General features: G+C 41.2%; 1 protein-coding gene across 1 annotated transcript; it reads right to left on the reverse strand.

Moving 5' to 3' along the window:
- Positions 1-16,023: 16,023 nt before the first annotated feature.
- DEUP1 (deuterosome assembly protein 1) lies at positions 16,024-101,409 on the reverse strand. Its single transcript, XM_054724952.1, has 14 exons — positions 101,307-101,409; positions 98,297-98,366; positions 81,035-81,206; positions 79,574-79,669; positions 70,975-71,109; positions 64,574-64,687; positions 61,840-62,085; positions 53,419-53,564; positions 46,794-46,899; positions 41,800-41,997; positions 39,556-39,642; positions 28,491-28,687; positions 22,764-22,878; positions 16,024-16,936 (listed from the first exon to the last, which is right to left on the reverse strand). Exons 2-14 carry the CDS (start codon positions 98,323-98,325, stop codon positions 16,760-16,762), a joined length of 1,818 nt encoding a protein of 605 aa, XP_054580927.1. The 5' UTR covers positions 98,326-98,366; positions 101,307-101,409; the 3' UTR covers positions 16,024-16,759.
- Between the last annotated feature and the right edge of the window lie 42,770 nt (positions 101,410-144,179).

Raw genomic sequence — 144,179 nt, forward strand, 5'->3', positions numbered from 1 at the left:
GCCAGCACTTGTCGTTTGCTGGTTTGTTGATGATAGCCATTCTGACAGGTGTGAGATGGTACCTCATTGTGGTTTTGATTTGCATCTCTCGGATGATTAGTGACTTGGAGCATGTTTTCCTATGTCTCTCAGCCTTCTGTATGTCCTCTTTCGAAAAGTGTCTATTTAGGTCCTTTGCCCATCTTTTGATTGGATTGTTTATCTTCCTTTTGTTAAGTTGTATGAGTTCCCTGTATAGCTTGATATCTGGTATTGTGATCCCTCCAACTTCGTTCTTCTTTCTCAGGATTGCTGTGGCTGTTTGGGGTATTTTTTTAATTTCAGATGAATTTTTGGAGAGTTTGTTCTAGGTCTGTGAAATATGCCATTGGTATTTTAACAGAGATTGCATTGAATCTATATATTGCTTTGGGTAGTATGCACATTTTAATGATGTTGATTCTACCAATCCATGAACATGGTATGTTCTTCCATTTGTTTATGTCTTCCTCTATCTCTTTTTTCAATGTCCTATAGTTTTCCAAGTAGGATATTTCTTTCTTTCTTTTTTCTTTCTTTCTTTCTTTCTTTCTTTCTTTTTTTGGTAGTTTTTAAATTTATGAGTTCAATTTCCTCAATAGTTTTAGGATTATCCAAGTGATCTATTTTATATTGAATGGGTTGTGATAACTGGTATTTTTCAAGGACTTGGTCCATTTCAACTATGTTGTCAAATAAATATTTGTTTCCATAGCATTCATAATAGTGTTGTTCATAGCATTCCCTTTATTATCATTTTGATTTGTTTTTATTTCTGCAGGTTCTGCAGTAATATCCCTTATTTTATTCCTGATATTAGTAATTTGTGTCATCATTTTTTTTCTTTGTCAGTCTTGCTAGAGATTTGTCAATTTTAGTGATTTTCTTCAAAGAATCAGCTCTTTGTTTTATTGATTTTCTTTATTTTTTTCTGCTTTCAACCTCATTGATTTATTCCCTTTTTTATTTATTTTCTTATGCTTACTTTGGAGTTATTTTGCTCTTTTTTTTCTAGATGCTTGAGATAGGATCTTGGATTATTGACTTGAGACTTTTAATCTTTTTTTACAATATGTTTTTATTGATTTCAGAGAGAAGAAGGCAAAGGGAGAGAGAGAAACATCAATAATGAGAAAGAATCATTGATCAGCCTTCTGCTTGTCCCAACTGGAGATCAAGCCCACACCTGGGCATGTGCCCTGACTGGGAATGGAACCATGCCCTCCTGGTTCATAGGTCAACGCTCAACCATTTACATTTAATATAATTATTAATCAGGGCTTAAGTCTGACATTTTATTTATTTTTATTATTTTAATTTTTAATTTTTCTGTTTAGTTTTTTCTGCTTTCCTCTTGGTTACTTAAACATTTGTAGAGAATTCTATTTTGACTTATCTATAACATTTTTTACTGTATTATTTTGTAGAGTTTTTTTTTTTATTGGTTGTTCTAGGTGACATTACATATACATAACTTATCACAATCTTCTAGTGTAATTTTATCAGTCCCAGTGAGGTGTAGTAACCTTACCTTCTTACTGTCCCTTTACCCATAATTATAATTTAAAATTATGAAATAATTATAAATTAAATATTAATTCTGCACACACTTAGAATCACATAATAAAGTATAATAATTTTTCTTTAACCAACTAGTATACTTTAGAAAACAAGAAGAGAAAGGCAGTGTATTGTATTTAACCATATTTTTATTCTTTCTTGTGGTTTTTATTTCTCCTGATAGTCCAAGATTTCTTCTTTTATTTATTTACTAGTGGCCTGGTGCATGGATTTGTGCACATTGAATGGAAATTAATTAGAAAGTGGCTAGCGGGATGGGACTGGTCGAGATGGGCTGGACATGCCCTGGAGCCAACCTCCTGCGGTCCCTCCACCAGCATTTGCAGAGTGATCAGGGTCCCTCTGGCTCTCCGACATCCCCTGAGAGGCCCCGGAGTGTGAGAGGGCACTCTGCAAAGTTGCTGTTGTACAGGGTGTGGAATGCAAATGCAAGTGTGCAGTAAACCAGATTCGGAGCCCACAGTGCCCCAGCAACAACATAAACATGGCTGAAGGTGGAATTACATGGCCCCACAAATAATTGGGCTCCTTCGGGGTGCATCACCTGAGAACCACTGCTGCCAAGTCACTGCAGCTTGGCAGCTCCTGTGTTGAGCGTCTGCCCCCTGGTGGTCAGTGTGCATCATGCCCCCTGGTGATCAGTCAGATGGTCAGACACTTATCATAGTAGCCTTTTATATATATAGATTTTGTTAAGAGAACTCTTTTAGCAGTACTTTTAGGGTACATCTAATGGTGACAAATTCTCTTAATTTTCCTTCATTCAGAATGTCTTGACTTCCTCTTCATTCCTGCAGGATATTTTCACTATGTATAAATTCATGATTATGGTTCTTTTCTTTCAACATTTGAATATATTGTGCCATATACTTCTGGTCTCCATGGTTTCTCATGAGAAATCTGTTTTAATTAAAATTGTTTTCTCTCTATAGTTAAGGTGTTGTTTCTCTCTTGAAAGTTCCAAGTTTTCTTTGTTTTAAGTTTTTAGAAGTTTGACTGTAATATGTCATATGTGAATTTCCTTAGGTTTATGCTACTTAAAATTTGCTTAGCTTCTTGGGAAGTTTTCAGGCATTATTTCTTTGAGTACTTCTTTACCCCCGCCCTTTCCTCTTCTTCCAAGACTCCAGTGACATAATTGTTAGGTCCTTTGTTACAGTTTCATGCATTTCTGAGATTCTGTTGGTTTTCCCCCCATTCTATTGTCTTTTGCTTGTTCAGATTGAACAATTTCTATTGTTCACTGATTGTTTTCTCTGTCTCCTCCAGTCTATTGTTGAGCTTATCCACTGAGTTTTATTTAATATTATAGTTTTTAGCTGTAAGATTTTCACTTGGTTTTGTCTTCTATTTCTTTGCTGAAACTTTTCAGTATTTTTACTTTTCTCAGGCATGTTTCTAATTGCTTGCCGAATCATTTCATGGTGGTTACTTTAAATTTTTATCAGATAATTCTAACCTCTGTGTCATCTTAGTGTTACCCCTATTGATACCCCTTTTGTCATTCAACCTGAAATCATCTATATTCTTGGTATGACATGTGAGTTTTGGTTGCAACCTGGATATTTGGGGTATTATATTATGAGACTCTGGATCTTATTTAAAGTTTGTGTTTTAACAGGCCTAGTCTGACAAAGTTCCAGCAGGGAAATGGAGAGCAGCATCATAACTGCCAGATGGTAGTGGAAGCTGTGGTTGGTTGGCTTCTCATTACTGCAGGGTTGGGATGGGAGTTCTAGCTGCCCAGTAGTAGATATTTTGCTAATATCACCCTGGCTGAGAGGGGCCTCATTACTGCTGCCTATGTGGACTGTGACACCGTGATAGGAAGGAAGAGGTGGCCTCATTTCCACTGTGGTGAATATCCTGACTCTCCACTGACCCTGCCCTAGTGGTTGCCTTGATATTGCCCCGTGGGGGCTCCACACACAGTTTCCACCGATATTGCTGAGGGTGATGCCTCATTATCTGCTGGCAGGGATGAAGGTTCTCTCCATGCAGTCTTTGGTGAAGAGTTTAAGATGAGGGGGACATCCGGGCTGGTGTGAGTGGGAGCCACATTTTTTTCTGTGGCATTTGGCTGAATTAGAGTGGTTATTGTCTGAAAGTTTTCTGCCTTGTTATGCTGCCTCTTTCCTAATCTTTTGTCTAAAGAGTATGGGCTTTGCCAGGGCTTTTTGTTTGTGCCCGTTGCAGTTTCAAGATGGTCAGCGTTTTCAGCTTCAAGTCTAGGACATGTGAGTGTATCAGGGCTCCTGTGATGAAGTATTACAAACTGGGTGGCTTACACAACAAACCCCAAATTAGAGTTGCCTTATACATCCAGCATAGTGTCTTCAATGGAATAAATGTACTCCTCCCAAATGAAGCTATATGTTTGGCCATTAAATCCTATATCCTCTCAAGTGATTATATTTTAATGTTAAAAATAGTACGATGTATTTATTTTCCAAACTCAGACTGCTCTTGACTCATGCTTGTTTTTTTTTTTTAAAAAGCCACTGTATCACAATACATATGAAAGGCTGTATATACTTAGATATACAATTTAATGAATTTGGAGATAAGTATATACATTAATGAAACTAGCACCACAATCTATGCTATAAACATATTCATTACCTCCAAAAGTTTCCTTCCCTCTTTACTATTTTTATTGATGATAATTTTAGAGCTTCATGTGTGTGTATATATATATGTATGTGTGTATGTATACACACATATGTGTAAACTTATTCTCCCAAAATTCTTGGATGTAATTCTTGTTAATAAAAACCTTTGGTTATAAACTAAATTTTGTATGTAGTAGACTTTATGTTTGAAGCTAAAGAGGTGTTTTAGTTTAGTTACTCATAATTTTATCCATCAAATTCATTTGAGAATGACTATCAGATAATTTACCTCAGCCAAGATATATGTTTCAGATTGAAAACGGTTTTAGCTCAAACAGAACTTACTTTTGGAATATTTTCCTCAAGCTGATGAAAATGAGAAATTTCAAAGCTGCAATGTTCTTGTCTTTAGAAATAGCAAAACAAAAGAAATTATCCCAAATGGGAAGAATGTTAGCTCAATTCCATTGTTTTTATCATTTTAATGTATAAAATTTTCTGATGAAGAGAGGCCTGTGTGCCCACCTCAAGTGCAACATAAAATCTACTTAGTGTGAGCCCTTTGGCCTCATCTTATATAATAATTTTTTAGGCAGTTCACCATCCCTGATAGAAGACATATTGACCAGTTAATTAAAAAGCCTAATTCTTGATTTTGTGTGAAGCACACAGAGCCAAATAAATTTTATCTCTGACTAGAGGCCTGGTGCATAAAATTCATGCATGGGGGTGTGTGTCCCTCAGCCCAGCCTGCATCCTCTCCAATCTGGGACCCCTTGAAGGATGTCTGACTGCCTGTTTAGGCCAGATCCCAGTAAGATCTGACCTAAACGGGCAGTTGGACATCCCTCTCACAATCCAGGACTGCTGGCTCCCAACTGCTCGCCTGTCTGCCTTCCTGATTACCCCTAACTGCTTCTGCCTGCCAGACTGATCACCCCTTAACCACTCCCCTGCCAGCCTGATTGATGCCTAACTGCTCCCCTGCCAGCCTGATTGCCCCCAACTTCCCTCCTCTGCTGGCCTGGTCACCCCTAACTGCCCTCCCCTGCAGGCTTGATCACCCCCAACTGCCCTCCCTTGCAGGCCTGGTCCCTCCCAACTGTCCTCCCTTGCTGGCCATCTTGTGGTGGCCATCTTGTGTCCACATGGGGGCAGTCATCTTTGACCACATGGGGGCAGCCATCTTGTGTGTTGGAGTGATGGTCAATTTGCATATTATTCTTTTATTAAATAGGATTAGATAGGATAGAGGCCTGGTGCATGGGTGGGGGCCAGCTGGTTTGCCCTGAAGGGTGTCCCGGATCAGGGTGGGGGTTCCCTTGGGGTGTGGGGTGGCCTGGGTGAGGGGCCTGTGGTGGTTTGCAGGCTGGCCACTCGCCCCGGCGACCCAAGTGGAGGCCCTGGTATCTGGGATTTATTTATCTAATCTAATAATAGACAAATATGCAAATTGACCGCACCTTCGCTACACCTAAGCCACGCCCACCAGCCAAGCCACACCCACCAACCAATCAGGACGAGTATGCAAATTACCCCAACAAAGATGGCGGCTAATTTGCATATCAAGACAGCGTCGAAAGAAGCCAAGAGCTGCAGAAGGGAGTAAAGCTTTGAAGAAGCAAGCAAGCCAGGGGGGCGGTGGGAGGAGAAGGGAGGAGCGAAGTCAGGGCCGGGGGCGAAGGGAAAAGCAGGCGGGCTGGCAGAGAAGGCGGGGCGGGCGACAAGGGAGGAGCAGAGGTGGGGCCGGGGGTGAAGGGAAAAGCAGGCGGGCTGGCGGAGAAGGCGGGGCGGGCGACAAGGGAGGAGCGGAGTCGGGGCCGGGGGCGAAGGGAAAAGCAGGCGGGCTGGCGGAGAAGGCGGGGCGGGCGACAAGGGAGGAGCGGAGTCGGGGCCGGGGGTGAAGGGAAAAGCAGGCGGGCTGGAGGAGAAGGTGGGGCAGGCGACAAGGGCGGAGCTGAGGCGAGGTAGAGTGCAGCAGGAAATCCTATTGCAGGATTTTTCCTGCAATGGGAACGCTAGTCTTCTATAATTGAAACTTTGGAGCCTTAAGCAGAGGCCAAGGCAGGCCAGGGCAGGCAGAAAGCTTGGCTTCCTCCATTGCCAGGGAACCCAAGCCTCCTACTCTCTCCGTGGCCACAGCCATCTTGGTTGGGTTAATTTGCATACTCGCTCCTGATTGGCTGGTGGGCGTGGCTCGTGGGTGTAGCAGAGGTATGGTCAATTTGCATATTACTCTTTTATTAGATAGGATGGGTTCTTCCTGTTTGGGATGCAACCATATCATTTTTTTCTTCCCCCTTTTATTTATTTACTTATTTATTTTTAATTTCTTTATTGATTATGGTATCACATAATTGTCCTCATCCCCCCATTCCCATCCCAAACCCCTCCCCACGCATCCCCCACCCCCCTGTTGTCCGTGACCACTGGTTAGGCTTATACGCATGCATACAAGTCCTTTGGTTGATCTCTCCCCCTTTCCCCCACCCTCCCCTACCTTCCCTCTGAGGTTTGACAGTCTGATCGATGCTTCCCTGCGGGGGCCTGAATGCGGCGGGGGCCAGACATGGCGGGGATCTCCCTTTTCCGCATCCCGTGCGGAAAGAGAGATGAACGAACCAGTTCTAAATGGAGGCGGCCAGGGATTGAGAAAATAATAGAAATAAAGAAAACAAGATGCAGAAATAGATTCATGAAGCTGGGAGCCTGGGTGGATCTTTCTGTGCCTGGCTGAGGCCACAGAACCGATCCAGACTGCAAGGCTGAGGCTTTATTTATAATCAGGGACAAACAAAGCAATTGACAATGTTCTTATAAGTTTCACTTGTTTTGGCCCTCCACAGCCCACTAGCTACCCAGGAAAGATCTAGGGATCAGTTACAGGATCAAGCTTAATTATGCTTAGAGGACTGTGCCTTCCAAGCTGGGACTTGTTTGTGACTTTGCCAGCAGGTCAGTCTGAGGCTTAACCCTATAACCGCTTCCTGCACTTCCCTGTCTGATCGATGCTTCCCTGTTTTTGTTCATCAGTTTATGTTGTTCACTATTTCCCCTAGATGCGTGAGATCATGTGATACAAGAAATACACTTATAAGAACCGAAAATGAGACAAGCCATAATGGTTATGCTGAGAGGCAAATGAATCAGTCTGTAGTGAGTTTCTTTCTGGGCCAACAGTGTGTGTAAAAAACATTTAGGAAATCACACACTAGGCTCTTCCCATCTAGCAGAGGTCTGGATTATCAGCTGTCAGCTGCCAGTGTCAAAACAAGTGTGGTTCATTCTAACCCCTTAGGTCCTTGGGCCTTTTGGTTTTCTCCTTGGCAGTAAGGGAGGAAAGTGTCCGTTTAAATTAAGGGCAGCCTCTGTCATTGGGTGCCTTCCCAAGAGGGTTTATCTGTGAACACCATGCTGAGTTTTAAGGCAGCGATTCTTAATGGGGCTGTTAAAGCAGGAGAACCCTGGTCTGTGGGCAGCATCCCTTGTCCCAGCAACTCGGACTCCAGGGAGGGACAGGTCTTTGAGAGGAAAAAACTTTGATGGGCTGTGGCATAATAAAGAAGGTTGTTTTTAGTGGTGACTCTCAGGAGGTATGTGTGTGGGGTGGGGAGGGGGAATCACTTGATTTTTATGTTATTTTTTTCTTTTTTTTTTGTAATTTTCATTTTATTTTTTAATTTTTAAATTAAAAATATATTTTTTTAAAATAATAACTTATTGTTGAAGGCATTACATATGTCCCTCTTTCCCCCCAGAGGAGTCACTTTAAAAAGCCCTATCTGGCCGAAACCGGTTTGGCTCAGTGGATAGAGCGTTGGCCTGCGGACTCAAGGGTCCCAGGTTCGATTCCGGTCAAGGGCGTGTGCCTTGGTTGCAGGCACATCCCCAGTAGGGGGTGTGCAAGAGGCGGCTGATCGATGTTTCTCTCTCATCGATGTTTCTAACTCTCTATCCCTCTCTTTCCTCTCTGTAAAAAAAAAAAAAAAAAAAAAAATCAATAAATTATATTAAAAAGCCCTATCTGTTTAGAGGCAGTGTGGCCTAATGTTAGGAGCATGGACTTCGGAACCCCGCAGATTGGCCATTTTCCACATAGCTGACCTTGAGATGATTCACTCCGTGTTTTTGAATCTCAAAATATATTGGGCTTACTTCTTTAAGGGGTTATTATAAATACTAACTTGAATTTAAAAGCCACAAATCACTGAAACTGACTAAAGAAGAAATAGGAATCTGAATAGGCCTATAACAAGGGAAGACATTGAATTAATAATTAAAAGTTTTCCATGAACAAAAGCCGAGGCCCGGATAGCGTAAATTCCACCAGACATCTGAAGAAGGAATGCTAGTTCTTTAGAAACTCTTCCAGAAAATAGAGGAGTAGGGGAAAGTTCCCAGTTCACTCTATGACAGAAGAATTAATCCTGATATCAAAGCCACACAAAAGCATGACAAGGAAATTACTGACCACTATCCCGCAGGAATATAGACACAAAAATCTTCAACAAAATATTAGACTTATGGGGGGGGATCACTTTATAAGTTATGTAAATGTCTAACCACTGTGTTGTACACCTGAAACTAATGTAATATTGAATATCAACTGTCACTGAAAAATTTTAAAAATGTAATAAAAATAGGGCAGCTCTTATAAATAGCAAAAAAGGGTAGTAAACTGAACCCAGCAACATATAAAAAGAATTATACGTCATGATCAAGTAGGATTATCCCAAGAATATAAGATGAGTTTATACTAAAAAATAAATTAATATACTACATTAATAAAGGATAAAAACCACATGATCATCTTAATAGATGCAAAAGAAGTATTAGACAAAATCTAACACCCAATCATAAAAGCGCTCAACAAAGTAGGCATAGTAGGTGGGAACTTCCTCAATCTGATAAAAAGCATCTACAAAAAACCTACAGCTAATACCTCTTACTGGGAAAGACTGAAACCTTTCCCTTGAGATCAGAAACATGATTGCTGTCCCTGCTTCAATTTAACATTTTATTGGAGTTAATTAGTGCAATCAGGTAAGAAAAAGAAATAAAATGAACCTGAGTGGAAGGAAGAAGGAAAAGCTATCTTTATTTAAAGACAACATGATCCTGTATGTAGAAAAGTTTTAAGAAACATACACTAGTAGAATAAATGAGCTCAACAAGGTCACAGAATACAAGAACAATATGCAAAAATCAATTGAATTTCTGTATATTAGGAATGAATAATCCCATAATGAGATTAGGAAAGCAATTTCATTCCTAATGGCATCAGATAGAATAAAACACTTAGGAATAAATTTAGCAAAAGAACTGCAAGACTTGCATATTGAAAACTGTACGGTATTTCTGAGAGAAACTAAAGAAGATCCAAATAAATGGAGAGATATTTTATGTTCACTGATTAATTGGAAGACTCAATATTATTAAGATGTTAATTCTCCCCAAATTGAGGTTCAATTTGGAGAGAATGCCATTTTGGAGAGAATTGCCATTCTTATCAAATCCCAGCAGGGTTTTTTGTTGTTGTTGTTATTGTTTAGTTTTGTTTTTGTGGGCTTTTTCTTTTCTTTGCAAAAATTGAGATACTGACGGAGACAATCCTAAAACTTATGTGGAAAAACAAAGGGCCTTAAATAGCCAAAACAATCTTGTAAATTGGAGGATTTACACTTCCCAATATCAAAACTTACTGTGAAGCTACAGTAATTAAGACTCTAGGGTACTGGCATAAGGACATACAGATCACTGGAACAAAATTAAAAGTCCAAAAATAAACCCTTATATTTATGGTCAATTGATTTTTTTCAACAAAAGTACCAAGACAATTCAACGGGAAAAGACTAGTCTTTTCAAGAAATGGTGCTGTGACAATGGAATATCCACATGTAAAAAGATTAATCTATCTAGGTTCATGTACCATACAAAAAGCTTCACTCAAAATGGATCATTAACCTGATGTAAAACCTAAAACTATTAAACTTTCAGAAGAAAATATAGGATAAAATAATTGTGACCTTGAGTCGGGGAAAAATTTCTTACATACTATGCCAAAAGCATAATCTATAAAAGAAAAAATCGATGAATTGTGCTACAGCAAAATTAAAAATATATGGCTTCAAAAGATACTATTAAGAAAATGAAAAGATAAGCAACAGTCTGGGAGAAAATATATGCAAATCATATACCTGATAAAGGACTTATTTTGAAATGTATAATGAATTCTTTTAACTCAATATAGAAGAAAAATTATTATAAAATGGGCTAAAGATTTGAATGGACATTTCACCAAAAAAGATTGGCGAATGATAGATAAGTATACATAAAGATGCTCAAGATGATTAGTAGAGAAATGCAAATTAAAACTAGGATGAAATACCACTTCACACACATTGAAATGTTATAATAAAAAAGAGAGACAATAGCCCAGCTGGGTGGCTCAGTGGTTCAGTGTCAACCTATGAACAAGGTGGTCATGGTTCGATTCCTGGTCAGGGCACATGCCCGGGTTGCAGGCTCAATCCCCAGTAGAGGGCGTGCAGGAGGCAGCCCATCAATGATTCTCTCATCATGGATGTTCCTATCTCTCTCTCCCTCTCTTTTCCTCTCTGAAATTAATAAAAAAATATATATTTTTTAAAAAAGAATCACTCTCTTTAAAAAAAGATGATAAGTACGGGAGAGGATATGGAGAAATTAGTACCTTTATACACTGCTGGTGGAAATGTAAATGGTACAGTTACTTGGGAATGCAATTTGACAGTTTCTTTTAAAAGTTAAACATAAATTCACCATGTGACTCAGAAATTCTACTCCTAGGAATCTACTAACAAAAACAAAACATCCACACACAGACGTGAGTATAAATGTTCATAGCAACTTTATTCATAACAGCTGCCACGCTGGAAACAAAATGTCCGTCAGCTGCTGAAGGGGTCAATCAAATGCTGTTTACTTGTACAGCGGAATACTATTCATCCACAAAAAAGAGCAAACTTGGTATACATGCTACAGCCTGAACCACAAAAACAAGCTAAATGAAAGAAGCCAGATGCAGAACCCTACATATTACAGGAATCCACTTATACGAAACATCCAAGTAACTCATAGAGTCAGAAAGTAGCTTAGCAGCTGCCTGGGGTTGGGCATGGGAACAGGGAGTGACTGCAAATGGACACTAGGGGTCTGTTTGGCTGATGGAAATGTTCCACACAAAAAAAGTGTTTGCACAACTTTATAAATTTAGTAAAAATTATTGAATTATACCCTTGAAATGGGTGAACTTTATGCTATGTAAATATTTCTTAGTAAAAGTTTTAATGATTAAACAAGTCTAATTTGTATTGTAGTGGCTGGCACATGGTCCTTCAATAAATGATAGTGTTATTCTTTGAGGATGTGTTTCATTCTGATCTCAGATCCGATGCCTCAGAGGGCAGGGATGGCAGGAAGTGCCAGCAGCTAGCACTTACCGAGTTCTCATTCGTGTTCCAGTCGCCTTGCTAACGCTCTATGTACATTACCTCCTTTCATCCTCCTAACGGTCCTCTGACGCAGGTCATGGTATCATGCCTGTTCTACAGATAAGGAAGTGGAAGCTTTGTTAAGGTCACGGGCTAAGGCATGGAGAACCCCTTGCCTCCAACTCTTCTAACCTGTTCAAATGTATGAGAACCTTTAAGACCTAACAATTTCTAATCTGGCCCTGGGGCCCGCTCGGTGGCTCTGAGCATCTCCCCATGCTACGCTTGGCCCTGCTGAATCTTTCCCTGTTTGAAACCTTGCTATTGGAGATGAGCTGGCAGTTCAGCTGTGTGATCAGATTCTTGGTCACCATAATAGGAATCATCTGCCTAACTCAGACTCACGTTCATCCTATTACAAGACTGTGAACGCTCTTGCCCATGTTGGGGGATGGTGATGTGTGTGCACCACTTCTGAACACGGCCTGGTTGATTTCTGGGATGCTGGCCAAAGTTTCTGCCTGACCGCCCCCCCGGGAGGTCCTGGAGGCCATGAAAGCTTTCCTCTTGGTTTTCCCTCAGCCAGAGCTCAGGAGGCTCATGGTCCATTCATTATTATCCTTGGGCCACAGTGTAGCCTCATTACAGGAGGAAAGAATTTGGAATGTTTTATCACTTAGGATTTAGCTCTTGGTGATGCTTCAGTCTGTGGGGTTCAAAGCGTTGGGCAGAGTTGCAGTTGGTAGGTGGGCTTTAAGTCCTTGGGCCCGAATCCCTATTATACTTCTACTGCATTGCTCTAGCCCTGGGGTTCTTATGGTTTCACTAGGGGCCCGGTGCACGAAATTCGTGCACTGGTGGTGGGGGGGGGATGTCCCTCAGCCCAACCTGCACCCTCTCCAATCTGGGACCCCTTGGGGGATGTCCGACTGCTGGTTTAGGCCCAATCCCTGAGATAACGAGATGGGGAGGGGATCATTCCACATCATTGAAACTTCCTGGGTGGGCTCAAGCTGGCCAGAGGTGCTGAGGAACCAGGGTGGGGAGAGCACACCACTGCCACTGCGGAGCCTGATCTTCGGACCATGGGGTATTCTCTAGTAATATAACTGCAATGTAGCAGTTTTTCTTCAGAAATTAGTTGTAAGTTACTTCTGATATGAAACCTACCTTAGACATTTCCTTTGCGGTTTGTAAAGATTTTAAACAAAACCCATTTACTTCCCTGCCCAATGGGAGAGGTTTGCTGGGCAGTGTTGCCCAGATACCCCAGGCCCGCCTTCCCCTCCCACCACCTTTTCCCTCCCCCCTTCCCATCCCTCAGCTGGGGGCAAGGGAAGTTCTAAGGCTGACTCCCTGAGACTGCCGGTGGGGCAGGATCACTTGCTGGTGTGCGGACACTTGAGAGGCTGAGACCCTGGGGCTGCAGGTGTGTGTGTGTGGGATCACTCGCCAGGGACGCGCAAGATTCTGAGGCTGAGACCCCGAGGCTGCCGCTGGGAGGGGATCACTCCATGGTGGCATGGGCGCTTCCAAGGCTGAGACCCTGAGGCTGCAGGTGTGTGTGTGTGTGTGTGTGTGTGTGCGCGCGCGTGCGCGCGTTGGGCTGGGGGCGTGGACCCGGGCCACACAGCAGCCGCCGGGGACACGCCCCCAAGGCCGGCAGCCCCACGCTGTGTGCGCCGGGCTGGGGATGTGGACCCGGGCTGCCACTTGGAGTCGGCACACGCGCAAGCAGCCGCCCTGCCTGCAGCTGCTCGGCGCCTGTGCCCGTAGGCCCGGAGTGGCCGGGGGCGTTCTGGGACCCCGGCTGCTTAGGGTCTACATGTGTGCCTACAGGCTAGGAGCGGCCTGGGCCCCAAAGATGTTCCCTGGACCCAGGCCACTTGGTGCCTGAATATGCAAATTAACTCACCATCTTTGTTGGGTTAATTTGCATACTCACTCCTGATTGGCTGGTGGGCATCATGGAGGTACAGTCAATTTGCGTCATTCTCTTTTATTAGTATAGATTGGCTCTAGCCAGTAAGCACACGGCTAATGTTCTATAATAGATTCCTATTAGACATTAGTTGAAATGCATAAAAGGAGTGTGTAGATACTCAGATGGTCCTATGTGAGGTCAAGTATGAGTGAAAACCTCCCCCATACCCACTGGCATTCAGACAAATTCACAGTTGGTGCACTTTTCTGCAGCTGATAATTTGCTACGTCTAGTATTTTGTCATTGTACCCTAAACTACTTCCAATTTCTACTCTTGCCTTTGCTAAAGGCATCCCCCATGTCTGGATTCAATCCACTCACTGATTGCTATTTATCAAATAGCTCCCATGGCCAGGACCTGGGCAAGGTGCTCAGGGGAGGCATAGAAGCCTAAGAATCTCTCTTCTAGGAGCTTTCAGACAGGTCAGGGTGATAGGGGGCACATATATAAAGAGGAAATTTACATTAATTGAGATAACAGGATGAGGAGGGGATCACTCCACATCACTGTTAAAACTGCAATTGATTATAGATTGCTTGGGTCAGATTAATGTTTGAGGCATAGCAGGGACCTAGACAAACTCATCTCCAGGGCAGGCCTCCATAATTAGGCAGTGGTCGCTGCTTAGCTTGATGGAGGTCCCAGAGCGGGAGGAGATGGTCAGAAGCAGGCAGGGCTGAGTGTCCAGATGATGGTAAGGGGGGACTCGAAGGTCCACTTAGCCAGAGCAGCTCTGTTGACAGATAAGAAGACTTGCCTATCATTTTTGTTTTAACTGAAATTTGGAGTTATCTGTGATTTTCCAGCAGCCCCTCTCTCCCAAATTTGCTTAATTCCTAAACCTGTTAGTCTGTTCCTGGATCACTGAGAAATAAAAGTATATATTTAAGCCATTCTGAGGCAAAAGTTAACTCAGGGCACACTTCCTCTTTGAATTGACTTTCAGTGTTCAATGGCCTGTTTGGGCTTTCTCCTATTTCCCTCCTTCTACCCCTTCTTCGTGTTGTAGCTAGACTGGCTTTTGTGGTGTGCAGGAGGCTATAGCCATTGGCATGGTTTCTGTAGGAAAACGAGTTCTGTGCTAATAACAGAGCAAATCTGTTTCTCCTTCAGTCCCTCCCACAACAACATCTGGGACAACTGCTCCGTGGAAGCCCTTTGGTCTGTGGAGGGCAGGAGCGGGGAGTGGAGTGGGGATGGACAGCAAGGCGGCCTCCCTCCTCTCCTCCTTTCACAGTACAACCAGAGCTGCTTAATATTTATTTTCATTATAGGCTGGGCTTCAGCATATGATTCCTTTGGAACACCAAATCCTATTGTTAAGCAAAACATATTGAAAACCACTGTTTTGAGAAAGCTGGTGTTAAGTAGAATCTAGTGATTTAAAAGAAGTTTGCTGTGGACTTGAAATAATAATCCGGAGGAGCAAATGTACTGTTAGTCCTGGACAGCCTCCAGGGTCATGCGGTCTTGACTGCTAAATTCTAAGAACATAGTAGCCCAGATCTTCATTTCACCACCCAGCTTTCAATCCTGCCTTAATCCTGAAGGGAGTGGTGCAGTGGCATCCAGATTGAGGGGATTATACAGATAGACATATTTAAACTTTTGCCTTGTTTACATTTGCATTAAGGCTACAAAGGTTTTAGACTTGGTTTATGGGACACCCTTTCCCTAGACATTCTTTTTCTTACTGTCTTCTTAAGATAACACTGAAAATTATTTTCTTTGTGTCCAGGCTAGAAATTACTGAATAACTGAAAAAAGTATTTTGATTTTTCTCACGGGGAGTTCTTTTGGGCACACTAAAGGCTTTGTATTCCTCTGATGTTTTTGTCGTGAAACATGGCTCCGGTAGATATAGCCTTATCCGCCATCTGCTTGCTTGTGACAGCTGGAGCCGGGCATTTCTGCCTCCCTTGCTGACCACGATTTCAGAAGGTTTCTTAACAGCTTGGTTTCCAGGAGTAAGGACACTAGCCTTGTTGACTTCACAGGCTTGTTTTGGGTTGAAATGAACAATGCTATGAGAAGGCTTTTTGCAGAGATCAAGAGCTATACAAATCCATATGGTCGAGTCCCCTGAAGTGATCAGGGCTCTGCAGTTTTCACACAACAATGACACCTGTTATCTAAAGACATCTTGACTTACTTTTCAGTACATTGAGGCTTAATTTCTTTCAAGAGAAAAAAAACACGCCACTATAAAAGCTATGGGACTTACCTGGAGGAACTACATAGGGGTTTTTTCATCTTTATATAAATGTCATTTTTAAAGAAAGAATAATGGGTTATCATGAGCGCATATTTGTAATGTGAATTTTATTGTTCAGTACCATGCTATTACTGCTCTATAAAGATTTGACATTTGTGTTTCAAGTCCATAGAATTTTGCATTCTTTTATTAAAAATAGGTATTACAACAACAATGCTTTATATTTTCTTTATCTTGTTCATGTCCATGAAGTAACAATATTGACAAGAAAGCATTAATATTTGGCACACATATTGCAGGGGTGTGGACAGCACATTCCATTGTGTTGAAACAGAGACATTACAAAGATGAGTGCAGAAACAGTAAAGATAGGTTTTTTTCTTCCTAATAGAGGTTTTAGGATGTTTATATACCTCAAAATACTTAATATTTTTCATTTTCAAAAATCCTTGAGTTTTCAAACTAGTCCAACTGGGCTGCACTTGACTCATTTACAGTTGGAATAAATATAATGCCGCCCTTTCCCTCCTTCTTGGTGGTTACAGAGGAAGTGGGTTTTCAGTGTACATGATTCAAGTGGGAATAAAACTGCACATTTAATTCCAAAATATCCCTAGACTGGAAAAAAAGTGCTCTTTTGGAGTAGTGATGTTTATTTTATAGTAATTCTATAGCCAAACAATTTATTATGTTAATGCAGATATACAGATAGCGTGATCGAACAAAATACTTACTATTTTCTAGCTGCCTTACAGAAATGATTTACTCAAGAAAACAGAACAAAATTTCTCAGTTTCATTAATCAGCTTCGTAAATATTTTGCCAGAGCTTTTTTTGTTGTTGGGATGGGGGAACAAATAAAAAAAGTTTGAAAGCTCATATGTGTCTATTTTGTTTTAGCTTGGTGTATTTATTGAGAGTAAATTCTGTATGTCTTTGCAGTTCATCAATATGTGTATTTAGAAGTTTTTCAAGTTCTTTTGCTCGCTTCTCTTCCTCCATGAGGAAATGCTGCGTGGCCAGGGAAGCTGGGAAAGATGTGTCTGGGGGAGACTAAAGGAAGAAAGACAAGTTAGCTGAGGAGCACAAAGCCTTTTAAATCTTCATACTTCCAGGCATTCTTCAGCCCTGACATATTGTCAAACACTGCAACCCTTAATGAAAGAACATACCTTAAGCCGAATTTCCTCTACCAGTGTAATGCAGTCCCTAATGACATCGGCAAGGAGCTAAAACATCACAGCTCTGTTATATAAAAAATCTCTAGAAGTGAATATTACAGTGTCCAACTGCAGGTGCAGAGAGAACACAATTACCATGAAACTTACCTAAACCATACTCCACTAATTTGCAAAACCAGTGATTTTCATCTGAAGATAGGCAACCCTAAAAAGGCTGAAATAAGATTCTAGTAGCATGGGACGAAGAAAGCTTATATAGGCAAATAATTAAGAATGACTTTAAAGGGGGGCTAACTGCTGCTAGGGAGTTAGTTAGGTGAGGAGGGCAGAAGAGTGGCTTCTAAGCGGGTTGGGCCATATGCTGGGAGGGATCTTGTTTGTCCAATTACAGCTGAGAAAGCCTCAGTGATGAGTGCCCAGTTCCATCCTTCACGTGCTAAGGAAGTGCGCATTTAACTGTTTGTGGCCTCTTTAGTGCTTACTTTTATCCCCTATCACACACACAATATCTGTGGCTGAGGAATAAAGGGTAATATTAGGTAATTTTATAGTGGCTCATTAAAAACAATTTTTCAAAAGTTAATTAAAAAATAAATTGGGGGAATTTGTATTTAAACGTTCTAGTTCTGTGGTCAACTTTTGTTTTATTAGGAAGAATGGGACTTTATAAAGGGTTTGGAGAGTCAGCAGGTTGAATGCAGGTGTGGGAGGGGTGGGGGGAGGGGTTAGTTCACAAGTCTGGCCTCCGCCAAAGTGTATGGGTCTGGGCAGATGATAGTGAAGTACCACCATCTTATCTGAGAAGTGGCTGCAGCTGTAGCTGCTGGGCCAGACACAGTATCTTTACTGCAATAGAATGTCACAGCCTTGGGTACGTGGCATGCTGCTGTTCATCTGGCAAATGCATCCTTTTAATAATAAGGAGCAGGGCCAGCAGCAGTTAGCACTCACATGGCCTAGCCTAGACAACAGTGCACGTCCTGAAGCATACGCACTCCATCTTGTCTCCGTAACCTCCATTTTGTAAGAACTGCTGTTTAAAATTGTCCACTGAACACAGATGGCCCTTTGTTCTGTTAGTTCCAGGGAGTAACCTTGCTGTTCCTGGCTTCTGTAAGCACGCTTGCTCGAATAATAGGGAAAATAGGCTCAATTATCTGGTCCTGCAAGCCACTCTGCTGACATAAGGGTCTGGTCCGTCCCTGGTTCCTGCCATGCTAGGTGTCGTTTAGTTATCTGAGTTGTGCTGTGTACAAGGTTTCAAGCTTCCTGCAAAATATCTACTGAGCACACTGCCCCCATCCCAGTACATGGGGCTCTTTGTAAAGCCTGCAAAAGGTCCAGAAGCCCCATATTTAGGAGACAAAGAAACCGGGAGGGTATAAAGGGAATGCTTCCTCCATGTTACTTTGTTCAGACTTTGGAGGCAACTCTTCTGAGACTGCGGGTGTAATAAAGACTCCAAATTTGGCTTATTGACTAAGGTGTCCTCTGTTCAGCTATCTGATTTTTAATAAAATAGTCCATATTTTTGCCCCACTATTGTGTTATGTTAATGATGCTGTCACAGTAAATTCTGAAGGATCCTGGGCCACCTGAACATTCCAAGGTCTACAGACTATAAGACATCAATCATATTTTAACACTAGAGGCCCGATACACGAAGATTCGTGCAAGAATGAGCCTTCCTTCCCCTGGCTGCCGGCACCGCCTTTGCTCCAGCTGGAACCACCTTTCCATCTTCCCATGCTGCCCAGAGCTGCTGGGGCGGCGCAGAATGCCTGCCCCTGGCCACTCAGTGCCTGCTTATGCAAATTAACCCACCATCTTTGTTGGGTTAATTTGCATACACACTACTGATTGGCTGGTGGGCGTCATGAAGGTACAGTCAATTTGCATCTTTCTCTTTTATTAGTGTAGATTACCATCATGCTGAGACCTGATGAACAAGAAGTGGTAAGGATGTAGAAGGCTTGGCAAGACACACAGACTCCAGAGAGTGAAAGACAAACCTCATAAGCAATTCAGGGGATTCACATGGTGTTTTCAGGTGTCCAGTGATATGGAGCATAGCTACATATCTCCTCTTAAGCACAAACTAATGGGCCTTGAATTCTTATCACTACGAAAGAAGCACAAGGAGCAGGGAATCTAGATGGGTGAGGAGATGGTGTGTATCAGTTAAGTCCTTGAGACCAATTGCAGCATCAAGGAAAGTAGTTTATAGCACTAACCAGATATTATGACCATCCAGAATCTTGGAGAAGCTATGCCTGGAAGGAACGAACAACATGGAAAGGATGCTGAAGGCTCCCCTTCACCAGGTGTTGCATCTACCCTGCAGCACTGGGGGCGTTGACTGCTAATAGCTCACAGCTGGCCACTTCTCTGGAGACCTGCCCTCCACTGCACTGGAGCCTCCTGCCTCATTGCAATCCCTCCTTCAGTGCATTCCCTCTCAGAGGCAAGCCTGATTGACACAGGGCACAAAACACCAGACTTCTTGTCCTCCCGGGGAATCAACTCTGTTGTGTAATCCATGCTCCAAGCTCCTGGTGAGATCAGGCTAGACCCGTGGTCAGCAAACTGCGGCTTGCAAACCACATGCGGCTCTTTGGCCCCTTGAGTGTGGCTCTTCCACAAAATACCACGGCCTGGGTGAGTCTATTTTGAAGAAGTGGCATTAGAAGAAGTTTAAGTTTAAAAAATTTGGCTCTCAAAAGAAATTTCAATCGTTGTACTGTTGATATTTGGCTCTGTTGACTAATGAGTTTGCCGACCACTGGGCTAGACCAATCTTAACTGAGACCTCATTCTTTTTTAGCTTTCCTTCCCTCCCCTCGTCTACTTCCCTCCCTCTTCTGCTGAGAGTACTCTCTCAGTAAATCACTTTCACAAGAATCTCCACCTCAGATTCTAGGGAACCTGACTGACCACAGGCAGACAACGTCCTAGATTCTCGCTTGAGTGGACTAGGTGACATCATGCCATATATTGAGAAAAGAAAACAGTAAAAAGAGCCCATTAAGGATAAAGTCTTATTTATTTGTGATTCCCCAGGTTCTAGCACAGATTCTGAATTTTGAATTAATATATGAATGAAAAAAAAAAGCATTCTATTTTGAATAAAGCTGAGCTAGAGGTGACTACTAGATTATCAAGTAGACAGTGGATATATCAGTCCAGATCTCAGAAGGTAGGTCTGGATCAGAGATATACATTTGGAAATTATAATGATTAAAGCCATGAGTCTGGTTGAAATCATCCAAGATATGCAAATAAAGGAAGTTAAAAAACAGAATCCTGGGGAACACTTCATTTCAGGCACCCACTCCCATGGTCATGTTCTGGACATTGAAAACTGCATTGTTTACTAATCAATATTTTATGCAAACCACATATTATCCTTCTGGCTTACTTAGTCTATAGCAAATACCACTATGGTGCAATATTGGAAACTTTCCCTTTGCAACTGACAATGAAAGAAGGGTGCTGGAAATACCAGTTTTACTATTCAACATTTACCCAAGGTCCTGATCAGTACAATAAGGCAAGAAAAAGAAAAAAAGTATAAAGATTTGAAAGTAGGAAAACAAACTGTCATTATTTTGATTCCAAAAACAAATAAATTAGAAAGAATCTCCAGGCCTGGATTACATGTATAAGTTCAAGTGAGTATTTCCATGGGGAAAAAGATTGAGAATCCTACCTTGCACCATATGCAAAAATTAATTCCAGGTGTAGATCTAAATATGAAAAGTAAAGAGCTAAAGCTTCCAGAAGGAAACACAGGATAATATTTTTATTACTTTGGGACAGGCAAAATTTTTAAATGGAACACTTAAAAATATTAACTATAAAGAAAAAGATTCATAAGTTTGCATTAAAATTAAGAACTGTGCTCATCAAAAAATACCATTAAACAAAGGAAAAACAAACAAATGGGATAACATCAAACTAAAAAAGCTTCTGCACAGCAAAAGAAACCATTATCAAAATGGAAGAACATATTCACCAATTTTACATCAGATAAGGGGTTAATTTCCAAAATATATAAAGAACTCAGACAACTTAGCAAAAGGAAGACAAAAATGGGCAAAGAACCTGAATAGACACTTCTCCAAGGAGGACATACAGATGACCAATAGACTTATGAAAAATGCTTAATGTCACTAATCATCAGAGAGATTGCAAAGTAAAACTACAGTGAGGTATCACCTCACACCTGCCAGAATGGCTACCATCAACAAATCAACAAATGACAAGTGCTGGCAAGGATGTGGAGAAGAGGGAACCCTAGTACACTGCTGGTGGGAATGCAGACTGGTGCAGCCACTGTGGAAAACAGCATGGAGTTTCCTCAAAAAGTTAAATATGGGACTGCCATTTGACCAGTGAACCCACTTCTAGGAATATATCCTAAGAATCCCAAAACACGAATCACAAAAAATATATCTACCTCTATGTTTATAGCAGCATTATTTACATAGCTAAGATCTGGAAACAACCCAAGTGCCCATCAGTAGATTAATGGATAAAAAAAGGTGTGGCACATTTACATAATGGAATATATGGGTCTATAAAAAAGAAGGATCTCTTACCCTTTGCAACAGCATTGATGGACCTGGAGATTATTATGCTAAGTGAAATAAGCCAGCCAGAGAAAGACAAATATCACATGATCTTACTTATTTGTGGAATCTAATGGAAAAAATAAACTAATGAACAAAATAGGTCCAGCCCAGCCCTCGAGGCTCAGTGGTTGAGCATCCACCTATGAAACAGGTCATGGTTTGATTCCTGGTCAGGGCACGTGTCCAGGTTGAGGCATGCAGGAGGCAGCCGATGAATGATTCTCTTTCATCATTGCTGTTTCTCTCTCTCTCTCCCTTCCTCTCTGAAATCAATAATATATATTTTTAAAAACACACCAAAAAACATATTAAAAAACAAAAACCCAAAGAAACCCAAAGTAGGTCCAGAGGCATGGATGCATGGAACAGACTGACATATCTCGAGGGGGAGGGGGAGAGATTAACCAAAAAATTTATATGCATATATGCACAGCCCATGGACATAGGCAACAGTGAGTGAAGCAAAGAACATACCATTTATATAAAATTTACAAATGGCCACAACTAACTAATTATATTACAAGTCAGAATAATGGTTATCTTGGGAGCAATTTGAAGGAGTGACTGGAGGGGGACCAGGCGGGCGTTCTGGAGTGCTATGGCTGTCCTATTTATTATCTGGGTGGTAGCTACAGTGATGTCCCTTTCATGATAATTCATCAAGCTGTCCAGTTCTGATTTGTGCATGTTTCTGTATGCATGTCAGAGCAATAGAAAAGATTTTTAAACAGACACAAAAGATCACCTGTAGCTCTTTAAAATATAGAGATCCTTGAGGACTCATGGAATGTTCAGGGGTGAAGTCACAGTAATATTCTGGCCTGCACTAGAGGTGAATAACCATTGATTGACATATTTCATGGAACGTTATGGCTCTCTTTTCCTTTTGTAGATAGGCATGGTCAAACCACTCAAGCAGCAACACCTTTTGAACAACTGGAAACAACCCAAGTGCCCATCAGTAGATTAATGGATATTACATAATGGAATACACATCAGTATATCGGTATCAGTGTAAGCGTAATCACCCTTTAAAGAAAAAAAAATCCAGCGCCTGCAACTCACCAGTGGGAATACTTCTTCATCACTAACCAAAGGACTTGTCATCTCTTTAATTTGAAACGGCAAAGGTGGCAATGGAGGCGTTGCACTTCTATTTGGCTCGCAGTCTGGGCTAAGACTGAAAAAACAAGGACTGGTTGTCATTGTTGCTACCAAGGACACTTGTTTGTTTATGTAGCTAAGGGTTTTAACTTCTCTGATGTCTAACTGGAGGAAAATACACCAAATGTTTGGGCTTGTGATCTGGGTATTTCTTTGATAAAAAGGCGAAGTGATTGAGCAAACAAAACAAAACTTATAGACCGAGACAACAGTATGGTGGTTACCAGAGGGAAAAGGGGATCTGGGCGGGTAGAAAAGGATACAGGAGGGATAAATAATGATGAAAGACTTGACTTGGGGTGGCGAACACACAATATAATATACAGATGATGTATTATAGAACTGTACACCTGAAACTATATAATTTTGTTACCCCAATAAATTCAATTAAAAAAAAAAAAAGAATTCCAAACTGGGAGCAGACAGAGGCAAAGTGAGATAAAGGCAATGAGTGAGGTGCGGAACTGGGGGACGGGGTGCCAAAGACGGGGACAGACCGAAAGAGTGTGAGCGACAGCAGATGGAAGGGAAGGGGCTGCCAAGATAAGGGCCCAGTACAAATAAAAACATAATTAAGGGCGATAAAAGTAAAAATATATGTAAAATATAAAAAGGTATTTCTTTGAAAAGAATTTGCCTAATGAATAATTCCTACTTCACTTAAAAGACTTAGAATGGTTAATAATGAAGCAGAAAACTTTGTACAATAATCGATAAAAATATTCTGTCATCCTTATTGCCTACATTGCTTTCCTCTCTGTTTTACTTTTGTATCTCTTTGCCACTTAATTAAATAACATGAAAACCAGTTTGAGAAAAATCTCAAAACAGCTAACAATACTGCCCTTGACAGTTCTAAATAGATAATTATTTTTTTCCCCTATTTTACTTAACCTCACTGGCTTTCTTAACAGAATTATACTTTTAAAAAATTCTAGAACAAGTCATTCTCATTCCTATAGGAATTAATACTTTAGAGCATCTTTTCAATTTAAATAATCTCCTAAGCTTCTCCACATTGTTGACCTTGAGCAGGTGCTTTTATCTGTTACTTTAATGTTTTTATGTATAAAAAAAGGTGTTTATGAGAATTGAATTCCACAAGTTGGATGAAAGGCTCAGTTCAGAATTTGCTGTTTGTGTTAAAATATACGGTAAAAAATGAGACTGAATAAAATACCAGTGAGGTTTTAAATATTGGTATGCTGGCTAAACAAATGAATAATAAAACAAACAAACAAACCAATTTACCCTAAAATTTTACCCAAAAAAGGTCTTAACAGTATGGGCTGTTTGGAACAAAATAAATATATTTCTGAGTGTTAATTCATGAAAATGGGGTTTAAAGTGAATAAAAATCACCAAAGACCATGAAAACATAAAAATACCCTCAATTTAAAATTATTTTCTTTTACTATTAATTCAATCTCTCCATAGGTATTGATGAACCATTTTTCAAAGCTTTCCTATTTTAATTTCACACAGTTCAAAAAATGTACATAATTTGTCCCTGTTCTCATCCAAAGACCATCTATACAGACTTGTTTCCTATTATGCAAACATTTTCAAAGCTATGCAAACAAACAGCAATAAAATTTAAGTGAGGCATCTGTAAATTAGTCCATAAAAACAAACACAACATGTGTTCCATTTTTACTTATCTTGAAATACATCTTTTTTAAAATTCATTCTCCCAAACCATAATTACCATGGAAACAAAACAACAAATGAAGCTGAAATAACATGGTTTAAGATGTGCACAATCAGATGAGACATCCCACAGTCAAACAGAATTATAACAATTGCAGAGTACATCTGCATAGAATCTTCAGCCAAACCATTGGACTGAGGCCACCATTTATACTTCAAAGCACAGTAGCAAAAGTGAGATAATTATAGAAGTCATTCAAGAAATCTCTCTCTCTGTAATCTCAATTATACAGAGATTTCTGGAAAAGTATTATTTGTCCTAAATTATCTAAATAATTATCTCAATTATCCATTTTCCTTTGGATGCAGAGGTACAGTTTGATGGTGTTAATGACTAAAATTGGCAGAGGAACATTCTTTTTATTGTAAGATCAATGAAATGCAGAGATTGAAAGGAAAGATTACATTATGAAGTAAAGTGCTTTTACTTTAAATCATCTTTATAACTGACAGGTTCTTCTTCTAGAATCCAGCTATTCAAATACTTCATAAAACCACCTGGCATAAAATGCTAAGTAGATCAATGTAATAGCCATCCTAAAAATTATTTCAATGATCGTTTCCACCGGCCCTCTTCACGGCCTCTGCCTGCGGCTGCCAGGAGGGCAGGATCTGATCGCTTTGTTGGGGAAAACTGGACCCGCTTGAGATTTGAGTCAACTCGTGGCACAGTTTTCAGAGCTGTCTGACTGCACATCCAGTCCTGGCCCTGCATCAGTGTTCCCCAGGCTACAGGATAATGTGCCCAGCATGGAGCAGGGGCCCTGCACAGCTACGCTGATTACCTGCTTCCCGCCTCACCTGCTGGCACTCCACACAACGCTCCCTATTCTATGGACTCCTCATTATTTCCTGGCCTAGAACGGCTCAGCCTGCTATGTTTTGCTTTTATGAGTAACACCGTGGCACAGAATTTTCTCACCTTGCTTCGCTTCTAAATGACTGTTTCTTGACAAGGGATCCTGTGAGAGTGGTTATGACAAGCCTGGTTATATGGGTTTTTAGTTTTAGAAGCTTTAATTAACTAGACTTGAAGCTATTTGAAGGGTTAATGTTTGTGGTTACTGAAATGTTTCCAGTACATAATTTCACTTGTAAGTATATATCTTAAATAGAGGTAAAACTCCACTTATTATAAAATTGACTTGCCATTAAAACTTGTTATATATTAATAGCTCTGGATACCATCCACGACTCCAAATTAGCTTACAAATTATTCTAAGCTTCAAACTCTAACTAAAAAAAAAAAAAAAAAATTAAAAATATTCAATACATCCTCACCCAATTCAATTACATTTTATTTATAAATGTTTCTAAAGTGCCAAATTACTGTGTTATCGAAAAGAAAATCCTTTGGGATATCCTAAAATGCTTCACGTTTTAAGTGGATGAGCATCATGCTAACAGGAGTGAAAAGCAACAATAAAACTTGAGCTGCCTGAGTACATCAAGGTTTATTTTCATACTGTATCATACACATCTTTTTAGTTAAAAGCAGAAAGTAGCTAAAAATTAGAGTACAGGCTTTCACATTTTGTGGAACATTATCTTCCTATATTTTTACCGAAAAGCCTTTTCCTTTCTCAACTAGTTTAATAAGACCTTTTTGCATCAGCCATTGATATGCAAATATAACTTATGAATTTTTGGATTTTTTTATGTCTAACAATTAGATATATAGCTTTTACTCTCTGACTTGGCTGAGCTGTGCTGTGAGGAAGAGAAAGAATACTTCATGTTTCACTTGCTAACTTTAATGGGTATGTGCTGTACAGTTCTCCACTGGTGAGTTCAGTGTCCTTGCATCTCAACAACTCTCCCCCCAGTGCCTTTTACATGGTGATAATTTATTTGGAACATTTGAAATGCTGTTTCTGTTAAAAACCAGGTCACTGGAGAACACTGAAATCAGACAAGGCATTAAAACAAATTTAATGAAACTTGCAGCAAACGAGAATGGCAGGACGCGGGCTTTGCAGCAGGCACGCTGGTCCACACTGCTTATTAAATCATCTCCTGCTGAGCACTTTACCTCTTAGGCTGCTTTCTAGGTCCCCCACTGCCTTGTTTTTGTCAGGACCTTTCGCACATTCTGTACTGCTCGACAAAGAGAAAAAAGGGGCAATCCAAACAATGGAAAACTTAAAAAAAAAAAAAAAGGCAGAGGACCTGTCTTTTTGTTTAACTAACAACACCTGGTACCTTCATCTAAGGCTTTCGAAGTTGTTTCCAACGAACAAGGTTAGGAAACAATGTCTGCACCTAATGGGTGCTCTGTACGGACCGATGACTAGCATCCCTGGGGAGACCCTTTATAATATCTCAGGGGCCTGCTTTTCTCTCACAGTGAGAAAGCTATAGACGTGGGTCATGATGAGACCCATGGAAAAATGAATCTACAGACTAGGGAAGCACTTTGTAAAGGGTCTACTCTATATGAGAGACTAGATTCTTCCACCCAAAGCAAGATGTGCCCATGTTAACTGGCCACCATAACTGAAAATCAGTCCTGTCTTGGGGGCGATGAGGCATGCCAGGTTCAGCTTTGTAACTAATTTACTGTAGCAGTCTACCCATTGCACTGTTATATTCTGAAAGCTTTTGACAACACAGAATCCTACCTAATAATAGACAAATATGCAAATTGACCATACCTCCAACACACCCACAAACCACGCCCACAAGCCACACCCACCATCCAATCAGAGCAAGCATGCAAATTAACCCAAACCAAGATGGCTACAGCCACAGAGAGCAAGGTTTCCTAGGTAACAGAGGAAGCCAAGCTTTCTGCCTGCCCTTGCCAGGCCTAAGCCTCCACTCAAGCTACAAAGTTTCAATTATAGAAGGTAAACAAATTCAAACAAATGGCGGCAGAATGGAGCTTGAGAGAGCAGGCCAGGGTTGCCGCTGGCAACAGGGGAAGCAAAGCTTTCCGCACACCCTGGCCGGGCTCTCCCGCTTAAGGCAACAAAGTTTCAATTATAACCCCAACACAAATGGCTGCCGGCTCGGAGGGAGCCCCAGGCTTGGCTCCGCTCCAGGCTACAAAGTTTCAATTGTAGAAGGAAAATAAATTCCAGATACCAGGACCTGCGCTTGGGTTGCCAGGGGGCGTGGCCGGCCTGCAAACCACCACAGGCCCCTCGCTCAGGCTGCCCCAGGCCCCAAGGGAACCCCCACCTGATCCGGGACACCCTTCAGGGCAAACCAGCTGGCCCCCACCCCTGTACCAGGCCTCTATCCTATCTAATAAAAGAGTAATATACAGATTGATCATCACTGCAACACACAATATAGCTGCCCCCATGTGGTCAAAGATCCTGCCCCCATGTGGACACAAGATGGCCACCACAAGATGGCCAGCAGGAGAGGGCAGTTGGGAGGCACCTGGCCTGCAGGGAGGGCAGTTGAGAAGGACCAGGCCTGCAAGGGAGGGCAGTTGGAGATGATCAGCCCTGCAGGAGAGGGCAGTTAAGGGTGACCAGGCCAGCAGAGGAGGGAAGTTGGGGGCAAACAGTCTGGCAGCAGAGTGGTTAGGGGGTGATCAGGCTGGCAGGCAGAAGCGGTTAGGGGCAATCAGGAAGGCAGGCAGGCAAGCAGTTGGGAGCCAGCAGTCCTGGATTGTGAGAGGGATGTCCGACTGCCCGTTTAAACGGGCAGTCGGACATCCCTTGAGGGGTCCCATAGTGGAGAGGGTACAGGCTGGGCTGAGGGAAAACCCCCCTCCGTGCACGAATTTCGTGCACCGGGCCTCTAGTTTCATATAAAACAATGTATCTACACTATTGTATTATCACTATACAATAAAATTTAAAATGAAAAGAAAATGTGTAAAGGTATGATTTGAATTGTTTAAAGATAAATTTCAATGCTATGTTCATACATTTATACCCTTATGTAATGGAGCCAGCATACCTATATTCATTTTTTTCCATTTTTTTTTGGTTTTGATAGGCATACTGCACCGGTTCTTCGTAGGTGCTGTGGTTAGCCCACACTGGCTTTCCACTGGCATGAAGTTTTGCAAGATCACTTCGGAGCCTTTCATTTTCATACTCCAGTTTGTTAATGGATGTGTACCTTGAATGTTCCCTGTTCACGCAGTCCATGCTCTAAGAAGAAAAGAAACCATCACTGAAAAAAGTGTTCCTCGTAAGTGATGCATGTTTTCTGTGCGTTTGGACCCCTGTGTTGGAAAGACCCTTTCATTTGAGTCAAGTGATGTGGCTCTATTCTGTGTCCCTCCTGAATGCCGTTTCCCACCCTCGCCTCCTCATGACACGGATACACAGTGACAGCTGCCGCTGAACACATTGCCATAAAAGCAATGCATATACTACGGCCCATGTTCCAATAGAGAAAAAGGCTCACCCATGCACCGCATTCTCTGTCTCTACAACAAGTTGGCTAGATTTAAGGGTTTTGTGTTTATAAGGTGTGCCTTCAAGTGTTGATTAATAATGAACATTAATAGTAATGTTCCATTATGAATTGAAACATAGATTCAATTTGAATTTTTTTCTGATTAAAGTAATACATGTCATTATAGAAAATCCTATATTGATTCCCCACTGTTGGGTGATGCAACAGGTTATATACGAAATCCGTACAGACCGGGGGTCTGACTCTGGACCACTCCACACCCATCACCTAACAGTTGAGATTGTGCAGTACCACACAGTGTTGAGCAATGTAGTTACATGATCAAGTTTTACTAACTGACATGGGCAACCCAATTTTAATATGTCTTCCTAAGAGAATAGGAAACATATTTAAATCACAACATGAGAGGTTTAGAACAAGAAAAGAAAAAGAAAAAAAAAAAGATTTCTGATGCTGTTTGAATTAAATGCTGTAAGAAGTTTCCTAGCCAGTGTCTTAACTTTTCTTCTCCCAAAGTTTAAAAAAAAACATTATATATTCTCACATAAACATGCTTTAAATGACTCTACATTGTCCTTTCTGTCCTGTGATTCGAATATCTGTAAATTGTGCAGTTGCTGATTAAACAATAGTTCTCTACCGTTGGAATATTTTAGCATAAAAAAACGTACCGTGTATGAGACATCTGTTCTGACGCTCCAAATTCCTATGGTTAAACGCCTGTAAGACTACAGATGAGTAGCATGGCTTAGAACTTTCATTTAGAAGTTTCTAAATTTAAGGCTTGCAGTGCATTTCATGGCATGACACCTTAGGTATTAAAATTCAGTACATATTAGGTATTCAAAATGTTTACCTATTTGTTTTGGTTTTTGTTTCAAAGGATAAGCCTTCCTACTACATTTTCTGTTTACTACCTAATGGATTAGAGCATCTTATAAATAGTTAGAAAGGTCTCACTTTTAAATGAAGGGAAACACTCCTGAGGGCAAACTCCCCCAAAACAATACAAAAGGGCGATAAGCTTACATGGCTTTTGGCTACAGTGCCCTTTGGGAAGGAAGGGCCATCAGAGGATTTCTCTGATTGTTAAGCCCTTGCCTGTAGTATGCCTCCACAGAGGTACAGCAGTGCAGATAAGAGAGTCATGTGAGTCTGCTTTAAGAGAGGAAGGATTGTGTGTTCTAAAATTAGAGTAAATTTGTGATAAATATAAAGGAGGCAGAGTCCTATAAAATGTTGCAATTCACAAGGAAAATATTCATCTGAGCAGATCTGGTTGGAGGAGGTCATGGAAAAGATTCAGCATGTTACTCCTAAAAAGGTATCTACTATTCAAAATGTATAATCCTTGATGCTCTGCTGCTCAATTATAATTTTCTTCAAGCGTTTTCTTATTAAATTAGATTTTATCTGTGACTCCTTTTGGCCCAGTGTTAAACTAATTAAGGATAATAATAATGATTTATTAAAAAGCCCACAATTTCTAAATGTACTATATTTAAACAAGTGTTGTGAGCATGGCCTGGAAGAACTACACAGCTAATGCATTTACTTGATTTATATTTAAAAGCATATTCTGCCCTGGCCAGTGTGGGTCAGAGGTTACAGCATCAGTTTGTGGGTCTTGGGTTCGAGTCCTGGTCAAGGGCACATACTTGGGTTGTAGGTTCTATCCCAGCCCCAGTTGGGGCATGTGCAGGGGGCAACCAATTGATGTGTTTCTCTCACATGGATGTCTCTCTCTCTCTTTCTCTTTCTCCCTTCCTCCCTCCCTCCTCTCCTTCTCCCTACTTCCCTCCCCCTTTCCCCCTCTCTTCCACTCTTTCTAAAAGCCAATGGAAAAATATCCTCAGGTGAGGATTAACAAAAAAGTAAAATAAATAAAACATATTCCATTGTCCTTGACAACAATGGTTTTTGACCTCTCTCATTTCATGTTTTTCTTAAATACTTCTCTGGCAATTTCAGGAATATATCCTTCACTAGATGGTTATCATGTGAAAATAGGCATTGCTTAAATTCTACCTCTGTATTTCTGATGTGTTATTTTATAAGCCCCTTATCTCAATTTCTTTTTTCTTCTTCAAAAATTTAGGATTCTACAGTTTTAATCCATTTCTTTATTCTTGAAATGGCAAAACCCCTGGTGCCTACACACTAGCATTAGGCCATTTGAAGTAACGAGGTGTCTGAATAATAGTATTTTGTATGCGCACTTATTTTAAATTCTCGTATGTTCAAAAATAGTAGTTAGGCTAACAAAGAATTTATACAGAACTGGCTTTTATCATATTTTATGGTTAGTATGCTGATTTTCAGGCTGCTTTAGATACTTCTGAGGGTTCTTATTTTTTATGCTATGATGTTATTTAGAAAATGTTATGGCTAGTGAAAAACAAATTAGTTTTAAAAATTACCCTAAATTCTGAGTTCTGATTAAATCTGGTTTTATGACACTTTCTTGAAAAGAGAGAAACTTTAATAACTATAAGTACAGGTCAAGTAAATATGGAATCACAGAAATTATCATGATAGACTTGATTCTTTGTCAGCTGCCCCGGAACAGAATAAAGCTAAACGCCTCCCTTTTCTCCATGCAGTTAAGTTTTTGCACAAATGCCAAGAATCTCACTGACACCTGAGGAAAACCCGCAGCCCGGGTGGTCTGTCCATCAGCCCAGCCTCCAGAGGAGAGGGGCTGTCGGCCCCAGCATGCACTGGGCAGTGCTGGCTCAGGCCTGCTGTTCTGCCCCCGTGAGCGCCTTTCTTAAGTCCTTTTCCTGAGCGTAAATTAGCAGGGACCTTCACAGTCGGTCGAGCGGGAAAGCTCCCGAAGCTCCAGCTATTTAGAAATAACTTACCTTAATATCAGTAACTTCACTTGTCTAGAAAGGAAAAGAAACTACTTTAATATTATCCAAATACCACATATTTTAAAAGACATAAATATGATGATGTACATATTTCTTTTCTTCTCTGATGTAAAATTTCAGCACCAATGATTTAATTCTGCATTTACTTGTTCAATTATTTCAGAAGATATTAACTAATAATCTAACAGTGGAATGAATTTAACACATAACAGATAGGAGTTTTCTTCATGACATCTTTAAACTGAGTGCTAAAAAAGTGACATAATAGATTGTGAACTCTTAAGAGCAAAGAATTCTACTAAACTCTTCTATAAAAACTTAGTAGACACTTGAGATTTTTCTCTTTGGGGAGTGGCCTGACTATTTCAGTTATCAAAGTCAATTATAAATCTTCACATACAAAGAAGACAGAGCAGGTATAAAATCAACCTCTTTTATGAATTATAGTCATACATAAAGTATGTACAACTAAACACTATTTTAATAAGTATCACACTGAGGGCCATACATCAATGGTATTCTATTTTATGATATCCAATTAACCAATCTTTAAACAAATTTATATTGTATATGTATGTGCTAAGTGCTACAGAGGTAATTAAATATGAAAAAGAGATCTTCCATTCATGGAGAATACAATAAAAATTGAGTAGCTTAAACTAACATGTATGAAAAAATAGTGAATAATATCAAGTATTACGTTGCACTGAGTAGGAACTCAAATGCTTTTTAATCAAGGAATAGCAACAACTATTTGTACTGAGATCATGTAGGAAGTGAGATAAAAATGAGGCTTTTCTGATCTCTTTAATGATATTAGCAATGGTTTCCATGGTAATTTATTCATGCTTCTTAGACTACAGGTGAGATTCATAAATCCACAAATATTTATTGAGCCCTACGCTATATCAAACCCTGTATGAAGTATTAAATATAATCCACTTCATTTCTAAAGAATTCTATGGCTGAAGAGACAAAAATACATATAAAAATAAATTTAAAAAAAGACAATTAAAAATATTTTACAGCTAAGAGTGCTAAAGAAAGTCAAAGAAAGGAGAAATAAATGGAGCCTAGACTGGTAGGAGAAAAATATATGGAAGAGTTAAAATTTAATCTAGGTTTGTAAATCCAAAAGCTATTACATTAAAATACTAATAAAAGAAATAATCCCATTGTGTGTCAGATTTAAGAAAACAGAGGGAGAGACCTAAATTGTACAAGCTGAGGAATAAGAAAGGAACATAAACACAGAATGTAGAAGAGATGAAAAGAATTATAGGATATTATTACCTTTGATACCAAGGAAACAAATTGGAATGGGTAAAGATTTCCTGGAAAAATGCAAATTACAAACAAAACAAAACAAAATAAAAAACCTAAGGAGAAGGGAAAATTGAATACAGCAAGTATCTTAAAAGAGAATGGAAAAGTAATTGAAGATTTACTGCATTGAAACTTCAATGTCCAGATGGTTTCACAGCTAAATTCTTTCTAACTTTTAAAGAATTGATATTTCTAATATTACTTAAACTCTTTTAATCCACTCATAAAGATGGAAAGCTCCCAATTTATATTATAAAGCCCACATAATGTTAAAACAAGTAGAAAAAAAGAGAACTATATACAAATATCATTTATATATACAGATCTTAATTTCTAAATAAAATATTACCACATAGAATCCAGTAATACTTCAAAATTATTCAAGTATAGCTTTTAAGGGTTGTATTTTGTCAACCCCTAGTACCTCAGAATATGACCTCATTTGGAAATAGGATCTTTACAGAGCTAATCAAGTGAAAATGATGTCATTAGGGTAAGGCCTAATCCAATATGACAGGTGTTCTATAAAGAAGGAAAATTTGGATACAGAGAAAGACATGCTAGGAGGGAAGATACAAAGATATCGAAACAGGACAGCCATGTGAAGACAGCGGACTGGAGAGATGCATCTGTAAGCCAAGGATTGCCAAGGATTGCTGGCAAATCACTAGAAGCTATAGCCAGGCCAGCAAAATCCTCTCTTCCAGGTTTCAGAGGAGCATGGTCCTGTGGACACCTTTGGATTTCTAGCTTCCAGAACTGTACAATAAGTTTGAAGCACCCAGTTTGCGGTACTTTGTTATGGCAGCCCTAGCCACTGAATCCAATGACCAACAATGTTTATTCCGGGAATGCAGAGGTGGATCAATATTAGGAAATATCTGCCAACCACAGTCTGTGACATATCAACAAATTAATGAACAAAAACCACATCTATACTAATAATAGAGGAATATGCAAATTGTCCGGGATGCCATCACAGTAACAGTAACGACCAGCAGGCTGCCTGGGGTGACAAGGCGGGCAGGGGTGTTAGTGAGGGACAACCAAATGACTGAACAGCAGGCTGTGTGGGGCGACCAGGCTGGCAGGGGTGTTAGTGAGGGATGACCAAATGACTGAACAGCAGGCTGCATGGGGTGACCAGGCCGGCAAGGGGGACAGTTGGGGGTGACCAGGCTGGTGGGGGTGGGGGGAGAATTGGGGGCGACCAGGCCAGCAGGGTGGCAGTTGGGGGCGACCAGGCCGGCAGAGGGGGCAGTTAGGGGTGATCAGGCCGGCAGGCACAGATGGTTAGGGGTGATCAGGCTAGCAGGGGGGGCAGTTAGGGGTGATCAGGCAGGCAGGCAGGTGAGCAGTTAGGAGCCAGCGGTCCCGGATTGGAGAGGGTGCAGGCTGGGCTGAGGTGACCCCCCCCCCCATGCACAAATTTCGTGCACCAGGCCTCTAGTGATGTCATATATACTGAAGAGGCATTTAATAAAAACTAGCAGCAAATCTTAACTCTAAGTTAAGGATAAGAATAGGAAGATATAATAAGAACCATAAATCAAGAACAAATATTATCTTAAACAGTAAAACACTAAAACAATTTCATCTAAAATCAGGAATTAGACTAATTTGTCAGTAATCACTATTATTATTATTTTTAAAAAATATATTTTTATTGATTTCAGAGAGGAAGGGAGAGGGAGAGGGAGGAAGGGAGGGAGGGAGGAGAGAGAGAGAGAGAGAGAAGAGAGAGAGAGAGAGAGAGAGAGAGAGGGAGAAATATCAATGATGAGAATCATTGATTGGTTGCCTCATGCACACCCCACACTGGGGATCGAGCCCGCAACCTAGGCATGTGCCCTGATTGGGAATCAAACCATGATCTCCTGGTTCATAGGTCAATGCTCAACCGCTGAGCCATGCCGTCTGGACAGTATTCACTATTATTTAATATCAATTTGCAATATGACAAAAATAACTGATGTGAACAATAGAAAAGAGATAAAACTTTTGTTGATACAATTGTATATATCTCAAAAAACTTAAGAATCTCAAGGAAAATGCCTACTAGAACTAACAGATAATTTGGCTTTTTATTTTTTTCTATATTAGCAATAAATTCTTATGTGTGGAAAAAAAATGTTGCACTTACAACAGTGACAAGATTTATAAAATACTGAGAAATAAATTTAAAATAAAGGCACAGAACCTATACAAAGAAAACTATAACATCTTATTGAAGAGCATAAAATAAGAAATGAAAAAATGGAAAGCCATGTCTATTCTTGGATGGGAAAATATACTATCATAAAAATACCAGTTCTTTCAACATTAATACATAAACTTAATTCCAAACGGAATCCAACAGGAAATTACCAGGAGAAACTAGATAAATTGAACTTCACATTGATATAAAAGTTTAAATTGGGTTTCTGTTTTCTGTCACATGCAAAATCACAATTCAAATGGATTAAAGACTTAGATGAAAAATGTAGATACTGTGTAGTCATTGGAAGAACCTTGTTATTCAAGGAAGGAAATTCAGAAGTTATAAACAAAAAGATAGACATGTGTGACAAATAAAAGTTTAAAACTTTTTGTATGGCAAAAGGATTTGTAAATAAACTTACAAAAATACATTTAGAAAAGTGCTACTATAAACTGACAAAAAAAAGACAGCCCAACAGAAAAGTGAGCAAAGACTATAGTTAATTTACAGTACATTGCCAAACAAATATAAAAAAAATATGCACACTGTAGTTAGGGAAATGCAAATTAAAGTTCTTTTGAGAAATCACTTTACACCAACCAAACTGACAAAAATTTAAAAGAGCTATAACATATGCTGTTGGCAAGGATGAAAGAAAAAGGTAAAAATATGATTTGACAACAAATGTGTTTTTTAAAAATATATTTTTATTTATTTCAGAGAGGAATGAAGAGGGAGAGATAGATAGAAACATTAATGGTGAGAAAGAATCATTGATTGGCTGCCTTCTGCACACCCCCCACTAGGGATTGAGCCCACAACCCGGAGATGTGCCCTGACCAGAATGGAACCATGACCTCTTGGTTCATAGGTTGACACTCACCACTGAGTCACGCCAGCTGGGCAACAAATGTTTTAAAATTAAAACATACACATCCTTTGAATCAGCAATTCCATTTTTATGGAGTTATTTCAAGATATATGCATAAGGATGTTTTTCACAGTATTGTTTATTTGTGCAAAAACCCAGAAACAGAGTTGAATTAATTATGAATGAATTAATTCTGAAAAATAGTTGAATAAATGTTGATACATTCCCATCATGGGACATTATTAAGCTGTTATACAGAATGACACAGATCTAAACCAGTAAGGATTTGCAAAGGATATTATTGTTGAGTGAACAAAAACAAGACACAGAAAAGTATGTATAATGTAATCCAATTTTTAAAAAAGGTTAAAACCCTAAATAGGTATATGTATATGTGTATATGTATGTATATATTTACACACATATGTGAATTCATATATATAAAAAAGAACAAAATAATACCTATTGAATAGTTAACATGTGTTATCTGGTAGATGGGGTATGAGGTGGCATAGAGACTTGGAAGGAGAAAGGGAGAAGCAAGAAAAAAGACTGCACTAAAATCATGAGTATGTAAGTTATGATTCACTTTAATAAAATTATATATTTTACAAATAAGTATGTATTTTTTCCTAAGAAATTAGGAAAAATCAAAAGATGTTTTCCTACTGACTTGTAGAGATGTTTATGATATATAGGCAAAAGGCAGAATAATGTATAGTATACATTTATTTCTGTAAAAGAACACTCGACTCATCCCCTGTACATGTGTGCATGAGCAAAGAAAACGCTACAGAATATTACACTGGATGTCTCAGGAGTCCAAACTAGGACTGGGGATAGAAGTAGGAATAACTAACCTCTTTATACAACTTTGCTTTATTTCATTTAAAAAAACCAAACACAAATAAATAAACAAAGCTAAATGCCTACAGGAGTCAGAGTGAAGCAGGCTCAGTGGGGGCTGTGAAGACATTTTTTAAAAGAACACAAACCATTTTGTGAAAGAAAAAAGTGACACTCATGGGGGCAGGGTACAGTTTAACTTGTTGTGTGTCCAGTGTTTAGAAAGAAAAGTCCTGGGTATCACGAAGATTTTATGTAACAGCTAGGGAAAACCACATACACTTTACTTTTTATCCATCTATAGTACTCTAATCACAGGCCCCATAACCGGGCCCAAAGAGGGGGTGGAATGCTTCCAGAATGCACCTACTCTCTGATGCTAGAATATGGACTATTTGTTATGAGAACAAGTACATACTACCACAGAAATACAGCACCAGGGCTTCAGAAGGGGCCGTGGGCAATGCCTAGTCCAACTTCCTCATTTCACAACTGGGGAAACCGAGGCTAGGTTAAGCAATTACCATACTCATCTCTTATCTTCCCCCTTCCCTGAACAGTAGAAAAATATTTTATTTCAGAATTTTCCTTTAGAGCAAATTAGTGGTAAACAAGTAACAATGATATTTCATTAGTTCAATAAATAAGCGCTATCCTATCTAATCTAATAATAGACAAATATGCAAATTGACCATACCTCCGACACACCCACAAACCACGCCCACAAGCCACGCCCACCACCCAATCAGAGCGAGTATGCAAATTAACCCAAACCAAGATGGCTACAGCCACAGAGAGCAAGGTTTCCTAGGTAACAGAGGAAGCCAAGCTTTCTGCCAGCCATTGCAGGCCTAAGCCTCCACTCAAGCTACAAAGTTTCAATTATAGAAGGTAAACAAATTCAAACAAATGGCGGCAGAGTGGAGCTTGAGAGAGCAGGCCAGGGTTGCCGCCGGCAACAGGGGAAGCAAAGCTTTCCACACACCCTGGCCAGGCCCACCCACTTAAGGCAACAAAGTTTCAATTATAACCCCAACACAAATGGCTTCGGGATTCAGCCCCAGGCTTGGCTCCGCTCCAGGCTACAAAGTTTCAATTGTAGAAGGAAAATAAATTCCAGATACCAGGGCCTCTGCTTGCGTTGTCAGGGGGCATGGCCGGCCTGCAAACCACCACAGGCCCCTTGCTCAGGCCGCCCCACACCCCCAGGGTACCCCACCCTGATCAGGGACACCCTTCAGGGCAAACCAGCTGGCCCCACCCCTGTACCAGGCCTCTATCCTATCTAATAAAAGAGTACTATGCAGATTGATCATCACTGCAACACACAATATAGCTGCCCCCATGTGGTCAAAGATCCTGCCTCCATGTGGACACAAGATGGCCACCACAAGATGGCCAGCAGGAGAGGGCAGTTGGGAGGCACCTGGCCTGCAAGGGAGGGCAGTTGAGAAGGACCAGGCCTGCAAGGGAGGGCAGTTGGAGGTGATCAACCCTGCAAGAGAGGGCAGTTAGGGGTGACCAGGCCAGCAGAGGAGGGAAGTTGGGGGCAAACAGGCTGGCAGCAGAGTGGTTAGGGGATGATCAGGCTGGCAGGCAGAAGCGGTTAGGGGCAATCAGGAAGGCAGGCAGGCAAGCAATTGGGAGCCAGCAGTCCTGGATTGTGAGAGGGATGTCCGACTGCCCGTTTAGGCCCGATCCCTGGGATCGGGCCTAAACGGGCAGCAGGGATCGGGCCTAAAAGGGCAGTCGGACATCCCTTGAGGGGTCCCAGATTGGAGAGGGTACAGGCTGAGCTGAGGGACAACCCCCCTCCATGCACGAATTTCGTGCACCAGGCCTCTAGTTTACATATAAAAACCAACCCTCAACTGTTATATTAAACAGTTGAATTGAAAGGCACAGAGACTATTTAAGTTGCCTTGTGTAAACCTGTGGAGCCACTGGTTAAAATCACAAGGTCAATTCTCAATCCTTCCCTTACTCATCCTTTTTATGCAACCAACATTCCCTGAACACTTACTATCCGCCTGCTGCTGTGAAGTGATGGTGATACAAACGTTAGTAAGACATGGTCCCTATTCACCGTCCAGTGGGCAAGTGAGAAACTGCAAAACAAGTCAGACCAAAACACAAACCAATTTTGGATGGAAATTCATTCTGACTGGAATGTCAGGGGGGCTTCACCAAGGGGAAGGTTGACGCCTGAGTCAGGCCATATAGGATGTAAGATTTCAGAGGCAGTAGCGAAGACAAAAAGCAAGGACGTTTGAGGAAATGATCAGAATTGAGCCCAATCCAAGACAAGAATAAGGGAGAAACCAGACATTTAACTATTTTAGCCTGAGGATAAAAGTAAGTTTAATCGGTGTGCAAGATATTGGCCACCCTGCAGGAAGTGCTCAGCAAGTAAAGTGAGTAAATCCTGACCACCCAAGTCGTGTCTGTTCAATTTACTGAATGATTTCATCATATTACCATGTACCGTCCAGGGTCTAAATCTCCCATCATTCCTTTCAGATGTGTGTTTTCAGTCCTGACAGCTTTATATTTCATATCTGAGACCTGAAAGGAGATTAGTAGGTAAAAGTGAATGTAAACTTCATAATGAAAGCTCATGATTCTATTACAATTAACTTTACATTGTTAATATGAGTATTTCCTAAGTGGAGTGGAGGGAACACTTCTTCAGCACAATTATCATAAATCAGGAATTCTCATTTGGTTCTCTTGCGTTTGGTAGGCCCCACTTTACACTCCTTTTCTGATCAGTGCTAAGCTAAAAATAGATAACTCACAATAACGATTCTTTTACATGTTTCTTTCCAAGTCTCAAATTCCTTTTCTCACGGCTATTTTCTATTGTAAGCAAATTACCACCTGAAAATCACAATTTTAAAAACATGTTTGAATAACTGTCCATTAACCATCTTTACTACCTGATTAATTTTTACAATATGCAAATATGACTTTCATGGTTAATTTTGTTCATTCTGATATTTTTGCAAACTTTCCTGTTTTTTGGGTGGCTACTTCATTTTGTCTTCTAATTTAATTTTTCCTCAGATTTCTTCCTACTTGACAATACTTAGAACATAATATATACCCTTTTATTTATCTAGGATTCATTTCTATATAAAACAATTCTCTTAAAAACACTTACTTCTATAAATTACAAAATATATTCCCCTTGACAAAGCCTTAAAAATATAAGAATATAATGGTGAAAGTAAAAATTCATAATTTAATGACCCAGATCACTGCTAACATGTGTAAAATATCCCAGGTACAACCAATGCTACCATTCTATCCATGCTATTTTCCTTCGTATTGTACATATTAATCGGCTTAAGGCTTATAATTGAGCAGAGGCTGAGTCTTTTCTTGTTTTTATAATACACAGGTTTAACAGCCGTGCTATTTCTGAAGTGAGCCTTAAATGCCTTGAAAGTTATTGAATGGGACTCTCAAATCCTGTAGACTTGGAGGGGGGGCGGGGGGAGAAAAAAGGCAGATAAATCCTATGCTTGGAATAGCAGGTTATCAGTTTGATGATGAATAAGGGGTTAAGGGAATTTCAAAATAAATAGGAAAGAAGGGAGGAAGGGAGGGGAGGAGAGAGGAAGGGAGGCTTTGGAAGTTACTTGCAGAGTTTTAACAACAGAATGTTATAATTGCTGTTTTTCCCCCATGAACCATGCTGTACATTGAGTCCATGTTCAGTAAATGTAAACTAGTTTTCATGTTTCAACATCCATTTTTTTAAAACCTTAAAATAAATTATATAAAATGGGGGTGAGAAGTATCCAGGAAATACTGGAATAGAGGCTTTTTAGAAGGATAAAAATGTTAATGGACTAGCAGTTAGCAGCTGTGCATCACTGCAGGTTGCCCAGGACCAAACCAGAGAGAGTTGGACCTGCATTACCACCATTTGTCCACCATCCAGAACTGTAATGTCAGTGCTGACATGTACACATAAGGAACTGTTGGACATTGAAATTGGGTCTCAAAAGAACTGTTGGCCCAGAAAGAAACTCACTACAGACTGATTCATTTGCCTGTCACCATAACCATTATTGCTTGTCTCATTTTTCGGTTCTTATAAGTGTATTTCTAATAGCACATGATCTCACTCATCTAGGGGAAATAATGAACAACATAGACGGATGAACAAGAACAGACCCAGAAACAAGGAGGCATGGATCAGACTGTCGGGCCTCAGAGGGAGGGTAGAGGAGGGTGGGGGTAAAGGGGAGAGATCAACCAAAGGACTTGTGTGCAAGCATATGAGCCTAACCAGCGGTTAAGGGCAACCGGGGTGTGGGGGCATGTGTGGGGAGGGGTGTGGGATAGGAATCGGGGGATGAGGACAAATATGTGATACCTTAATCAATAAAGAAATTTAAAAAAAATGTTAATGGAAGGAAACTATAGAAAACAAATTCAGAAAATCTAGAGCATACTGTGGGAGGTGATCAAACTATGGGTCACAGAAAATTTTAGGATGAGATTTAGTCAAACACTGTCGCTTATTCCCTGGTTCTTTTTTGATGACACTTTGCATGATCTCACAAAGGTTTTATGTGACAAAGCATTTCTGTGATGCTAGTCTCAGAGATAATGCCGAGAGATGCAATGCTTCTATCCGTCAATAACGAGGGCCGCTATCTGCCCTGAGCAAGAGAGCGGCCTGGGCAGGGCTGTGCTCCGCTACCATACCTGTTGTTTTGCTAACATTTTTTCCTTGATTTCTAACTCCATCTTCAGCTGTCTCTCCAGAAGGGCAGCTTTCCTCATGATAGTTGCTATAGTGATCTCCTTCTGATGAAGCTCCTCTGTTAGGTCAGAGATTTCGTTCCTCATTCTTTCCTGCTCACAGCTGTGGTGCTCTTCCTCCTGGTAGAGCTGGCTCCTTATCTGCAGCAGAGAGAGTCCAGGGAACATTAACAAGTCCTGTTATTTATGAAGCAGCTGAAAGCTTGTATCGGTCGCGTTCAGTCTTCTTGCCCTACCTTAAAACGTAGGCAGGCCCCACCCACCCCCATTTTCTGATCAATGCTAAATTAAAAACAGATACTTACAATAATGAGTGCATTGACTTTTTTCCTTCCAATTTCAAATGTTCATTTCTGACTTCTATTTTCTATTGTACATAAATCATCACCTTCTGCTGACATTACTTGGATAGGAAGGTGAAGAAAGTATTACCAGACATTTTCCTCCAGCTTTCATTGGTATACAAGAAAACTGCACATAATTAATGTGCACAGTGTTGTGAGTTTGGACCCACACTCATGCTACTCTCACCACAACCAAGGTAATAATCATCATATCCATTAACTGCAAAAGTTTCCTTGTGTCCCTTAGTTATTTAATGTGTGTGTGTGTGTGTGTGTGTGTGTGTGTGTGTGTGTGTGTGGTAAGAGCACTTAATATGAGATCTATCTTCTTAAATGTTTACCTGCACAACACCTCACTGCTAACTACAGGCACCGTGCTGTGCAGTGCATTCTGGGACTTAACTCATCTTGTGAAACTTAATTGTATGCCCATTGAACAACCACTCCAGAGAGCTGTGGTCCAGAACACTGAACCCACGATCCAGAGCAAGCATTTTTTCAGGGAGAAAAATTGGCTGAGAGAGGGTAAGTGATTTGCTCAGTCATAAAGCTACTAACGGACAGAGCCAGGACTACAACCTAGGACTCCTGGCTTTAAATTTTTTTTTTTTTTTTTTTTTTACTAAATTGTGCTGTACTTTTTGTGACTAAATCCTATGTTTTTCAGAATCATGTTATGATAAATTTCAAACTTAATGTGTCCATGAAAACATATCACCTCCTTCCGTAGCCTGTGGAGTCTCATATTCTCAATCTCAGCTCAGGATCACCTTGGACTCCTCCCGCCCTCATCCTCCCCAATCCATTCAGGCAGCAAATTCTGTCTCTTCTGTTTCACTCTCTTCTATCGCACCCCTCTTCTACCTAGTCTAGCCTCTTACTGTCTTTCTGTATATCATCCACTGGCTCTAATTCTTGGGGTTCGGAGATAAAGTACACAGTCACTAATCTCAAAAATCACAGTCCTTTGGGAGAAACAGAAAAATTAACAGTTACAACACAGTGTCACAATAGATATCAGCAGTCTATGGTAGAGGCAGAACGTGGCGGAGGGGTACCTAACCCAGCCTGGGATGCCAGGGCAAGATTCCCAGATGAGGGACATCAGACTGATATTGAAGGGTAAGCGGGATCCAGAGGGAAGACAGAGATGGAGAAGGCTCCCAGGCACAGGGGTGAGTGCACACTCAGAACCGAAAGGGGCCTGGAGCGGCCGGGACTGGGCGTGCTGTCAGAAGTCAGGCTGCAGAGGCCTGCAGAGGCCGTCCACAAGAGATGTATGTGAATTTACCCCAGGGCACTGCCCTTTAAAGTGGATATATATATTTTTTTTCATTTAGTCTGTAAACATTTCAGGATATCTCTGAAAAAAAAACAAGGGCATCCCCCTATCGCCCTCTCTTTTTAAATCATAGCCAGACTACCTCTAGAAAGTCCTAAAAATACTAACAATTCCTCAATATCCTCAAGTATCCAGGAAGTATTCAAATTTAAAATTGTATCAGAAGTATAATGCATTTTTAAAAATTTACTTAATTGAAATGTAACTATGAGCCGCACCTTGCGACGAGGTCCTCTCTCTCTTTTTTAAAATATATTTTATTGATTTCTTTACAGAGAGGAAGGGAGAGGGACAGAGAGTTAGAAACATCGATCAGCTGCCTCCTGCACACCTCCTACTGGGGATGTGCCCGCAACCAAGGTACATGCCCTTGACCAGAATCGAACCTGGGACCCTTCAGTCCGAAGGCCGACGCTCTATCCACTGAGCCAAACCGGTTAGGGCTAGGTCCTCTCTTTTTAAAGCCTCTCTTTTTGTATGTGTTTGTGTGTGTTCTAAGTGCTCTACATACATCATCTCACTTAATCCCCACACCTCTCTCTATTTGGCAGATTAGAAGATTAAGTTCACATAACTGCTCACAGTCACATTCTGGTGACAGGCGGTCTGATTCCAGGACCGACACTGTGCTGTGGACCCTCTGGGAGCGGAGCCCTCGAAGGTGGTTCACACACAGAGAGCTAGAGTGGGATTCCCTGACGTGGAAAACGGGCATGTCCCGAAGGCAAACCTGGTCCAGTCCCCGGCTATGCTACCAACCCTTATTCAGTGATGGCGAACCTATGACACGCGTGTCAGCACTGACACGCGTAGTCATTTCTGATGACACGCGGCCGCATGTCGAGGATGAAACATTTGCTGCTCCTGAGGATGAAACATTTGCGACTAGAGTCTTGGAGTTAGTTTTTTCCTCAAAGTGACACACTACCCGAGTTATGCTCAGTTTTTTGGCGAAGTTTGACTCACCAAGCTCAAAAGGTTGCCTATCGCTGCATCTGATTCTATTCTTATCACTAACGCTTTCAGAATTTCAGAGTTGGACGTGATCTTAGAAATCACATGATCCAACCCCATCACTTCACAGATAGAAAAAAAAAAGACTCAGAGGGCAAGGCACTGGCTGAGTCTAAGTTATCCAGCTCCTTGGAGCAAAAGAGGAGGTGAGGAAAGTGAAGTACCTGCCTCATCCTGAGGACAATGTTACAAGTCTCCTTTCATCTCTAATCTTCTCTCTCCAGGCTTTTCCTTATAATTTTTTTTTTTAACTAGGTTGTTCTGTAGTTGGTCCCAGTTTGAATTTTGCTGTTTGCATCCCTGTGGTGTAGTTTACATGTTGTTGTTTTTTAATGTGAGAAAATGAATATGCTATAATGAAAATGGAGTAAACTGCTTTTCCCAATTAGTTATTAAAACAACACGCTGTACTGCAAAACTTCCTTCTAAATGAGATTAACTTGCCTAGCTATAAATAATTTGGGGCTTTATTAAAAATGTCAATTTTATCACAAATAAATGACTAAAACTAGTTCTATGTTAAAAAGTGAAGACACATAATATATGGCACTTGTTGGTTTTATTACCAGAGAATGAAAATGCTCTCCACAAACACTTCCTGGGAGCTATAGCTATTTATACACAACTCCTCTGCTACCTTTTCTGCACGGCAGTGCATGATCTACAGGTCTCCCAGAGCCTATGAAGAGATTTGTGCCTTGTATTCTCTCCTTCCATAGCAAAACAGTGTAAAATCAGTATATTCCTTCTATTACTCAAAGTTTTATTACTCTTTCTAGATCTATGAGGTCAAAACAGTGTAACTACACTTTAGGTGGCTTTAATCAACATTTTAACATAATGTATCCACTGGAGGCTCCAGAAAGGACAGTGTTTTAAAGTTATAGTTTTACATGCCAGTAAAATCAGTTTTATGGGAATATGTGAAAAATATAAGGAAAATGGCCATTAATTTACATCACCTTTCCTACACATCATAGTTGCCTCACAGTCAACTCTCTGGGAGACAGGATTTATCTTTCTCATCATCGTATTTCCTACAGAAAGAAGCAGAATAGCTAGTAGTCCTACTAGATGCTCAGTGAATGTTTATTGAATTTATACAAACAATAATTGAAGTTACGACCCCATACAATTATGGGAGATCTGAGCCTTAAGATTAATGAATTCATTCTCTAATAGTTATTTTCACTTATTGTGTGTCTGGCACTGTGCTGGTAATTCAAAACTACACCCAGGTTTTTCCTATTTTTAGCATTTGTTTAGATTAAATAGCATTGGATATACTGTGTGATCGTCAAACCTAAAGAACCAGAGAAGTGAGTAGTAGCTGTGATAAACTCACGGAAGAGAGCCACTACTGGATTTTCCTAGAGAGAGAAGAGAGTACACTTTTTGTAGGAGTGAAGAACCACAGTGCCCAGGTCTTACTCATCCTTGTATTTCTAGCTCCTGGGAGAGCGCTTGGCACACGGTAGGTGCTCAGTGACAAAATGTGGGCGTAACCTGTACCAATAGCAGCCAATGTCTGTCTACCAGGTGCTTCCTCTGAGCTCGGCAGGCCCTGTTCTAAGCACTTCACATGTGTTATTATTTATGGATTTTAACTTAGAGGAAGAGTATGAACTCTGAGCCAGGTCACCTGGATTCTCATCTGGCCTCTGCCAGATTAGTTGTATAATATTGGGAAAAATTACCTAGTCTTAGCTTCCTCAAATATTAAAAGAGAATAATACTCGTACCTACCTTATAAGATGGTTGTGAGGAATAAATGAATTAGGATTTGTTAAGCCTTTAGAACAGCTCCTGGCACATGGTAAGTGCTATTTAAGTAGCTCATTTGAGCCTCATCACAACCTTAGGAGGTATGTTACTAATGATCCCATCCCCATCCCCATCCTAGAAATGGGGACCCTGAGCAACTTGCATACACAACTCCCAAGCTTGCGCACTAACATGTGGCTGATGCCCATCTGTGGCCTCATACTTCTTGCTATAAGCTCCCTCTCATGGAGCTACAGGCCCTCCACATTTCACAGGCAGTCTCCCGTGGCAGAGTGATGTCCTAGTGTTTGTGGTTTTTATAGCAGCACACAGAAGAATGTCAGTTTTAGCAGCTTGGAGAAGAATAAGAAGGAAAAAGAAGGGAGTGAGAAGGAAGGCTCCCTCCCCTATCCCCCCCCCCCGCCCCCCAGGGAAAGACTGCCTGGAAGAATGGAGCTCCTCATTTTCCATACCTTAGTCAGTTCTTTCTCATGATTTGGTTGATCTGGGTTCAGTGAAAACAGTTCTTTCCTTTTCCTTTCTGGTTCTTTAATAGAAGGTGAATAAGATGATTCAAGTCTACAAATCCAAAGGAGTAAAAATTAAGCTAACTTGATAAATTATATTGTTAATTTAGACCATCACAGATAGATTATTAGTTTATTGGAAACATTTCAAGGTACAGAAATTGCAAGTTACAATACATTCAGATCTCATAAGTATTTACATATTTCACTGAGTGCAAATGTTTTTAGCTGGAATAAAAACACCCAGCTAGCAATTAATATGGAATTTTAATTATGCATTAAAAATTGGCAGAATACTTGGTTGCATATGGAGGTAAGATTTTTGGATGAGAAAAAAAAATCCTGTCTCCTATAATAAAATAGCTTGAGAACCATCAGAAAAGAAAATACACCTGAGTTGTTTCTACAGCATGGAAAGAAACTATGTCAGCAGGAATCTGAGGGAGAAACCGCTCCATAAAAGTGTTCCAAAATGATTGAATCTGACAGGCTACTCGGAGAGAGCTCAACTACATCTATTCTTTGGCTGTTCAATTTATAAAATGGAGTTGCAACCACATACGGATATAGAGAGCAAAAGCGAGAATTAGTATAAAAAGTACAATTTCCACAGGAAGCTTGGAGTAGTATAAGCAGGTAATGTGTACATCAGGGAAGTTGGTAAAATAAAATCATTAAAGCAGAATAAATAAAGATAACTAGGCAAGGAAAGCAGTGTGCATTCTATTGCCTCACTAATCTGGTCAAGTCCAGGGTTCTGAGAAATGTACCCACTTGTACAATTTTAGATTTCCAAAGAACTTTGTAAAAGGGTCCACAGATCAAAAACTCAAGTCACATAACCAAAACAAAATCTGAGAAAAATAACCAATGAAGAGATTAAAAATAAAGAGATATTTTAAAAGGTGCAAATTTATAGTGATATCCTTGAGATACATGTGTCTAGACTGGATGTATGTTTTTAAAATCAAATATACAGTGTGTCCAAAAATGTATACACATTTAACACTGATAGCTCAATTTATGCTTCTTTCTTTCCAGATTTAACCCATTGGAATTAATAATTATTCAAAGTATATATACAGTTTTGGGGGACATCCTGTATATATTGAGTGTAGAAAACAGAATATGGAGTATATTTGCTGCTATACTGTCCTCCAGGAAAAAACATTGTCAGCATTTTTGTGTATATATATATATTTTTTTACTATGCATGTGTATACATACATACACATTTCCCATACAATTAGAATGTACTGTACATATTATTTTTCAGTCTTCTTTTACTAGTATTATTCACTCAGTAATATTTTGGGAGCATTTTACCCAGTATTCTCCTAAAATGTTATTTCAAGATCAATCTTAACATTTTCTTATTTGCTATGATTTTCAAATTTCATTTAAAAATGAATTTTCCTTTTTTCAATTCTTCCTAAGCAATTTCAGGGAGTGGAACGCTAAACTGAATGGTAAAATCCTCATGATGATCTTGTAAATTTGAGTGAATAGAACAAATATCAAACTTCAATGTGGACAAGTTCATAGAAGAGAACAATAGTCATGCTAATGTAAAATGGTAATCTTACCTTATAATAGAGAAACATGCAAATTGACCGCACCTCCGCTATGCCCATGATTGGGCCTGCCAGAGGCTGGGGGCGGGACTCCGGGTGGCCCATCCGGCCGTTGGGAAGACCAAGATGGCTGCGCCCAATCCTGTAAGTTCCGGGGATCCGCATGGCAATCGCCATGGGGGGCCTGTCCGGGCCCAGCCCGGCGCTCCCTGGGTGTCCACATGGCGATCGCCACCCGGGGGGCGTGTCCGGCCGAGCCCGGCGCTCCCCCGGTGTCAGCATGGCGATCGCCACCCGGGGGGCGTGTCCGGGCCCAGCCCGGCGCTCCCCGGGTGTCCGCATGGCGATCGCCACCCGGGGGGCGTATCCGGGCCGAGCCGGGCGCTCCGCGGGTGTCCCGGGGGCGATCGCCACCCGGGGGGCGTGTCCGGGCCGAGCCCGGCACTCCCCGGGTGTCCGCATGGCGATCGCCACCCGGGGGGCGTGTCCGGCCGAGCCCGGCGCTCCCAGGTGTCCGCATGGCGATCGCCACCCGGGGGGCGTGTCCGGGCCGAGCCCGGCGCTCCGTGGGTGTCCCTGGGGCGATCGCCACCCGGGAGGCGTATCCGGGCCGAGCCCGGCGCTCCCCGGGTGTCCGCATGGCGATCGCCACCCGGGGGGCGTGTCCGGGCCGAGCCCGGCGCTCCGTGGGTGTCCCCGGGGCGATCGCCACCCGGGGGGCGTGTCCGGGCCGAGCCCGGCGCTCCCTGGGTGTCCGCATGGCGATCGCCACCCGGGGGGCGTGTCCGGCCGAGGCCGGCGCTCCCCGGGTGTCCCGGGGGCGATCGCCACCCTGGGGGCGTGTCCGGCCGAGCCCGGCTCCCCGGGTGTCAGCATGGCGATCGCCACCCGGGGGCGTGTCCGGCCGAGCCCGGCGCTCCCCGGGTATCAGCATGGCGATCGCCACCCGGGGGGCGTGTCCGGGCCGAGCCCGGCGCTCCGCGGGTGTCCGCATGGCGATCGCCACCCGGGGGGCGTATCCGGGCCGAGCCGGGCGCTCCGCGGGTGTCCCGGGGGCGATCGCCACCCGGGGGGCGTGTCCGGGCCGAGCCGGGCGCTCCGCGGGTGTCCCGGGGGCGATCACCACCCGGGGGGGCGTGTCCGGGCCGAGCCCGGCACTCCCCGGGTGTCCGCATGGCGATCGCCACCCGGGGGGCGTGTCCGGGCCGAGCCCGGCGCTCCCCGGTGTCCGCATGGCAATCGCCACCCGGGGGGCGTGTCCGGGCCGAGCCCGGCGCTCCCCGGGTGTCCGCATGGCGATCGCCACCCGGGGGGCGTGTCCGGCCGAGGCCGGCGCTCCCCGGGTGTCCCGGGGGCGATTGCCACCCGGGGGGCGTGTCCCGGCCGAGCCCGGCGCTCCCCGGGTGTCCGCATGGCGATCGCCACCCGGGGGGCGTGTCCGGCCGAGCCCGGCGCTCCCCGGGTGTCAGCATGGCGATCGCCACCCGGGGGGCGTGTCCGGGCCGAGCCCGGCGCTCCCCGGGTGTCCGCATGGCGATCGCCACCAGGGGGGCGTGTCCGGGCCGAGCCCGGCGCTCCCCGCTCCCCGGGTGTCAGCAGGGCGATCGCCACCCGGGGGCGTGTCGGGGCCGAGCCCGGCGCTCCCTGGGTGTCTGCCTTGACAAAAGCTTTCCACATCTCTGTTTATTCTTTTGAATCCATAAAACGACCTTAAAAAAAGCATCGGGGCCAGCTAAGAAAGAATGCACTTTCTGGCCAGAGCACGCAGGATTCTTTTGCCCAACAGGTTAAAGGGAGCAGAGCTGGCACAGTGGGAATGGCCCTGGTGCCCTATGAGGAGACCGGGGGAATGGGGTTGCCGAAATTCCCTAAGCCTCTTGCCACCTTCTCCTTTGCAAACCACACCATCCAGATCCACCAGGACTGGAGGCAACTGGGAATCACAGCCGTGATTTGGTTCATGGTAAGCAAATCTTGAGGGGCCTCTGAAAACACCTGCAACTGATTATAAGACTGGTCTTTATTTAAAAAGAAATAAAAGAACAGCTTTGTTGAGATATAACCCATATACTGTACATGTCACCTAAAGTGTACAATGAACTGGTTTTTTAAAGTAAATTCAGAGTGGTACAACCATCACCATGCTCAATTTTTAAATATCTTCATGTCCCATCCCCTCCAAAAAAAACTTCTACCCACTGGAATCACTTTCCTGATCATCTTCCCCAAAATAGATTGCACTTTAAAGGTGGGTAAAGGAAAGTTGAGGGAAGTTAAAACACTGCACAAAGGATATTGTAAGATGACAAAGCCCAAAGTGAAGATCATGTGTTTTCTTTAAAATATATATATATTTTTAAAATTTCAGAAAGGGAGAGGGAGAGAGAGATAGAAACATCAATGATAAGAATCACTGATCAGCCGAAACCGGTTTGGCTCAGTGGATAAAGTGTCGGTCTGTGGACTGGAAGGTCCCAGGTTCGATTCCGGTTAAGGGCATGTACATTGGTTGAGGGCACATACCCCGGTGGGGGGTGTGCAGGAAGCAGCTGGTAGATGTTTCTCTCTCATCGATGTTTCTAGCTCTCTATCCCTCTCCCTTCCTCTCTGTGAAAAATCAATAAAATATATTAAAAAAAAAAAAAAAGAATCACTGATCAGCTGCCGCCCACAGGCCCCTTACTGGGGATTGAGCCCGAAACCCAGGCATGTGTGCCCCTGATCAGAATCAAACCTGGACTCTTCAGTCCACAGGCCGATGCTCTCTCCATTAAGCCAAACTGACCAGGGCCATGTGTTTTCTTCAAGTTCTGCGTGGTTGTAATGGTCCCCAAATCTATACTAATAAAAGGGTAATATGCTAATTAGAGTGGTTGTCTTCTGGACATCTTTCCAGACAAAGCCGCAGTGGCTACAGAGGCCAAGGCTCAGGCAGCCATAACCACCTGCAGTGGCAGCAGCATTGGGGTTATGGGGGTGGTGCCTCCAGAGGGAGGCCAGATGGGGGGCCAAGGCACAGGCAGTTTGGGGTGATCAGGCTGATAGGGGAGGGCAAGGTAGGGGCAATCAGGCTGGCAGGAGATCAAGGTAGGGGCGAGCAGGCAGGCAGGCAGTGGGGTTAGGGACAATCAGGCAGGCAGGCAGGTGAGTGGTTAGGAGCCAGCGGTTCCAGATTGTGAGAGGGATGTCCGACTGCTGGAAGTTGGACATCCCCTGAGGGGTTCCAGATTGAAGAGGGTGCAGATTGGGCTGAGGGGCACACCCCCCCTACCCCCCCCTCCCACCAGTGCACGAATTTCGTGCACCGGGCCCCTAGTACAAATATATAAGGGAACTATCATTTGTCACGTAGGAAAGGAGTGTTGGAAATATTTTTAATAACTCTCAGAACATATCAGCCTAAGGTGCTTCAACAACTGAAAAAAAAGAAAAAGCTAACAAAATCTTAGCATTATTGAGAGAAGTTCTGATCATGAATAAGTCATTACTATGCTACTTCTATAAAGCTATTGTATGTCTACTACTTTCAGGGGCTGCTTCACCTTAACACAACTATAAAGAAGAAACAGAGTCTAAATGAAAGAAACCGAAACAATATAAAGGGCAGGACCACATTCATATGAAAACAAATTAGGATTAGAAGCTTTCAATGGGAAAGATGAAGGCTGAGAAGACTATGCTCAAAGTCTAAAATAAAATAGAAGCTGTGAAAGTTAAATAACTGTTCATCAACTCTCAGAATACTAGAACTGAGTAATACGATCCAAATGAGAAAGATGTAGTTTGGAGACCAAAATAAATACCAACATAAATAGAGGATGGCAGCCAGGCATAACAAAAGAGTTATATTGGCCAAATATGTGAATAATTGCAAGATTTTAGCTTAAATCGTGAATTGAAGGAAAGTTGGCTCTGTTTGGAATTTAGCACTGGCCTGTAAGATAGCTCCACTTCACAAAAACAGGAGACTTGGTTGAGCAGTATGCTGTTCTAGGAAATTTATGTTTTTAGGCATATATATCCCTTGTGTGAAGACATTTCTCACCAATTCACTACACTGGAACAGTGGCTTGCACATAATATATTTCCAATAGATTTATTAATGATTGGGGATGATGATACATAGCTTGTATACAGAGCACTCAATAATGCTGACTGCCTAATAGGAGGCATTCTACTAGCCTTGGTGAGACATACAATAGGTCATTTTTAAGAATCTTAATTTGCCATTTTTGTAAAGGGTAGACCTCAGGCAGGCAAGTACCACAATTTTGAAGAAATAATTGTTACCTTTAAAACAATGTAATCATCTTTCAATAAAATATCCCTCACCATTTGGCTATTCAGTTTTTAAAATCCTATCATTAGTCTGGCAATAGCCTTCAGAATGAGAAGGATTCAAGTTCTAATAAGAATTAGAACATCAATGAATGGTTGGAACCATCACACTGTCTATTCACGAGCATAAATATTTAATAATCTGCAACTGTCTATTTCCTTTGTGGTTATGGAATATGCAATATCTGTCTGATTTTAAAAGAGGGAAAATATTTCTAACAAAACCCGTAAATGAAACTGATAAGGTGACGAGTGTGGAGGCAAAATTAAATACAAGATTTATAGGTGAAAAAGTTAACAAGTTTATAGGCAAACTAGAGGCATTTCAAAAATATGAAATGAATCTTACTTATATATAATTAAATGCCAGCTTTATAGTATTGTTTTAATAACATCCTGAAGAATAAAAGTTCTAAGAAAATTTCTGACTCAGTATAACACATACGTATCCATAAACCAGAACATGATATATTTTCTAGGTAATATATTAATTTTGAAGATAAAATGACCATTAATTTGATTGTTAACATCTAATAATTAACAGCATGTTAATACAAAACAAAGAGACTTTTAATTCTAGTTTCAAATATAAAATTCTTAAAAAGTCAAACAGTATATTTTGAGCAGTTTCCCTCAGGCTGCTGAATATAAAGAATTACCTTTTTTTATTTTCTTGCGCATTTTGGCACTCTCCTATTTTTAATAATTCTCTGTGCAACTGCAGTCGTTCCATTTCTATAATTCTCAAGAGATCATCACGTGACTGTAACTCACTTTTCACCTCTGAGAGTCCTGCTTCCATGGCCTCAATAAAAACATCAAACATGTTCAATGCTCATATTTGGATGTCATGATGTATAATAACATAGTTTAACATGTTTAACATCTATGAACCAGCCTAATTTCAAATGAACTGATTGATAGTCCTTTGCTGGCTCTGTCTCAGAGAATTCATTCCTTCATTCATTCCTCAATTCATATTCCTTCATTCATATGGAGGAATTCATTCCTTCATTCACATTTTATTTATTTATTTATTCAGAAGTTGATGGGCATTTGGGTGTTTCTTCTTTTTAGCTATTATGAACAATACTGCTTTGAAAAGATATGTACAAGCTTATATGTGTGGATATATGTTTTCTTATTCATCAATTCTTATCCAAAAATTCCTAGAAATATAATGGTGTACACAATATAGAACTTATGCATTTCCAGGTAAACTTTTTTACCAAAGCCTTAAAATTTACATTATTTTATAGGAGACCTAGAGACCTGGTTCAGTGAAGGACTTAATTAGCCCCAGAAGTTCCTGGCTGGCTCTGAAAAAAGTATCTATAATAGTAATAGTCTAGGTCCGTGGTCGGCAAACTGCGGCTCATGAGCCACATGCGGCTCTTTGGCCCCTTGAGTGTGGCTCTTCCACAAAATATGACGGCCTGTGGGCGAGTCTATTTTGAAGAAGTGGCGTTAGAAGAAGTTTAAAAAATTTGGCTCTCAAAAGAAATTTCAATCATTGTACTGTTGATATTTAGCTCTATTGACTAATGAGTTTGCTGACCACTGGCCTAGGTGGTGTCACGCCCTCATGTTGCCACAAGATGGCCGTCACAAGATGGCCACATGCACAGCGGAGGCGGGGCCCAGTGGAGGTGGCAGGTCAAGGCAGGGGAGAGCAATTGGGGGCGATCAGGCCGGCAGGGGAGGGCAGTTGTGGGCAATTAGGCTGGCAGGGGAGGGCAGTTGAGGTCAATCAGGCTGGCAGGGGAGCAGTTAGGCATCAATCAGGTTGGCAGGGGAGCAGTTAGGGGGCGATCAGGTTGATAGGCAGAAGTGGTTAGGGGCAATCAGGCAGGCAGACAGGCTAGCAGTTAGGAGCCAGTGGTTCTGGATTGTGAGAGGGATATCCAACTGCTGGTTTAGGCCCAAATCCACAGGGATCACATCCCCCGAGGGGTCCCAAATTGGAGAGGGTGCAGGCTGGGCTGAGGGACACCCCCCCCCATGTACGAATTTTGTGCACCGGGTCTCTAGTCTATATATTAAAAAGCTAATATGCAAATAGTCATCACGCCCTTGTGCCCTCGTGCCCTCGTGCCGAGACCAGGGGACCTTAGGCTGGGCCAGGGAACCTGAGACTGTGCCCCCTGCCCCGGCGCCGGGGGACCTGAGGCCACGCCCCCCACACAGCAGGGATTGATGGGGGACCTGAGGCTGCACCCCATGCCCAATGCCGGGCTGGGGGACCTGAGGCGGCGCCCCCCCTCCCCCTGCGGGGATTGACAGGAATGTGGCTGGCTGGGTCTGGGTCTCATGCGATTTCGAGGCGCGCATGGGTGGGCAGGGACTTGACTCTGGGTTCCATGGCGCACCCCAGACTCTGACAGGAGGGAGATTTCATATACATTTTACAAATTTTCTTTCATCTCTGACACTTCTATTATAGAGAAAGGGCAAATAGCAATATTAAAATATTTCCTCTAATTAATCCCCTTTTAATGTGCATGGATTTCGTGCCCTGGGCCACTAGTAAGAATATATGCCAATAGGTGATTTAATAGTCTTATTTGGATAAAGTGCCTGTTTCAAACAGTGGGACTTTGAGATAAGTTTAAAATTTTAATATAAACAAAAGAAATGTGAAACAATAGATTAGCAAATAGTAACACAAATTAATCTGATGTGAATGTCATCCATTACTTTGCCCAGTTGAAGACAACTAACTGGGCTCCTTGCTTTGCAAATTTGCCACCAGGGAGCAATCTAACATGAAGCTGCATGTAGAAAAGTGGGCCTGCCTCCACTTGGGCAGTGCGACACAGGGGTCTCCAACCCCAGGCCAATGAACTGTACTGTCACCTCGGGCTAGAGTTAACGGAAATTCAGTAAAGTGGCATAACAATGGAGTCTATTTGTTTACTGTTAATGAAAATAATACCTGTAAGAGTAACACTTGGAGATATCATTAAGGGGAAAAAATGCTTATTTATTGTGATGATCTAGCTCTATAAGGAGGGGGATTTATGTTAAAATTGGAATTCTTCATAATACAAATCAACAGTAATGATTTGATACATTTTTCTTATATGATTAAATATGAAAAAGTTTTATTATAATTGACAACAGAATGGAAATTGACTTAAAAGAGGTCAATTTACCTCTTTGATAAAGTGAGAGTTGTCTTTTTACTTATGCAATATCCCTTTGAATTCAATGTTAATAATATCATTAACCTAAGAATTAGTGAATTTATTTAACTGAGATGTTGTTTTTAAATTGACATGATTTTGCATAAAAGTTAAATCAGTTATTTTCAATGTGGATGCAAATATTCAGGAAAATGATTTTTTGGTATTTGTTTCAGATATTAGAACACTTTCAAGTTTGTTGGGAACAACTGGGGTAAGTAAAGCTACTTTTTTAACTATGAATTTTATGAAATCTAAGTACAGATGAGGTATTTCAAATGAAGACTTACTATCTTAATTGAGATATGTTGTAAGTGTAAAATACCCACCAGATTTTGAAGATTTAATATGAAGAGAAATGGGAAATATCTCATTAATAATTTTTACATTGATTACATGTTGAAATAATACTTTAGGTATATGTTTGTTGAAGAAAATATATTACTATTATATATTAATCTCACCCATTTCTTACTAATTCTTTTAATGTATCTACTAGAAAAATTCAAATTATATTTGTGGCTTGCCTTATATTTCTACTGGACAGTGTTGCTATAGTATTTGATGACACATTAACAAGCAAACAAAAAGGGGTCAAGGTTTTCTTGGCATAAATATTTGAAAAAATTCAGAACAATTTATTTGTCATTAATCACCAATGGGAAATATTGCACACTTTATAAATGTAAGTGTAGTGCAGCACAGTGATTAAATATTTTCAATGAAATTCTTATGTATACTCACACATTTCAGTGTTGTAGAAGGACAGTGAGAAGATGCGATTCATGTGAAAATTCAGATGCACATGACATTAAAGTGTGTTATAAACTAAAGAGAATTTTATATGCAATAAGTGACAGTAATTCAAATTGAAATTATTGGTTTTTTTTAATTCATGTGCAAGATGTGGAACACTGTCATATGACAGTTTTGCAAAAAGAAAAACTTCTTTCTAACTACAGCACTGGTTACAGTAATTACTTACTTCTAATTATTCCCATTTTGTAAAATACACATTTTGTAAAACAAGCTTAAGGCCCATCTGTTTAGTTAGAAATTTGCCTAGTGGTTTGAGAGAAGCTGTGATTTTTTTTATTTATTATTTTAAGAATTTATCTTTGTTGTTGAAGAGCATTACAGATGTTCCCCCCCCCCACATAGTCCCCCCTTCCCTGCTCCCACCCCATCCCTAGGTCTTCACCACACTGTTGTCTGTGCCCATGGGTTGTGCATATATGCATATATGTTCTTTGGTTAACCTCTTCCCACCCAACCCCCTTTTCCTCTAAGATTAGTCAGTCTATTTCATAGAAAAGCTATGATTTTAAACCTTCAAATCAGCTACCAAATAGCAAATAATTGATATCTTATCACTTAATATTTATTCTAAAGCAAAAGAATGAAACATAAGTAAAATTTGGAAATAAAAGAGAAATGTCCAAATGAAAGCATTATTTTCAGCATTTTTTCTAAATGCATCAAAAATAGCATTCTCCTGGGATTAGAGATCTTATCTTGAATTTTAAAAAACCAAATTGCTTCTCAAAAACTTTTAGTTAGAATTAAATTGTGTGTGTGTGTATACTCTAGAATAATTTGGTTTATTTTTTAACACATGCAATTCTTTTGTAAAATATAAAATTAAAATTCTTAGTTTAAATTTAATAGTGTTCCTAGATCCAAGGGTAATTAAATTATTTTTTTAATGAATAAATGTTTATAAAAATAACTCTGGTAACTTTCTCATAGAAATTGGTGGACAATAAATCAATAATAACAGTCACATTAAAATTTATCATTAACCATGAAAAACATCACAAAGTAGAATTAGAGAATTACTGGTGATGAATATGAGAAAACTAATATTTCAAAATTTAAAAGCAAAGTTTCTCAACCCAGCACTATTTACATTTTGGTCTGGATAATTCTTTGTTATGAGGGTTGTCTTGTGCATTGTAGGATGTTTAGCAACATCCCTAGCCTCTACCCACTAGATGTCATTAATAACCCTTTCCCCTGTAGTGACAACCAAAATGTATCCAGGTATTACCAAGTGTCACCTGGGGAGCAAAATCACTCAGGAGAGAACCACTGATTCAAAGGAAAATTATAATGATAGGACAGTTAATACTATCTTTTATTTTATAACCTGTAGTATAAATACCCATAAAATGATATTTCACAATTATATTGACATCTCTGAATAGCTGGATTTTTATTTTGTTAGGATATATCCAGGGACATTTAATAAATTGTTAAGTACATTAACATATGTTATACATAAGGAAAAGTCAAAGTGGCTAGCATGGACTTTCCTTAGCCCAGACAACCCACAGAGCCTTCTCAGGAGTATGTGTAAGGCCCTGGAAGTTTGAATAAATCTTAGGTTGAGGGGTGAGTCATATCCTGTTGATCTTGGCTCAGGCGGGCAAGTCAATGAACTGATATTGCTAAAGGCCAGGATGGCCTTGGCCATCTGGTGGTTGGAGTTCTCTCACTTCCTGCTACATGTTCAGACTTTCAGGCTGCACTTGCTCTCTTCCTGTCGATAGGTGTGCGTCAGTGTGATAAGTGTGAGAAGCACAGGTTTAAGACAGTTACCTGGAGAGAGGGTCGAGATTATAATCTGAACTGAGAATGTTAATTTATTAATGTTTCTCAATGTACACTCTTCCTCTCTTTGTAACATACTCTCTTTTACAAGACGCTCCAATTTACTTTCTGGAGAAGTATAAATGATGGAGTACTGAGATGTAAAAGGGTGGGGTTGCTCAAGGAGAGCATTACAGAAAGTTAGTCATGCTTCCCAGACAGGGCAACAAGAGGCTCTTTCTAGAATATGGGGTAAGAGCAGCCCCCATAGGTAAGACTTCTTTTTTTTTTTAATTTATCTTTATTGTTGAAAATATTACAGATGTCCCCTTTGTTTGAGAGCATCAATCTCTATTCTGCAAGTGAGCCAAGGCCTGGAAGCTGAACCTCGGCCTCTAAGAGGGAATGTTCTGAGATGCTGTAATAGGTGCAAACAGGATGCTTTTGAGGGTGTTTAAGAGGAGCTATTGTTAGTGAAGAAGCTGACCCTCACTGAAGGGTAGAACCAGAATTATGAAATCTGTTCCAGGCAAACTAAAGATTTCTACGCACCAGCACCCAAAAGACTTCCAAGAAGAGACAAAGAGAACTCTTCAGTTCCTGAGACGTAGGAGAGAATATTCAGGAAGCACCCAGAAAAATAATCTATTGATTATGATCCTGGTGCAGACTCTAGCAGTACAAAGACAGCTGCATAATGTAAATTTCAGAATCTCAGAGGGAAGGCTGGGGAGGGTGGGAGGATGGGAGGTAATCAACTAAGTCATCTTTAAATCAGGGTAGAGGCATGGGCCGTTGTCCAGTACCCAGGAAAATGAAGGGAAGTAGCTCTGAAAGGGAGAGACCCTTCAGAACACTAGCAACCATGAAAACCCAGCTTCAACAGGACTAGGCAGGCTGACGGTGGAGCTAAACACCAGAAACCACCTAGACCACTTGTAGAGCAGGAGTAAGGGCTAATCTCACTTCTGTTATGGTGAGGCCAGAGAAAGCATCGGGAAGACCTTTTCTTTGCCTGGAAAATGTATGGCTTCCTGGTGTTTAGTATTTGTGGTTTAGCTTTGTTTGTTTGTTTACATCTGTATTCTAATTTGTATTAGAATAACAAACCGCTCCCAAACAAAGCTGGAATTTGGGATGGGGGAGTGTACTTCTCTCAGAAATGCCACAGAATAGAAGCTGGCAGCCTTGTGTTCCGTCTCCTTGCAAATTGGGGGAAGGGGACATCAGAAGAGTAGATGCTAGCAGAGAAAGAAGTTAAAGGACTAACCGCATATATAATCCCTAATGGGGCAGGAGTGGGGGAACGAGGGGTTGGCCCAAGACTAATAAATGACCCTGGGAGTTGAAGTGGCAGGAGATCCTGAGGTGGAGTATCTTAGAGAAGAAAGTGGAGTCTGCTCAGATAGTGACCTGGAAAAGTATCCTCGGCATGGGGAGGGGATGAAGTGGGACTAAAAAACAGGCCAATTGAGGAAAGAGGCTGAGCGTTTAGAAGTGGGAGATAAGACCTAGAAAGGGAGATAGAACCACAGAATGTCTCATGTACATGGGAAACTCATGAATAAGAAATGCATATTTAGTCAAATTGGTAATGACCAATTTTGATGAATGCAGTATATATAACTTCAGTGGTTGCAAAAAGTAGAAAGACAAGAAAATATATTTTCGAGTTAAGAAAATTAATGCTTGGAAAAACCATCAATCACATCTGTCAGTGTGGAAGTTAACAAAAAACAAAGAAAGAAACAAACAAATTCCAGGTTACTGTTTGATAAATGATGATGGTAAGGTTAACGATAATAAATTACAGAGAGTCACCCCCATGCTTCTTAGTGAGATTACTAGAGGCCCGGTGCACGAAATTCGTGCACGGAGGGGGATTGTCCCTCAGCCCAGCCTGTACCCTCTCCAATGTGGGACATCCCTCTCACAATCCAGGACCGCTGGCTCCCAACTGCTTGCCTGCCTGCCTTCCTGATTGCCCCTAACCACTTCTGCCTGCCAGCCAGCCTGATCATCCCCTAACCACTCTGCTGCCAGACTGTTTGCCCCCAACTTCCCTCCTCTGCCGGCCTGGTCACCCCTAACTGCCCTCTCCTGCAGGGTTGATCACCTCTAACTGCCCTCCCTTGCAGGCCTGGTCCTTCTCAACTGCCCTCCCTTGCAGGCCGGGTGCCTCCCAACTGCCCTCTCCTGCTGGCCATCTTGTGGTGGCCATCGTGTGTCCACATGGGGGCAGGATCTTTGACCACATGGGGGCAGCTATATTGTGTGTTGCAGTGATGATCAATCTGTATATTATTCTTTTATTAGATAGGATAGAGGCCTGGTACAGGGGTGGGGGCCAGCTGGTTTGCCCTGAAGGGTGTCCCGGATCAGGTGGGGGTTCCCTTGGGGCCTGGGGCAGCCTGAGCGAGGGGCCTGTGGTGGTTTGCAGGCCAGCCACACCCCCTGGCAACCCAAGCGCAGGCCCTGGTATCTGGAATTTATTTTCCTTCTACAATTGAAACTTTGTAGCCTAGAGTGGAGCCAAGCCTGGGGCTCCCTCCTCGGCCGGCAGCCATTTGTGTTGGGGTTATAATTGAAACTTTGTTGCCTTAAGCGGGTGAGCCTGGCCAGGGTGTGCGGAAAGCTTTGCTTCCCCTGTTGCCGGGGGCAACCCTGGCCTGCTCTCTCAAGCTCCATCCTGCCACCATTTGTTTGAATTTGTTTACTTTCTATAATTGAAACTTTGTAGCTTGAGTGGAGGCTTAGGCCTGGCAAGGGCAGGCGGAAAGCTTGGCTTCCTCTGTTACCTAGGAAACCTTGCTCTCTGTGGCTGTAGCCATCTTGGTTTGGGTTAATTTGCATACTCGCTCTGATTGGATGGTGGGCGTGGCTTGTGGGTGTGTCGGAGGTATGGTCAATTTGCATATTTGTCTATTATTAGGTAGGATTAGAGTATTGAACCCTCAGTGATTTCCTGGATCTCCACCCCAGGATTCCAGTAAGCCAAAGAGGCACAGGATCAGAGTGTGAACAGGGAGGACAGAGGGTGGTGTGTGGTTAAAGGGCCCTGGTTTTTAGGTCTAAGGTGTGTAAGTGGCCTCTGTTACACTGCACTAAATAAATCATCATTACACCTCTGCAGAACCAAGGTGCTCTAGTGGGTAAAGTACCTATGGAATTAATGAATTTACTCATCAAGTGATAATTCGTTACTAAGAGGAAATATGAGCTGAATTTACACATGAAATTAGCTTTGAGTTATCATTTATACGAATCATGGGCAAGATCAGTTGAAAATAAATATATATTCACCTGGCACTGTCTTTGGTACATTTTCAGTTCCTGTAAGAGCTTCTGATTTTCATCTTGTAACTTATTCCGGCTTAATGCTATTTCACTCACAGCTGATTTTAGTTTTTCAATAATGAACTCATCTCTTCCACTCGTTTCACAACTAGCATCTGGTTCACATATCAACCGAGGAATTTCAGAGCTGCTGTCCCCTTCCATGCACTGCTTTTTACCATTTAGTTGAGTTTGGTAACTTTGTGCCTGTTTCTGGGGAAGATGAAAATTGTGAAAATTAAATGGAGAATATCATATGTAAGTTTACTTAAAGAATGATAGGACCCTGGCCTGTGTGGCTCAATTGGTTGGAGGTTGTCCCAAATACCAAAAGATTTCAGGTTCAGTTCCTGGTTAGGGCACATACCTAGGTTGTGGGTTTGATCTCCAGTCAGGGCATGTATGGAAGGCAATCGCTAGATAGTCTCTCACACCAATACTTCTCTCTCTCTCTTTCTCTCTCTAAAATCAATAAGCATATCCTTGAGTGAGGAAGCTCAACAATTATTTCTAGGATTTTTATCTAGCAAAAGAATAACATTAGTATTGAACCAGGAGATCCAGGAAATCACTGAGGGTTCAATACTCTATTAGTATCTAAAGATTTTTTTTAAGTTTCAAAAACTTTAATAAAGACAAAAAAGACACTTTCAAAGATAAATGCTACACCAATAAAAGCGTATAAAAAAGTGGTAGATATTCATGAAACAAACCCCCTCACTATCAAAATATGCTAACAACTAAAATCTAATGATGTTGAATGTTCAAATTCTGGGAGAATGTAGCTTATAATAATATAACTAGTAAAGTAGTGTTCTTCATGATATGCCTGTTTCAAGACATCCCTTAATATAATTACTTTTTAAACCTATATTTTCTTGAACATCCATTTCACAATTCATTTAAATATTTTACATTCATTTATAAAAACACACTTTCTAACAACGGGTTATTCTGTGTTTTAATAATAATGAGCCATGGTAAAATACTTCAGTGATTTAAATGCTTTGCTAATGACTACAGCCATCACAGATTCTTACACACTTATACAGCTACTGCATAATCAGAAGAGCTAAAGATATTTGTTACAATTGTAATAGCATAAAAGTAGAAACAACCTGAATGTACATCAATAAGGAAATGATTGAAAAAATATCTATTATATACTATGGTATGTAAGGTATATCTACTATATACTATGAAATACTATGCAGAATTAAGTAGAATTTTATGTAGTAACTCAAAATCAGGGGTCCTCAAACTTTTTAAACAGGGGGCCAGTTCACAGTCCCTCAGACCGTTGGAGGGCTGGACTATAGTTTAAAAAAAAACTATGAACAAATTCCTATGCACACTGCACATATCTTATTTTGAAGTAAAAAAACAAAACGGCAAAAACACCTGCATGTGGCCCGCAGGCCATAGTTTGAGGATGCCTGCTTAAAATAATATCCATAGATTATTTATTAAATAAAAACAGAAAATTTTAAAGGAAAAAAATGTGACTTCCACACAAATACATTTTTTTACATGTTTGTACAAACAAAAGAAAAAAGAGTAAAGATAAATACCTAACTGTTAATAACAGTGTTTATATTAAATGGATAAAAATAGAGTAGGGAATGAGATTTTTTATTTTACATTACATTATTTTGTATTGTTGAATTTGAGGAACATGTATGACATATCATTCAAATAACTTAAAGAAAGCATGAAAAATAAGTATATCAACCAAACAGTAGTTTCTTATTGGCTTTTTTAAAATCTTCACCCGAGGATATTTTTCCATTGATTTTTAGAGAGAGTGGAAGAGGGAGAGAAAGACAGAGAGAAATGTCCACGTGAGAGAAACACATCAATTGGTTGCCTCCTGCACGAGCCCCAACCAAGGCCCAGGCCAGGGAGGAGCCTGCAACTGAGGTACTGGCCCTTGACTGGAATCAAACCCAGGACCCTTCAGTCTGCAGGCCAACGCTCCATCTACTGAGTCAAACCAGCTAGGGCCTTATTGACTTTAATAAAAATTTGAAATTCCTTAGCCAAGCATTAAAGATGTATTACAATCTGTATCCAACTCACCAGGCTTGACAGCCACTACCCTTCCCCACCTCCCACGTGGACTCCCAGCCAGTTGACCCATTTTCCATTTCCAAAATTTGCCTTTTGCTCTCTTGCTTCAGTGACTTTGCCCCTGTTATTTCCGCCACCTAGAATGCATTCTGTCTTGTCTCAGAACATATCCATTCTTCCAGGTTCAGGCCCAGTCCAACCCCTGCTGGAGGATGTTTCTTGGCTGAGTCCAAATTTTTCTCTTACTCCTTTGACTTCTAAAAGGATTTTGATTCTTTCCATTCATTTGTCATTGTTTCTGTAAATCAGGACATGCATTATCTGTGTCTAAACTGTAAAGTTCTTGAGGGCCCGGACAAAGCAACTCTAGACTTTCTAAGTGACTTGTCCACAGGCATGCAAAAACATACCATAGTAACAATGGGCACTGCTAATAGAACCATCTTTTGAGACATGTTGGACTAAACTCATCGTTATAGATATTTCATGCACTTTAACCAATGTTAGACCTGTTCTGGTTATTTTTTACTAGTTGGCATTTCTACTTGTAAAAAGATTGCAAGATGAATGGCAAAGATAGCAGTATTTAACCTCTAATTTCTTCTCATTTTAGAGGATAGTATTAATGTACCTGAAATTGATTGCACTTCTCAGACAATAGTTTTTGTTGAGCATCTAAAGAAACCAGATGAGTCTGATATAATATCTCCTGCTTGTCCCATTCTCTTGATTTTGTTCTAAATTCCTTTAAAAAAAAGTGGAGGGACAAACATAAATTGGAGAAAATTATTCATTTTAAAGCACAATGAACAGGACTTCTTTCATTTGTACATCTTCATTTTGAGAAAAAAATAAGTGCATTTTTCCCCCATTAGAAAAACAAAAAAGTATCAGATCACTCATCTTGGATTTATTGCTAAATATATATTTTTACTAGGAATTTGTATAAAAATTAAGCATTTTATTTGTAAAAACAAACAAACAACAAAAAACAAAAAAAGATTACTAATAAGGAAGTTTCAAGCAACTTTTTGTATCCAGTATTTCTTTTCTATTTCCTGAGATAACATTAGTCACCAAGCCTGCTCCTTGTTTTTTCTATGGGACTGGGCTTGGACTGATTTAGTCACTGTCCCTGTGGCTTTCAAAACGTGAAGGCAAGATCAACTCATCCGTGGGAACAGACTCTCAGGCCTCATTTAGGCAGCACCAGCTGGGCTAGCCTGGGGAAGAAGTGTGGAACCAGCTTGATACAGCAAGCTCAGTTCTTCAAGTTTTTGCTCAAATAGTGTACTCAGGGAGCATGATTACCTGCTCACAACTCAACTCTAGGATATGGCTTTGGGAATGCCAAAGAAAACTTCACTGCTCCTCAGTTTTGCCTAGGGTTGGCCATTGTATCTTATCTTCCTATCCAGGCTATAAGCAACTTAAGGGTAAGGCCTACTTATTTCATTACTTTTGTATTCCTCATAGTGCCTGACAAAGTGCCAGACACCACTTATATTCCATGAACATACAAACAAAAGCATGGTATTAATAGTTCCTAGAATTTAAGCATGTCTCACTGAATTCTTCAAAGAAAACAAAATGGTTGGAAACAAACTCTATAGCTACTAAATCTTTGACCATATATTATTGCATATAGATACATGGCATGAATGTGTTGATGTTTTCAATGATCAATTCAGTAATTTTTATTAAGCACCTAGTGCCAACCAGGTACTGTGAAGAGAAGAGAATTTGGATATATTTCATGATTAAGTTTTTTCCAAGAAATCAAGGACTATGTAATAAAGTAGGGAAATACACATGTAAGTAAATAATTGTACAGTATAAGTGCAATATCAGTGGCACATAAAAGCCATGCAAAGGATGTTGATTATTTCAGCCATCTCCAACAATATGTCAAATTGGAATATTTCATTTGGTCAGAGTGATTGGTGTTATTTTGGAAGCTGCCTAAAATAACTGGGTTGGCTATGTTGGAAAGTAAATTTACTTATTTAGAGAATGAAAGCTACATTTTGTTTAAAATGAAAAGGAGTTAGAATTTCATATTTTCCGTAGAGATTTGATTTTAAAGGACATTTGGGGAATTTTTTATTTTATAAATCCACAAGTTCCAAAATAATCAGTGAAGGAAGCCTATAAAGTAGGAGGCTTTTATAGTAACTAAAGGTGACCTGAGATTGAGTGGTGGTAATAAGGTTGGAGAAATATGGATAGACCCCCTTTTAAAATATATAATAACTAGGAGCCCGTTGCACGAAGTTTCGTGCAATAGACTTTTCCTTCACCTGGCTGCCGGCACCAGTTATCCGCCGGCAGCAGTTTTCCTCTGGCCACCCGCCGATCAGAGCACCTCCCGCCAGCACGATCGGCCACCCCGAGAGGAACTCCGATTGGGAGGCGCTCCGATCGGGCGGGTGGCCAGAGGAAAACTGCTGCTGGCGGAAAACTGGTGCCAGCAGCCATGCAATTGGCCACCCCGAGTTCTGCCACCAGCGTCTTCCGCAGCGCCGGCCTAAGCAGCGCTGGCTGTTTAAGCCGGCGGGAGGAGCAGGGGTCAGGGACTCGCGAGTCCCTGCCCGCCCCCTCCTACCGCCAGCCAATCGGCCACCCTGAGTCCCGCCCCCCGCTCCTCCAGCCGGCCCAATCATGGGCATAGCGGAGTGATGGTAATTTGCATATTACCATTTTATTAGGTATGATACTTTATGATAAATAGACTACAGTTGATGCTTGAACAACATGGATTTGAACTGCTTGGCCCAACTTACACATAGATTTTTTCCCCCCAATAAATAATGTAAATGTATTTTCTCTTTCTTATCATTTTCTTAATAACTTTTTCTTTTCTCTAGCTTGTATTGTAAGAATACAGTATATAATACATATAACATATAAAATATGTGTTAATCAACTACTTGTGTTATCAGTAAGGCTTCTGGTTAACAGTAGGCTATTCATTACATTTTGGGGAGAGTCAAAAGTACATGAATTTTTGGCTGCATGGGGTGAGGGTCAGCACTTCTAACCCCCTAGTTGTTCAACAGTCAATTATATATTAAAGTAAACAGAGACAGTTTATTTAAAGTTATTGACTTTGATTCTGACATTCGACAACTTAAAATTTGGTGCATGAAAACAGTATCCTTAGTAATAGGGACAAATTTATAAAACTTGGTTCTAGTAGAAAATAGGCAATATTTCAAATCAATACAATGCACAAAAATTGATGTTTACTTTTATCCTAGAAAGGAGTCTTTGAAGTTAGAAGTCAAAATATTGGCAAGGTAGGTTTAGATATTTCATATCTTTCAGATAATACTAATATTTAGCACCACCTACCCAACAACCTCACTCTGAAAATAAGTATTTCCTAGCATGCTTTAGGAGACAGGAGCAATGACCTCAACCACTTACAAATTCTACAACGGATAGAAATGAGGCCAAGCTAGGCTAGAAATGTGTCACAGACATATCAGCAGGTCCTGGCTTCCGTGGTCTAACAGCTGTATTGGCTTCAAGATTAGCTAGTAAGCACCAACCATCCAGTACCTATGGGGCCTGAAGAGACCTGGAGAGCTTGAGGAGGATTTCTGTAGGGACTGGTGGTCAGCTCAGGTTCCAGACAGTCTGTAGACTTGCCTGAACCTTCTGAGGAAGTTTTCCGTGGCTGGAAAGCCTTTTCTAGGTCTTTAAAGTTGAGAGTGGGTCAGGGTTATTAACATGAGAGTTTCTATTGGAAGCTACATTATTTTATTTATGTTATTTTACATATTTATACACACACACATATATATACATACACACACACATATATATGAATATATATTTTAATCCTCACCCAATGATATTTTTCCATTGAATTTTAGAGAGAGTGGAACAAGAGGGAAAGATAGTGAGAAATATCGATGTGAGAGAAACACACCGATTGGTTGCCTCCTGCACGTGCCAACCAGGGCCCAGGCCAGGGAGGAGCCTGCAACCACGGTTCGTGCCCTTGACCAGAATCAAACCCGGGACCCTTTGGTCTGCAGGCCGATGCTCTATCCACTGAGCCAGGGCTATGCACATATATTTTAACCCCTCTACTAAACATTGAGAATTGGAACAAACATTTCCTTAGTAATTACTGTATGTCAAGGACTCTACAAACCTCCACCTATAAGATAGTTTTAACTTTTTATTGTGGAAAATTTAATTACTTACATAAAAGTAGAAAGTATAACAAACTTCCATGTACCCTTCACTAGTTTAATTACCATTGGTTTGGTCTCTTTTTATTTCACCTCTCTCTTAACCCTTTTTTGTTGCGAGTGTTTTAAGACAACATCCATGTATTTTCACCCCTAAATGTCTCAGCACACATCTAAATTAATACATATGTATACTTATATCTATTTTCTTTCACAACCACAATGTCACCTATAAGATATTTTCGGCCCCATTTATTGATGATAAAATGGAATCTCTGTGAGGTTAACAACGTGCCCAAAGGTCACAGGGCAAACACTAGTCCGTCATGACCTGCTTTAAGCTGTAAACTGTCCTGTCCTACTAGAGCCTGCTGCTCTATTACTCTAGCAGCGTATAAATGTTTGTCCCAAAGGAAAAAGCTTAGATGCAGACTGAAACTGGAACAGCCCATCTCCTACATAATAATTTTTCGCATGGCTTTAGGTAAAAAACAGTTGTGTGAAGTGCTTCCATAATTATACAAATTAAACTGATCTACATAGTGTGCCTAAAAATTTTTGTACAAATACAAATGTCATATTTTGTGACTAATTTCCACTATAATTTTATGATATATTTTATGTAAGTATTTTTAGTTTCCTAAATATAAAAAGTGTACACATAAAGTAGTTAATATTAATTGAAGGTTTTCTTTGTCTGAACAATTTATACGAATGTGGTTTTCCCACTAACCCGCATGAGAGTCAATCAGATGGGTCAGCAGCGGCTGGACTGCTGCGTTTTCCGGGAAAGCACAGGTGCCGACGGTGCCCATCTTTAGCCGTCTCCCATGAGACCAGTCTGCTTCTAACGCCAGTTCAGTTACCCCACTGCAAGAGCCGGGGGTTATGCACGCTGCATTGTTCTAGAGGCTCAACTGTACTTAGTGGTAGTCATTTTGTATTAAAAGTGGATGTTCATTATTTAGTAGAATATAAAATTTGTACAAAGTTAAAAACTCAAACCCCAAACCCCAAACTTCCAACAATGTTATTGTAATAGGCTGGTTTTAGGGCTGTAATCCAAGATTTTTTTTCTGCTCTTAAAAATATTTAGGAGGAGCCATGGCTGGTGCTCAGTGGTTAGAGCCATGGCTGGTGCTCAGTGGATGTTCATTATTTAGTAGAATATAAAATTTGTACAAAGTTAAAAACTCAAACCCCAAACCCCAAACTTCCAACAATGTTATTGTAATAGGCTGGTTTTAGGGCTGTAATCCAAGATTTTTTTTCTGCTCTTAAAAATATTTAGGAGGAGCCGTGGCTGTGCACTGAAGGGTCTCGGGTCTCAGGTTCGAGGGCATGTACCTGGGTTGCAAGTTTGATTGTCCCCCTCACCCCCAGTTGGGGCGTGTGCAGGAAGCAACCAATGGATGTGTCTCACATCAATCTCTCCTCTCTCTCTCTCTCTCTCTCTCTCTCTCTCTCTCTCTCTCTCTCGCGCACGCGCGCGCGCGCGCTCTCTCTCTCTCTCTCTCAACTTCCCTATCCTTGCCCTTCTACTATCTCTTAAAAAAAAAAATCAATGGAAAAAATACCCTCACTCCTTAGGTGAGGATTAAAAAATATATGTATTTAGGAGGAAAGTTTAAGAAGGATTGGTAATTGAAGAATGAGATGATAAAGTATCAAACCAGGCAATGAAATTTAGATAGAAGGAAGAAGGAGATGAGAGGCACTGGACAAAGGAAAGGGGAAAACCTGGGCTGGAACATGAGGAATAAGAGAAAGGACTAGATGGGAGATTCCTAAGAGCTTCCTGCCTGGGTGATTGGGAGGTGCAGAACACCATCAATAAGGGGGAAGAAACTGAAATCCTTGGCGGGGGTGAGCGGAACCTGGGGTTTGGGCTTGAGAACAGCGAAAGAAATTAAGTGAGATGACACGATAAGGGTCAACTGGAGGTGAATTAGGAAACAACTGAGCAGCAGGGGGAACTCATCTGATGTCAGGGAACAGGCCTTCATAGTAGAATCTCTGTCTGCTGTTATATGACCTCAAGAGCACAGGGAAGAAAAACAGCTGGCTTATTTTTTCCAAGGCCGGAAAGTTAAGGGGAGAAGAATGAGTGCATCTGTGACATAGTAGACCTTTCAAGGGATCGAGGTTTTAGACATTCTAGGACTCCATGGTCGGCAAACTGCGGCTCACGAGCCACATGCGGCTCTTTGGCCCCTTGAGTGTGGCTCTTCCACAAAATACCACGGCCTGGGCGAGTCTATTTGGAAGAAGTGGCGTTAGAAGGAGTTTAAGTTTAAAAAATTTGGCTCTCAAAAGAAATTTCAATCGTTGTACTGTTGATATTTGGCTCTGTTGACTAATGAGTTTGCCGACCACCTAGAATCTAGGTGATATGTGGTAGCTAAACTGGAGGGGCACTACCTCTTTAAAGAAAAAGTCCTGACACTTCACACTCTGTTCTGAAAACTGTTGTGGGGCTTCACGGGGAGTTAATACCTGATAGTTAAGTAGGAATTAAAAGATTTATTAGATATTCGCTCTAACAGACCCCAGGGATGTCCTTCAATTTCACTCAACGTCTGCAGTTTCTTTTAACTTTTTTTTTTCTTTCCAAAAATGCTGATATGTGTAAAAGTTGAATAAATCAAAGTGCCTGAGTGGAAGGTACACTATGAAAATGTATTCAATGAGAGGTTGATCTGTAATGGTGCTTGTTGCCATAGCTGCACATGCCGTGTGTACACAAGAGACAAACAGCCCCTCCCCCCGCCCCACGATGAAAATCAATCTTTAATACACGTGAAGACACTAAGAAAATATAGCTCACCTCTAATTTCTGGTTCAAATTACTTGGTTCAAAGGGTGTTTCTTCTTTGAGATGTGGTAACTCTTTTCGTCGAAATTTATTTTGTTTCATCTGGTGTAATCTCAGTTTTTCAAAGCTATTAGTTAGTTTGGAAAACTGTAAATAATAGAGAATGCTAACATGTTACTATTATTGGTAATTCCTAACTTGATTTCACCAGAGTTCTTTTCTCGTGTACCTTTTTGAAAATTTAAGTCATGATTAGAAAATGCAGCAAAGCTTAAATGTCCCAATTAGTGCAAACAGAACCAGTTATTAAAACTGAGTTATTGAAGCGGAACACAATTCAGCTCCCAGGTAAATTTGGGACTTCATTAACCGCACAATTAAACAGTGACTCCCTTGATAAATGTTTTGTTCAGTTTGGCTTAACCATATCTAGTAAAGCTCATAATTTTAAAAAGTCAAGTTTTTTCCTTACTTTTATTTAGTGCCATCTTATGCTGCCAGTATCTCAATCTAGAAAATAACCAACTTATACTTTATTCAGGAAAATGGAATACTGAATTTAAAAGATAGAAACAACAGAAATTACTTACTCATGTTGATATAAGCTTAAGGAAATTTAAATATCAAAATTGGTATATTTCCCTTACCTAGAATTCTTTTCATAATTTAGACTATTATATTTTTGTTTCTTTTTCTACTGTCAAATAATAAATTAAAAGCAGCATGGTTTATCAACCATGTTATCTTCAGAATCCTATATTCACAGGAATTACAAAGATATTACAGAGAGGTTCTGAATCCTCTCCACCCAGTTTCTCCCAGTATTTACACGTTAATGAACTATCCTATATAATAAAAGGCTAATATGCAAATTGTCCCCTCGACCGGGAGTTTGACCAGGGGGCAGGGCCGGCTGGCCAACTGCCTGCAACCCCTCCCCCTGGCTGGCCCCGCCCCCGGTCGGGGCAGGCCAGCTGGACCCCACCTGTGCATGAATTCGTGCACCAGGCCTCTACTGGTACAATATCAAACCCAGGAAATTGATATCAGTCCAATATATGTGTGTAGTTCTATGCCATTTTTACCACCTATGTAGACTTGTGTGGCCACAACCACAGCCAAGATCTATAACCATTTCACCACCACCAAGATCTCCCTGGTATCCTTGTAGTGACCTCAACCCCTTACCCCCACCTCTATCCCCGGGTAACCACTAATTTGTTTTCCATCTCTATATTTTGTCATTTTGAGGATGTTATAAAATAAAATCAAATAATACATGGCCTTTTTACCCAGCATAATGCCCTTGAGATGTATGTGTACCAATAGTTCAATTATTTTTATTGCTCACTATAATCCCATGGTATAGATGTAACCACAGTTTTTTTAATCATTCACATATTGAGACATTTGGGTTATTTCCAGTTTGGGGTATTATAAACAAAGCTATGGACAATGATGTCTACTTTATTGAATATTAAGTAGTCACTTCTGCTTTCTTTTTTCTCCTATAATTTAAAAAATTAGATAGACTTCATCTACCATAAAATTCACCCTTTAAACTATATAATTTATTCGTTTTTACTATGTTCACAAAATTGTGCAACCACCACACTAATTTCAGAATATTTTCATCGCTGCAAAAAGAAATGCCATACCTATTCATAGTGACTACACATTTCCTCTTTCCCCAAGCCCCTGGTAACTACTGAAATCCACTTTTTGTGTCTATAGATTTGCTTGTTTTGATCATGTTGTCATGATGGAATCATCCAGTATGTGGTCTTTTGTGTCTGGCTTCTTTCTCCTAGCATAATGCTTTCAAGGTTCACCCATATTATAACATGGATCAATAAGTACTTCATTCCTTTTTATGGCTGAATAATATTCCATTGCATGGACTTACCACATTTGTTCATCCATTTATGAACATTTGGGTTATTTCCACTTTTTTTGGATATTGTGAAAAATGCTGCTCTGAACATTTGTACAGGTTTTTGTATGGGCATATGTTTTTATTTCTCTTAGGTATATACCTAGGAGTAGAACTGCCAGGTCATATGGAAACTCTAAGTTTAACTTTTTAAGGAACTGCCAAACTGTTTTCAAAAGTGGCTGAATCATTTTCCATTCCCACTGGCAATATATAGGGTTCCAATTTCTCTATATCCTCATCGCACTTGCTATAATTGTCCATCTTTTTTATTATAGCCACCCTAGTGGGTATGGAGGTATTATCTCATTATGGTTTTTATTTGCATTTCCCTAATGACTAATGATGCTAAGCATTTCCATGTGCTTACTGGCCATTTCTATATCTCTTTTGTAGACATGTCTATTCATATCTTTATTTTTAAATTTTGTCATTTGTCTTTTTATTGTTGACAAGTTATTTTTAGATTTTGGATACTGGTCACTTATCAGAGAGATAATTTGCAAATGTTTTCTCCCATTTTGTGTGTTGTCTTGACTTTCTTTATGGTGTCCTTTGAAGCACAAAGGTTTTTCAATTTTGATGAAGTCAGGTTTATCAAACTTTTTGTGTGTTTTTGGTGCCAAATCTAAGATACTGTTGCCTAATGCGAAGTTAGAAATATTTACTCCTAATGTTTTCTTCTAAGAGTTTTACAGATTTAGTTTTAAAGTTAGGTCTTTGATCCATTTTGAGTTAATTTTTTTTATGGTTTAGGAAAGGTCCAACTTGATTCTTTTGTATTTTGTGGATATTCAGTTGTCCCTTTCCTGTTTGTTAAAAAGATAATAGTCTTTTCCCACTGAGTTATCCTGGCACCACTTTTGCTTTCTCTTAATTAATATTTGCCTGGTATGTTTTTCTTTTTACTTTCAATGTATACCCATAGTTCTATTTGAAGTGAGTTTCTGGAATAGAGTATAGGGTTGTGTCATATTTTTAAAATTTACTCTGTCATTCTCCATCTTTTAATTGGTATATTTAGACTGTTTTCATTTAATGTAATTATTGATATTAGGGCTTAAGCCTGACTTGTTTTGTTTAATTTGTTCTCCAGTTTTTGGTTTTGTTACCAGAAAACCTGGGCTTGGGCTGCCTGTTGCTGTGTCCAATAATGAAGGCAGGATTGAATCATATAAGGCATTTATTGAGAAGGCCAGCCAACCCAGAAGATAGGGCACTTACAAGCATCAAGTCCTGCCTTACAGGAAGGTGCAGGGGACAGGTTAATAAAGGGGAAGAGGCTAGGATGAGGCTGGAATGGATGTCAGCTATTGTCCTTCGTCATCGGGTGATGAGATGATGTTTTGACTCCTGGTGGGTCGGCCTGACCATGCTTATTGGTTCTGCTTGCTAGATTCACAGCTGTGTCACTCCTCAGTCACTTTGCACAGGCCTTAAAAAGGAAACTTAAGAAAAACTTAACCCCCTATTCACATATGAGAAACTTAACTCCCTATTCACATAAGTATATGTGTTCTAAGATTTAAAATAATATGATTATTTTTCAGGTTAATTCAGGTGCTCTATCTATAATTATAGGGGCCCCCCTATCAGTTTCTCTCTTTTAGTTTTCGTGTCTCCATCTGGGTTAATTTACATTTTTTTAGAATCCCATTTTAAGTTATCTATAGTGTTTTGAATATAACTCTTTGTATAGCTTTTTAAGTTGTTGCTCTAGGTATTATGTTATATGTACATTGTTAACGCAAATCTCTATTGGTGTTGCGATTTTGCCAGTTCACATGAAGTATAGAAATGGTATTTCTCTTTATGCCCCTTTACCCTGATCCATGTATAACATTATTGTCTTAAGTATTTCCTCAACATACATTAAGAACCACATTAGACATTGTTTAAATTTTTGCATCAGCTATCAAACAATTTAGAAAACTCAAGGAAAGTCTATTATATTTAACCATGTTTTTACTCTTTCCAGTGTTTTTTCTTTCTTCCTGATGTTTCAGGATTCTTTTTCATTTCGTTTCTGCTAAAAGAACTTCCATTAGCCATCCTTTCAGTGTAGGTATATTGGTGACAAATTCTCTTAGTTTTCCTTCATTTGAGAATGTCTCAATTTCCCTTCATTCTGAGACGTAGATTTCCTGGACAAAGAATTTTGGGTTGACATTTCTGTTCTTTCAGAAATTGAAAAATATTCTACTTTCTGGCCTCCATGGATTTGGATGAGAAATCTACTACCTGAATTGGTTTTCCCCTACAGGTACGATGTTATTTCTCTCTTGATGCTTCCAAGATATTTTCTTTGTCTTTTAGTTTTCAGAATTTTGACTATGAAGTGTTCTTTTGGTGGAGGTGTCTTTGGGTTTATCATGTTTCAATAAGTTCCTTGAGTCTGTAAGTTTACATCTTTAGCCAAGTTTTGAAACTTTTCAGCCATTGCTTCATTGAATACTTTTTCATTCCCACCCTGCCCTCCTCTCCTCCTGGGACTCTGATGACACAGATCTTCAATCTTTTTGTATAGTACTATGTGTTCTGGAGGTTAATTTTCTGTTAATCTATTTTCTCTCTGTTGTTCAGTTTGGGTAATTTCTATTTTCAAATGATTGTTTTCTCTATCCTCTCCATTTTGCTTGTAAGCCCATCCATTGACTTTTTTTTTTTTTAGTTTGGTTATTGTATTTTTTCAGATATAAAATTTACAATTGGTTGTTCCTTATAGTTTTATTTCTTTGCTAAAACTTTCTACTTTACCATTTGTTTCAAGTATGTTTGTAAATTGCTCATTGAAGCATTTTTATACTAGCTGCTTTAAAATCCTTGTCAGATAATTCTAACATCTGTTTCAACTCAGTATTGGCATCACTTGATTATCTTTTCTCATCTAAGTTGAGATCTTTCTGGTTCTGGTAAAATGAGTGATTTTTTAATTGAAACCTACACATTTTTGGGTATTGTGTTATGACACTCTGGATTTTATTTAAGTACTAGAGGCCTGGTACACGAAATTCGTACACTCGGCAGGGTGGGGCGGGGGAGGGACTCCCCCAGCCTGGCCTGTGCCCTCTCACAGTGTGGGAGCCCCACGATCGATCGATTGCTCCAAAGAGGTAGGCCCCGCCCACCCATCCGGGGTTCCTTGATGGACTGCCCCAAAGAGGTAGGCGGGAGCGGGGGGTCCCACCTCTGCACCGCGTAGAGCCGTGGGACCCCCAGGCCTCACCGCATGGAGCTGTGGGCCCCACCTCTGCACCACGCACGCAGCGTCAAGCCCCTGCCAACCCGCACGCATGCAGCACCGCCCACCGGCTGCGCACACAGCCTCCTGGTGATCACTTGTTGCAGCATGAGGGCATCACAGCGTGAGGGCGTGATGACCACATAGGCTTTTATTAATAGGATTGTGTTTTAGCAGTCCTCTTCTGATAACATTCCAGCAGGGAAAATGGCATGCTACGTCATTACTTCCAGCTGGCAGTGGAAGTCCAGGTCTTGGCCTTGGTTGGTAACTCGGGAAAGGTGTTCCTTATTGATGTTGAGTGGCAGTGGGACTTCAGGTTGAGGCACATAGGTGCCTTGTTACTGCTTCTCACATGGCCTTCAGGGATACTGTAGGGAGGTTAGTTAGCCTTGTTACCACCGAGGGGTGGTGAGCAACCTGACTCCTCATTAGGCTTCCCCATACCACTCCAGAGAGGAGGAGGAGGCATGCGTCATCACCAGCAGATGAGCATAGGAATCTAGGCTCACACATGGTCTCCACGGACACTATGGGTTGCGGGGAGGGTGAGGGTAGAGAGGAGGAGGGAGGGGGCTTTGTTAATGCCCAGTGGTAATGAAATTCCTGGCTCTTCACTCAGTCTTCTTTGATATGATACCTCCCCGGCAGGGGAGGGTCTGGGTTGGGCTAGTCTCTCTACTGAGTCTCTGCTGGTGGGATGGGTTTTGGGGTTGTAGTCTTTCTTCTGGCGTGTTTGGCTGCAGTAACCATGTTTAATCTTGCGAGGCTGTCTTTTCACTGGTCTTTTGGCTGAAGAGAGGAGCCTGTCTTTGGGGCTCTTTTTGTTTGTTTGTGCCCATTGGAGTGTCTAGGTTGTCGGCTTCTCTGTTACTCAGTCTGGGACAGAAGAGGCCAATGGAAAGCCCAGGGAACTCACGATCATGTTGTTCTTTGGGCCCCATGGTCCTAATGGTCTGTCTCTTCTCTTTGCTCCTCAGAGTCTTCTTATACTGCTATGAATAATGTCCAGGGTTTCTAGTTGCATTGAACAGGACAGACAGGGAAAAGTAAATCTCCTCCATGTTTATAGAAGTGGAAATCTCAAAAAAAATTTATACATATCACAAATTTATTATGGTTAGAAGGAAAAGAAAATATCCCCTTAAAAAAAAAAAAGCAATTTCTACAAGAAAGCTTTGGCAGAGTTGAGCTATTCAAAGGCAGAGTGCAGTAAAGTGTATCCTTAAGGTATTTTAGAAAAATGAAATTGTAAATAAACTAGGAATTTCAAAGAAGGAAGCAGTAGAGTAAGCTAGCAACAACAAAAGCATGTTTGCCACAAGACAGCATTTTCTGGTTAAAAAAAATGACATATTACTAGCTATTATACAAACCAAGTCAGTACGTAGTACTTTCTTCTCTTTGTCTTTTTACTTCCTTCCCTCTTTCTGTCTCCACTGTTCTCCCTCCCTAATTCTCTTCTTTCCGTTCTTTTAACCAGAGAAGAAAAGAGAAGCAGAAAACAGCAGTGGAAGCAGATGGCTCAACTATAATGTAATGTTTCCAAAGTGTGTTCTATGAAACACCTGGTTACGGTGTTTACGTTGTAATACTGTGCTACCTGGTGGGATGGTCAAATATGTTTGGAGAATGATGGATTAAAAAGGCTACATGCATGTGTTTAAAGCAGGACTTCTCACAGCGTCTAATATGCTAATATGCACTTTGACTATCCAGGAGCAGAGGAGTAGACATTTCCTAAACTCTCAGTATTAGCCTTTCACAGGACAGATTTCTGTGACATTGCAATGAAGATATTTCTTGGTTAGCCAGCAGTCAAGCAAAGCATCAAATGTCTAGGATTCATATACTAAATGACTGTTCAATACCTGTAAACAAGGCCCCAAACATTTTTTAACAACAGGCTTAAAAAAACATGCAAGAAATTAAAGATTTGGCAAGCATGACTGAACTAGTGAAATATAATGTAGAGAACATACTCAACTTGTATCTATATATTTTCAAACTTATTCCAGATCAATTATAGTGATTTCATAGTTATGTTGCAATTTTAGAGCTTTATCTTTATAGAAAATGCAAGGTTGATTCACATAAGTGTTAAATATTTAGTTTTAGCAAGGAAAAACCATGTTTCATAATTCAAGCTACCACCTAGTGGCAGCTATTTAAATTGCAGGCAAAATGTTTAAGACTGATAAGATCATACCTATTATGTGGCATCAAATGTTTCATATTCCAATATTAATGGCTGATAACCTCCCTAAAAAAGGTACTTAAGGAAGAGCATTAGCTACTTTGGGGTCCTTTAACTACATTATCATCTGTGAAATCTTTGCACTCCAAAAAATGTTGGTTGTAAAGTACAATTTCATGATCAATGCATATTTTCCATTTATTCATTTACAAAGGATGTATCATCTACTAGACCTGAGATGCTCAGATGATTGTCACCCTATGTGTTATCTGGGTTGGGGAGAGAAGACTGTTCTCTAGCCCAGAGGGAGATATGGGAATAAATAAGAAGGAAAGCAGGATCCCTCTCATCACGTGTGCAGAGCCCTATCATTTCTGAAACAGCCTCCCAGTAACAAAGTAATAAAACCCAGTTTTGTTCTTTCAATGATCTATTTCATAATAGCAAATGTGCATATTTTAAACTGCCATAGAAAAAGTATTTCCTTATGAGGGAGTAATGACTCCAAAATACTAATTTTGTTTTTAGTGTTGTTGTTCACATAGCTATATATTATATATCTAGAGGCCCGTTGCACAAAATTTGTGCACTGGAGGGGGGCATCCCTCAGCCTGGCCTGCACCCTCTCCAATCCGGGATGCCTCAGGATCAGGCCTAAACCGGCAGTCGGACATCCTTCTCGCAATCCGGGACCACTGGCTCCTAACCGCTCACCTGCCTGCCTGCCTGATTGCCCCAACCACTCTGCCTGCCTGCTTGATTGCCCCAACCACTCTGCCTGCCAACCTGATCACCCCTAACTGCCCTCTCCTGCCGGCCTGATCACCCCTACTGCCCTCCCATGCCGCCTGATTGCCCCTAACTGTCTCTGCCTCAGTCCCTGCCACTGTGGCTTTGTCTGGAAGGAGGACCAGATGACCGGAAGATGTCTGGTCTATCAGGTCTAATTAGCATATTACCCTTTATTAGTATAGATTAATCAATAAGCCACTTGATAAACAGAAAGCTATTAGTCTAGCAGTGTGCTAATAGTTAACGAGATACAGAGCTGACAATCTAGTAAAAGACAAAATCAATGCCTCTGCAGCAATGAAAGGCAGGGCCCAACATATAACCTCCAGTTAAAATATAAGAACACTTACTTGTACTTAAAACAATCCATTTTAATAAAATCAAGACAATTTTTATAGGTCAAAACATATATCAAAATGTGTGATATTAAATGAACGAGTCTCCTTACTTGAGCTTTTAGGGTTTGCAGTTGTCCTTCATAATTCTGTGTCATTGCTAAGTTACATTTTTCCAGACTGTCCAACTTCTGTCTAAGTAATCCCACCTGCATTAAGAATAAAATTTAATTTTGATTTTACTAAATTTTGCCTGACAAAGTTAAAAAAATGTGCAAACGAGAGGTACAATTCAAGTAAAACTGCTGTGCCAAAACCAAGGATAAATATTTGTACTAAAGTGCTTAAAATAGCCATTAATAATTAAATTCGCAAAAAGCAAACATTGCTGGCGCTATTCCACTGGGTACAGTCTGGATGTTTGACAGAAGATCCTCATCACCTCGCATTTCATAGTAAGGTGTGGAATTTACTTTGCACTGTCTTCTTGGCAGGCTTATGTTATCGGTACGCGGGCAGAAGCTCTACCGCCACTCTGCAGCTCTTCCTTCAAGCCCCACTGCCTTCCATGGGAGCTCTGCTTTACCAGGATGATGGAATAATTGTTACATTTTTATAAGAACTAACATATGAAAAAAAAAAGTCTAACAGGATTTGGCTTACAGAATTTGTCTGCTTGAAAGCGGGGCGGGGGGGGGGGGGGCGGGGGCGGGCATCTGTTTACACATCTGTGTCAGCACAGGTGTGTCAGGGAGAGAATAGGCCTTGCACATGTCCCGTGAAGGGAAACCAGAGCCAGTAGCTCAGTTAACGACACCAAACAATGACATCGTTAGCTATGCCAGAAACCAGGTTCCGTGAGAGGCCTATAAGGTAGAAAAGTGGCTGCTGAACACGTGGACCATATATGATTAGCAAACATTTCTCTTCGGCCTCGCCCAAAAGGAAGATTCACAGACACGAAGATCCACCTTCGGTAAAGCATGTGGTTTTCCTGAACTCCTCTGCAGGCCTGAGAGCGCCACACATTCTGCTGCAACCTCAGCAGCCTCCCAGGGGCTGAGGGCACGTCTCGTGAGTGGGTGCCAGGCACACACACACCCCTTCCCCCACACCACACACACGTGCGTGCACACACACACATCCTTCACCAAACTCTTGACATTTCGCTTCTTTTAGGACATACTAGTATTTTTCTAGTGGATTAGAAAGTGCAAATGCTCTTGAACTCTGCCTTGTCCAAGGACCCAGCTTTGACAACTATGTTTCTACAGCAGCAAAAGCACTGACATGTTACCTTGCCAGCAATATTCATTGCACGCACGTACTGAATGTTTACTTCTCTAGATGGCATTGATACTATATTTCTGTCTGCATCAGCATATTTTTATGGGTTTAGGCTCTGTCACTTATTTTGTTAGAACACATTTAGCACATTATGACAGAATTCTGAGCAATAATTGCTATTGCTGATGCCGCATAAAAACTATGTGTAATGAAAAACAGTCTGGTAGACTAAATACTATTTATGATAGTCCGAGGAATTAAGGTTTATTAATACAAACATTCAGTACCTCTTGACCCTTCTGATCCAAACAAGTCTGTGCATTTGCCAACTCTTGATCCCGAAGATCTAACCTTGTCTCCAAAGCCCGCATCTTCCTTTCCCAGTCCAATTTCTTGTTGCTGACCATGATGTCAATTTGTTCCATTAATTCCTGAAGCTCAGCCTCACAAGGAGAAGCTCTGCCAATTAGAGAAAAGTAAAATACATTTTTAAAAAGCTAAATGTGGCCGAAACCAGTTTGGCTCAGTGGATAGAGCGTCGGCCTGCGGACTCAAGGGTCCCAGGTTTGATTCCGGTCAAGGGCATGTACCTTGGTTGTGGGCACATCCCCAGTAGGGGGTGTGCAAGAGGCAGCTGATCGATGTTTCTAACTCTCTATCCCTCTCTCTTCCTCTCTGTAAAAAATCAATAAAATATATTTAAAAAAAAAAAAAGCTAAATGTGAGGACAAGAAAAAATTATTACCTGACTCTGAATAAATCATTATTTCCTCAAATTGTTAAATTATGTAAATAGGAAAAAGTTTGAAAGCTAGAGGTTTTTTTGTTTTGCTTTGTTTTGTTAATCCTTACCTGAGAATATTTTTCCATTGACATTTTTAGAGAGAATAGAAGGGAGAGAAGGGAGGGGAGGGAGAGAGAGAAAGAAACATTGATGTGGATGTGAGAGAGATACATCGACTAGTTGCCGGGGATCGAACCTAGAACCCATGTACATGCCCTTGACTGGGAATCTAACCCGCATTGTGTGGATCATGTCAGAAATGAGTTATAATTAATAGCAGCAGCTATCTCAGTAACAATAAAAGTCAGCTAAATAAATAAATAGCATTTTTAGAGCATACAAATTCTAAGGAAAATTCTCATTATGAAAAGTGGTTTCAGGTTCTTGCATGTGAATATCCATGTACCTCTGTATATCATAACTTGAGGTCTGACAGCAAGCAGACTGGGACTTCAGTTGTGCCTGTCAGGGGCAGAAGAGCAAGCTCAGTCAGGGCAGGGCCAGGTTCAAGGGCACTGCTTGGTAACAGGGCCGCTGCTCCAGGAGGGGAAGTTGGTGTGATCTGGTTAATGTCAGTTTGGAAGGAACCTGATCAGGCAGATGTGGGCAAAGGAATGGAAGTCTTTAGACAATGGCGATACTATTAGTCAGAGGTGGCAGTATCTGGGGTCTCTGAGGGTCTGCTGTGTTTGAAACAAAACCCTTGGTAATAACTACAATTATGGAGACTGAGAGCTGGTGAGAAAAGAGATGGGTGCTTCCAGGCCGGGTTCTCCAGAGAAGCTGAAGCATGGCCCAGGATCCAGCACACACATGTCCGTGTTAGAAAAGCAAGTTATTTCGCATCCATTCAATGCTGGTGATGGGCTTCTGATATATTTGTGTAGCTAGGGGAAAGTCAGGCGGGAGAGGCAGGTGCAAAATGACATTTCCTCCATTTGATTTCACCAAGTCAGAATTCTAGGGTAATTAAGGATCATTTAGCATTTTGAAAATACTGAGGCCCAGTGAGGTCAAAATCACACATAAATTAGTGGATTGTAGAACTGGATTGTAGGCAGCTGCTTCCCATCTTCAGACCCTTCCTGCATTCCACACAGGAAAAGACGTGCTATTTTTAATAAGAACTTGCTTGAAATATATAATGCAAATCAGCTCCATTGCAATAGGGTTAGAACAGGTATTAGAACCCAAAGAACTCAGAATTTCTGGAGTTGCTTTCTAAAATACCCAGAGTCAACCTGGGCAAAGGATGTCTCTTTAATTTAACAGCAGAGAGATTTCAAATACAGAGTGCCAGCCTTAGCATTCCTGGGATAAGGCCCAAAGACTCTCAAGTTTTACTTAAAACCTAAAACCAATTTGAGGAAAGGAAGTACTAGTTCCTCTATGAAAAACAATAGAACCGAAAGAACAGTTTTCACACCATTTTCTTTTTCATAACATGTATCAGCCTTTACTGTAAATAAATTTTGCTTATTTTTTCTCTCTGGGGGCTAGTATAAGCTCTGAAAGGAAAGGACTATATCAGTCTGTTTATCACTATCTCACCAGAACTCAGCCCAGTGCCCCAGCACGTAACAGATGCTCATTGCAAAATGAACAAATGAGTTCTTTTCATCACTATCTTATTTGAAACTATTTTAATTGATTTCAGAGAGGAAGGGAGAGGGAGAGAGAGAGAGAGAGAGAAATATCAATGATGAGTGAGAACCATTGACCGGCTGCCTCCTGCACGCCCCTTGGCTGAGCCCACAACCATGGAATGTGCCCAGACCAGGAATGGAACCGAGACTTCCTGGTTCATAGGCCAATGCTCAACCACTGAGCCACATCAGTGGCATGTAGAAACACAGCATGCTAATGGAACTAAAATATAGGCCCAGTATGACATAATGTAAGCTACTCAATCAATATTGTTGAATGAATGTTTTGTTCTCTGGTTAAGACTATGCTATGCAAAAATTAGGCGAGTACACTCTTGGGATGAAAGGACTTTTACAACCATCTAGTCCAACTACCCATACAGTGTCTGCATATCTTCTACAAATGTTTCTTAAGAGAATCGTCTATCATACCCCACCGGTCAGATTCAGCAGGTGTAGGACAGAGCCCAAGATATCGAGTGATTCTGGTGCATGTTAAGGTTTGTGATCTGTTTTGCAATAGCTCTGCCAAAAGGTCATCCAGCCCACGTCTGAATTCTTCCTTTAGAAGGTAACCACTGACTGAGATCGTATCCGGATGAGTTTTGAAAAGTTATTTCCTGTACTAAAGAACTCTTTCATCCACTGGTCCTAATTTGATTCATCGGGACTATTCAATATAGTCAACCTGAGAGTGCTTGAATAACACAGTTATCAGTATGATGAATACAATTAACCAGTGTACCTCCAGGTTCTGCTGCATCTCCTCTCCTCAGTGCTTCATATTAGAGGCTGAACGTACAGACAATGGCCAGAACACATGACAACAGACTCAGACCCATAATCTCTACAGCAACGGTCCTAGAATGGTCAGGACTTGGTCAGTGACTGACAGCTTCCTTAAAGTCTTGCCCCCACTTCCAAATCAGGACCAACTGGAGAAAGCCAAATATGCTCCCCAAATCAGTCATGTAAGATGCCCCACTTCTAACATCCTGCCTCCAGGTTCTCGGTGCCAAAAGCCTCCAATCGGAGCACACATGAAGCCTTTTGTTCACATAGAGCTTTTCTACTTTCCTGCTTGCCTTTGGGTCTCTGCCAAATGCAAGTGATGGGGGCTGACTCCCTTTCTGTAACAAGCTCTGAATTACCGGCAAACAGGCTTCATTTGCTCTCATTTGGGTGGTCTTTGTTTATCCCCTTCAATTGCCCATAGAGATGGTTTTCCTCTACCACTCACTACCTAGCATACTGCCTGGAAAATACTAGATGCTTAATATACGTGAGTTAAACGAATGAAAGAATGAATAACTACGGTAAGACTTTCAGACCCTTCATAACTCCCAGTGGCTCTCCTCTGAATATGTTCCTGTTTGTCGATTTCCTCCTTGAAATATGCCATTCTGAACTTTATGTATGATCTAAGCATGATCTAATCAGCTTGGAGAGGGACTCTCACACCCTTCGTTTTAGGTGCTATATACTTTTATTCATGCAGATAAAGATCAGTTTGAATTGGGGAGGGGAGAAAGGCAAAGCATACTTTTGAAGGTGCTTTTATCCTTGTCTAAACACCTCATTTCTTTCCCATACATGCTCTGAGTAAAGCTGCCTAGTCACTATCTTGTGCTTATTTAGTTATGGGGCGTGCACCAAGGGCAGGGCTTTATATTCTCCTTATTAAAATTTAGCTTGATAGTTTCAGCCTCTCAGTGTGGCTCCTCATGACTGGTTCTTTAATGAAGCAAATATTCATTAAGTGGCTGTGGTCCACTGTGTGAGGAACTGGGAAGATAGAGACACAAGGTCAATTGCCTGTGGGTAGACACGTACAAGGCAGGCAGGAACAATGAGAGATGGATGAATAGAAAGGGAATAGAAGGCAGGTACTGAATTCAGACTTGGATGGTGTGCTATCACAGCAGCCTTCCTAAATGAGGTAACATCTGAGCTTACATTTTGAGATTCTGTTTCTGTCAGATTATATTCACTATATCTCCCAGTTTGTGTCAGCTGCCATTTGATAAACATTACTTGTTTTATATATACACTAGAGGCCTGGTGCATTAAAATTCATGTACTTGTGCGGGGGCGGGGAGGGGTGGTCCCTTGGCCCGGCCTGTGCCCTCTTGCAGTCTGGGACTCCTCGGGGGATGTCCACCTGCCAGCTTAGGCCCGCTCCCCAGGGGATCGGGCCTAACCTGGTAGTCAGACATCCCTCTGGCAGCCCAGCTTGTGGCTGAGCAGAGCTCCCCCTGTGGGAGTGCACTGACCACCAGGGGGAATCTCCTGAATTGAACATCTGCCCCCTGGTGGTCAGTGCACGTCATAGTGACCAGTTGTTCCCAGTTGTTCTGCTGTTAGGGTCAATTTGCATATTACCCTTTTATTATATAGGATGTGTTTTTCATACAAGTGGTTGTACTAGTACAATGTCATGAAGGGAGAGATGGAGGACAGAGCCTATGGCATTCCACTACCACGCCCTTTAAGTGACAGTGACCCACTGATTATGCTTTTCCTTATAATCAGATGCAAATCCACTTAATTAACCTTACAATTCCGCCTCCCCCCATAAAAATGTCATGAAAAGCTCTGCAACATATGATGCCAGAGCCCCAATACAGCTCTTTCTGTGGGTTCCCTGGTGCACAGCATATGAGCCCTGTGAACCAAGGCGGGTCTAGTGTGCCGTGGGCAGGTGTGTGCGTGCTGCGTCCCAGTGGCCACTGCTTCCTCTCTGGGGGCTCATAAACCACTGATAATCTCTTCCAGAGTCTTAAATAAGATTTATTTTTACATCAACCTCATTTTTGGGTCAAATTTAATATCTCCTTTAAACATTCAATTGTCCCATCTACTTGTATACCTGCCTCTCCTCAGTTTTTAGAGATAATTAATAGCAGCAGCTATCTCAGTAGCATCAATATTTGCTCCTAAATCTAGTGAAATATAAAATAAAATACAAAGGGCTTAGTGTAGCCCCCTTCTCAGATCTGGGCACTAACATTATTTCTATTTTCATTTGTTCCTTTAGTCAAATGCTAACACTATGCTAATTATTTTCCTGCACTTCCTCTCATGGATCCTCACAACATCCCATCAAATACCTTGTTGTTATTCCAACTTTAGAAAAGTTGATTGAGGAGCTAAAAAATAAAAGACACCCTCTGAATCTCTCAGCTCTGGAGACTGGGTGGATTGTGTCTAATACATTATACTAAGACACACACACCATGGCTCTTACTATTTTGGGGGTTTGTGTCTAACACACTATACTAAGACAGACACACCACGGCCCTCACTATTTATTGGGTTTATCCTTGGGAGCAATTATCAAGAGAAGGATCCCGGGGTCAGGCCAGAGGTCTAAATGCCTTAAACCAGAGGGGAGGGGGCACACTGAGACTTGTTAGCGTGATAACCAGTCTGGTGAGCCTAGAGTTGAAATATCACGATATCAAATTTGGAGGCAAAGAGAGGGCAAAATAGAAAGCTGATGATATAAATGGAGATAGTAGCAGTGAGTATGTGGGAAGGGGCAGGGGAATGGAATATGGAGAGAGTCGTGCCTAGTGAAAAGGCCAGGGTAAGGTGCATGGGCCTATGTGTCACGCCAGAGTCCTGTAACATAATGGGCTTACATGCAGGTTCCTATAAGGCAAGCCTTCGTCAGACAGGTAGCGCTGGTGACCAGATAACCTGCTACTGAAACCAGGACAATTTTGAAATTGAAAAGGACGCTTATAATAATTATGCCAGGAAAACAGGTGTAAACAGTGATTGTTCTGGGAAAACTGGGATGTAGGTCAGCCTACCCATCACCAATCTGGAAAGTAGAAGTGGATGATAAAAGGTCTGTAAAAAATTTAAAAAATGAGTTCAGTTGGGGACATGAGAGATGTCTGAGTAGAAATGGATCTTTAGCTCGGGAAAGAGAAGAGGAGGATTAAAGGACAAAAGTGGAAGTGAGCATAGAGGAAGGGAAGGGAGAGAGGAAGGAAAGCAGAGAGAAAAGAGCAAGAGGAGACCATTTCATGGGACACGGAAGAGTCTAAGAAAATGAGTTTCCAAAAGGCTGATGAACAATCATATTAGGGCTTAACTTTTTCAAAACAGTTTAAGGAAATTCATTCTAAATGTTTGCATGTATATCTGTCTTAGTTATATTATTCTCCATTTGGCTATAAGTATAGTTTAACTTTTCCTCGGTGGCTCACACACCCTGTGCTGCACATCAAATACTGTATCACACCAGAAACAGGAACAGAGCCCAGTGGGAGAGACTCCAGGAGGAGCCTAGAACCACTCCCGCAGACACGTCTGTGACGTCAGCCTGCCCTTCAGTCACTTGTCTCCTGAAACAGTACAGTGAAAGTTATTACTTTTTGACTTTTAGGTCATAGTTTCATGGTTACCCTTGTTCAAAATTAATTACAGAATTAAAGCTAAAGTGGCTTTTCCTCAAACACTTTTCTTGTTGTCCAAAAAAGGTTATTTACTTCATGTTATTTACAACATTACAACTCCTATTTTTATTGCATATTTGAGACGGTGGCTCATAGTTAGCCTATTCTTCTCTCTCATTTTCAATAACCTTAATTTGGGGTGTGAAGGAGATAAAAATCCCACTACCCCACAAAGCAAGCTTAAATATACTTATAAAGGCTTCATTCTAAAGCCTTCGTCATAATCATCAAAGAAAGACTTTTATAGAAACAAAATGCAATGTGATAGCTTCCAAGCCTCTATCAATATTTTATTATAATTCTAGACACATACAAATTTAAAAATTTCCTTTTTTATTTTCTGAAAAGAATGGAAGATATGTTAAAATAGCTGCATTACAGGTAAACTTTTTCTATAATAACTATCACATTCTAAGTAACATCTTGGCTCACAGATTGAATGAGGTGAGAAGACAGTGAAATATCAGCAGGCACTAACCTTCTTTCTTCAGGGTTATTTTTATAATTATCTAGAAGTATAAGTAACTTCACTATCCTTGTAAACATATATCTGAAATATTTCACATCTATACTAATAAAAGGGTAATATGCTAATTAGATTGGGAGACCTTCTGGAGACCTTCCTGATGTCCTTCCGGACAAAGCCATGGTGGCGGGGCCGAGGCAGAGGCGGTTAGGGGTGATCAGTCCAGGAGGGGAGGGCAGTTGGGGGTGATCAAGCCAGCAAGGGGGGCAGTTCGGGGTGAGCAGGCCAGCAGGCAGAGTGGTTAGGGGCAATTAGGCAGACAGGCAGGTGAGCGGTTAGGAGCCAGTGGTCCCGGATTGCAAGAGGCATGTCCGACTGCCCTGTGGGATCGGGCCTAAACCAGCAGTCGGACATCCCCCAAGGGGTCCCAGATTGGAGAGGTTGCAGGCCAGGCTGAGGAACACCCCCCGCCTTGTGCATAAATTTTGTGCACCAGGCCACTAGTTACTACATAAAAAGATATGATACAATTAATAACAAACAAATGTTTATCTACACATGCATTAGGTTGGATTCTATAAGCCAATTGCTAGGACAACTAAGATTCCCTCTTTCCAAAAGGTCTATATGATGAGAGACTGCAGTGTTAGTGCATGTGAGGATAGTCATTTTACCATTTTCTATTTAAAACTAGAGCCAGTTGTTTCACTGGATCCTTACAGGAAAAAATTAGGCAAACATTGATAAAATCTGTTCTTCCAATGCTAGAAAACTAAGAAATGTACTGTTTCCAGGATATTGGAAATTTCTAATGAACCTTCTGATGCCAGCTTGTTCTGATAACTTCCAAATCTGTACCTTATTCTTATCTCCTATGTGGCTAGTTGCCTACCCAACATTCATCCTTCCTTCCTTACTAATGGAGCTCAGATGTTATTCAGAGTGGAGTTGTGTCCAGTTAAAACACAACTACATTTCTCAGTCTCCTCTGGGCTAGCCCTGGCCATGGAACAAAATCTGGCCTGTGAAATATAATGGAAATTGCTGTGAAGCTATTTAAAAGAGGGACACAGCAGTTGCTGTTAGTGTCCTACACATTCCTCACACTCACCACTTCATGGCACTCAACCTGATGTCTAGTGGACAGCTTAATTAGTCTCTCAAAGGAATCTTTCCCTTCCTTTCCTTCCCCCCCTCCCTCCCTTCCTCCCTTTCTTCCTTCTCCCTCTCTCTCCTTCCTCACTTCCCAATCTCCCCTACTCCCTTCCTTCCTAATTTTCTTTCTCCCTTTCAAAATCACTCATTGATTTTCTATAATAACTCAGCACTGTGCTAACATTTCAGGATCTACCTTCAAAGTTGGATTTTATCTCAGGTCCACTTCACCTTTTTTCTTGAGAGGCACAAGATATTAGAACTTGTAAATTTGATTACTCTGAAGAGGAATATGTGTGGGTGGGTGGGGATAAAATATGATGGGAGAAGAAAAATGGGGTATAGTCTGGGACATTCAGAAGGCAAGAGAATCAATCAAATTAAAAAGAATTTTCAGTGTGCAAAAATAATACATTACTACAATTTACTGAACTACCAATATATTGACTTACATTAGAATTATTTTACAAACTATAATTAAAACTGTATTTAACTCATAAAAACATATAACCTGTTATCAACTAATATACTTTAGAGTTGGAAAGGACACTTTTAAGGTTAAGAAAGACACACATAGAAGAGTAGTGCTTTAAAGTATTTTTTCTGAATTCAGATGTAAGAAGTTATGCTTTAATATTCACCTGCTTTGGTTCTTTGAAAATATGACTTTCACAGCAGATAAAAAATTTGGCAGATCATGTAACAGTACCTAGATTTTTAGGAAAGATTTGACAAGATTCAATGAATGAGATCAATGGCTAAGATGTAAGTCACAGAATAAAAAGTAAATGATTCAATAGAGAAAAATGAGACTTTTGGTTGACGATGGATGAATACACATTTTATTCCCTTCCAAAATCCTACTAAAATAAAGCAAGGGGGTATTTTCAACCTATACAGTTATGCCTACAAGGACAAAAATAAAAGGAGCTGAGAGTAGAGGAAGCCCCAAAACAACCCAAGTAGGTATTTCTGGAAGTAGGGGGTAAATGCTGGCAGCCCAACTTACATCATCCAATCAGGAGAATTTAGAAGAGTGTTTTCTGGCTCTGATCAGCCTGAGACTAATCACTGAAAGAGACTAGACTGATGACCATACAGTAAAGACCCCTGTCAAAGTGCCCTGCCATGTATATGGAGCTGCTTGTCAGCTTTCAACTCTACCACCCTTAAATGGGAACAAGCAGTCAGGGACCACAGCCATTTGAAGAAAACCATTCACACAACTAGGTCAAATACAGACAGAAAGACATTTTTGAAGTAAATTATGCAGAAAGAAGAAAACTTCAAAACATTTGTAATTAAGATACTAGAGTTATCAATACCAGGAAAAACAAAATGTACAGGTGATGAGAAATAATCACAGTGTACTATATGGCTCAGAGGTAAAGATCATGTTAAAGTCATTATGAGACAAACAGAATATTGACCCAACCAAGATCATACTGTATTGGAAGAATGGAAGAATCAGAAGTGTGGCTGTGTATGTGTGTGTGTGTGTGTGTGTGTGTGTGTGTGTGTGTGTGTGTGATGAAAAATAACCATTGTGGATGTCAATAGATGATGTCTAAAACTGAAAAATCAAGAAGTAGCAATATAAGCATGTTATTTAGAGAGATGGAGGTAAATACCAAAAGAATTAGCCAAAAGGAAGTGCCTCTGGGGAGGGAACAGGAGATAGCTGTTTTTTGGTAACTGATAAAAAACAAAATGACTTTTTAAACTTTGTACATGTATAACTAAGTAAAGAAAGATCTGGATAAACGTTCTTTTTCAATTTGTATGTGCATCCACATATATAAGGAAATTGACTTGAAACATTTTTAATTAATTATATATTTTTAAATCTATCTTTATTGTTGAAAGTATTACAGATGTCCCCTTCCTCTCATACCCCCCCCCCCAATTGATCACCTCCACCCCTATCCTGCCCCCAGGCCTTCACTGCACTATTGTCTATTACACTACAGAATTTGTGCATTTGGGGATTCTACTAGTATGTATGTGTTCATTGACTTTAGCATTGCTTAATGCATTTGTGGAATTGCCATTTAGGAATAACCGTCAGATATAAGTGCATTAAATATAAGCTTTAGTAATCGTAAATATATTAGACTGTATTACACCTTGGCTGGTGGCTCTGCCTGAACCGTTAGGCAGCTGCAGATGCACTGTAGTTGGTGGGCAGATTTCTCCGGAAAACCTACTTGAATTCTCTTGTAAAGTAGTTGAATTTCTCTTGGGAGAAAAGTGGGGCTGTGGAGCAATTGTTAGAGGTTGGGGAGAGGCACAAATTGAAGGGTGTGAAGAAATACACTGGAGCCATACCCACAGAATAACTGATTGTAACATTGCTAAAAGGATCAAGAGATAATTTCAAACATTCTTATTCATATTTTAACAGTCAAGGGTATATTGCATTGATTTAAAATAAAGCAATTTTGAGTGCAAAAGGAACAACAAAATAAACATACAAAAAAAGAAATACTTGGAAATATAAACATGGTTGTCAACACTAAAGATCTCAGTCAGTGGTGGCAGAAAAGAACCCCGGAATGAAATCATTGCTGAAATAAAAATGAGAAAACTCAAGAAATTCCTCTGTGACATAGAGAAAAAAGACCATGATGGAAATTAAGAGAGAAAGAAAAAGATATAGATATTCTGGGAGATAAGAATGAAATAAGACAGTGGAGACTAATATCAAATAAATAGAAGAAATTTGAGTCTGAGCTGAAGAAATTTGAATCTTTAGAGTAAAAGTGTTTATCACGTGCTATGAAGGATTATTAAGAAAGGATGCATACCTAGAAAGTTTTCCTGACAAATTTTAAAATTCGAGGATAAACAGAAATCCAAAAACCTCTAGACAATAAAAAGAAAGAAGGAAAGAAAAAAAAACAAAGGAAGGAAAGAGAGAGTGGACTGCATTGGCTTTTCCACCTGCATCACTCAATTCTTCAAGACAATGGGAGTCATGTTAGAGTTTGTTTTAAAAGTAAAAATAAGACATTTGGACATGTAAAAAGTTAAAAAGTATATCACCCGCATTCATTTTTATGAAAAGATTACCTAAGGATATACTTCAGTCAAATTAAAAGTAAATTCAAAAATTACTTAAAATTAAGAACAGGGAAGGTTTTGTAAATAAATAATAGTAATAACAATGCAATTAAACTTATAGCTGTTAAAAAGGATTCTTAAAATAAGAAAGGAATAAAATAACAATTAAAATTATCCTATGTATAGTAATGTTTATAAAAATTAATAGCAACCAGGAACTAGAACTCCAGATCATTTCTTATAGGTGGGATAAAGGAATGAGGAAGCAAAGGCATTACTAAAGGTTAAGTCTTACTATGGTTGAGGCACTTTAAAGTTATAGTTAAAATTCAGTATGCCAAAAGAGAAATAAAAATTAAAATGTATGTAAAAAAGATAAATTAATAACTTATAAGATGTAGAACTTGTAAAGGAAAAGAAGGAAAACTAGACCAGACTAGCAAATGTTGTGAAGTTAAAAAGGCTCAAATGTTAACATTAATGATCATAAAATTCTCTTTTTTAATGACAATGATTCTTTAATTGACTTATTTATATTTTAATCTAATCATAGTCTATTTATAAGAGACACAATATGATATAAAAAGGAATGAAAACAAGGGGATGAACAAGAGTTGCCAAGAAGATAAACAAAACAATGTTAACTCATACTTGTGCGATATTTTATAAAGCAAAATCATATAATATACCAGGAAGATATAATATCCATGGACCTCAGTACATTGAACAGAACACAAAAATATGTAAAACAAAAACTGCTTGAAATACAAGAATAATTGGATAAAACTATAATATAGTAAAGATGTTTCTTAAAATTTTTTGACAGTTCACATAAACAAAAATAAGGTAATAATGGATTTGAAAAACATAATTTAAATGTAATAATAATAATTAAATGGTTTGATTATATATGTATGATCTTCTTTATTCTTTTTTACTTAACCAATAGAGAATATACATTTGTTTTCAAATGCCCAAAGAACATTTGTAGAGGTTGATCATCCAATAGATCACAAGAATAATCTTAATGAAACTGAAATATCACCTAGGTCATAATCTATGATCATGGTGGTAGGGAGATTAGAAAGTAATAACAAAAAAATAATTATCTCCCCACTGGAAGTTATATTCCCTATATATCTCTTAAGCCAAATAGTAAATCAAAATGGAAGTAATAGGCTATTTAGAAAATGACAGTGGGAACACTAATCCTATGGTCCATAGTAAAGCTGTGTGCAAGAGGAACTTGAGCTTTAATGTTTTTATTATTTAAAGAAGTCATGAAATCCAGATTCATGAAAACAATTGAACTGTAATTTTCAACTCAAAATTCAGAGCAAGATAAATAAAATAGATCATAAAAGGACAAATTAATTAGTAGAAATTCATGAATAACAAAACAAAGCAATATCTAGATATGGTTTCTCTCTCTCTCTCTCTCTCTCTCTCTCTCTCTCTCTCTCTCTCTCTCTCTCTTCTGTTATAAGAAAATATTTATTGAATGGGAAGGTGCCAACTAAGAAGATAGCAGACTTAGTGGTGCCTCAAATCCATCTCAAAAAAGTAGAGTTCAGGCTTCTTTTATGTCACGGGAAGGGGTGATTGACTAAAAAAGACATCTGGGTGCCAGCAAGGGTCCAAGGAAGATTGTACTTAGTCTGTTGACCCTGGTTGATGTGAGTTCGGTCATGAACTTCCTGCAATTCCCTGATAAACAATACATAGTTCCCTTATATCCTGAGACAGTATGTATAGTTTTTGTAAAACTCAAGCCAAAAGCAGAATCCCTCTAATGATTAATATGTCTATATGCCAAGACTAAGCAGAAGCTACTGAACAAAGGCTTGGAGTCGGAAAGGCCTACCATTTCACTCTGTTACAATGCCCCCTTTTTTCTTGTCCATTCCTTAATCTAGAGGAAAATAAGGCAACTGGGTCTAGGTTCAATTAAGAGAGAGGATTCGCTTTAAGATGAAGTCAGATTTGCCAGCCCATTGTGCCCCTTTTATCCAGCTCTTACAATCTCACACACCTACCTCTTCCACAATGGTCCCTGAGCCATAGAGAAGGCATTCTGAATGTTTCAGACAAAAAAAAATAAAGAGTAACTTTTGTTATTGTGTTCCCTGGGACCCAAACCATGATGAGCTGGCTGCTGCTCAAACACTTCCTAACAAGTAATCTAAAGTGATCCTATTGTCTAAGGACCTCCATGTCAAGGATTCTAAGGTGAGTCCAGTTTGTTCAGTGAAGTGGGTGCCCTAGTCACTAGAGATTGCGGAAGGAATATTCCAAGTGGGAAACACATTTTCTAACAGTTTCTTTCCTGTTGAGAGGGCACCAGTCTTGCGGCAACGGAAAGCTTCAATTTATCTGGAAAATATATGCACAAAAACAAGACCATACTGATAACCCAAACTAAGTGGCAGCTGAATGAATGGATTTCATCTGCCTGTGCCACAGTCTGATACTCAGGTTCAGTCATTTTAGTGTGTCACTAAGTTTGATGACACACATCTTATGTCAGGATATCTCATATTTCCAGCAATTTCACATATACATTGTGTCCCAAAAATGTATACACACTTTGAATAATTATTAATTACAATGGGTTAAATCTGAAAAGAAAGAAGCATCAATTGAGCTATCAGCTGTGAAGTGTGTATACATTTTTTTGGGACAAACTGTATTTCTGGAACACTTATATACTTACTAGAAGCCCAGTGCATGAAATTTGTGCGTAGCGGGGGGAATCCCCTAAGCCTAGCCTGCACCCTCTCCAATCCGGGACCCCCAGGATCAGGCCTAAACTGGCAGTAGGACATCTCTCTCACAATCCGGGACCACTGCTCACCTGCCTGCCTGCTTGATCGCCCCTAACTGCCCCGCCTGGCCTGGTCACCCCTCACTGCCCTCTCCCGTGCCAGCCTGGTCACCCCCAACTGTCCCCCCCCCCCATGGGCCTGGTCACCCCACGCATCCTGCTGCTCGGTTGTTTGGTCGCCCCTCACTGACCCCCCTGCCGCACAGGTCGCCCCACACAGCCTGTTCAGTCGTCTGTTTGGTTGCAATGGTCGCTTAGGCTTTTATATATATAGACTAGTAGCCCGTTTGCACGAAGATTCGTGCAATAGCCTTCATTCACCTGGCTGCCTGCACCAGTTTTCTGCCGGCACCGGGGACCAGGCCTTGGCTGTGGCCACCGCCTTCTGCCTTCTTTCAGGGTCCAGGCTTGGCCCTGGGCGGTGGCCTTGGGCTCGGCTGCACCCAGCGTCCCTACTACCCGATCTCAGGACCAAGCCAACTCCCAGGTCGGCTCGCTCCTGCGATCTGCGAAGGCACCCCGCTGGCGCCCAAGGCCGGGAAAGCCTCGGGCGGCTTTCCCGGCCTTGGGCTCCGCCGCAACCCCAGCGTCCCTGCGACCTGATCGCAGGAGCGAGCCGACCCCCCAGGTCGGCTCGCTCCTGCGATCGGAGCAGGCACCCCGCTGGCGCCCAAGGCCGGGAAAGCCTCAGCCGGCTTTCCTGGCCTTGGGCTCCGCCGCACCCCAGCGTCCCTGCAACGGTTTCCTGGTGGGCGTGGTTGAGGGCTGGCTTGGTTGGTGGGCGTGGCTTGGGCGTAGCGAAGGTGCGGTCAATTTGCATATTTGTCTATTATAAGGTAAGATACAACATAAAAATGCTCAATGTTATTTTTATTTGGTAATGCTTGCCAAGTATATTCAACACACAGAAATTAGCCTAATTAGTTTAATATTTCTGTTTTGTAAGAAAAGAAACCAAATCTTTTGAGGTGTTCCACGATCCTTCTGGAATACCTCAGTTATTCCCAGGTCAAGACACAATTTATAATTTAAATTTTGCAAAATTTTAAATTTTGAGACATTTTTCAAAAGCTATCAAAAAGTCTGGACATGGTTCTTTTAAAAAAAGCCAATAAGATATATCATTTATTCATTGTATAATTAGTTATGTTCTGGGCATATACTCTTAAAAACAAAAAGGACAAACTCACTTAAGTATGACTGTTTTTGATTAGGAGTTTAGATGGATTATTGTGGCACAAATACAAACACCTATAATTAGGAGAAATCATGATATAAATTAAAATCCAGGCCTGTGATAACCCAGATGCCAGAGAATAACGATTCACCTGCATTGTAAATGTTCTGTGTAAAAGCTACCACCTTAGGACTTTGCACTTTCTGTTCCTGTTGCCTGGAATTCTCTTTAGCCAGATATAACCTCTGCTCAAATGGCACCTGGTTTGACCACCCCATTCACACTCTCGTCCTCTCTTCCTCAGCTTCTTTTCTTTTCTTTATGTCACTGTATGAAACATGTCTATATCTCCCACTGTCTCTCCCACTGACGTGCAAGCCCCTTGGAGCAGTGGTCTCTGTTTGGTTCACTGCTATCTTCCTGGTGCTTCCACCAATGACTGGCTGATAGTAGACTCTAGATAAATATTTACTAAACAAAGGTTGCTCCACAAAACATTGCTGTGTATGGAGGTGACGTGGTCTGATAAGTACGTAACAAATCCCTGATGAAGGATGTTTGTCTTCATGATCTACATTTTTACATACTAGTATTTCTCAGTAGCCTGTGAGACAGAGGCAAAGCCGACTTGGCTCTCCATGCTTTGGAGACCACGGTGGACAATGTCTGGTCTCGTGTCTGCTGGGATGAGTGGAACAGTTCCGCATGGAAACTTCCAGTAATTCTCATTCGCTTCCCGTTTGTAATTATGTTGTACCCAAACAAACTCTATGGTTCCCTACTAAAGTCTAAGTTCTTTAAGGTCTGTTTCTTAACGATCTTTGTGTGGATCGTAGTGCTTAATGTTGTGCCTGGCATACATTTCCTTAAGAATGAAAGAAGAGGAATTGCAATGAAGCGACAGTTGGTACCCAGCCTTAGGTTCAGGACCGTCAATCTGCATCTTAGTTCTCCGAGCAGAAGTACCGTCATGATGGTGGGCCCAGGGAGAGGTATCATGCAGTGAGAATGGCTGCTCTACCAGTCCTGGTCTGCTTATATCTGGACTTGTACGTGAAACAGAAATGCACTTCAGTCTTACTTAAACCACTGCATTTGGGGGTCTCTTTGTTATAAGAGCTTATGCTTTAACATGCCCAATTTCTTAGTTGGGAAATGACAGTGATACCTAGCGGGACAATAGGAGTATTCAGTGGGACGTTCGCTGCAAAGTGATAGCTAGAATTATACAGACTTGTGCAGCTTTCCTTTAGCCTGATGTCAAAGTCATGGTCTGAGCAGAAGACCTGAAAGTGAGACACCTGAAGTGGTTGGACTAGTGCAAAAATCAGTCACAGTCAAGAAAGGCACACTAGTACCTCCTCCCCGCCATACCTCCTCCCCATTCAGCTCTGGGGTCAGCCAGTGGCCAGTTAGCTAATGAAACAACAGGCAGAGAAACCTTGGTGGTGCTGGTGGCAGGGAAGGGGTGGGAATAGATATTTGTGAAAAGGAATTTAATTTTTTATGATGGTGAATGTTATACCAATTCTATTCCTGATCTCTAGGAAACTTTTGGTAAAATATCCAGTCTTGTTGCTGTTTTGAGGCTCTGGTTAAGTGCTGAGTTCAGCCTTGAGAACAAACGTGGAGGGTTGGACTCTTGGTACAGCAAGAAAGGGGCAAGCTGGCCGGGAACTGCTGCGCTGTGGAAACCCGAGAGCACATGGGGCCCGTGTGCACAGCCAAAACACTAAAAAACTCACCCCAAGTTGGGAAACGGTGATTTCCACTGCAGATCCAGGTCTAAGTTGGAGACTCAAACTATAGATCCTTAAAATCACTTGCATTTCTCCCGCATCCTCCTCACCAAAAATAACTGACATAGCCTTCTATTAACACTAAATTTCAAAATTCATGTATCACCAGGACATTTTTGGCATAGTCAAGTACAGATTTATTAAGTAGGAATTTCTCAGCACTTACCCCGCTGTATTATGGGCTTGGTTCTCCATGTCGAGAAACTGCCTCTGGTTTATATTTCTCAGTGTTTAACCTGTAAGGGGGAAACAATGGTCTAGATTCCTAAAATGATAACCGTTATTTAAAAAAAAAAACGAAAGAATTGAAAGCAAGAATTGCTTCTGGTAAACCATTTAGTACGAGTTTTTCTGAATGCAGTGCTCTTGGTTCTACAAAATGTAGAAACTTGCATGTGTGTGTGTGTGTGTGTGTGTGTGTGTGTGTGTCTCCCGATGCATTTGTGACTTTGGCTTAGTGATGAGTAGATAAATGGGATACTCAATCGAAGTAGCATTCGCTCCAGAACAGCTTGGTGCCAGGTCCATGAGATGAGTAAAATAGAATTCCTATTTTATTCCAGCTAAATGCTCTCAAACTTCCCTTTCTTGTGGATCCTCTAAACGTTTGCCATTAGCTTTTATTTGTAAATAATTTTTTTTATTTGGCCCTTTCTGGGTTTTGTCAGAGATTTAAAATAAAAAGACTAAGAATTCCCTAAAATTAGGAATCTCACAATTCCTCAAAGACTCTGTAGGCACCTGCTCACCCTTGGGTGTTAGTATTCGCCCAACCTTAAAAAAATATATATTTTAAAAAAGGCTTTTTTCAGCAACAACGTTTTCATGAGGATAAATGGACAAAGTATTGAAAAGGACTTCAGCTCCTCTGAATTACTGAATAAAAGTCAATTAAATAGCATTCAAGGTGGTAGAAAGAGGAGGAAGATTCCTGGGCTCATGTCACTCTCCAATCAAAGGATGTAAGAGGAACCCTGGATTGGGGTGGAGAGGAGGGGTGAGGAGCACGGGTGGGGATCGCCAGGTGAATACATTCATGTTGTAGGTCTCAAATCCTTCACTTTAACCTCAGGGGAACTGAGGCACAGAGAAGCCAGGTGACTTACCCAGGGCCACACAGCTAGAACCTCGACCTTCCCATCGAGGGAGAAACGCTGCTGTGGATGTGCAAGGACCGTCCCTGCAGCCCGGCTCCCTCCACCCGTCGCGCGCCCCAGCAGCGACCCCCGCCTCCTGCCGCGACCCGCGCTGGGTTCAAGGCCACCCCCAAGGGGCAGCCGGCCTGCTGGGGCTCCCCGCCCCTCTTGAGCACGTCTGGCCGACGGGACGGGGGTCGGGGGGCGAGGCGGAGCGGGGAGGCCGGGGCGGGTTACCTGCGCTGCACCGCGCCGCCCTCCCGGGACGGGTCTGAGGTCCGGGAGCAGGATCGCGGGGTCCCCGCCCGCCCGGTCCCAGGTTCCCCGCCACTGGCTGCCGCGCTCCCGCCGCCCGGGCCTCCCCGCCGCGCGGTCTCGGCCGTTGTGGCCTCACCCTCTGGGCCCTCGCCCGCCGCCGCTTGGCCACTGGTTGCCATGGGGACGCGACGCCGGGGGTGGGGGGGTGGGTGGGTGGGGGATGGGCGCGGCGGCGGGAGGCGGCGGCGGGAGCGGCTTGCGGATGCTCCCCCGCCGCGGAAACCTCCCCCTCGAGCGCGTCCTCCTGCCCCCCCAGTTTTAAGTCTGTGTCTGCTCGCTAGACGAAGGGCTCCCTGAGACCACATTCTAGTCCTTTCCTATTCGTGGCTCCCTCTGCCTAGTCCGGTGCCCGGCACCCAACGTGGGTCCGAAAAGTATTTGTTGAATGAATGAAGGAAAGGAACAAAATGTAAACAGCGGGGGTGGGGGGTGGGGTGGAATCTGCACCCAAGTGTCTCCAAGTGTCTAAAATCCCCCTGGCTCTCCTCCCTCTTAACCACACTTGAAATGGTTTGAAAAAGAAATAAACTCGGGTAAAGGGAACTGTCTTTTCTAGTCACCAAAGTGCCTTCCAGTTGGATTTCTTTTAACACAGCGTCATTCAGTGCACAGCTACTCTGGTCGCGATAGCAACAGCAACTATACCTGCCTTTCCCATACAGCTGTGCCTGCCTTTCCCATACAGCTGTACTTGTACTTCCCATACAGCTGTACCTGTCTTCCCATACAGCTGTACCTATACTTCCCATACAGCTGTACCTGCCTTTCCCATACAGCTGTACCCGCCTTTCCCATACAGCTGTACCCGCCTTTCCCATACAGCTGTACCCGCCTTTCCCATACAGCTGTACCTGTCTTTCCCATACAGCTGTACCCGCCTTTCCCATACAGCTGTACCTGTCTTCCCATACAGCTGTACCTGCCTTTCCCATACAGCTGTACCTGCCTTTCCCATACAGCTGTACTTGTACTTCCCATACAGCTGTACCTGTCTTCCCATACAGCTGTACCTATACTTCCCATACAGCTGTACCCGCCTTTCCCATACAGCTGTACCCGCCTTTCCCATACAGCTGTACCCGTCTTTCCCATACAGCTGTACCCGCCTTTCCCATACAGATGTACCTGTACTTCCCATACATCTGTACCTGCCTTTCCCATACAGCTGTACCTGTATTCCCATACAGCTGTACCCGCCTTTCCCATACAGCTGTACCCGCCTTTCCCATACAGCTGTACCCGCCTTTCCCATACAGCTGTACCCGCCTTTCCCATACAGCTGTACCCGCCTTTCCCATACATCTGTACCTGCCTTTCCCATACAGCTGTACCTGCCTTTCCCATACAGCTGTACCTATACTTCCCATACAGCTGTACCTGCCTTTCCCATACATCTGTACCTGCCTTTCCCATACAGCTGTACCTGCCTTTCCCATACAGCTGTACCCGCCTTTCCCATACATCTGTACCTGCCTTTCCCATACAGCTGTACCTGTCTTTCCCATACAGCTGTACCCGCCTTTCCCATACAGCTGTACCTGTCTTTCCCATACAGCTGTACCTGTCTTTCCCATACAGCTGTACCTGTCTTTCCCATACAGCTGTACCTATACTTCCCATACAGCTGTACCTGCCTTTCCCATACAGCTGTACCCGCCTTTCCCATACAGCTGTACCCGCCTTTCCCATACAGCTGTACCCGCCTTTCCCATACAGCTGTACCTGTCTTTCCCATGCAGCGCATTGGGTCCTTAGAATAACCCTGCAGTGAGACGCCTTAGAAGAAGCGGACAGTCTTGCCTCCCTCTTAGGGAGAAGGAAATAGCTCCTTAGTGGGATGGAACACAGAGTGAGTGATTCTAAATTCTTTCCATTTCATCAAATTCCAAGAATAATTGATGACAGAAGCTCTGTCTCACAGTCCTTATTTTGAAGAAATGATAGGAAAGAATATGTACATGTATATGTACGTGTGTGTGTTATATATTGAGCGATATTTTTAAGCACTTGAATTTTATGTTTGGGGGAAATATATATTTTTAATCCTCACCCGAGGATATTGTTTTTCCGTTGATTTTCAGAGAGAGTGGAAAGGAGGTGGGGAGAGAAAGAGAGAGAGAGAGAAACATAGATGTGAGAAAGACACATCAACTGCTTGACTCCCCCATGAGCTGCCAGTGCTGGGGGATAGAACCTGCAACCCAGGTACGTGCCCTTGACCAGGAATGGAACTTGTGACCCTTCCGTGTGCAGGCCAGAGCTGGAAAATATTCTTGCATCTATTTTAGGAACAGAAATCCTTTCCAATAATACAGTCAATTAATTTCTAATTCCTAAAATCTTCTATTTGCACTCCACTTTCATAACATTAACAATTTGCTACTTTAATATATATATTGATTTCAGAGAGGAAGGGAGAGAGAAACATCAGTCATGAGAGAAAATTATTATCGGCCGCCTCCTGCACACCCACACTGGGGACCAACCTGCAAACCAGGAATATGGCCTGACAGGGAATTGAACCATGACCTCCTGGTTCATAGGTCCAAGCTCAACCATTGAGCCACACTGGCCAGGCCTCCAATGATTTTTTTTTTTTTTTTTTTTTAGAGAGAGAGAGAGGAAGGGAGGGAGAGAAGTGGGGAGAGAGAAACTTCCACGTGTTAGAGACACCTCTATAGTTGCCTCCCGCAACTGCCCCAACAGTCTGTGGGCCAACGCTTTAACCGCTGAGCAAAACCAGCTAGGATCTTGGTCTTCTTTATTCTTGTCTAAACTGAATGGATCAATTATTTATTCTGACCAGAGGAAGGCAAAATGGACCTAGGAACAAAAGGTAATGAAGTTTCAGGATGCCCAATATCACTCACATTGCTTAGCTCTTTTTCATTGGTTAAGTTCATACTTTCATGTTCATTAGTTCCTTAGATACTCAGAAGTACCATGTGACACTAGTGTAACTGGTGTTATAGCTTTTTAAAAGCAGATTAGCAACCTAAGGTTTAGAGAGAATAAAGAATTTTTCAGAGATAACTCATCTAGGTCAAGTGCAGCTAAGAACCAAAATCATCTTACTCCAAGTCTAGTGCTCTTCAAATTACCTCAGATTTCATGTTGAGGAGGTTTCTTTAGCAATCAGAATCTTGCAGAGGTAACTACAGATGTATTTAAATCCACATTTTCACAAAAAAGAATGGGTGTGGGCAGGACTTGCAAAGCATAAGTATGTGAGAGAACACATATTGTGATGGATTTAAGAAAATTTAAATATAGAGCAGAGCCCCACCTCCCCTTCAATTTAATAGAAATAAAGGCTTTCATTTCAGGTTGAAACTTAAAGCCTGCCTATATCCCCACCCCGGAAGTAACTGCAAAGAGGAATTTACCCTGAAATGCACCTATTATTAGATCTCTTCAGGAGAAATTAATGAAGAAAGCAGAAAGTCCCTGAGTATAAAGGAGAGAAAGAGTGTGACCAGGGTGCTGGTGAGAGCTCAGTCCTGAAAGAGAATTGGAGGACACAGTAAAGTCAGAATAAGACATAAAATATAATCAGAAATGGCCAAAAGAAAGTATATGAGACATATATGGCTGAGGGATGAGGAAAACCAGCAGAAACAATTCTCTGTCAAAATATTGGAATCAGACAAAGATTATAAAAAATATTACTAGTAAGTTTTTAGAACAATAAAAGACAAGATTGAAAAAAATCTGCAGGGAGCACTAAATATAAAAAACAAGCTGGCATTGCCTGACCAGTGTGGCTCAGGTAGTTGAGTTTCGTCCCCTGCACCAGGAGATCACCTGTTCAGATTCCCAGTCAAGGCACAGACCCTGAATTGCAGGTCGATGCCCAGTTGGGAATTGTGCGGGAGGCAACTGATAGATCTCTCATTGATGTTTCTTTCTCTTCCTCTCTCCTCCTCTCTCTGAAATCAATTAAAACATGTTTAGAAAAATAACCTAGCATATTTGAAAAGAAACCAATGGAAATTCTAAAACTAAAAAAATTAAATTACTGCCCCAGCCGATTTGGCTCAGTGAATAGAGCATCAACCTGCTGACTAAAGGGTCCCAGGTTCGATTCTGGTCAAGGGCACATGCCCAGTTGGGGGCAAGATCCCCAGTGGGGAGTGTGCAGGAGGCAGCCAATCAATGATTCTCTCTCATCATTGATGCTTCTATCTCTCTCTTCCTCTTCCTTCCTCTCTGAAATTCATAAAAAATATATTTTAAAAAAAATTAAATTACTAATAATCAAAAATTAAAATACAATAGGTATGTATAACATTAGACTTGATACAGGTACAGAGAGAAATTGTGAACTGGAAAACAGATTAAAAGAAAGTTTCCAGAGTATAGGGAAGGACAAGACAATATTTTAATATGAAGGTTTTACAATTTTATTACTATTTAATAGAATTATTTGTTGTTAAGAAAATAAAAATAGATGATATATGTGAAAATAGTACATGTCCTGGCATATAGTGGGTACTCAAGAAGTATTTGTCAAATTTAAAATAAAAAAATAATAGTTTTGCAAATCATCTTTGTCACTTGTTATAATTTCTACTTCTCTGTCAAAATGTTCAAGCTTCTCTTTTAAATCTTTAAACATATTTATCATAGTTATTTTCTATTTTGTGTCTTATAATTCCAATCTCTGAAATGTTTGGGGTTTATTGCCGCTAGCTCTTACTCATTCATATTGTTTTGTTTTCTTGTGTTTTACGATTTTTGACTATGAAATATTTTTTTTGCAGGAGGTAATTTTATTTCTGACATATTTGAGGCTAGGATTGAGGTTGGGTTCTTCCAGAGAAGATTTAGGTTTGCTTCGGAGAATTGCCTCAGGGCGTGACCAACCCCAAATCACTTTACATTAAATTCTTCACAGGATATTTTTTTCAGACAGTGCAGTTAATATAATGAATGAAAAATAAGTATTAGGTTCAGCTTATGATACAAACTCCCAGAGAAAGAATGTTTCTTCACCCAGTTCCAAAGTCAAGATGGGCATGTTTTCTGCTATTTCATTTTTATGACTTTTTAAAAAATAAGATTTTTATTTTAGAACAGTTTTAGATTTATAGAAAAATTATAAAGGTAATGCAAGGAGTTCCCATATAACCCACATCTAGTAGCCCTTATTAACAACATCTTATCTGAGTATGGCCCTTTGTCACGATTAATAAGCCGATGTTGATATGTTATTAGTAACTGGAGTCCATTCTTTATTCAGATTTCCTTACTTTGTTGTCGCTGCAGGATCCCCTCCAGGATGCCACATTACATTTCCTTATCATGCCTTCTTAGCCACATCTTGGCTGTGACATGTCTAAGCATTTTCTTGTTTGTTATTACCCTGACACTTCTGAGAAGTGCTGGTCAGATAATTGTAGAATGTTCCTCAATTGGAATGTGGTGTTTCTCTCATGTTAGTCCGATTATGGGTTTGAGGGAAGAAGATCACAGTGCACATCCTATCAACATGATTGATGACTGTTGGTGTTGATCTTGGTCACCTGGGTGAGATACTGCTTGTCAAGTCTCCCACTGGAAACTTTCTTCCCCTTCCGTTTCCATTCTGTCCCCTTTAGACGGATGTCACTACGTGCAGCCCACACTTAAGGAGTGGGGAGTTATGCTCCATCACTGTCTTCAGGGTAGAGTATCTATAGAATTTACTTAGAATTTTTTTTGCGTGGAAGATTTGTCTCTTCTCTCCCATTTACTTATATCAGTATGGATTCATGGCTATTTATTATATACTTTGAATTTTAATTGAAGGCTACTTTATTTTGTTTCTCAAATTGTCCCAGCTTTGGCTATTGGGAGCTCTTTCAGTTAACTCCCATTTCTCTTTGCCATACCCTCTTAGTTGTGAGTTTTGGTTTAGTTTTTTTATGTACTTCATTACTTTCTGTTATTATAAGATGCCCAGACTCATATTGTATAGGTACAATTATTGCTTCGGTCCTAGAATCAGCTATTTCTCCAAGGAGTTCTAGTTTCTTTTGCTTAGAGATCAATTAGAAACCAAGATCTGGGCACTAGGTGTGGTCATTGCTACTGTGTATCCTTGATTCCAAGCCCTTTTAGCTGACAACGCAAGGAAATATATGTTTCTATACTAACCCATGTAATATAGCAATATCTATAAATATTTCTATATGTAACCATTCATATCTTGATTAGGCTAAATATGAGTTCCCACTCTAGTGTATTATGCACATAGGTTATTCTAGCCTCCTCCCCTTTTAAATTTCTACTCCAACAGTAAAAAACTGGCTGCCACCATCCACCGTTTAACTTACTTAATTATCCAAATGCAGCATATAGGTACAGCAGTATTAGCATTGTTAACCTGTACACTATGGGGAACAACCTTATCAATTAGAGCACAGTTCTTACGTGCAGTTAATTTTGCCTTTGGCCTCACCGATTCTACTCATTTCCAAAGTCATTTAGGTGAGTACCTTTCCTCCCCATCTCTTTCAATAAGGTTATTTCATATATTTGTAAGACAGTTAGATTCTTTTGTCACATATTACCTCCCACCCTGGCATCCTCCAATCTCCCAAGTAATATTTTTAAATATGTATACTTTAAGGTTCACTCTTTGTGCCTCATTTACTTTTTTTTTTTTTTTAATCCTCACCCGAGGATATTTTTCCATTGATTTTTAGAGAGAGTGGAAGAGAGAGGGAAAGACAGACATAGTGATGTGAGAGAAGCACATTGATTGGTTGCCTCCTGCATGAGCCCCGATCAGGGCCTGGGTTGGGGAGGAGCCCGCAACCGAGATATGTGCCCTTGACCGAAGTCAAACCTTGAACCCTTTGGTCTGCAGGCCGACGCTCTATCCACTGAGCGAAACCGGCCAGGGCTGTGCCTCATTTGCTTTTATAGTGAAGGTAGCCTTTTTTGGATCCCAGTTTTATGCTGAGGTCTTCTGTTGGAATCCTCATTTGGGCTGGCCTTGGGCTTTCTATCCTATTGCCCTTCTGCATGTAGCCATCTATATATATAAAAAACCAGCGACTAGAATGCCGTAACGACTGGAATGACCGATCGCTATGACGCCCACTGCAGCCAGTGAACCCACCCGATTGGGGGGTGGGGCCGGGCAACCTCCTGCAGCCCCTCCCCCCGGCCAGCCCCACCCCAGATGGGCTCCAACCACCTGATCAGGGGCAGAGCCAGCTGGCCAACTGCCTGCAGCCCCTATCCCCGGCTGGCCCTGCCCCTGATGGGTCCCCACCACCCCCAATTGACCCACAGGCCCTCCCTCCAGCCATCTCCGCCCCCAATTGGCCTCCCCCCACTCCGATCAGGGGCAGGGCCGGCCAGCCAATCACCCATGGCCCCTGATCAGCCCCCCCACCCCATTCGGGGGTGGGGCTGGCCAGCCAACCTCCTGCCATCTCCTCCTCCTGACTGGGCTGGCCCCGATCCGCCAATTGGGGCCGGGCCAGCCGGACCCCACCTGTGCACGAATTCATGCACTGGGCCTCTAGTCATAGAATAAGAGAAACACTTAGAGCAAAGCTACATTTAGCATCCACCCCCTTGTTAGAGAGTCTTGCTTCCACTGGGTTTTGAAATTATTGGTTCCATTCTCTCATTCCAACTCAGCAATATATTTATACTTTTACATACTATTTTTTGTTTAATGAGTGTTGTTCAGGGTATCTAATCAAACATGCTGTCAGAAATGGAACTTTTTTTCTATATTATTTTAAAACTAGAGGCCCGGTGCACGAAATTCGTGCACGGGGGTGGGGGGGTGAGGGAAGGGGTGTCCCTCAGCCCAGCCTGCACCCTCTCCAATCTGGGACCCTTAGAGGGATGTCCGACTGCCCGTTTAGGCCTGATCCTACTGGGATCGGGCCTAAACGGGCAGTCGGACATCCCTCTCACAATCCAGGACTGCTGGCTCCCAACTGCTCGCCTGTCTGCCTTCCTGATTGCCCCTTACCGCTTCTGCCTGCCAGCCTGATTGATGCTTAACTGCTCCCCTACCAGCCTGTTTGCCCCTAACTGCCCTCCCCTGCAGGCCTGGTCCCCCCCAACTGCCCTCCCCTACAGGCTTGATTGCCCACAACTGCCCTCCTTTGCAGGCCTGGTCCCTCCCAACTGCCCTCCCCTTCTGGCCATCTTGTGGTGGCCATCTTGTGTCCACATGGGGGCAACCATCTTTGACCACATGGGGGCAGCCATCGTGTGTGTTGGAGTGATGGTCAATTTGCATATTACTCTTTTATTAGATAGGATTTCCCATATTCCAGGATATATAAATGTCTTTTAAGTTCCCTCATCTCTTTATTTGTGGAAAGGGTGAAATTTTTGAATGGGTTAAATAAATAATACTCCAAGATCAGACTCCCATTTGCTATAAATTATTGCCCTAGCCAGCTTGGCTCAGTGGATAAAGCGTCAGCCTGTGGACTGAAGGGTCCCAGGTGCAATTCCAGCCAGAGGCACATGCCTGGGTTGCGGGCTTGATCCCCAGTAGGGGGCATGCAGGAGGCAGCTGATCAATGATTCTCTCTTATCATTGATGTTTCCATCTCTCTTTCTCCCTTCCTCTCTGAAATAAATAAAGAAATGTTTAAAAAAAATTGTGATGTTAGTGAAAAATTAAAGAACACAACATAGCCATTTATAAAATAAGAGAATGTGGTCTTAAAACATATTTATAACACAGAATTTTATATTAGGAAGTACGATTATTGTTATTTGTTGTTGTTTAATTTTGTTGCAATGGTTTCTATTAATTGAGAATTACTTCCTGTGCCTCTCTGAGTGTCATGTTTTCTGGTTATCCTACAAGCAATGGTTAACGTACAGTTGGCTGAATAAAACTGAGCTAGAGATATATGAAGAAGTACTTTCAATAAATATTAATGAATAAACATTCTGTCACCACCGTGAGCAACTGCAGCACCTGTTTCAGAGAGATACCAGTGTTTTATCCATTTTAGTGTCACCCTTCAACGATCATGTGGAACAACACACAGGTTGAAGAGAAATGGCTCGTGGTACCCTCATTACTTAGGTTTGTGTTGCAGGGCTGCTCATCATGTCGCCACCATTATGCCTCTTTTTGTCCCTGGGATAAGGCATGCTAGCATTGTTGCCAGTGCTGCTGAACATGGGTTGTTATGCCTGTAATCAAACATTATTCTAGGAGGCATCCGAGTTGAGCATTGAGGGAACATGAGGTTGCCACATTCAATAAGAGAAAAATAAAAAACCAGACATTATTTTTGCTTTTGCTTTTGCTGGACTGAAATGATGAAAACTCTTAGACATGGCTCAGAAAAGGAAGCAGTGAAATGCGAACCATGAACTTTAGCTCAGGGTGCCCTCATTACAGTGCTGCCAACTCCCCCGTGGTTGCATTCTACAGGGCTATGATTCTGTGCAAGGCTTGTTAGGAAACAACTTTTGACAGTTTAGGGGAGTTATTTTCTCTTAAAAATAAATTTATATCATTCTGATGGAACATTTTGGAATGTCATCGGAAACATATACTCACCTTCAGTCTGTGGTGACCTCAACAGGCAGAAACCCAAATTATCACTGAAAGTTTTTAAATTGCTTTGTGAAGAAGGCATCCATCTCATTATCCTGAAGTTGCATTGAAATTCATTATGCAGTCCTACTTCTGAACGGACTGGGAGAATTTTCTCAGCTTGACATAAATCCTTAGATGGTAGAGACTGATAATCATTGTGAGAAGAAACCACATTTTCTTTTTCTTTTCATAATTAAACGTTTCGATTGCATTTTCTCATGTTAACTGGGTATGAGTCACTTTCCCATTGATGGCTGAATTAAGTTTGTAAGCCATGAAGGAAAGGAAAAATGTTTATTCTTCTGAAAAAGAATCAATAGCAATATGCAGTGCCTTCTAGGCAGGAAAAACATATACTAGTAATGTCAATGTTCATCATTTTAAATTGTGGAATTCTTTTCTTGATCCCTCCTTTTTCATTGCACATACAATATGAGAAAACAACTATACAAATGATTTATATCTAAGAAAGTCAGCTGAACATTATTGAAAGAATGTGGCTTTGAATTTAGACAAAGAAGAGTTTGAATCCCAACTCTATTGTTGAATAACTATATCTGTGGCTAATATCTTATTAAATACTAGAGGCCCGGATCATGAAATTCGTGCACGGGTAGAGTCCCTAGGTTTAGCCAGCAGCGATCAGGGCCGATCAGGGCCTTCCTTCCCCAGCTGCTGGTTGCCTACCAGGGCTTTCCTTTGTTCCACGCCACCCCTTGGTGGTCAGTGCATGTCATAGCAAGTGGTCGAACTCCTGGTAGTCAAACTCTTGAGGGGACAATTTGCATATTAGCCTTTTATAATATAGGACTAGAGGCCTGGTGCACGAAATTCATGCACGGCGGGGAGGGGGGTAGTGGGGGGTGTTGTCCCTCAGCCCAGCCTGCAGTCTCTCCAATCTGGGACCCCTCAAGGGACCTTCATTTTTTCCTTCAAGAGTGTGGTGGAAAAACCCTAGATTACCTTCTTGGATTCTTATAACCCAAATTACCAAGAACACTGCAATTGGTGGCCTACAGGGAGCTTAGCCAATGAGTTGTCAGAAAAGGTATTTACTCTCAAAATGGTTTGGCTCAGTGGATAGACCATGGGCCTGCAGACTGAAGGGTCCCAGGTTTGATTCCTGTTAAGGGCATATACCTTGGTTGGAGGCATAGCCCCAGTGGGGAGTGTGCAGGAGGCAGCTAATGGATGTTTCTCTCTCATTGATATTTCTGACGGTCTATCCCTCTCCCCTCTTCTCTGTTAAAAAAAAAAAAAATCAATAAAAAAATTTTTTAAAAAGGTGTATCCTCTGCAGCTCATGCAGCCCCTGGGTTGTGTCCACTGGGCTAGGGGCATGTCCCTGCCACCGGTGGTGGCTGCCGGGGTCTCTGCACATCCCAGAGGCCAGCAGCCATCCCCCTGTGGAGGGCGCTAGGCTTGGGGCATGGACACAATCTGCCACTTGGTGCTGGAGCTTGGAAAGCCTCTGGGGTGGGGTGGGAACATCCCTGTCTCCAAATGCCCCAAGGCCAGCAGCCAGCCCAACCATGGGCCCCAGGCTTGAGGCTTGCAGGGACCCCGGGCAGCACACAGCAGTGGCCGCCAGGGTCTCAGCACACCCCAGAGGCCAGTGGCAGCCCCCAGTCCTGGGCGCCTGGCTGGGGGCGTGGCCCGAAACCGCCGCTTTGTGCAGGAGCCTTTGCAAGCCGCTATAGTGATGCGGGGATGTTCCGCCCGCCAGGTTGCTTGGCGCCTACACCCATAGGCTCTGAGTGGCCAGGGGGCGTTCTGGGACCCCTGCCGCTCAGGACCTAAGCACAGGCCTACAGGCTAGGAGCAGCCTGGGTCCGGAGGATGTTTCCTGGACTCAGGCCGCTCAGTGCCCGCATATGCAAATTAACCGCCATCTTATTCGCTCTGATTGGCTGTGAGCATAGCGGAGGTGCGGTCAATTTACATGTTTCTCTATTATAAGGTAGGATTAGTTTCCTCATTTCTATAGTGGGAAATAACAATACTTATAAGGCTATCTATGATAATAAAAGCATAATATGCTAATTAGGACATCCTTCTGGATGAAGCCAGGGCTGTGAGGGAAGCCTGGGTCTTGGGTGCTGGAGGGAAGCTGGTGGTGGCAGCCAGAGGAAGGAAGGCCTACTCTTGTATGAATTTCATGCATCAAGCCTTTAAGAGTAAATATTAAATTAAGTCAGTATGTATATAATGCACTTGTCACATCGTAGGTACCCAAGAATAGTTGGAATTAGCATCCTTATATTATTGTTACTAGTATTATTATTGTAATTATTAGTTGTTACATAACTATTCTACTATGTTGAAAATACCAGAGAGAAAAAATATATGGCCACTTTCAGAAACAGATTAGCCTGAACAAGTTATAAGATAAAGTTTAGTCAGAGAACACTTGAATGCTATTTGAATAGTGATAAAGGGGGAGAAAAAAGATAATTCAATTCATTGGTTGCTAAGGTTTCCTCGCCCCTCCCCCAATTAAAAGTCAATCTCATGGGATTAAATGAAGACTTTCTGCATATCTGAATTTCACTTATTCCATCATTCATTCATTCAAAAACTGCATGTTGTTGTAATATGAAATATAGTCTAGGCATTGTAGAAGAGGAAAGACTAAGGGATAGAGTGCAAAGAAACTTATCTATGATAAGCAAGGTGCTTTTTTTAAACCATAAAAAAGATGTTCACCCTCACGAAAACTTAAGGACTACAAATTAATAAAAAAAACATCAGATATTTTCTCTCATAGGGTTGAGAAGAACTGGCAAATATATATAGACACTCATCTACTGTTTTGGAGAACATAATTGTTACATTATTTGGGGAAGGTAATTTAACAATATCTAAATCTAAAATGTGCATAGCCAGAAATTTCAATTTTAAGAATTTATCCTACAGAAATAATAGGTTGAGAACATAAAGATCCTATATAATAAAAACCTAATATGCTAAGTGTCCAGTCATCCAGTTGGCCGCTCAACCAATCAAAGAGTAATACACTGAAGATATTCTAAGACCACTCAACCGCTCACTATGATGTGCACTGACCACCGGGGGGCAGATGCTCTGACTGGTAGGTTAGCTTGCTGCTGGGATCTGGCTGATAGGGACTGAGGGAGACAGGCTAGACATGCCCTGGAGCCCTCCCATGTTCCCTCACCGGCTGGCCAACTTCCTGAGTTCCTCCCCCGCCCAATCGTGGCACCAGTGGGGTCCCTTGGCCTGGCCTGCATCCTCTCGCACTCTGGGACCCTTCGGCGGATGTTGGAGAGCTGGTTTTGGCCTGGTCCCGCAGGCCTCTAGTATACATATAAAGAGGCTTGTTACAGCATTGTTTATAATTGCAAAAGAGGAACAGGAGAGAGCAACAGAAGAGTACATTAGTTATATATTACTGTGTAACAAGTTATCCCCAAAATAGTCGCTAAAAACAACATTGACTGTCTTACAGCTTCTATAGATTATGAATTTGATTATAGTGTATCTGGATGATTCTGGCTCAGGGTCTCCCATGTGATTACAGTCCAGACAGCCAAGACTACAGTCATTGGAAAGCTTGTCTGGAACTGGAGGATGTGCTTCTAAGAAGCTCACTCACGTGTCTGTTGGCCGAGGACCTCAGTCCCTCTGCACGTGGACCACATGGACCTCTCCATAGAGCCGCTTGAGCATCCTAATGACATGGCAGCTGGCTTCTCCCAGAGAGAGTGACCTAGGAGAGAGCAAGAGGAAGCTCGAATGCCTTTTATGACCTAGTCTCAGAAGTCTTACCTTATTATTTCTACAATATTCTATTCATTAGCACCAAGCCACCACGTCCAGTCTAAACTCAAGGGAAAGCAAGTTAGGCTCTGCTTTTTGCGGGGAAGAGTGTTGAATGATTTGTGTACATACTTTAACACTATCCCAACTTGTTCTCTGGTCAAAGATCATTAAAATTCTTTGTACATGGAAAATCTACCCATCCCCTCCCAACATTACCCCCTTCCCCAACCTCAAGTCTCACCCCTTCACAGCATCAGCTTAACGCCCAGAAATGTGTCATCTTAATCAGATCAAGGCGTGGACGAGTTTTCTCAGGAGTCCTTGCTTAAGCGCAGCTCCTTGAGTGCAGTTCCTTCTGTCTGCAGCCCAGTGAGATGAAGAGACAAGTTATTTGCTCATAGATGCACCCAACAACATATGTGGAACAGGTATAGCATAACCACTTCAGACATTATTTCTTAAAAAGAGTAAAATGGGAGGCCCAAAGCAACCACTGTACCACAGCAATTCTGAAACCCACCCAGGTAGATGTTAGAAGTTTCTTGCTTTGGCCTGACCGGTGTGGCTCAGTGGTTGAGCGTCCACCTGTGAACCAGGAGGCCACTGGTTCAATTCCTGGTCAGGGCACATGCCCGGGGTTGCAGGCTCAATCCCCAGTGTGAGGTGTGCAGCTGATCAATGATTCTCTCTCATCAATGGGGGAGGGTTGGTGGGTGAGAGGTAATCAACCAAAGACCTTGTATTCATATATGCATAACCCATGGACACAGACAATAGGGTAGTGAAGGCCCGGGGCAGGCTGGAAGGAGTCAATGGGGAAAAATCGGGGGACATAAGTAATACTTTCAACAATAAAGATTTATTTTTAAAAATGATGTTTCTATCTCTCTCTTCCTTTCCCTTCCTCTATGAAATCAATAAAAATATTTTGCAAAAAAAGAATTTTCTTGCTGTGAACTCAGTTCTGCTCCTTTCTAGGAATAATTTTCCATTGCTCTTGGCTCCACCCTTTGGGTTCTTGGTTCCATCCTCTCATTAATCCTTCCTTTTCCTTAAAAGGTAGCCTTTTTGGGATCTGTGTAGTTTTCTCAGTAAAAATTTGGTCTTTTTGTGTGTGCTATCTCTGTCTCCTTCAGTCTTAACTGCTGGTATTTCTTTAATGATAACTATTCTTAGAAACTTTCTGAGTCATATATATAATCTTATTGCAGTTCACTTCATTAGGCAAAAGTCACACCCACAAATCTCTTTAAGGTAAGTTCTTCTCTATCTTGGCCTTGAGCTGAATGAACTATTGTAGGACAATATCCTTAAGCTTTCTCAAAGCTCTGTTATTTGACTAGACCAGTGGTCGGCAAACTGCGGCTCTCGAGCCACATGCGGCTCTTTGGCCCCTTGAGTGTGGCTCTTCCACAAAATACCACGGCCTGGGTGAGTCTATTTTGAAGAAGTGGCGTTAGAAGAAGTTTAAGTTTAAAAAATGTGGCTCTCAAAAGAAGTTTCAATCGTTGTACTGTTGATATTTGGCTCTGTTGACTAATGAGTTTGCCGACCATTGGACTAGACCATTCTCTGAAGTCCGGAAAGATCTGACCCTTTTTGTGGTCACAAACAAGCTCTTTCTTGGCCACACCCCTTGCCCACATTTTCCTGGCAGTGACCTGGATTTGATCTTTGCTGGGAAAGATCTACATTTCTTAATTTTAGCTTTGTTTGCCACCTGGAAAGGTTGGGAATTTTCAAAACCATCAAGTTCTGGCTTCACCAGTTTTAGCGATCCTTCCTTTAGTTTTTCTATTTTCTCTCACATTTTCTTATAACCAGCAAGAGAAAAGCAGGTGGCACCTTCAGCATTTTGCCTGGAAATATCCTTCGCTAGGTCACCTGATTCATTTTCTGCTTTCCCCATTACCACAGTATGGCTAACAAGGATTCTGCCACTACAGGACAAGGATTCTTTTTCCTCACTTTCCTTTAAGGCCTTACCCACAGCCTCTCTATGGCCATCCGGCATCTATTAGCAGTTTCTTTAGGCTTTTACTACCACTCTTCCTCAGAGCCCTTACAGCCTTTGCCCACTACCTAGTCCCAAAGCAATTCCACACTTTTTAGGTATTTATGATGACAACACCTGACTCCCAGGTACCAAAATAAGTATCAGTTATCTACTGCTGGTAACAAATTACTCCAAAATGGCATCTTGCAGTCACCATTTATTATATCACGGTTTCTGTGGGCCAGGAATCAGAGAGCAACTTAGCTGGGTGTTCTGACTCAAGATTTCTCATAGAGATTATGATCAAGACATCAGTCAGGGCTGCAGTCCTTGGAAGGCTTGACTAGGGCTGAAGGTGCCACTGCTAGATGGTTCACTCACATGCATATTGGCAGAGGGACACAGGTCCTCACTGGCGGTTGGTAAGAAGCCTTAGCTCCTTGTCACATGGGCCTTTCCTCGAGGCTGCTTGAGTGTCCTTGTGACTCCACTGGTCCTCCCAGAGGGAGTGATCTGAGAGAGAAGCAAAGGGGGTGCTGCGATACCTTCTATGCTCCAGTCTTAGAAGCCACACATCGCCAATTCTGCCATATACCATTCATTAGAGGCGAGTCGCTAAGGTCAGCCCACACTCAGGAGAGAGGAATTAGATGCCACCTTTTGGAGAGAAGCATCAAGAACCAGTGGACTTACTTTATTTTGTGAATGTACTCTAAAATTGCCCATTCAAGTCGATGAGTTATGTCAAAATCACTTTGAAAAAATGTTGCAGTCCAGAGGAAGCTGATATCTAAGCTCACAAGGGCTAAAGCAAAGAAGTAAGTCAATTCATGCAAAGGGTAAGATTTCCTTCTTTTTTTTTTTTTTTTTATAGCCAAATAGTATTCCATTGTGTAAATGTACCACTGTTTTTTTATCCACTCATCTTCTGATGGGCACTTGGGTTGCTTTCACATCTTGGCTATTGTAAATAATGCTGCAATGAACATAGGGGTGCACACGTTCTTTTGAATTCGTGTTTTGGGTTTCTCTGGATATATTCTGAAGTGAATCGCTGGTTGGTCACAAGGCAGTTCCATTTTTAATTTTTTGAAGAAACTGCATACTGTTTTCCACAGTGGCTGCACCAACCTGCATTCCCAACAATAGTGCACGAGGGTTCCCTTTTCTCCACACCCTTGCCAACACTGTTATTTGTTGATTTATTGATGATAGCCAATCTGACAGGTGTGAGGTGATAAATCATTGTGATTTTAATTTGCATCTCCATGATGATTAGTGATGGTAAGCATCTTTTCACATGTCTGGTGGCCATCTGTATGTCATCTTTGGAAAAGTATCTATTCAGGTGCTTTGCCCATTTTTAATTGGATTGTTTGTTTTTGTGGTGTTGAGTTGTATATGCTCTTTAAAATTTTGGATATTAACTCTTGAGATGTATCGTTGGTGAATCTATTCTTCCATTCAGTGGGTTGTCTTTTCATTTTGCTGATGGTTTTCTTTGCTGTGCAAAACTTTTTAGATTGATGTAGTCCCATTTGTTTGTTTTAGCTTTTGTTTCCCTTGCCCTAGGACATATATCAGGGGGAAAATATTGCTACAAGAAATGTCCGAGATTTTACTGCTTATGTTTCCTTCTAGGATTTTTGAGTCTAACATTGAATCTTTAATCCATTGCTAGTTTATTCTTGCGTATGTTGTAAGAAGGAGGTCTAGTTTCTTGAATAGACTATTTTTACCCTATTGTATGTTCTTGCATCCTTTGTCAAATTTAATTGACTATAAAGTCGTTGGTTTATTTCTGGGCTCTCTATTCTGTTCCATTGATCTATATATCTGTTTTTATGTCATTACCATGCTGTTTTGATTACTGTGGCCTTGTAATATATTTTGATATCAGGTCTTGTGATGCCTCCAACTTTGTTCTTCTTTCTCAAGATTGCTGTAGCTATTCTGGGTTTTTTGTGGTTCCATATAAATTTTTGGAATATTTGTTCTAGTTCTATGAAATAAGCCAACAAATGCCATATGATTTCAGTTATATGCAGAATCTAATGAACAAAATAAACTAACAAACAAAATAGAAACAGATTCGTAGATATAGAGAACAGACTGACAGCTGTCAGAAGCGAAGGGGCTTGAAGAGGCTGGGTGAAAACAGTGAAGGGAATAAGCAAAAAACCCAAACTCATAGATACTGACAACAATATTGTGATTACCAGAGGGAAAGTGGGATGGGGGGAGGTAGAAGAGGGTATAGGCGGGATAAATGGTGATGAAAGGAGACTTGACTTGGGGAGGTGAACACACAATGCAATATACAGATGATGTATTATAGAATTGTACACATGCATCCTGTATAATTTTATTAACCAATGTCAACCCGATAAATTCAATAAAAAGTGAAGTTGAAAAAAATTACTTAGAAAAATGAAATTCAGGAATGGGAGAAATAGATCAGGAAATTAACTTTTCATTATGAGCCTTTCTATTGGGCTTTCTAATTATGTCGATTTGACTTCCTAATCATGTATACATATATAAAAATAAAAATTGAAACTAGTGAAAGAAAGAAAACAAAGAGACAATAAGAACTATATTTTGGAGAGTATAAATGCATCCCACAGGCACTACCTCTCCCTTCTTTGTCCATGAGAAACATTACTAATTGTTAATAGCTCTCTTTCCGTCCATAGCCTAGAAACAGACTCATAATCCTTGCCAATATCTATTTCTAGGCCTATCAGAGTTGGATCTTTAGATGAGAACTATTGGCCAGTTTTGGCCTAAGAGGAAATACTCAATCTCTTATAGGCCTGGCCCTGGGTTTTTGAATTTAAGTGAAAACAAATTCAGAATCTGTTTTATGGTATACCAAATTGGAACATGTATCCTGTATAACTAATTCTGAGAAACACCTCAATTAAAGGATGTAAATCATCACCATAGAGCTCTATTATTCCAGTGAAATTGCTACAGTTGAAAAATACTATTTAGGTTTCTAAACACTAACATGAAGATGTACTTTGAAAGTTTATAGTACTATGATTGATAGAATTTAATTACTTCAGAGTTTTCAACGTAGCACAAATAACTCCACTAGAGATATTGGCATAACACTGTTATAAGAAAATCATGTTTCTTGAAGTCAACGTATAGTTAATTCACATTTGAAGATGAGGCTACTGTGACAACATGACAATTTAATGAGGTTTGAATAGCTTCATAAAAGGGATTATTAAAAGGAAGAGAAAAGAAATGCTTTGTGACAGAAAAATAGAATACGAGACTTAGCTAGACAACTTTTAACAGTCATTTGTAAGGACTTTTTGTCACTCCTTTATCATAGTTTTCATTCTTTTTTTTTCCATTTCTATTACTACAGCAGTGGGATTATTATTTGTTCTATGATGAAAATCAGTTTCTGTACAAGATTGAAGGAGCATACTTAAATCTATCAAGCACAGCAGTTGTTAAAATCTCCTGGCATTTTTCAATGGCACTTTTATATTCCTTGGAATTTTATTATCTCTGCCTCCTTTTTATATTAATCACATGGCGAGTGTGCAAGGGCAAAAGTTTGTAGCTTGGACTTTCTGGCTCACAAAGTCTCAGAGGATGCTGTATCTCAGATCCTGGAGAGGAAGACCCAATGGTGTGTGGTAAATCAGGTATGGGCCAATGTGGGTAATGGTACAATGTTAGACAAAGCATCAGAAAATTGAGGGCCCCAAATTCCGCCAAGCCACTGGAATGATTTTGAGGAAGCTACTCTGAATCTCATCTCTCTCATCTGTAAAATGAGATGATTGGGTTTAATGATCTCTAAGATCCTTTCCTGCATTCAAATCCCTTAATAGTGATGTGACATGTTTTACTCTTGTAGGATTTCTATGGATGAGTGTTTGAACATAGGAAGTATGTAGGTAAGGTGGCCTATATTCTCTTAGAGAAACCAGAAAAAGCATGACCAGTGTTAATACCAGTGCCAGGATAAGTGCAGTGTACATGTGAATCCATTTGGGTAGTTTAAGGTTGCTATGATTATGTGGAGTCAGGGAAAGGTATTAAAAACCTGAGTATCATTTAGAAAATCTCTCCGTAGGGGCTATTTATGCCAAGAATAAAGCTTTAAGAAAAGTGAAACAATGAAATCCCTAAAGACATGAAGTGGCTCATATATGCTTTTATTTGTTTGTTTGTGGACAAGGTATGAAAAGGAATTATATATTTTTTTGGTAAGGAGATGTAACTTGGTTGAGTAAGATATGGGGTAGCAATTCAGATCACAGCCTTAACCTTACCTCACAAATTTGGGCAAATTATTTTTTCTTTATTTCTGGTTCGTCATCAATGAAATAGTTAAACTTTGAAGGGTTAGTGTTTACATTTTCGCACTTTATAAAGGAACATAATGGAGCAGAGTGATTAGAGGACCAAGACCCTAAGAGTCAAACAGAACTGGATTTGAACCCCAGCTCCATGACTTTCCTCTTGTGTGTTCTTGGGCAAATGAAATCGTCTCTCTAAGCTCAGTTTCCTCATCTGTAAGGAGAGAGCATATCTGTGGTAGAAATCTTCCATCTTTGCCTGCCTGGCATTTTTCACCTTCTTTTGGAAACCCTCTTTCCTGCAGGGACACTCCTTCCATGTGATTAGTTCAGGTAGGGGCTGAAACCAGTCTGCCCTATTCACCTGGTTGGGTATGACCTGGGCCTGGCCAACCGCATTGCCCTTCTCCCTAATCCAGCTCAACTTCAGGGATAAGCATGTGACCGAAGTCAGCCAATCAGACTTCTGGGCTTTGATTCCCAGAGCCAAGGGGAAGATGCTCCCTTTCTATTTGAGTTACTAAGCGGGTAGAATATAAGTTTGAGTTTAATGAGGAGACTTTTGGAGAGATAGAGGTTGGGGTCGCAGGACTCAGAGCAGGGGACGGATGGCATCAAGGGCAGGTGAAAGAAATGGCCAGGACACTTTTCTCTGTTAAGATTTAGTTTGCACACACAACAACAGGAAACACAATTCTTGAACAGGATAGGGACTTATTTCTTTCTTACATAAAACAGCTTAAGATAGGCAGCCTGGGGCTGATCAGGTCCCCCCGAGGTCAGAATACAAGGCTCTTTCTAGATCACGGTGTGAGCCTCACTCGATATTGCACAAGATGCTTCTGGAGACCAGGCCATCGAGTTGGAGGTCCAGGCAGCAGTTTGATGGAAGGGGTCCAAGCAGGGCCCATTTAAGTCTTATTGTCTAAAATGGGTTCGTTTCCCCACACCTAGCTGCAAGGGAGACTGGAAAATGTGTGGGCAGCAGTGTATCCACTGAAAACCCAGCATTATATTACTGTAGAGGGGATAAGATGGGTCTTAGGAAGAGATTAGTAGTCCCTGACACACTACTGGAGGGAAGAAGCAGCATGGCAGGGATGAGGCTAAGAGCAAGGCAGTCTGTCATTGCTAAGAGAGAGGAAGCAAGAGCCACTTCACTTGCACCGGCAACAGCATTCAAAGAGACAGAATGCATTCACGCATCCAACAGTGTATTTGCTGTGTTCCAGAAAGATCTGTATGCTTACACACACACACACACACACACACACACACACACACACACTTATGTGCACACACTACACAGTGGATCAAAAATATTGTCTTACAGTTCTAAATAGTTAGGTCACAGAGATTAACAATAAATATGAAGTAGACTTGTCAGTTCTAAAATTCAGATGATTCAGCTATCTCTTTAATAATAATCAAACCAGAACATCCTATGAACATTTTCAAACATAAACTCCTTTGCTATATCCTTACAAAAGTTTTCAAACTCAGGGGAACCGAGTATTCTAGGATGTCAAAAGGATTTTTGGAGATTTGGAAAATTTTAAGAGCTAAGAGTTAAGTATTTGAGGCGATAGCCAAACTAAATATAGCCATTCACCTACCGTTTCAGACAGTGTGTATATCTGTCCGTCAGAGACTGGTTTTCGGATTCTCAGGAGATCAGGTCATTAACAAACATTCCAGAGGCTTTCGCATCAGCAAAGGACAAACGTTAATTATCCGCAGACTCACTATGCGAGGAGGACAGGTGCCAGGTGCAATTCTGCAGATGCAGCCCCCAATTTACCAGAATCATGTCACAATTCCTTCACACTAAGGCAGTGTGTGTGCAAAATCTGCTTGAAACCGGACAAACATATGCTGGATGGCTGCTAGGTAAGCATGTCTCCCAGGGTAATATATTATACCTAGCAGGTATAATTTATTCCTGATCTGCAGGAATCATTTGGCATTGTCTCTGGGCATCCATGTCAAAACCTTGAAGTGCTAGAGAATAGACTAGAATGAAGCTCACAGGCTTGCCAGAGTTGACAGAGCATCCCACGTTTGATGCTCATACCTCGTCAAGTGTGTGCTAATGAATTGCAAGGGGTGTCACACAGTCTTTGCATGTTGTGATAGTAATTCAAGACTCCAGAATTCCAAAAATGCACTTTTAACATGATTCAAGCGTATAAATATTAAGGAGGCATTAACCTTTATCAAAATGATTTTTTCTTGTGTGAAAAAGATCAAAATTTAACATAACAGGGCACACAGTTTGACTTTGCTATGAAGTGGTAGATGAAAGGAACAGTATTCACCTCCAAAATTATTCATGTAAAAACTGAGACCTTTCCTTTACACTTCTTTGGTAATGGCAGGAGTGGGGATGGGAGCTGGGGGGAAAAGAGGAATATTGCAAGTAGCGAGAAAAGAGTAAATTGAAAGACGTCAGTTCTTTAATTAATATGCTGCTTGTCATTTTTTTAGTATAGAGAATAACAAAAACCTGCAGGCACTAATGATGAGCCTTCGAGAGGTTTCTCGGCACAGACAATCTACCAAGTTTGTGTCAATCTGGAATCACAGATGCAAACATTTGGTTCAAATGATTTATTTGTTTTCTAGCCATACGGCATCAAGAATGTTTTCAAGATCAAATGAATATTGTGATGAGTCAGAATGCGGGATTTCATGAACCGGCCTCCTTGAGGCTGATTGAGAACCTTGGTGAAGCAAATTGGAGCTTAGCTCAAGTCCTCTGACCAGGGATGTGCTTACATAGCTGTCAATTCCCCTTAAAACAGCACTTTTCCTCCAGCAGGATTCGTAACTGAAGTCAATCAGCTTTAGGAGAGCCCAGACCAGAGAAAATAAAATAGCAAAATTACTTCTATTTGTCTTACGTTGTCAAAATCTTCAATCTGGGCAGCTTTTTGATGGCTGCATCAGCCCCCACACGATGAGGGCAGCAATCACGTTGAATTTGTCCACAGCCATGTCCCCATTTTTCTGGCCCAGTGCCTAGCTCATAGCAGGTACTCAGTAAGTATTTGTTGAACAAAAACATAGATATCAAGGGTCACATGATTAAAACTGCCTATTAGAATTAACTTAGGAAACATCTCAGGGAGATTTAGGCAGTAATTAAAACTTTATATTATGACCTATGTCCCAGTAACTTCTTAAGGGACTTGTGAATTTATAATGTGCTAAGCTCTCACTTTGTAACGAATTTCTGTGCTTTTGGACTTACGTACAAACAAATAATTGGGGGTATTTATTAACTCTGGGCTGTAGGAAATGAATCCAAGCTGTAGTAATACTGCTGTCATTAGCTAGTTAGTCACAATAGGAAAGGAGCAAAGGGGAAGGCCAGACATTATAGGCATGCAGTTTGGGCAGCTTCACCAGGAAGCTGCAATTTCACACTCCCCAGGGAGCCACCTGCTCTTTCCCTGCAAAACACTGGGGGAAAGGGGCCAACTAATGGGAGATAGATGCCAGAGCAGTGAAAGTGGGGTGACATAGGGAAGGTACTTGCCTGCAAGTCAAATCTAGGAACGGATATTTTTATTTGCCAGGGTAGGCAGGGCCATTGCAAGCCTGTGAAAATTTGGGGATGTATATCCCCCAAACAAAGGAATTTTCTCTCTTGGCTTCCTTGCATTCCCCTGTGTCCCCTCCAAGCCATGTGGCCCTGTGGACCCCACATGCAATGGACTGATGGACGGTAGCAGGGAACACAAACTAAGCCAGCCTGATGCTGGACTGGACTCTGCTCCGGCATGGAAAGGAAACTCTGGATGCTGCTGGCTCTGATTCTAGCTCTGCTGAAGCCAAAGCCATACCGCTCCCTTGGCGGGACCAGGGGAAATAGGACCTTAGAAACCCAGGGCTGTAATTCCACAGAAATAAATCTTTCTACACTATCTCATCCTCTTGTGAGGGGCCCCTGGAAATCCTTATTCCAGCAGTACCCCAAGCACCCCACTTCCACCGATAACAGAAGGTGCTTCCTATATTAAAACAAAGAAGATGTGCTCTGTGGGAGAAGAACATGAATCCTGGGACACTTTAATGGTATAGCATGCCATGGAAGAATAATACATTTAATACACCATTTTCATCTCTTCCATTTGGGAGGGAAGTCCTTTCATGAAAACGAACTTCACAGCAGCCATGAAAGGGGCACCATGGGTGGGGTCAGAGCTTTGGGGGCTTCCGTTTCCCATCATACTGGATAACATTCAGCTTGGGCATCAACTCTAATTAGAGTTCCCATGGATTTATTTGGGAGAGAAGGGGAAGAATGAGTGATGGTTTTACCTCTAAATTTAAAAAGTGCCCTGGCTGGTGGTTAGAGCGTTGGCCTGCATACTGGAGGGTCATGGGTTTGATTCCTGGTCAAGGGCATGTACCTAGGTTGCAGGTCAGATCCCCGGCCCTGCCTGGTCAGGGCATGTGTGGGAGGCAACTAGCTGATGATATATATATCCCTCTCTCTCTTTCTCCCTCCGTCCCTTCCACTATCTCTAAAAACAAATATCAATGGGAAAAATATCCTCACTCCTCGGGTGAGGATTAATAAAAACAAAACACACACACACACACACACACACACAGTAGGACATCTAGGCTGACTTTATACATCTTTATTTGAGCTCTCCTGGTTTGTAATTGTAAAGAATGTCTTGATATTTGCTGTTATGAATGTTTAATACTTAATGCAATTTGTAAATGGTTGCTGTGACTGCTAGTTACCACCTACTATACTACCTAATAATAGACAAATATGCAAATTGACCGCACCTTCGCTGTGTCCAATCCATGCCCACTAGCCAAGCCACGCCCACCAACCAATCAGGACGAGTATGCAAATTACCCCAACAAAGATGGTGGCTAATTTGCATATCAAGACAGTGTAGAAAGAAGCCAAAAGCTGCAGAAGGAAGCAAAGCTGTGGAGAAGCAAGCAAGCCGAGGGGAGGAGAAGGGAGGAGCGGAGGCGGGGCCGGGGGAGAAGGGAAAAGCAGGCGGGCTGGCGGAGAAGGGAGAAAAGCAGGGGGGCTGGCGGAGAAGGCGGGGCGGGGGACAGGGGAGGAGAGCAGGCAGGGCGGAGTAGAGTGCAGCAGGAAACCCTACTGCAGGATTTTTCCTGCAACAGGAACGCTAGTGTTATATAAATGAGCCAAAGATGGTCTCTGGGTATGGTCCCCTAGTTTATTATTGCACTGAAGGTTGAGATCTATTAGTTCAAAAGCCTACCAGAATCAAACTCAAAACTTTACATGTTCAATAGTTTTTAAAATAGCTAAACAAGAATATTTTTATCCATTTAGAGCCTACCTGCTGTGCATATCCTGTGAAACCTAACCCCACATATGTAGGCCATTGATAAGATAGAGTTTGTGGTTATAAGACCCGGAGCTGCTGTGGCCCTTTGTAGCTCTCTGACCCAGAGACATATGACCTAATCACATAAGCCTCCTCTCCAACCCTTCTCTCCCCTTTGATTTCCCTTGTTTCTCCCCTAATGGATGGGGCCCCAACACTGTAGCCTTTGGACATGTTCATGCAGTGGGGGACTTCCCCTCTCATGCAACCCTGTCCAAGCATTATCCATATGATAACACAACAAGAACATATCATCTATGAGCCAGAAAGTAAACCCTTGCCAGACACCAAATTTGCTGGAGCTTTGATCTTGAACTTCTCAGAATCCAGAACTGTGAAAGGTAAATTTTATGGTTTTCAGCTACCCAGCCTGTGGTATTTTTGTTATAGCAGCCCGAACAGACTAAGGCAACAGTCATCATAGCAGAAAGATTGCAGGCAAAGCTCGGAGAAGTGGGAGCATGAGGGATATGTGGGGAATAGCAAACAAGCTAGTTGATTGAGCCATGGAGTACATGCAGGGAGAGAGATTGGGAGAAAAGATGGAAAAATGTGCGTGGGTCACATAGAAGGCCCTTGAACACCGGGCACTGAATGCCATTGATTTTGGCCAGCAGTGAAGGGTCCCTGTGGCTCTGGAGTGAGACATTGATGTGATCTGGAGACAGTTCAAAGTCTGGTCTGAAGAGGGGAAAGACAGGAGCTTAAAATGATTTCACTCCCACAGCTTTGCAGTAATCCAGCAAGATAATGAAAGTCTGAACTAAAGTGGTAGAGGAGGAAGATGCAAGAGACATTCAGAGGTTATTGATCTTTCTCCAACCGTCATACAGATGATGCCATCCTAAGTGACTCATTCCTGTCTATTTTTATCATTGATGTTATAGATACCTAGAAGCCAAGAGGTATTGCTTATAGCATGATCATATCTCTTCACATTGAACACATCAAAACACTCACAAAGAGATTCTGAGCTCCCAGAAATACACCAAGTGCAGAGGTAATTTACCAAACTGGTAGAATTAAATACTTTGATAGAATAAAAACAAAATGGTTAACTACAGAACTTGTTGGCTAGAAACAGCAACTTTCCCAAAATACAGTTAATTAAAAATGAAATTCATAAGCTCATGTGTTGATTTAGTGGTATCTTTCTATAAAATACATTTGTAGTTGTTTTTTCAAAATACCTGCTAGCCTCATAAATTAATAAAATTTAGATAAAAATGTCACTGGGAAGGAAATAATCAAGCGTAGTGGACTTCTGCAATGTATGCAGAAGCAATTATCTCGAATAACGTTAATTGCTCAGGTGCTGTTAACAGTGCCCAGGCAATTGGAACGTTCAAACTGCAGCCACAGAGGAGAATGGTTTCCAAAGTTACTTGAAAAAAGCATTTGCTATTGTCTTAATGGAGTGTTTATCTCTTCTCCATTCCTTTATCTATTCTTTCTCCCCCAAATATGGGGAATCCTTTGGCTTCTGGAAAATCACCCCAGTCCCAGGGAAGAAACAAGTGGCCTATACTTTTATTAATGCTTTCCATCACTCAGTGTTTCCACTCCCACAGTGAATGGTTCAGCACTCCTAACCTGATCCGGGGAATCTATGGAGGATCACTACCTTTTGCCTTCTAACAACAGAAATTCTGACTTAACTTGATTTTAATAAAAACATTTATTTTCTTTTACAACAAGAAGTCTAAAGGTAGAGCAATCTTCGCCATCCCATGATAAGGACTCTGGTCTCAGCTTTGCCTTCTCCATGGCTTGTATTGTCCTCAGGATGTTTTTCCTCGTGACCGCAAGAAGGCTGCCAGCAGCAACTAGGATGACGCATATTTTGTCCCATACCACGCAGGTGAAATAGAGAGGAGGCATATTGCCAATAGCAGACGAGAAGAATATTTTCCTGATTAACTTAAGCTTTGAGTCTTGACTCAATCACTTATAAGAGGAATAAACGTACTAAGATTGGGTGATATTAGTCGGGATCCATGCAAGGAGCTAGAGGTTGGATGTTCTCTTAGGAACACTTCTTAGAAGTGGAGAAAGATGAATGCTGGTGCAAAAAGATGCTAAAATGTTTGTATCATCTGGGGCAACAACATGAGCAGTGAGTTGTAAAACAGATTACTCTGTGGAAATTTCAAGGTAGATGGCAGAGATGTCAGGGAACTGATTAGATGAGTGACTCCTATGGAGGACTTGAAATGGGAGAGGGTAGAGATGGAGAGAGGATTTGGTGTGAAGGATTTTTAAAGAAAGAGCCACTGGTGTCCTGTGAGTCTTGATCCCCCACCCTAAGGGGACAGGGTTTCTACTCTTAGAACAAGCTGAGTCAGAGGGGCTGCAGGGAACCACGTGGATAGCTTGCTGATTCCCCTGCAGTTAGGGAATCAGTGTGGATGTGACTTGGCTCTTGTCCTGGAAATCCAGAGTCTGGAGATGGGCTGTCAAGCTGTTTGGGTGGCAGAGAGAAGGGGGGTTGCTGCTGCACTATAATGGACCTGCACTCACTAGAGTTTTTTTACTAGAGTTTTTGTGACAATGAATGTGCGAATGTTTCCTGTGGCCCAGTGTGGGCTCTATGTGTGAATTTGAGAGTCCATAGGAGAACATTCTTAGTTCTTTTCCATGAAGATGGGAGGAACGATGAAACTTGAGCAGAAATGAAGCTGAGGTGGATCACCCATCCTGTAGAGCTTGTAGAAGAAGGAAGTGCATGAAAAGCTGCATTTGCTCAAAACAGAGAAACTGCAGGTGAAAGACGACAGAAACCGCCCCCTCCCCCCCCCCCCCCCCGGAAGTGAGTCAACCTTAAATATCTGCCAGACCCAGGAAGTGTGACGTCATCTTGCCACACTACTGGTCAAATAAAAACTCTCCCCTTTTCTTTCCAACCTCTCTGATATCCGCTCCCAAGGGGTCATAAACTGGAAAGCAAGCGGGATAAAGAAGAACAGGGAGAGACAGAAGGACTATTCCTTTAACCCCCTGCAAGTGGCCAGCCTATAGCAGGCCCCAGCTTCATTGTGGGGAGGGAGAAGATTTTAAATTTAAATCAAGTTTAAAGAGCATTTTAAGCAATCGAATTGACATTGTCTTTGCAGTAGAAGGTGACTTTTGAACTTGATGTTAGCTAAGAGAGACCCCAAATCATAGGCTTTCTGGGAGTTTTCATCCTGGAACCACTTCCCTTTGGCCATGACCTGCATAAGCAAAAGATATCCTCTGCGCCATACATTTCAATGACCAGAGCTCAGTGACCAGACTCTGGGACCTCTGCTAAGCTGCCAAAAAAAAGTATCTTGATGACAGTGCTTGAAAAAGCAACAGCAAAAGTGTGGCCTCTTGTGTGTTTGCTTCATCCTAAATCTGGCTCGGGGGTGTCTGCCCAACAGAATCTATATCAGGAGCAGAATTCAAGCTGAAGAGAGTCTGAGCAGTCTTAGCTGTCTAGGCACTGGCAGACAGCAAGCCCACCCCTGTCAGGGGGTGGCATGGGATCCAGGGAGCCAGCCTGCAGTACCTGGCACAGTGCCTGCACCACACACCTGGGGATCTATCTCCTGGGTAATTTCACTACATGCATGTATTTACTCAAGAGGTGGATTAGGGAATTGCTTTCTAGCCTCCCTGTGCATTTGGAAGCCAGCTACTCACTGACATCCAGGAGTGAGCCACAGATCAACGTGACACCCAAGGATAACCCTTCACTATCTCCTGCTAAGTGGCCTCCTTTCCCCTGGCCCCACCCTTTCATCGAGCAATGAAGCTTCTCCCCACAGATCTCTGTTGACATCTGACCCATCTTTTGGGGTCCCCCAGGAGCCTTTCCCAGGCTCTCTAGTCTCCTCTGAGTTCCCTCTTTTCTGTGATTTCCAGCCAGAACACCATTTTACATGCAATTGCATAAGCCTTGAATTCATATGCAAAATTTTTCATTCATTTATCCATCCATAAATGTATGAGGACCCTATACAAGGTACTTTGCTAGGTGCTAGGAGGTGAATATGACAGGCATGGTTCCTGTTTTCTTAAAGCTTGAAGACTAGTGTGGAGGATATAGACATTGAACAAGTAAACAAACATATAAATATAGAATCACAGAGTGTAATAAGAGTATGAAAGTAAACCTTCAGATGGGTTGAGAGGGTAAATCCTGGGTCTACCCTAAATTGCACTATCAGAGAAGGTGTCTCTGAGGAAGTGAAACCTAAAGCAGGAAGCAAAAGTAGGGATTAGCCAGGTGAATGTAGGAGGAAAACATTCCCGCCGGAAGGAATCATATATTTAAAGACCTTGAGTCAGGAAAGAGATCCGAGCATTTAGAAACGGAAAGGACAGTATGTCTGGAACACTGTGGCCTGGGGCAGGTGTGGGATAAAGTTAGAAATAGAGGAGCTTCCAGATTGTGTTGAGAAATTTGGATTTAAAGTTAAGGATATTGGAAAAGTTTTGAAGAATTTGTGGCAGAGCAGTAATATGAACAGATTAATGTTTTAATGTTTTAAGAGAATGCCCTAGTTCTTCAATGGAAACAAGATACATAGAGTAAGAGAGAGAGAAAGAAAGAAAGAAAGAAAGAAAGAAAGAAAGAAAGAAAGAAAGAAAGAAAGAAAGAAAGAAAGAAAGAAAGAAAGAAAGAAAAAGGAAGGAAGGAAGGAAGGAAGGAAGGAAGGAAGGAAGGAAGGAAGGAAGGAAGGAAGGAAGGGAGAGAAACTAGGGAGCAATTACAAAAGCATAGATGAAAAGTCACAGAGGTTGTTACTCATGGTAGTTGCAGGGGAGTTGGAAAGATGGTTTATAATTAGGATCATAAGCTTTGTATCTATTGTGCATGCATCTTGCTTGTTGGAAACCTATAGCTGTGCTCAGTCAGTAAATATATGAATCAATAAAGTAATTGGTTAATTAATCACATGCTGTTTTAATCTTTTAGAAAGAGAAGCTGACCTATGCTGTTAACTGGATCAAATATTTCACAACAGGAAGCCAAACATGGTCAATCTGGCTTGTTGGCTAAGAAGATAGACTTGTTACAGGAGTCAGTCTTATAACTTTGGCCATATTAACAACTAAATAATATAGTTATGTTTAGTCACTATACTAGGTTAACTCTAGCATCCCCAACACTGCTACTGATGGCTCCTCTGACATGTGGCACTGGGAACCCCATTCAGCCATTGCCATGGCCACCATCATCCCCAGAATGGCTTCTGGGCAATCCTTGCTTCTTCATAATGCTGGTTTCTGATTCAAAGTCCAGGGTGCACTTCTGGTTAGTGGAGTGTAGCTCGAGGCTCATGTCCTTGAAAGGTGGGAAAGGGAGCTTCCAGGGTTGGAGGCAGGCTGTGCCTCCCACCAAGATTTATAGAGTGCAGAATTTTCCAATCAGAGGAATAGGGTTTAGATATTGGGATCCTTAAAAAAGACAAATATCATCAACTATCCACATCAGTTCATAAAAGAAAAATCATTTAGTGCCAGACTATAAAAGGGGGCAAATTGCAGTATATAGGACAGCCTATTAATGAATACAGTTTTGTTTTTATTTTTTAAAATATGTTTTTATTGATTTCAAACAGAGGAAGGGAGAGGGAGAGATAGAGAGAGAGAGAGAAATATTGATGATGAAAGAGAAACATCAATTGGCTGCCTCCTGCATGCCCCCATTGGGGACTGAGCCATCAACCCGGGTATGTACTCTGACCAGGAATCGAGTTCATGGGACGATGATTGGGAACTCCTGGTTCATGGGACGATGCTCAACCAACTAAGCCACACTGGCCAGGCTGTTTTGTTTTTAAGTAGAAAATTCGCTGTATTGTCCTTCCTGTTTTATTTTTTTACTAGAGGCCCGATGCACGAAAATTTGTGCAAGAATAGGCCTTCCTTCCCCTGGCTGCTGGCACCGCTTCCCTTCGGCACCCGGGACCTGGGCCTTTGCTCTGGCTGCCACCTTCCAACTTCACTCTGGCCAGAGTCACCTTCTACCTTCGCTCCAGCCCTGCCACCCTCCTGTAGCTCCCTCCACCCCCCGCCACCCCCCTTCATAGCAGGCGTCCCACCCCGCCCTGGCTGCTCAGCACCTGCACGCGCTGCCCAGAGGCCTGGCCTGGCTGCTACCATCTTTGTCACGTCAATTTGCATATTCCCTCCTTATTAGCTGTGGGCACCACCATCTTTGTTGTGGAGTGATGGTCAATTTGCATACTCCATCTTTATTATATAGGAGGATTGATGGAAAATCTCTTCCTTGAGGCAGCTTGGTCCACAGAACTGTTTTGGGAATGTGTGTAGTGGATGTGGGCTTTGGGGTAGCAGACTTGGTCTTTGAATTTTAGCTCTACTACTTAGCAGTTGTACAATCTCAGGTAGGTTAAACCTGAGATTTTAGGTTATCATTTGTAAAATGAGGATAACAATTCCTAACTCTTGGAGTTGTGGGGGGAATTAAATGAGATAATATATGTAAGTGTTTGGCATGAAAACTAGAACGCAGGAGCCAGGGGGAGGTGCTCCTCTTCTGTTCTGATCGTCTTGCTCTGTAGTGGTGTCTGCATCCTGCACTAGAACACTAGACTGTCAGCCCTTCGCAGGCATGAACTGAGCTAATAATTTTTACTGTTGAACCTCTGGTACCTAGGACAATGCCTACCTAATAAGTCCATAATAAGTGCTAGTAACTGCTTGCCAGATAAACAAGTAGCTCTTACTTAAATTATTACTAATTGTATGAAGTAACAATGTGAAGCACATGACATCATTCTTGGCACAGAGTAGGAATTAAATATGAAATCGAAGCAGTAAAAACTCCCAGCAAACAAAAGTCCTGGGCTGGATGGATGGCTTCACAGGTATTTAATATAAATGCGAGTTACCAACTTTAATTTCTAGTAATAGTCAACTAGGTTGTTGGGGTGGACCCCTCCCCACAACCTCATAGATTATTTTAAATTGTGGTAAAATTCATATAATATAAAATTTATCATCTTAACTATTTTTAAATGTACAGCTCAGTGGTATTAATATGTACATTTATATTGTTGAGGAATCATCACAAACATCCATTTCCAGAACTCTTCATTTTTAATTTTAAGATTTTGTTTTTTTAGAGCAGTTTTAAGTTTACAATAAAATTGACTAGAAGATACAGATATTTCTCATATTTCCCCTACACCCATACCTGCATAGCCTCCCCCATTATCAACATCACTTATCAGATGGTACTTTTTTATTTTCCAAGGATGAGCCTATATTTATACATCATAATTACCTGAAGTCCATAGTATACCTGAGACTTGACTCTTATGTTGCATATTTTAAGGGTTTGGACAAATATATAATGACATATACTTATCACTATAATATCATACATTGTATTTACATTGCCCTAAGAATCCTCTGTGCCCTGCCTATTCATTTCTCCACCACCCCATCCCCTTGCCACCCCAACCCTGGCAACCACTGATATTTTTATTGTTTCTATACAGGGTGAGGCAAAAGTAGGTTTACAGTTGTTTGTATGGAAAAATAGTACAATAATGAATAAATAATAATGCAAGAATAACCTCTGTGTTTCCTATGCTCACAACTGTAAACCTCCTTTTGCCTTTTCTAGAATGTCATGTAATTGGAATCATATAGTATGTAGCCTTCTGAGATTGGCTTCTGTAACTTAGCAATATGAATTCAAGTTTTCTCTTGGTCTTTTCATGGCTTGATAGTTTTTTTTGTACTGAATAATATTCCATGTCTGTAGGTATCAAAGTTTATTTATCCATTCACCTACTAAAGGACATCTTGGTTACTTCCAACTTTCAGGAATTATGAATAAAGCTGCTATAAACATCCATGTGCTGGTTTTGTCTAGACATGAGTTTTCAACTCATTTGGGGAAACTCTAGGAGTGTAATTGCTGAATCATATGATGCAAGTCTGTTTAGTTTAGCAAGAAATCTCTAAACTGTCTTCCAAAGTGGCTGTGCCATTTTGCATTTCTATCAGCAATAAATAAGAGTTCCTGTTGCTTCACACCCTTGCCAACATGTGGTGTTGTCCGTGTTCCAGATTTCAGACATTCTAGTTGGTGTGTGACATATATGGAGCATCTTTTCACCCACTTATTTGCAATCTGTATATTTTCTTTGCTGAGGTATCTATTAAGGTGTTTGGCCCACTTTTAAATAGGTTGGTCATTTGCTGATTGTTGAATTTTAAGAGTTCTTTTATAGTTTGGATAACAGCCCTTTATCAGATGTGTCTTTTGTAAATGTTTTCTCTGAGTCTGTGGCTTGTCTTCTAATATTCTTGATATTGCCTCTCACAGAGCAGAAATTTTTAATTCTGATGAAGTCTCAGCTTATCGATTACTTCTTTAATGGACTGTGTCTTGGGTGTTTTTAAAAAATATATATTTTTATTGATTTCAGAGAAGAAGGAAGAGGCAGAGAGAGATAGAAACATTAATGATGAGAGAGAATCATTGATTGGCTGCCTCCTGCACGACCCCCACTGGGGATCAAGCCCGCAACATGGGCATGTGCCCTTGACCAGACTCGAACCTGGGACCCTTCAGTCTGCAGGCTGATGCTCTATCCACTGAGCCAAACTGGGTAGGGCTTGGGTGTTTTATCTAAAATGGCATTATCATACCCAAGGTCATCTAGGTTTTCTTCTACATTATCTTTCAGGAGTTTTGTAGTTTTTCATTTTACATTAATGTCTATCTGGGATCCATCCTGAGTTAATTTTTGTAAAGAGTATAAGGTCTGTGTCTAGATTCATTTTTTAAATGTGAATGTCCAGTTGTAGCACTGTTTTATATGTGGGCCCTGGTTTTATTAGCCTTGCATTCCAATGGGGATAGAATTCATTGTCTTGTATTTGAACTAGGGAACCTAAAAAAATGCCCCCCTCCATAAACAGGACCTGAAGGGCTACCTTCTTGGGGTAAAGGTGAAATAGTCGTCATCCTGGCCTCAGAGGTAGATTTACCACGAAGTTAATGAAACTTAAACTTTAAGGCTCCTCATTTACATCAATGTCTTCTAAGGCCCAGGGAGGGCCTTGGAAATGTTTAACATTGAGAATAAAGAAAGGTTTCCATACTCCTAAGGGAAACCTGGTTGTTCTGTAGCCTGAGTAGCAAGAAGCTATCAGAACTGGTTTTAAACTCCTGTTCAATTGTCTCACCGCACACCCTTTGGAAAGTCAGCCAAACAGTGTCAGCCACTCACTCCTGAAAGTTAGCCAATCAGAGACTCACTCCAATGAGCATGCCTCTGAATGCCAGCCAATCAACAAGAGTATCACCCAGTAACAGCTTCTAAAGATAAGGTCAGTCCTCTTGTACCCGAAGATCACCAGTGCAGGAACTCCCCTCTTACTAAAACCCCCTATAGCTCAGCAGTCTGCTCCACAAGCAGAGGCTGTGCCCGAGTATAGAAGATAGTGGGCAATAAATTCAGGTGTGTGTGTGTGTGTGTGTGTGTGCGTGTGTGTGCGCGCGCGCGCGTGCTTTCTTTCAAATATTGAGTGGCAGTTTCATGCTTTGACAATGTGATCATATGTTTTTGTAAAGTTCGTAAAAATAAGATATTTTGACTGTGAGCAGATTAGATTGCTGTCTCTTTTTGGTCCTTTTCCTCTTCTGGCAAGCTTCCTCCCGTGTTGGGGCTTTGAGTGGCTCCGCTGTTTCTACACGTAAAGCTGTGGTAGCACTCAGACCCTAGGGATGGACGTATGTATGCAAAGTCACAATATTTTCAAAATGCAAATTTTAATGAACTATGCCAGAAGGATTACAGAAAGTTGGAAAGATATTTTTTTATTAATTAACTGCCTGACAACCTAGAACATTACATCCAGTAAAAAGATCTTTTAAGAATAAAGGTCAAATAAAGATATTTGCAAGCAAAGGAATACAGAATTTATCACTATCATAGAAGGAATGAAAGAATAAATAAAATGAAAAAAGTATGAGTATATGTAAAAGAATATTAACTGTATAAAACTATAATAATATAGCCTAGTGAGATTTTTAAATGAATTAACATATGAAGCCACCACAATACACAAATTGGAATGTGTTCCATTGAGTTACAATGTTCTAAATTTCTTGAATTACCTAGAAGGAAAATAAAGGTGTTGGCTTACTTTAGATTTTGATGAATACTCTGATTTATAAGGCAACTCTCCCCAATAGAACTTTCTGAGATGATGAAAATGTTCCATTAGACTGTTCAATAGAGTAACCACTAGAAGCGTATAATGTTAGAGCACTTGAAATGAGGCTACTGTAACTAATGTACTACATTTTTTATTTTAATTTTAATTAATTATAATATAAATAGCCATATGTGATTAATGGCTACTGTATTAGAGAACACAGTTCTAGGTTAACCATGAACAGAATAGAAACAAACTGTCTAAATTGAAAATTAGTAGGAGAAAAATGAAGTAATAAGTGTTCCATTGATCAACAAAAGGTAAGAAAGGAAGGAAAGAAAAAAAAAACATTGAATAGGATATATACATTAGAAATGAGAAATTATATTTTTAAATCCAAATATATCAGTGGTTATATTAATTATAAATGAACAGAAGAATGCAATTAAAAGGCGAAGATATTCTGGCTACTCTTTTCAGGAGACACATCTGAAATCTAAGGTAAACGTTTAGGAAAATATATACCTTACAGAATTACCTACCAATGAAGGTTGGTGCAAGCTACATTAATATCAGAAAAAATAAGCTTTATGGTGAAACAACTACTAAAATAAAGAGTGATTTTATATTGATAAATATATTCAGTTCTTTAGAATATCTAGCAATTATAAAAGCGTATGATCAACAAACATATCCTCTAAATATGTAAAGCTCAAATTGGAGCATTCTGAGAGAATACACAAAACTACAGTCGACCATTTTAATCCACTTATCTTGCTAAATAAGCAAACAAATAAACCGACAAGCAGAAAAAGCAAGAATACAGAAGATTTGTATAATATAATGGATTAAATAGATTTAATCAAATTATATAGAACCCTGCAGAATGCTATAGCTATTAGATATTAACATAGGAATTTTTATGAAGAACTTCATACCAATAAAGTTTAAAATTTAGAAAAACAGGGCAATTCCTAGAAAAAAAATGTTACCAACTTACTAAAAAAGGAACAGAAGTCAAAACCTAAATTTAGATGTGTGATCAAAAGTTTCCCACAGACCAGCTGGTGTGGCTCAGTGGTTGAGTATCGACCCATGCACCAAGAGGTCATGGTTCGATTCCCTGTCAGGGCACATGCCTAGGTTGCGGACTCAATCCCCAGTATGGAGTGTGCAGGAGGCAGCCAATCAATGTTTCTCTTTCATCAATGATTCTTTCTGTCCCTCTCCCTTCCTCTCTCTCTAAAATCAATAAAAACATATTTTTAAAAAAAGTTTCCCAAAAAGAAAATTGCTGGCCCAGATGGCTTCACTGGTAAGTTCTACCAAGCATTCAAGGAAAAAGTAAGTCCAATCTTCCACAAGATTGAAATTCTAAAAGAGCATACATTCCCCTATGGTTTTAAGAGATTAGCAAAACTTTGAATCCAAAACCTGACAAGGAGAGTATGAGAAAAGAGAATCACAGTCCAATTCACTAATGAAGTTGGATGTAAACAAAATATATAATGGATAAAATATTATTATCAAATTGGTTTATATCAAGAATGAAAGATCCTATCTAATAAAAGAGTAATATGCAGATTGACCATCACTCCAACACAAAGATGGCTGCCCCCATGTGGACACAAGATGGCCACCACAAGATGGCCAGCAGGGGAGGGCAGTTAGGGGTGACCAAGCCTGCAGGGGAGGACAGTTAGGGGTGACCAAGCCGGCAGAGGAGGGAAGTTGGGGGTGACCAGGCCTGCAGGGAAGGGCAGTTGGGAGGGACCCAGGCCTGCAGAGGAGGGCAGTTAGGGGTGACCAAGCCTGCAGTGGAGGGCGGCTGGGGCAAACAGGCTGGCAGGGGAGCAGTTAGGCATCAATCAGGCTGGCAGCAGAGTGGTTAGGGGGTGATCAGGCTGGCAGTCAGAAGTGGTTAGGGGCAATCACGAAGGCAGGCAGGCGAGCAGTTGAGAACCAGCAGTCCTGGATTGTGAGAGGGTAGTCAGACATCCCTCGAGGGGTCCCAGATTGGAGAGGGTGCAGGCTGGGCTGAGGGACACCCCCTGCCCCCATGCACGAATTTCGTGCACCGGGCCTCTAGTTGGTTTAATAATATAATACAATCTAATATCATAGAATATCACTTCATATGATCATCTCAATAGTTACAGAAAAAGTATATGATAAAATTCTTTTCTAATCATATTGAAACTGTTAGTAAATTTACATAACTTATTTTTTCTCTTCCTAAAACTTTTGAGATTGAAAGATAAATTCATTCTGGTAGAGTATTCTGATAAGGAGTAGCCACAAAAATCTTCAGTGAACATCATATCTAATAATTATACCTAATGATTAAAAAGTTTTTCCTTGAAATCAGGAATAGTACCGGGATGCTTCTATCAATATTTTGTACTAGAGGTCCTTGTGAAAGCAGTTAAACAAACAAAAAATGAATAAAACTACAGAGACTTTAAGGATTGAAAATTGTCATTTTTCACAGGTAATATGAATATATGCACTGAATATCCAAAAGAAACTACAGAGGAGTTGTTGTTGTTGTTGTTAGTAGTAGAAGTAGTAGCAGTATTTTTAATGCTCACCTGAGGATATGTTTTCATTGATTTTAGAGAGAGAGGAAGGGAGTGGGAGAAAGAGAGAGAGAAATACAGATTAAGTTGCCTCCTGTATGCACCCTGACCAGGGATCGAACCAAAACCTGGGTATGTGCCCTGACCTGGAATCGAACCCATGATCCTTTGATGTACAGGAAGATGCTCCAACCGAGCCACACCAGCCAGGGCAAGGAGTTATTATTAATAAGAAGGATTAGCAAGCTAGTTGGATATAAAAATCTTACAAAATCAATACATTCCAGCAGTGGAACTAAAGAACAGCCCACTGTCTATTAATAACAGAATGGACAAATGAATTATACTATAGTCAATGGTTTATATATAGCAATAAAAATGAATGAATTATAGGTACATGCAAGTTTGTGGATGAATTTTACAAACATAATGTTGAACAGAAATGCAAGACACAAAAGAATCATAACATACATTATGGCTCTGTTTATATACAGTTCAAAATCAGACATAAATTATGCTCAGTGAAAGAAGCCAGTATATACTGGATGGTTCCATTTATATAAAAGTCTACCAAGGCCAAACTAACGGATAGTGATAGAAAGCAGGTTAGTGGTAGCCTGGGGCTGGGGCTGGAGGATTTACTGCAGAGGGACACAAAGAAACTTTGGGGGGTGATGGAAATTCTATATCTTGACTCAGGTGGTGATATCATAGGTGTAGACATTTGCAAAACTCACTAAACTGCATGCTTTCAAATGGTGCATTTTATTGTACATAATATATGATATAACAAATTTTAAAACAGGCTCAGTGGTAAAACTACAAGGAAAATAAGAAAATGATTATTCAAAAAGCCAGGCCAGTGGGTTCCTTCAGAGAAATACATAGGGCAACTTCTCAAGTCTTGGCAGCCAGGGAAAGGAAGGCCTACTCTTGCACAGATTTTATGCATTGGGCCTCTAGTCTAGATATATAAAAGACTAATATGCAAAGTGTCCCCTCAGGAGTTTGACCTGGAGACCGGGAGTTTGATTGCTCGCTATGACATGCACTGACCACCAGGGTGTGGTGTGGAATGAAGGGCCCCTAGTTGGATAAAAGCCTGGATGGGCACAATGATGGCTGAAGGGAGAGAGTTCTCATCACCAACAGGGATAGAAAGAGAGACTTCTTACATGAAGTGATACTTACTTAGTGTTTCAAAGACACGTAGGAGTTTGTAAGGCTAATAGGATGGGGAAATGGGAAAGTCAATTTAGGGAGTGAGAAAGGCATGCACAAAGGCACAGAAAGTTATCTTATAGGCTCTTCCTAAACTCCCAGGAATTAGACATGTAACACTCTCCCAATTTTATAAATAAAGAAACTGAGGCACAAAGAAGGAAATGGTTTTCTCAGCTTACATACCTACTTTAAGGCAAAGTAAACCCCAAGCCTTTTAAGTCCAAATCCCCTGTTCTAAATACTTGACATCATACAGGTAAAAGACACACTTTTAAGTAATGGACATATATCACACACTCAAAATACCTTAATCCTATTAATGCCTGGCATAAAATGAGTAGTTAGTAAAGGATGGTAAAATATAAAGCTCTAGATGGCTCTGCCTTCTAGGCACTAGCTATTTCTGCTCCATATGGGCAGAAATCATGTCCCTTTCTCTCTTTTTTAAAGATTTTTAAAAAGTTTTTTAAAAATATTTTTATTGATTATTTTAGAGAGAGAAAGGGAGAGGGAGAAAGAAACATCAATGTGAGAGCAATAGAGCAACACATCTATTGGCTGCCTCCTGCATGCCTCCTACCGGGGATCGAGCTAGAAACCCAGGCATGTGCCCTGACCAGGAATTGAACCAGCAGCCTTTAGGTTCATGGGATGCTGCCCAATCAACTGAGCCACACTAGCCAGGGCTATGTCTCTCTCTCTTTTTTTTTTATTGAGGTATAATTGCATATAACATTATATTAGATTCATGTGTACCACATAATGAACTGATATTTATGTATATTGAAAAATGATCACCATAAGTCTAGTTAACATTTGTAACCATACATGGTTATAATTTTTTTTCTTGTGATGCAAACTTTTAAGATTTACTCTCTTTTCCAATATGCAATACAGTGTCATTAATCAGTCAGCATGCTGTGCTTTACATTCCCATGGTTATTTATTTATAACTGGAAATTTGTACCTTTTGTGTCTCTTTTTTATCATAATTTCTCTGGTTCCAAGTACAGTATCTGACACATTATAGGTTCTCTATAACATTTATTGATGGAAGGAAGGAAGAAAGAAAGGAAGGGAGGAAGGAAGGATGGAAGGAAAGGGAAGGGAGGGGAAGAAAGAAAGGAAGGAAGGCAGGAAGGAAGGAAGGAAGGAAGGAAAGAGGGAAGGGAGGAAGGAAGGAAGGAAGGAAGGAAGGAAGGAAGGAAGGAAGGAAGGAAGGAAGGAAGGAAGGGAAGGAAGGAAAGGAAGGAAGGAAGGAAGGAAGGAAGGAAGGAAGGAAGGAAGGAAGGGGAGGGGGAGGGAAGGAGAGAGTGAAAGGAAAGGAGACAGGAAAGAGTCTCAAGTCTTTATCCTTACACCAGTGGGTAAAGTTCCTCTGCTTTATTTAATCACTAAAATAATCCTTTAATTTGCATTCACAGAACTGCCAGGTTTTTTCCTGAGTGTTAGTTTTTCACTGACGTAGAGCAGTTAGGACCTAGAGGTGGGCAGGGAAAGAGGCCAGTGTAGTGCTTTGAACATGGTAGGTACTCCCTACATGTGGGCTGAATGACTGAATGGCAAGATCATGTCTGCCATTATTCATCTGAAATAACACATCTGTGTGGCTTAAACCTTCAGAGACTGGAGATTTATTACACATTAGCGATTACTTCAAACATTGGAGATTAATGAGGCATGGGAGATTACTCCAGACTTCAGTGATCTCAGGAGTTCAGTAAACACTGCAGGCTCTTCAGTCAGAACTGCAAGGTCTGAGGAGGCCGCAGCCGCCTTCTTTACAGAAACTCTCTTCTGCCCTTTTGTCTGTGAGAGAAGATTCCAGAGAAGGTTCGGGGTGATTGCACACCAGTGCCTATCCCAGTGGTCCATCAAACTGCTCCAGCCGTCGCCTTTAGGAATAACCATCTTTGTGTGGCTCTGCAGAGAACCTCGGACCTAAAACATGGAAACTAAAGGGCTACCTGTCTGTCCATCAGCAGTGGGTTTTAAGAACTTACTATGCATCCAAGAGTGCACGAATTAGTCTGACATGGATACTAGAGAAACAAACATAAGGCACATTCCTTGTGCAAACCGGGTGGGGAAATCTAAGAGAGTAATAAAAGAAGTTTTGAATCAAGCACCAAATAATGGTGCAAAGGGTCTACAAGAAGGAAAAGCCCACAGGGTGCTGAGAGCATCCTGAAGACTTCCTGGAGGAAGCAGGGCTGAGATTCTGGGTTTGGAAGTCAGTCCTGCCTGGGACTCCTGGGATCCAGGCACACGGTATTTCACCGCCTGTGAAACACACACATGTATTTCCTACGAAGTGATAGGCCTCATGACATTATGCATGGGCTGCTCACTCTGCCTAGAATATTTCCCTTCTACTTTTCTGCCTGGCTCAATCCCTCTTCAAGCTTCAGCTCAACTATGGTTTCCTACTCCTTGGGCACCTGGGCAGACGTCAGCCCTCCCTGCTCTGTACCACCACAGCCTCTGTATGTGTCTGCAACGCAGCACTAACCACGCTGCTGTGGGATGAGTTGTTGCGTGTCTGCTTCCCCACTCCGTAGTGCCAGACAAGTCATGAGCTCTCAGTAAACATTGTTCTCCTGGGTCTTTGATAAATTAACTAGAGGGGATCTTCCCCATGAGAAAGATCTAGTGAGATGGGACCAGACATCAAAGGACCTTGTCAAAGACAAGCAAGGGCGGGGGGTGGGGCGAGGAGAGGGAGGAAGGAAGGAAGAGATATGTTCAAGATTCAGGGAAACAGAGCTGGGCGTTTATTTAGAGAACCCAGAAAATAAAAGCCTTCTATCACCCCACTTCTCAGAGACAGCATTACTATCAACATTCTTTGTATTTCCCAGCAGTTTTCCTATGCATACAAACACGCTGGCAAATTAATTCCCCCACAATTTATGTTCCCACTCTTCATGGAGGAGGGTGTACAAAAATCCAGTCCAGGAACAAATACTTATTGTGTGCTTAAGAATTGCTGTATTATGGTAAACAAAAAAGATATTACGCCTGCCTTCCATGGATTTTACAGGGTAGTGGGTAAAACAGCGTCTAAAAAATTATAAATTGTTATGTAAATTATTCAAACATGCAAAGATTCATCTCCATTGCTGTGGATGTTTCAACAGAGGCATGGCATGACGAAAGCAGTATTTGGGATGATTTTGTTGGCAGCGGAATAGACTGAAAAGGACAAATGTTGTGAAGGACCTGGGCATGGGTGATGGCAATGGGACGAGGGGAAAAAGTGGAACCAGGAAATACTTTAAAGCAAAATTTCTTCATCTGTGGACCACGGATCCTTTTTGGGATACAAGGATATACTTCAGGATGTTTGAGCCCTCACATTTAAACTTTATGTGTATTTCCATGGGCAGTAAGTTTTATAGGTTTCACTAACCTCTGTGTAGGCAATATAGCAGAGTGTTGTTCTTTCCCAAAGAATAGTTTATTTATTTTTAGAGAGAGGAAGGGAGAGGGAGAGAGAGAGAGAGAAACATCCATGTGAGAGCGTAATATTGGTCACCTGCCTCCGGCACGCTGCCTATCAGGGATCGAACCCGAAACCCGGGCATGTGCCCTGACTGGGAATCAAGCTGGCAGCCTTTCCGGAGCAGGGGACGATGCTCAACCAACTGCGCCACGGCTGGCAGAGTGTTCTAAGGTCACCGACAGGCTCAAACACCATCTCTACCACTAGCTTTCACAACGTAGGCAGGTTACTTAACCTTCTCGAGATAACACAGCGACCAAACAACTATACTGTAAAGTGCCTAAAACCCATTTTTAAAAAGTTCTTTAAGGGTCTATTACCCAGAGGATAAAAACCAGTACTTTAAAGAAAGAACAGGCAAAGCTTGATATCGGGTTGATAAGGAGAGGGGGAAAGGAGGAGGAGGAGAAAAGGGAGTCCAGGATGTCTGGCGGAGGAGCTGAAATGGGTTGCTTTATTCTTGGAGCGTGAAGGCCCCTATGGCATGCTCCTGTGGGGTAGGAGCCAGGCCCTCTGCTCTGCACAGTAAATTTTTAGAACACAAGGCGGCCCAGATTATAGATTTGCTTTAGAAATTTTAGACCACTGTGCTGATTATAAAAAATGTCGACCCCTGTTTTCATTGAATACTACGAACAGATGTTAGAGTGGGAAAGGGAGAGGGAGAAGAAAGCTGAGCGGGAGAATGGGGCTGGGCAAGAAGATTTTTAAGGACCTTTAGATTCTGAGCATCTGCAGGGAGACACTACTCCTAGCTGCTGATGAAATTCTTACACGAGGCTGGGAGTCAGACGTTGTTTACAAAGAATAACACACATATAGGGTGTCCCCCAAAATGTATACACACTTTACCAGCTGATCGCTGTTAAATGAAAATGAAATGTATTTTAATGAACACTGCCTTTATAATTATTCAAGGTGTGTGTGTATATATATTTTGGGACACCCTGTATAGTTGCAGAGAGCTGGCCAAGAGTCAAAGGTCATACAACTTAAACACGTGTATCTCATCACCAGCCCGCACAACTGTAGTACACTGTGATGCATATGTTTGTTACTGCCGTTTTCCTTTTCCTTTTATTTTGAGAACAAATTTAAACTATAGAAATACTGTAAACTGACCATTAAAATTATTTTTGTTATATTTCCTTCATTAGTTAATATTTGTGTATATCTTTTAATTATCTTACGAATAAGGCAGGATTCACAAAAAATGGAAATGACCCGGGCCTCTCTGGTTTTCTAAGCAATCTAGAGAGCTACTAAGCCCGTGGTCGGCAAACTGTGGCTCGCGAGCCACATGCAGCTCTTTGGCCCCTTGAGTATGGCTCTTCCACAAAATACCGCGGCCTGGGCGAGTCTATGTTGAAGAAGTGGCACTAGAAGAAGTTTAAGTTTTAAAAATTTGGCTCTCAAAAGAAATTTCAATTGTTGTACTGTGGATATTTGGCTCTGCTGACTAATGAGTTTGCCGACCACTGTACTAAGCCACTGTGAGAGATGGACTGGGGAGGGGCGCAGAGGGCGAGGGGAGCACAGCCTTTGCAAAGGACTCCAAGAGAATGTCTGCTCTAGTCAGACCTTGAAAACTATAACAGAAAGAAAAAAAGAAAGAAAAGCAGGTTATTTCCAGTTACCACAGAGCAAATGTTTGTCTTCAATAAGGCAGGTCGCAAGTGCTCTTTGAGAATCTTTTATTTACTTGCCTTGGAACTTGGGGAAATAGAAAGAAAATTAAAACACATGGTTTTCTATTCTCAAGCGTCCAATCTTGCTGTGGCATCAAGATGTATATCCAGGAAATGATTGGGAAAGAAAAGTAGATAAATCCTGGAAGTCTCTCAGGATGCTATTTTAGTGGTTCTTTCCTTTTATGGTCAAAGAGGACAGTTTGTAATAACACCTTTAATTATTTTCAGCCCAAACCCTATCTTCCAGGCTTACGATGCTAAGTGCATCCCATTTCATGCAGAAATGGGATCTTCCGGGAGAAAAGGTGGTTCTTTGCATCCTACGTTGCCAGGA

Source organism: Eptesicus fuscus, chromosome 13, assembly GCF_027574615.1.
Source record: "Eptesicus fuscus isolate TK198812 chromosome 13, DD_ASM_mEF_20220401, whole genome shotgun sequence".
NCBI lineage: Eukaryota > Metazoa > Chordata > Mammalia > Chiroptera > Vespertilionidae > Eptesicus > Eptesicus fuscus.

What these genes read in the sequence shown, in the direction of transcription:
- DEUP1 (XM_054724952.1), bottom strand. Translation starts at nt 98,325, where the DNA reads ATGGAGAACCAAGCCCATAATACAGCGGG. An exon ending in TGCAAACCCTAAAAGCTCAA is followed by an intron (nt 71,110 to 79,573) that starts GTAAGGAGACTC and finishes TATTATTTACAG; the next exon opens with TTTTCCAAACTAACTAATAG. An exon ending in ATGGAAAAAAATGAATATAG is followed by an intron (nt 22,879 to 28,490) that starts GTATGCTGGCTC and finishes TTGTTTTTTCAG; the next exon opens with TCTTAGCCCAGACTGCGAGC.